At 40.8% G+C, this 144,179-nt stretch overlaps 5 protein-coding genes across 5 annotated transcripts; 4 read left to right on the forward strand and 1 right to left on the reverse strand.

Annotated features, from left to right (window-relative positions):
* Positions 1-23,008: 23,008 nt before the first annotated feature.
* On the reverse strand, positions 23,009-34,797 carry LOC131256909 (uncharacterized). Its single transcript, XM_058258011.1, has 3 exons — positions 34,536-34,797; positions 23,893-24,042; positions 23,009-23,364 (listed from the first exon to the last, which is right to left on the reverse strand). The coding sequence occupies exons 1-3, from the start codon at positions 34,734-34,736 to the stop codon at positions 23,287-23,289; spliced, it is 429 nt and encodes a 142-aa protein (XP_058113994.1). The 5' UTR covers positions 34,737-34,797; the 3' UTR covers positions 23,009-23,286.
* Positions 34,798-48,303: 13,506 nt separating this feature from the next.
* LOC131254872 (uncharacterized transporter C405.03c-like) lies at positions 48,304-80,183 on the forward strand. The gene is made up of 8 exons (XM_058255572.1): positions 48,304-48,543; positions 66,633-67,025; positions 68,144-68,361; positions 68,746-68,816; positions 69,404-69,505; positions 79,039-79,156; positions 79,258-79,393; positions 80,088-80,183. Exons 1-8 carry the CDS (start codon positions 48,463-48,465, stop codon positions 80,181-80,183), a joined length of 1,215 nt encoding a protein of 404 aa, XP_058111555.1. The 5' UTR covers positions 48,304-48,462.
* Positions 51,346-52,002, forward strand: LOC131256911 (uncharacterized). The gene is made up of 2 exons (XM_058258012.1): positions 51,346-51,807; positions 51,889-52,002. The coding sequence occupies exons 1-2, from the start codon at positions 51,517-51,519 to the stop codon at positions 51,985-51,987; spliced, it is 390 nt and encodes a 129-aa protein (XP_058113995.1). The 5' UTR covers positions 51,346-51,516; the 3' UTR covers positions 51,988-52,002.
* Positions 80,184-94,142: 13,959 nt separating the features above from the next.
* Positions 94,143-112,874, forward strand: LOC131256912 (uncharacterized). The gene is made up of 6 exons (XM_058258013.1): positions 94,143-94,311; positions 100,274-100,330; positions 106,397-106,550; positions 110,924-111,021; positions 111,135-111,200; positions 112,501-112,874. The coding sequence occupies exons 1-6, from the start codon at positions 94,189-94,191 to the stop codon at positions 112,570-112,572; spliced, it is 570 nt and encodes a 189-aa protein (XP_058113996.1). The 5' UTR covers positions 94,143-94,188; the 3' UTR covers positions 112,573-112,874.
* Positions 112,875-121,591: 8,717 nt separating this feature from the next.
* LOC131256913 (probable steroid-binding protein 3) lies at positions 121,592-122,119 on the forward strand. The gene has a single exon (XM_058258014.1). The coding sequence runs from the start codon at positions 121,645-121,647 to the stop codon at positions 121,942-121,944; it is 300 nt and encodes a 99-aa protein (XP_058113997.1). The 5' UTR covers positions 121,592-121,644; the 3' UTR covers positions 121,945-122,119.
* The last annotated feature ends 22,060 nt before the right edge of the window (positions 122,120-144,179 follow it).

Raw genomic sequence — 144,179 nt, forward strand, 5'->3', positions numbered from 1 at the left:
TAGACTTGGAACAAAATTGCGCGTTTCCATTTACCCACTCAGAATTTCTTCCCCTAGTGACCAACACATCCATAGAGGAACAACTGTCATTGTCTTTCTTTTCTCAACTGCTTCAAATGAAAGGCTCATATGACAGTTTTGACGTCAATGGTCTCCCTACCTTGTTGGGGCACAAAAAATGCATGAGTCAATAGGAGTTTAGTTTGTTGCGCATCAAGAATCCAAGATAGGTAGCCTTGCCCATTTCGCAACTCTCTCTCTCTCTCTCTCTCTCTCTCTCTCTCTCTCTCTCTCTCTCTCTCTCTCTCTCTATATATATATATATATATATATATATATATATATATATATATCTCTGGATCTCCTATTGCACAGCATTCTCCTATTTGTACGGCCCTCTCTATCATCCCTATCTTTGGAAAATCTGTTGTACATGAATAATGTTGCACGGGAATAGTGTTGCATGAATAGCGTTACACGGTGAATAGTGTTGCACGGACCCACGCAAAAGAGATATGTTGTGCGCACTCGCATAACAAGGTACACTGTATATAAGCGCAACAAGTGTCCCCACAACTCTATTTTTTGCAGTTTTGTGGATTCTTTTACAGTCTAACCTTCAATATATATATATATATATATATATATATATATATTCAACGAATGTCAGCTTGGAGCAAGGATCTCAGACATGTACAATCCTTTTGTCGCCTCAATGAATGTAAAACACGCCGAAATGCTAACAAAATTGCCATTGGATTACTTCTTTTTCACATCATTGTGTTGAATCATTGTACTTTGTTTTAGAATCAAGGAAAATACGAGAATGTAAACGAACCTAAAATTAATGAAATCTATAATGATAAATGTTCTTCTATTTTCTTCATTATTATTGAATGATAATTCCACTATCAAACTACATTTCGTTTCTTGTCGAAACAACCATGGCACATATTATTTACAAGACTCTCGTAAGACTCTGTAAGGGAATTCAACAGAATTAGGGCTTAGTCTTCCTCACCGATTGTCACTTCTACACATGTCAATTTGCAAAATAACTAATTAAATGTGTCGATGTGCTCATTAATATAAAACCCCTTCGATATCTTCATATTATAAAATTACTTCTTCAATAACAAACAATTTGATAGAGATTTAATCATGTATAAACCTTCTAATTTCTTGGAAAACCCTGTGGTGGTCTTCTGATCAATTACATTATAAAGGACCTCGTCGAATATGCATAATTGAATCGAGATTCGCACTCTCATGTAGTTCTTCCCAATCTCCATCATTCATAATCGCAGGATGCTTCACTAAACCAAGAAGTGTCCATTGTTATCATTGTTGAACTAGAAGTCCTCTCAGGTCCTTACTCTTACTCCGGTGGTAGACTCTCAGGAGTTTCAACACTTGGTCAAGGGTTCGAGTGCCCATAGGTGGTGAAATCCCATTACGGCGTGAGTGTGAGGGGATGTGTGTGCATGTGTTTTAAATAAATAAATAAAAATTTAAATAAATAAGTATTAAAAAAAAAAAAAAAACTAGAAGTCCTCTCATCTTCACCTTTCATAGTTCAAAATAATTTTTACCGGGACTGAGGAAACAAACTTTAAATTCGAATCAAATTAACAAGCAAAAGATAAACGCAATAAAGTATGCACAAGAATACACAATTTTACGTGAAAAATCATTATGGGGAAAAAACCACGGTACAAAGCAACAAAAAAATCCACTGTAAAGAATTAATTACAAGAGATAGATAAACTTACATATGTGAAATCCTTCAAAAAACCATAGCCTCCCTTCAAAATCCTCTTAGAAATATTTAAGCTCTCCTAATCATAACTTAATCCCACATTCCACCCATATTTATATCATAACACCCAAAATTGAAAACAATCCGGGCAATTACATAAAATCACGTGTGATGTTGATATAAGCATCGATTGATTAGTCCTCCATCGATCAAGCACAACATGTTTGAGCGATCAAACATGTTCAAAAGTGACCAAAGAATTTACAAGTATTTTCCAAATATTATTGATCAATCAACCCATAAGTTCAATAGATCAAGATTATCCAAAAAACTAATCTATTAAATCCGAGATTCACTCTAGTCGATTGAGTCCTGTCCAAAAACCAATTCATTAAATCCAGGGTTCAATCTGGTTGATTAACCCCTTGTTTATGACATATTGAAGACATCCAGGCAACACAATCAAACCCTAAACATTAAAAACTTCGTAGAGGTTGCATAAGTTCAGAATCATTCTGGTATTTGTGTCTTGCTACCGGCCAAATGACCGTATGAACAGGTTGGATGGTGGTCTACTTGAGCTCTGGATCTTTTTTTATTCTTTTCTTTTTTGGTTAGCCTTGTTAGTACACCCCACTGTCAGTTCACACTTCACTGTTAGCCACCATCAAGCTTTGGATCTACCTCATTTTTTAGCTCGTGCCCTAAAGTGAGAGGGCAGAATGAATGAACGGCGTGGATGAAACAGATACATAACGGTGGGCCCCACAAAACTTGAACCACGTCTTACTTTACTCCAAGACATGCCAGTAATCAGCGTCTCCGTCGAGTGTCCTCTCATGCCATGTTTCATTGGAACTGTCTTTCTCAGGGGCATGTGCTGGCAAGGATTTAAATGGCTACGTGTCTGTCAGAAATCCAAGCAAACCAGTGCGACAAATGCATGTAATATATGGTTGTTGGCATTGTAGATGGTGGCAATATCACGTACGTACTTTTGAACTGTGTGGGGCCCACCCATGATGACAGGCCAATGATAATTCAGATGATCCGAACTCAGGTGGGGACAGAGCATGAGGAGAAATGTACAATCACACCTAGATATCTATATATTCACGTGGTGTGGCCCACCTTTGTTTTGTAACGGCCTAAGGTTTGGTGCATCCTTCCTCCCAAAGGGGCTTGTGCGTGTGCACGTGCTAGTGTGCACACGTATATATAATTTGAAATCATGCCTAGAACATATAAAAACAGTTGGTGAGGCCCACCTAAGTTTTAGATATGGTTGAGATTTGGTGTGACTGCTTATATAAGTGGGAAACACATGGTGAATGGATTAGATGTCTTAACCGCATCTCAATATGCCCCGTAAAAAATCACAAAAGTTTCAATGGATGAATATCCACTCTCAATTACTGTCTATATTATGGTCACCTAAGTCATAAATTGGCCTTATTTTAGATCCATGGCCACCATGGAAGGGTGTATATGATTGATGAGGTGGATGTCCAACATAAACCATAGTGGGGCTCACACAGCTCAACCTCACAATATATATATATATATATATATATATATATATATATATATAGATAGAGAGAGAGAGAGAATAATGGTGGCCCCACACAAAATCCTTGCACAAGATCTTTCAACGGAAGGCTTTTGCGTGAACTCTACTTGTAATTTCAAGAGTGTTTCAGTGAGTGTAGTAGAAAGTTTTTTTTTTTTTTTTGAAGACTCTCTCTCTCTCAATACAGCTGAATCTCAGCCACTCTCCTCATCTTATGGCTTACATGAAGGCTCGTAAATAAATTCCTTACGGTGTGGTTTGCAGGAGACCATTATATATATATATATATATATATATATATATATATATATATATATATATATATATATATATATATATATATATATATATATATATATAGAGAGAGAGAGAGAGAGAGAGAGAGAGATAAATTCTTACTACTTTTAGTCGGTACGCATCTCTCATGAGTGCAAAATTCGAACTGTTTATATTATGTTGCATCTATGAACCTTTATGGCCCAACTTTTACCCTAATCCAAAATTCTAGTATACTGCAACGAAAGAGAGACAAATCAATGGAGAAAATTATTTCCTTTTACCATGCCCATAAGAGTTTTCAATAAAAGAAAAGGTTGGCCTCAAGGGTTTCATGGGATGCTACATCACATGGCTGGTTTTGAATTTGGGTTCATATCACTGAAGATGAGTTCTCAAAAAGTTCTCACAACAACCCAAGAGAATTGGTACCCAGATCTTTAAAAGGAAAAGACCTAATGAGGTGAGCACATTCTAAGCTTAGAATGCATACAACCATAAGATTTAAATCCAGTGGTTGCTCATAAATGGACTTATAGAGAGGGCTCTTTTAAAGAAGAGCTTATGCTTTTTAAGAATTAACTTGTAATCTCAAAAATACTCTCTTGAGAGTCAGTTCTCATGAAAACTTGGTAAAAACTTGTGACATGTGATGTAGGCATAAAATCCGGACCGTTCATTAGATGACTCACCTCGTGAAATCCCAGAGCTACCTTTTTTGCATGATAAAAATATTAGGTTGGATGTAGCAAAGTGAAAAGTCTCTGACCCTCGATTTGCTTCTCACTTTGCTATTTAGGCAATGCTTTGAACTCCCCTCTTTCCTCTACACGCTTGCATCATTATGTACTGACATTGATGAGATCCACCCGTCCATCAGGTGCGGCACCCTGTGTTTGTATAGAATGCCAATGATCAGACCGATTGAAACATCAGGTGGGCCACACTGAACAGTTGAAATAGGACGTTTCACCACTAAAATCATCCAAATTGTGTCTGGTTCACCGTCTACATGCCATCCAATCCACTCATCTGACGTCTCGTTCCAGAATGAATGCTTCTCATAAACTCAAGACATTCCAAACTCACGTGGGCCACACAAAGGGAATTTAAAATTTTTAAACATGATTTTACACCTTCCCTTAAGCATGCCCCCATATAAGTCTTGGATTGGCTGATTTTAATGATCCATGGTGAAAAAGATGCAGTGCACCTGATAGACGGCTTGGATCAAGGTGGGCTCTACGCACACTATTTGTAAGATGGGCTTATTCTACCAGCATCTGCTGATGAGCTGACTTGGGATTGAATCCTCTCCCAAACATTTGTTTCGGTTGATAAGATAACTGATATTTGTGCCCACTGTATTCTTTTCATGACATTCGACCTATGATTAGGGTTGTCCTGCCGTGAAAGCTGAAGGCAGTCTATTTCTGGTCAATCTAACCACCGCGTGGGCCATCATGTGAATTTGAAAATATTTGAATGATTGGTCATCCATTGTTTTTATTATGGTGCGGCCTAATATATTGTGTATATATGATCTCCAAATTATAATGAAAAACCATGCCTATAAAATAATTAGGTGGTCCATACCATAAAAAACAATGAACAACCTTTTAAAAAAATTCTAAATTCAAGTGGTCCCACACGATGGTTTATACAGCTTTTTCTTTTAGCATACAACAGAGATTAGTGAGCCCCACACGCTACACTTGTAGAATAAGCTTATTTTAGAGGGATTGAGAAAGAATCGTGAGATATATATATATATATATATATATATATATATATATATAGAGAGAGAGAGAGAGAGAGAGAGAGAGAGAGAGATTGATGATTCAAACTAGATACTCTTTCTCAAGTTAATATATGAGCAGCCCTTATATTTTAGAGGGATTTTGATGCTTCAAACTAGGTACTCTTTCTCATGCTGATATATGAGCCGCCCTTATATTTAAATCCTACAATATCAATCAACTTTCTAATTTTCTAATTTATGGGGTTTTTTTTTTTTTTTTTTTAAATCTCTTGACTTCAATAGGTGTATCATGCCTTTTATAAGTAGAGTTGGGCATCAAGTCAAGTTAGACCAGGTAAGGGCTAACCAAACTTGACCTGATTTTGAAATAGATCTTACCCAAACTTGACCTGACTCGATACCGAGTCTAGAATGCTCGACCCAATCCGAGTCTAGATCTGACCTCAACTAACCTAGACCGAGTTCGACCCAATCAAATGTACCGAGTCGGGTCGAGTTAGCACCAAGTCGGGTCGGGTCCAGCTAGTATCCACGGGCTGAAATCACAACTCAGAATCTAAGTGCACCTACCGGAATTGTAGTCTCTCCATCAGCTATGTGGCATCTCATATTTGAAACGTCAAATCTAATTTATTTATTTTTATTTTTTTTTTTTTTTACGTATGAGTAGGGTTTCAGATCAAGTCAAGTCAATACCGAGTTAGTTTTTTAGTCAAGTTGAGTCAAGTTACTAGGTGACCTGAACTCAACTCGATTTGAGTTCGAATTGGACTAAGTCCACTCGGTTCAAATCGACTAACCCTCTCGGTTCGAGCTAAGTTGAGTTTGAATGAATTGGACGAGTCTTATCATCCGACTCAAGTCGAGTCGTCCCATGCCCAACTCTATTTGTAAGTGATAAGCATTGGAGGCGTGTATTCGGTCAAGTCAAGCTCAAGTCAATGACTATGGATCCCACTTTGATGTGTGTGTTATATATTGAAGGTATTCATTTATTTTTATAACTCATTTTAGGACGTAGGCTAAAAAATGAAACAATCCGAAATCAAAATCTTAGGCAGACCACACTATAGGAAACAGTGGTAAATGATCATTAAAAGCTTCTTGTGGGCCACAAAAGTTTTCGGTCAAACTAATATTTGTATTTTTCATTCATCAGGCCTGTTTAATGTTATAAGCAAGTTGCATGGCAAATAAACATTATGACGGGCCTTAAGAGATTTCTATTGGCAGGCATTTAATCACCATTATTCCCAAGGTGCAGTCCACCTGAGATTTGGATCTACTTCAATTTTGGAGCCATACTAAAAATAAGACGAAAAAACGTATAGAAAGCGAGAACACAAAACCCATACATCAAAATGCACAATCTTAATTTAGTTGCGGCATCAGGTTCGAAACACTCTGTTTGGATAGGGACCCAATGATCAGACCGATTGAAACCTCAGGTGGGCACACCGAACAGTTGAAATAGGAGGTTTCACCACTAAAATCATCCAAATTGTGTCTGGGTTCCGTCTATATGCCATCCAATCCACTCATCAGACGTCTCGCACCAGAATGAATGATTCTCATAGACTCAAGACATTCCAAACTCACGTGGGCCACATAAAGGGAATTTAGAGTTTTTAAACATGATTTTACACATTCCCTTAAGTATGCCCTCACATAAGTCTTGGATTAGGCTGATTTTTAAGATCTATGGTGAAAACGATGCAGTGCACCTGATAGACGGCTTGGATCAAGGTGGGCTCTACGCATACCATTTGTAAGATAGGCTTATTCGACAAGGATCGGCTGACATGCTGACTTGGGTAAGATAACTAATGTTTATGGCCCACCGTATTCTTTTCATGATATTTGACTTGTCTATCAGGGTTGTCCTATCATGGAACCTGAATGTAGTCTAATTCACGTCAATCTAACCACCATGTGGGCCATCACGTGAATTTGAAAGTATTTGGATGGTTGGTTATTCCTTTTTCTTTTTTTTTGTTTTTTATGGTGCAACCTGATATATTATGTATATGTGATCTCGAAATTATAATGGAAAATCATGCCTATAAAATAATTAGGTGGTCCACACCATAGAAAATAATGAACAACCTTTTAAAAAAACATCTAAATTCAAGTGGTCCCACGTGACGGTTTGTATAGCTTATTTTTTGAGCATACAACACAAATTAGAGAGCCCCACACGCTACACTTGTAGAATAAGCTTATTTTACACACACACACACACACACACACACAGAGAGAGAGAGAGAGAGAGAGAGAGAGAGAGAGAGAGAGAGAGATTGATGCTTCAAATTAAATACTCTTTCTTGGTTCATATATATGAGCAGCCCTTATATTTAAATCCTACAATTTGGATCAACTTTCTAATTTTTTAATTTATGTGTTTTTTGGATTTTTTTTAAATCTTTTGACTCTGAGAAGTGTGTCATGCCTTTTGTAAGTAGAGTTGGGCATCGAGTCGAGTCAGACCAAGATAGGGCTGACCTGACTCGACCCAATTTTGAAATAGACATGACCCAAGCTCAGCCTGACTTGGAACCGAGTTCAGCATGCTTGACCCGATCCGAGTCTAGATCTAACTTGGACTAACCCGGACCGAGTTCGACCCAGACACAGGTACCAAGTCGGGTCGAGTGCGGCTAGTATCCACAGGCCGAAATCACAGCTCAAAACCTAAGTGCACCCTGCCAGAATTGCAACCTCTCCATCAGCAACATGGCATCTCATATCTGAAACGTCAAATCTATATATATATATATATATATATATATATATATATATATATATATATATATATATATATATATATATATATATAAGAGTCAGGTTTCGAATTGAGTCAAATCAATACCAAGTCAGGTTTTGTGGTCAAGTCAAGTCAAGTTACCAGGTGACCCAAACTCAACTCAGTTTGAGTTTCGATCGGACGAAGTATACTCGGTTTGGATAGACTAAACCTCTCAGTTCGAGTCGAGTTGAGTCTGAATGAGTCAGACGAGTCTTGTCATCCAACTCGAATTTAGTCGTTCTATGCCTAGCTCCAATTGTTGTAAGTGATAAGCGTTGAGAGCGTGTATTCAGTCAAGTCGACTTAGGTCAATGACTGTGTCCCACCTTGATGTTTGTGTTGTATATCGAAGCTACCCATCCATTTTTCTAGCTCATACTACAACGTGGGCTAAAATATGAAATAGACTGAAATCAAAATCTCAAGTGGACCACACCATAGGAAACAATGGTGAAGGATTATTAAAAACTTCTTCTGAGCTACAAAAGTTTAAGATCAAACTGATATTTGTATTTTTCATCTATCAAGGTCTGTTTGACCATATAAACAAGTTGGATGGCAAATAAACATTACATTGAGCCTTAAGAAGTTTCTAACGGTAGGCATTCAATCACCATTCTTCCCTAGGTGCAGTCCACCTGAGATTTTGATCTACTTGAGTTTTGGCCCCACACCAAAAATAGGCTAGAAAAACATATAAAAAGCGTGAACACACAACCCATACATCAAAATACACTCTTAATTTAGTTGCTTAGACAATTATTTCAAATTTACTCTTCTTTTTAAGGTTGACTTATGAGCAACCCTTATATTTAAATCCAACGGTCCCAATAATCTTTCCTTTTTTTCTTCTTTTTTTTCTAATTTATGATTTATGTTTTTTCAAGTCCAACGGATGTGTTGCCCTTGGTAAGTAAGCGGTTAGCGCAGGCTGCGCCGATTCAGTCAGGTCAAATCTGATAGAGTTCCGTAGGTAAGACCATGGGGCCCACCTTAATGTATGTGTTGTATATCACACAATCCAGATGATTTTCCAGCTCATTTTGAAAAATGAGCCCAAAACTAACCTAGATCTAAATCTCAAGTGGACCACACCACAGGAAATAGTGGTGATTGACCGTTAAAAATTCCTTGTGAGCCACAAAAATTTTGAATCAAGCTGATATTTACTTTCCCTGATGTCTGTTTGGCCTTCTCAACATGTTAGATGGCAAATAAACATTATGGTGGGCCTTAGGAAGTTTTAATGGTAGGCATTCAATCACCACAGTTTCTTATAGTGTGGTCCACTGAGATTTATATCTGCTTCAATTTTTTGCCCAAACACCCTAAAATGAGATGGAAAAACAGAAGAACGGCATGGATATACAGTGCATACATCAAGGTGGGCCATAGTCACGATCTGACCGAACTTGGTCAAGTGGCCACCTGACCGTAATCTGCACAGTTAAGTTGCCTAAACAAATATTTCAAATTAAATACTCTCCTTTCTTAGGTTGATTTATGAGCAACCCTTATATTTAAATCCAACGGTCATAATCATCTTTCTATTTTTCTAATTTATAGGTTTTTTAAAAAAAATCTTTTTACTCCAGTGGGCGTGTGCCTTCTGTAAGCAGGTGGTGGGCGCTGGCGGCGCGGACTCAGTCAGGATGGGAGCTGACCAAGTTCGGTCAGATCGTGACAATGGGGCCTACCATGATATGTGTGTTTTATATCCACGCCGTCCATCCATTTTTTCAGATAAATAGTACAGAGGGCCTTGGGAAGTTTTTAATGATAGGCGTTCAATCACCACTGTTTCTTATGGCGTGTTTCACCTGAGATTTAGTTATATTTCAGTTTTGGTCTCATGCACTGAAATGATTTGGAAAAACGGATGGACGGTGTGGATATACAATGAGAACATCAAGGTGGGCCCTACGGTCGCAACCTGACCAAACACGGTCAGGTCCTGACGTGACTGAATCCACACCCTTAATTTAGTTGCCTAGACAGAGATTTCAAATTAAATACTCCTCTTTCTTAGTTAGGTTGATTTACGAGCAGCCCTTATATTTAAAACCTACGGTCTCGATCATCTATCTATTTTTCTCATTTATGGTTTTATTTCTTAAATTCTGACAGGTCCGTACGATGATTCGCCTCTTGTGAGTAAGACGCGGACGCGGATTGCGTCCTACCCCCGCCCGGACGGTCATCGGTCCGGGCAGGGCTCTGTGGGGCCCACAGTGATGTAAGTATTTTATCCACGCCGTTAATCGCTTTTATCAGATCATTTTAATTTATGATATTAGAAATGAATAAGTTGTACAATTCCAATGGACCACACCAAAGGAAGCTGCAGTGATAATGACAACCACTGTTGAAACCATTCTAAGGGCCACCGTCAATTTTTATTATTTTTTATCATCCAACCTATTAATAAGGTCATGAAGACGTGGATGAAGTGAAAAAATAAATATCAACTTGATCCGAAACTTCTCCAGCTCCCAATAAGTTTTTACTGGTGGACGTTCAATCCCCAATTTGTAGTCCACTTAAACCTTTACCTATCTCATTTTTTGGATCATATCTTAAAATGATCTAAGAAAAACGATTAACGGAGTGGATAAAACACTTAAATCACGATGGGCCCCACAGATCCCTGCCCGGACGGATTACTGTCCGGGCGGGGGTAGGACGCAATCCGCGTCCGTAAGTCGCAAGCACCAGCCGCGTTGAGGAAGCTTTCTCATTCGCACAATATAACACACGATATCTGTGGGGTCTACCATGCAAAGTGTGTGGCATCCAATCCGTCCATCAGATAAGCCCTTTTTCTATCATACAAATGGGTCAAAAATCCAACAGACCAACAATTCAAGTGGGCCACAACACATGGAAAAACAGAAATAGTATGGGATGCATCTTTTTTCGAGATACCTTGAACATAATGCGCCTAATTCGATGGACGGTTTGGATTGTATACTACGACATATATATATATATATATATATATATATATATATATATAAATGGAATCCACAGGGCTTGGGTTTGGTGCATGCAGCGATGTACACCTACTAGACCGATGTCCTGTCGGGAAGCGAAAGCGGATTGACTGGTGTACCCTGCATCAGCTATATAGCTGCTGTATCGACATCAGCAAGCTCTGTGAGTCAAATCATGAGATATGTGTTAAATCCCAACCGCCCATCAATTTGGCAAGTTCGTCTTATGGATTGATCCGAAAACTAAGACGTATCAAAAGATCAATTGGATCACACTACCAAAAACAAAGGGGGATTGAACATCTACCTTTGAAACTCTTTTGGGGTCCATAGAAGTTTCGAATTAATATGAATTTTCTTTTCCTCTTTATCCATATATTTTTTACTTTATTAGTAGACTGAATGGAAAATAAAAGGTTTTTAATAGTGGAAATCATTATCATCGTGGCTATTTTTGGTGTGGTCCATTTGAGTTTTAGGTATGATTGGGTTTTTTTTCTAGTACTCTAAATTCATCTTAAAAAATGGATGAATAGTATAAATATAATAAATACATCATTGGCGGGCTCATATAACTTTGATCTCATTTCAACCGTCCGTAAAAATCGAAGCTCGAGGCGTGTCAGCGCTCGTCTTGGCACGACACGTATCCACGGCAGTTATATAGATGCTGTGTGGTACACCAGCCAATCCGCTTCCTGGCCGCAGTGGCCGCACGCGTGTTACGCGGCAGGTTACTAAGCGGATTGCGTAGTGGTGTGCCACCGACCTGCTGGTGGAAACGGATTGGCTACTCCCCTGCCACCAGCTCAGTTGCTGGTGGTCGGTGCTCAATGGGCCCGACCATGATATATGTGTTTCATCCATTATGTTCATCCATTTTTTAAGATAATGTCATGGCTTGATCCCAAGCATGAGAGGAATATAAATCTTAGGCGGACCACATCAAATGAAAACAATAATGATTGGATATCCACCATTAAAATCTTCCCAAGGCCCACCATAATGTGTATTTGACATCCAATTTGTTGATTAGGTGATACAGTTCCAGATGAAGACCAGCTTGATTCAAAACTTGTATTGCCCCCAAAATGTTTTTAATGGTTAACCCTCATTTAACACTGTTTCCTATAATGTGGTCTACTTGAGATTTAGATATACCTCATTTTTGGACTCATAACGTAAAATAATCTATAAAAAGAGATAGACGACATGGATGAAAAACGTACATCATGGTGGGGCCCACATAGCACTGACTACCAGCCTTTGGTTGGTGGCAGGGGGAGTAGCCAATCCGTTTACACCAGCTCCATGGCCGGTGGTCAGTGATCTGTGGGCTCCACCATGATGTATGTGTTTCATCCATTATGTTCATCCATTTTTTAAGATCATGTTACGGCTTGATCCCAACATGAGAGGAATATAAATCTCATGTTGACCACACCAAATGAAAACAATAGCAATTGGATATTCACCATTAAAATCTTCCCAGGGTCCACTATACTGTGTATTTGACTTCCAATCTGTTGATTAGGTCATACAGTCCCAAATGAAGAGAAAAAACAAAAATCAGCTCGATCCAAAAGTTTTATTGCCCCCAAAATGTTTTTAATGGTCGACCCTCATTCAACACTGTTTCCTGTAATGAGGTCCACTTGAGATTTGGATATACCTCATTTTTGGACTCATACCGTAAAATGATCTGTAAATATAGATAGACAGCGTGGATGAAACACATACATCATGGTGGGGCCCACATAGCACCGACCACCAGCCATTGGGAACAGATTTGACCTCCAATCTATTGATTAGGTCATACAGTCCCAGATGAAGATCAGCTTGATCCAAAACAAAGATCAGCTTGATCTAAAACTTTTATTGCCCCCAAATTGTTTTTAATGGTCGACCCTCATTCAACACCGTTTCCTATAATGTGGCCCACTTGAGATTTGGATATACCTCATTTTCGGACTCATACCATAAAATGATCTGTAAAAATAGATAGACGGCGTGAATGAAACACACACATCATGGTGGGGCCCACATAGCATCGACTACCAACCTTTGGGAGGCTGGTAGTCGGTGCTATGTGGGCCCGACCATGATGCATGTGTTTCATCCATTACATTCATCCATTTTTAAAGATCATGTTATGGCTTGATCCCAAACATGAGAGGAATATAAATCTCAGGTGGACCACACCAAATGAAAACAATAGCAATTGGATATCCACCATTAAAATCCTCCCAGGGCCCACTATATTGTGTATTTGACATCCAATCTGTTGATTAGGTCATATAGTCCCAAATGCGGAGAAAATACAGAGATCAGCTTGATCCAAAACTTTTATTGCCCCCAAAATGTTTTTAATGGTCAACCCTCATTCAACACTGTTTCCTGTAATGAGGTCCACTTGAGATTTCGATATACCTCATTTTTGGACTCATAGCATAAAATGATTTGTAAAAATAGATAGACGGTGTGGATGAAACACATACATCATGGTGGGGCCCACATAGAACTAACCACCAGCCATTGGCTAGTGGCAGGGCGAGTAGCCAATCCGTCTCCGTGGCTGATGGTCGATGCTCTATGGGCCCACCATGATGTATGTGTTTCATCCATTATGTTCATCCATTTTTAAAGATTATGTTATGGCTTGATCCCAAACATGAGAGGAATATAAATATCAGGTGGACCACACCAAATGAAAACAATAGCGATTGAATATCCACCATTAAAACCTTCCCAAGGCCTACTATACTATGCATTTGACATCCAATCTGTTAATTAGGTCATATAGTCCCAAATGAAGAGAAAAAACAAAGATTAGCTTGATCCAAAACTTTTATTGCCCCTAGAATGTTTTTAATGGTCGACCCTCATTCAACACTGTTTCCTGTAATGAGGTCCGCTTGAGATTTGAATATACTTCATTTTTGGACTCATACTGTAAAATGATCTGTAAAAATAGATAGACGGCGTGGATGAAACACAAACATCATGGTGGGGCCCACATAGCAGCAGGGAGAGTAGCCAATCCGTCTCCGTGGCTGGTGGTCGGTGCTCTATGGCCCCCCCTGATTTATATGTTTCATCCATTTTAAAAAATCATGTTATGGCTTGATCCCAAACATGAGAGGAATATAAATCTTGGTGAACCACACCAAATGAAAACAATAGCGATTGGATATCCACCATTAAAATCTTCCCAGGGCCCACTATATTATGTATTTGACATCCAATCTGTTGATTAGGTCATACAGTCCCAGATGAAGAGAAAAACAAAGATCAGCTTGAACCAGAACTTTTATTGCTCCCAAAATGTTTTTAATGGTCGGCCCTCATTCAACATTGTTTCCCTGTAATGTGGTCCACTTGAGATTTGGATATACCTCATTTTTTGACTCATACCGTAAAATTACCCGCAAAAATAGATAGACGGCGTGAATGAAACACATACATCATGGTGGGCCCACAAAACACTGACCACCCGCCATTGGCTGGGGTCAAGGGGAGTAGCCAATCCGTTTCCCTGGTGGTGTGTTAACGTCACCAACTTATGTGGGCCCCACCATGTTGTATGTGGACGGAAGCGGATTGGCTGGTGAACCACACACTAGCTATATAGCTTGTGTATTAATGTCAACAAGTTATGTGGGTCCCATCATGATGTATGTATTATATCCAAACCGTCCATTCATTTGGCGAGCTCGTCCTAATGCTTGAGAAGAAAAATAAGATAATGTAACCACACTTGCAAAAGCAGTGGGGGATTAAATGTCTACCATTGAAACTCTCATTAGGGTCACAGAAAAACTCTTTTAAGGTCACAGCAATTTTAGACCAATATGAAGACAAAAAAAAAAATTCCTCTCATACAGTTATTTGTGACCTTGTGAAAAGATTGGATGGAAAATAAACGTTAGGGTGGGCCCCAGGAAATTTTGTAACTGTGAAAGTCATTATAACTGCTGCTATTTGTCGTGTGGTCCACTTGATCTTTGGATATGATTCATTTTTTCTCGGATAATGTTCTAAAATGATCTCTTAAAATGGATGAACTATGTGGATATAATAAATACATCACTGTCTGGCCATGTAATTTTGATCTCATTTGAATGGTTCGTACAACTCGGAGCTCGATGAGCGTCGGCGCTTGTCTTCGCACGACACGTATCTGGGTGTGTGGTACACAAGCCAACCCGCTTCCGCGTCAGCGCTCGTCTTCGCACGACACGTACCTACACCAGCTATATAGCTGGTGTACACCAGCTAATCCGCTTCCCTAAAATCCTTGAAATTTCTACACTTTCTATAGATGGCCCAAAAACCAATAGCTAAGTTAGACGGTACATATTCATTCATCAGAAACGAGCTAACTGATCAAAGGTTGAAATATTCCAATCTCATATTTTCTTTTTATTTGTTTATTTATGTATTTAGGGCAGTTGTATCAATTACTGACACTTACAATATCCAACGGTGAATCCTGTAACAATACACCGGGATTTATTGTAGCAAACCTCCAAGGCGAATAGGCGAATGACAGCCGTCCGTATAAGGATGCTTCGGTGACGAATCACTCCATCAGACCATCTGTTAGACTCCATCTCATTTGTAGGAAAATCCCATCCGTCCAACAAAAATAAAAACCTTAGCTGTCTACCATAAGAAGAAATAACAGCATTAAAATCCCCTCATAGCAATGAGATTCAGGGATAAATTCCCAAGGGCCTGTTTGGACGGGCAGATTGGAAGGGATTGGAAGGTAAATCCCATGATTGGCCGGGCATGCCAAACAGACTCGGTGATATGAACCTAGGATATAGCAATACCATGGGATTGCCAGCAATCCACTGACATGACCATCATTACCTTAAAATCCATCCAATCCACACTAATCCCGTTCAATTTTGCCTGGGACGTGTTTGGTTCAACGGATTGGAAGGGATTGGAAGGTGCAATCCCGGGATTGGCCGGGTGTGCCAAACAGACTCGGTGATTTGATCCCGGGATATAGCAATCCCATGGATCTTGCACCAATCCATGGACACAGCCATCATTACCTTGAAACTGATGCGATCCACCCTAATACCATTCAATCCCTTCCAATCCGCCGGGCCAAACACGCCCTAAATGGACTCATCATAAGATGTCCAGGTGGGGGGTCCTATCATGGATGGGCCATTGCTATGAAATTTCCTCAACCCAAAGATCTTAACCGTCTATTTAGTGGCCACGAAATAGACGTATGAGCAATGGTCTAAATTAAATTGGAAAAGAAAACGAATCCTTGGCGATGTGAATTGACAGGAATCGGATTGCGTCCTACCCCGCCTGTCTCTAGCCACGAACGGGCAGTTCTGTGTGGGGGCCCACCGTGATGTATCTGTTTATCCATGCCGGCCATCCATTTTTTTTTTCAGATCATTTTAAGGTACAAACCCCAAAAATGAGGCAGATCCAACCCTCAAGTTGATCACACCAAATCAAAAGCTTGGGTTGCATTAAATGCAAGAGTCATCTGTGGTGTGGTTGGGTTGAGCGTTGGATCTTCCTCATTTTTGGCTGAATACCTTAAAATGATATGAGAAAAGGAATAGACAGAGTGGATAAACAGAAACATCATAGTGGGGCCCACATATCCACTTCCGAAATGACCAAGGGTTAGGTGTTATGTAATTAATTCCTTGTGAGTCTCTATCCAGAATTAAAGCTCAATAGTCAACAAAGTCTCTACACTTTTAAATTCCATTAAAAAAGAGGTCCCAACATAGATAGCTAGGATCATTTACTTCACCAGACTTTTAGGGCATGGTCCATGCATATTGCAAGTGATGGGCCCCACATTTCATTACCCAGAAATGACCTATACTTACTCAAAGGTGCAGGCTGTGTATCACATCATATAATTATTTTTACCAAAAAAAACTCAATATGGGAGATCTTAGCTGTCCATTGGTGACCTTTTATTCTCTCTTTTTTTTTTTTTCTCTTGCTAATCTGTTTGTACCTCTCACTTATTCAATGAACTGGATCTTCCTATTAGAGATTGTTAAGGCATTGATCATAATCAATTATATATAGCAGGGGTTAAATGCATCTACCAAAAATGATAACATGCTGCTAATGAAAAAGTATTATGTGCGTATATGAGATGTGGAGCTTAAAAAGAACTAAAAAAGCGTCATTTCCTATAGAGAAATCTTATCATTGTAAGTTTCACATTGACACACACTCATAGTGCTTTTTTATTGGCTCTACGTCATCAGTAGATAGAGCGCATCTACATCCCTACTCATTCAATCTACATCCCGAATTGTGGGTCCCGTTAGACAAACCATATGAATTATTAGATGCAGAACCTGGTTAGAGGCTAGGCAAGGAAGGTTTTGATGAATCATCACCCATAATACCTCTATGGTGGCAATGTCTGTGACAAGACTCCATATGTGGACCACACCATCTAGGACACCGAGCTGCTAGTATACTGAGATGTGTGTACCCATATTACACATCAGCTAGGATATAGAGATGTGTGATACCAGGCCTAGTGGAGGTTGTCCTGGTTGTTATGCATGTTGCTGTAGGAAGTGAAATTTCTCTCCAGTTAATAGTCATCTTAGAAGATTTCTGTGACCTTAGAATTCTTGAGTCCATCGTTCCTCTTCTTGTTGATGATGACTTTGATTTTGGTCTTCATCATGTTAAAGGACTTAATGTCTTGGTGCCCTCTTTCTTGATAGAAGTATACTCTGTTGTAGTAGCAAGCATTGGCAAAATAGGATTCCGCAATGGTATAAGGATTTGTGTCAGCGGTGGCCCTTTTTTGGAAGGGATTCTCACAGTACTTGAGGCACTGATGGAGCAATGTAGGGACAATGTCATAGGATACATCCATGGAAGGTCGAGCAGTATGTTATAAGGTGGTAACTGCATCAATGATTTGACAGGTGACCTTAGCCACAAGATCACCAATCTCAAAGACAAGGGTGATTGCCCTCATAGCATATTGTCCATCCTAATTAAAACCATGTATCATGAGAGTCGGCAGGTCGTTTATCCCATAGCCCATCTTCTTTAGCATTTTAAGTGATATGAGGTTAATCATGGAGTGACTGTCCAACATAATCTGACTGATACAAATATCTCCAGATGTAACTAGCAACCATAAGCAGTTTGTTGTGTTCCTTCTTTCCAAACATCAAATCTTCATCAGCGAAAGTAATGGCAGTCATCCATTGGGCGACCTTGGATGTTTCCGCAACATCATTTGTATGGTCGTGCTCCTCATTTTCGAGCTCAGTCAAGCACCTCTCAGGTATCATAATCCAAGAGAGCATGGACTAATGCCTGACTATAATACTATGAATCGCACAGGGGGTCGTAGACACTCAGTCTAATGGGAATCCTCTTGAGATGTGTCATAGATAACCGGAGGAGCTTCATGGAGAGGCTGGTTATCTTAAATAAAAGTCTTACCCTTTGTCTTTTTGGACAAATCAAAGGTCTGAGCTTCCTAGCGTTTAGGAGAGCGAGGGATAGGTTGTACACGAGTTGAGTTAGCTCGGTCAGCTCACTTGACTCGACTCGGAAAAGCTCAACTCACCTTGGATTCAGACCGAGTCGAACTGGTGTTTTGGAGCTCAAAAAATTTTTGAGCCGAGTTCGAACTTGCTCAAGCTCAACTCAACTCGGATCAAACCTTAACTCGAATAGACTCAGATCGAATTAGCTCGGTGACTCGGTTATTTTGATATTGATGCTACTTGCCGAATGTTTGATGAAATGACTCAAGGAAGTGTGACTGCCCTCATATCTTGATTTTTTTGTTGCTCACCGAGTGTTTGATGAAATACCTATAAAGAGTTGTTACTGTTTTGCATTTTGTGAGAAATTGAAGATGCATTCTACATGTTTGAGAAAATGTCGCACCGGCTCGAACTGGCACGAGCTGCTGACCAAACCGAGCCGAGTTGGCCAAACAGGCTCGAGGACCAAGCCAAGTTCGAGCTAGGGTCAGCTACTAGCCGAGTCGAGCCTAGCTGTGCCAAGCTCAACTCGGTTCGACTTGTGTACAGCGTAGTTTGCCCCCAGTCAGTTAGAAAGCTGCTTTCTAGATTGGAGAGTCATCTGATCTGCTTCGGTTTACCCCTTAGTGTCTGAATCATCATCCAAGATGTAGTGGACCATAGAGGTCATGGTGTAGGAAACTTGGGAGGAGCCCGTGAAGCACCTCAAGGAGGCTTTTGAATGTGTCTGGAAGGTCGACATCCTGCTCAAAGATCATAGCAAAGAGTCACTCATTAAACATATTGCTGCCTCGGTCACTGGGAAAGGTTGGCAGTGACTGTGGACATTCTACAATTGCAGAACAAAATCGATGATATCTTCACCAGGGTATTTCTAACCATTTGCATCTAATCTTTGGTCATTAAAACACCATTGTGGTGAAAGCTCACAACGAATGCCTTTTGTAGAACCTCCATGACTAAGGGCATGTGCTGGCAAAGAGATGTATCAGGTCATGACCTAACTATGTGCAGTAAGGGAAAAAGGGAAAGTATTGACGCATATATCCTTTCGGCACAGCTCTTAAAGAGCAGGTTGCCTTCTTGTTGATGACAAGATGATTGCTCGAAGATTGGTAGCCCTAGTAGAACAACTTGAAGAGCGACCAGGAGGGAGCTTTATAGGCCTTAACCTGCAACAAGCCCTAAGAATGTGGCATGGCGGTTAACGGTCGCCTTACGCGATCAGTGTAGGCCATCATGTAATATTGGACCTGTATACCAGACAGATCAGAAGAGGAAGATGAGTTCATCTCCTCGAGGAGTCTGAAGAAAATATGTTGATCATTCCTGTCTGAATGCAAATCAACACTTCATTTCGCATCCTTCTGCAAGTTCATGCTCAAGCCTCTCTCCTTGCCTTGGCAATATCAGAGCAACTGTCCTCCACTTCCGGACGTACCGTACCACAGTCATTGGGGAACCTATTTCAATAGGCAAGCTCTTGAAGTGAGGAATTGTGCCTCGGAAGGAAGAAGCACAGCAGGAAAGAATTTCTCGTCTTTCCAAGTACGGACACTAATGACAATGAAGTCGTAACAATCTTGAGCAGAGCTCAAGAAAGATTGGCGGAAGTTCTTGTGGAGGGAGGATGAGCATGAGAGGAGAAATTCCGCCAAGAAAGATTGGTGGAATTTCTTGTCTTTCCAAGTACTAGAACACTTGTGTAGCGAAGCAAGTGCCGCAACGGCAACTCAACACTTGTGAATTGCATAGAAACCTAACAAGGTCCCTTGCGTGTCTGGTGTCTCCTTAAAGATCAGCAGACCTTTAGGCATGCTGGGGTGGAGAAGTCATCGAAGGACACCGAAATGGTCATGCAGTGGACGGCGGCTAGTGATTGATCACCATCATCATCCTCCTCATCACCCATCACACGGAGAGATGAGCTCAGAAAGGCAGAACACTTGTAGAGTCGCAAAATGACGTAGGCTCTAGTCCAAGAGATCATCAGGGTCAACCTGCGTTTTTCTTTCTTTTGGCCTTTTGACCAGCAGCGCGCTGACATTGCTTAGAGGCAGGATGGCACCCTAAGCCTTTGTAGCAGCATCCTACTCATGTTGAGCGACACGAGCAGCAAGGTATTGCAAGTTGCAAATGCTCCTTTTACTGAGTGCAAGATCCCAAAGCTCAACATCACTATCGTCAGAGTCTTGTTCTTCCCCAGGCTAGAGAGCTTTCGAGGGCAGGACGAAAAACATACTTGTAGAAGCGGATGGTTGCAAGGTCACTGCACTATGGGCCGGCGCCTATGAGACCAGGTTGGTGAAGCTTTTGGGAGCCGACTATCATGGATGGGCTGTTGCTACAAGATCTCCCCAACCCAACGATCTTAACCACCTACGTGTTTGATGGCCGCCAAATGGAGGTTTGAGCAATGGTCTCAATTCAATTGGAAAAGAAAAGGAACCAAGTCAACTCATCCAGACTCAGCTGTATCAATGAAGTCTCACCCAACCTACCAACTCATGGTTAACCAGATCAGGTGCCTGCATGCCCAAGTTGACTAAGATGAATCTTAAAACCAGGCCTCAAGTCGACTCAGATGAATCTTAAAACCATGGCCTCAAAACTTGGGTAACACAACGCAAGGAATGGAATCCTCTACAACGCACACAAGGACTAGGATCATGTAGGAAATGGCCCAAATACACTACAAACCGATTTTACGCAGCGCACAAAACACCCAAGCTTTTTGGGGCCGAACATGGTGTGTGCCTTTCATCAAACCACTTCCGTGCCAAAGGAGATAACACACAAGTCAGCCTGATAAAAAAAATTCAGGTGGGGCCCACAATACTTGAACTTATAGAAGTTTTGGGCGCCATTTTACACTTCCCATGGGGGTGGCCCATCTGACTTTTTTGTTTATTGCGCTTGGCGGAACCTTTGCATTTATGGTGATCACAAGGGTTGTCATTGGTGGACGGAGTAGATTTCACATACACGACATGATGAACCCTAAAGAACTGGGATGTTTTACGGACACTGTCGAAGACAAGTTGTAGACAATTCTAGTCCATAGGATTAGGGAAATGGCCGTCCATGCTGGCCCAAGCATGTTCAGGTCCCATCAAGTTCTAATCAATGGTCCATCGTTTACCGTCTTTTCTCTAGATATAAAAAAGCTGAAAACTCGACCAGTTTTTGTAGAAAAACGGTCACATAAAACATATAAATATGAACTTAAATCTACATCTTTCTTGCCAATGTGTCACAAACTCCACAAAGGTAGGTCCCATCTGGTGTGAGAACCAGGCCGATCCATTATCGGGTGGGCTACACCTGTACATTGAGGTATATCATTGGTTGTCCATTAAATTTGAAATTTATCCACCCTAATTCAGCGGATTGGCTTGATTTTTGCACCAGCTGATATTCATGGTATGGACCACCTTTTGCACAGATCTGTTGTCCTCTCATGTGACATGTTGCTAGGAAAGAAAGGCTACATGTGAAAGTTCACATGGCATCCGATCATTTCTCATTCTTAACTTCCACGGAGAAATGGTCCAGCATGAAGCCACCATACTGGAATTGGAAAAACCAAATCAACTCTCAGCCATGGATCTGGAACTGATACCCCAATTCGAATCTCCACTTTGGTAACTCATCACGAGGGCCCACACATGTAGATGCCTCTCGTAGGGAATCAGGCCACTGATCATCAGATGGGCCAAATGCATGCAATGAACACGGATCGTCAATCAATTTCTCTTCAACATTCATTCATTTCGTGCAGGTGATCCCACCTTTTGGACAAGGCATCTACACAACAAGACCCTCCTAATGAAAGGGGTTGGATCAGGGATGCAGGTGATCTGCACGAACAGATCCACACAGAAATGATTCCATTTCCAATTCCAGGACAACAGTTTCATGCAGAACTGTTCCATCTGCAAGTAGGGGTGGACATGGAAGAAGAGAACATCTTACACAACTAGTTGTAGATGATAAAATTGTGCAACTAGCAGCCTGTGGGCCCACCAGAGTCTGCATAACATCCAGCCTGATCAGCACGATTACCCCGCCATGAAAATGGGCCACGCCAAATATCATGCCGATCCAATCATGAGGTGGGCAAAAACACAGAAAACAATGGACACCAACCCAAAAAATGCATAAGTTCATGTGGTGGCCCACCTAATGATTCAAACAGTCTGATTTTTGGGGCACAGGGAGACCCTAGCAGACGGTTGGATGCCATAAGCAAACATAGTGAACCCCACACACAGCTGCTTGATTTGCTCATTCATGAGAGGTTCCCAAGAAAGAAGTGAGGTTTGTTACAAGTATGAGATGAATTTACATAAGAGTTTGAATGAGTGTATGATAAGTGAGATGAGGTGTGGATTTCAACCCTGCAACAATGTGGTGTGCAAAATGCGATATCTAGTTTGGAAAGGGAAACTCTAGCCCATTTTCAATGGAACCATGAGACATTCTTCAAATGATATATTAGACTAAAAAGAGCGGGAAATCGTGGAAATGAGGAATTATTTGTGTGGATGTGTGGATCTGGTTACCAGGTGTAGTAACGGTATAGTTACTTGGTAGGTGGAGGTTCTTCCAACCACTTGGCACGGAAGCCTGTGCCTTTACAATCAGAGCAGCAAGTGGATCCCTTCAAAAGATAAAATAAAAAATAGATAAATAAATCTGTTATAGGAAGGTCATATAAAGTGTCACAGGTTCAAGCTCATGTTACCTATATATATAAGTGAATAGAACTGCCATGGTGAATCATGGTGATTAACTGAACATGTGCGCGGGATCTAGACCATTCATCTGGTGGAAGCCATCGTGACCATGCCTGGGTCAAGAAATCAGGCTGCTTCACTCATCAGGCCAGCCACACATGCTTATAAAAAAAAAAAAAATTTTAAAAAAAATTTAAAAAAATGGACATTTAGAGGTGACAGTAGTGTATATTCAACATGCACATGCAGCCTGCCTGATGAGCGGACTTTTTTTTCTTTCTTTTTTATAAGCACCAGAGCATGTTCCTTATGGGCCCCCACCCGATGTGTTGTCTGGATCTTGCATGCGTACCACACCATGTTGGCACGTGGGCCATGAATTGCCTCCCAGCATTTCCTCAAAATGAACAGAAAAAAAGGGGGGATGCAAATCCAGAAAATATGTATATCACCTTTCCAGCACATATCACACAGCTGGTGTTTCTAGAAGGCACTTGGCAGAGCATGTTATCACCGATGATGAAGAAGCCCGTCCCTCCGCACCATTTGCATTCAACATACCCGTTTGAGTCGCAAGAAGAACAAGCGACAGGCCGGGGTTGCTGCACTCATATGAGAATTAATAAATCATGACGGGGAAATGAACTTTCATAACACTAGACAGTTTCCCAAACAGATTGGCAAATGCTCGCAAAACTAGATACTGATTTAAAAATAATGCCATTTCTGTGAGGGGCAGGGAGACTTTCTCAAAGCGATTCGATCAAATACTTTAAAAGGAATGGGATATTAATCCGAACAATACTAAGTATCCATGTGTTATGTAGACATTAACGGCAAAGCCAGCCTTAGTAAAATTGCTCAGTCCTGATTCCACTCAAAAGATATGTGGAATGCCAGATTCGTGCACCCACCAATAGCTAAAGAGTATTGAAAGCTTGGATTGGAAAATGGAACTCAAACCACCAATTCAACTTAGCTATTGAGTTTTGCACATCACAGATCTTTGCTGAACTTTAATGCATTCTCAAGTCACTCCAAAAATTGGAGTCACTTTCAAGTTCTATTAGTTTGGCAGATGACATGACTTTACTAGAGCCGGCCGAAGATAGAGAGTTTCACTTCCAAGAGGCAAGCTTTTTTCCCTCTTCTCAGCGATTGGATCATAAATGGATAAAGATCACATGTCAGAGATATGCAGTCAGGCACATTTTAACTTTGCATCCAAAGATGTGAACACAGTGCTCCTAGAAGAGATGGTTGAAAACAGCTGCTCAAGTACCAATTTCTCTCCCCTTTACTGCAAGGAAGAGATGAGGCAAGGAGATCAAATAGCCTCATCTCCTACATATGCATGGAAGAGAGCCAATGAAGAACATCCTCATATACTTGGAGAGTTATTTGAAACTCGCCAAGTGTATATCAAAGAAGAAGATGATGATGAAGAAGACCATCATAAACTAGGTAAGTATTCATAAGCACCTCCCACATCCAAGTTTGCTCTGGAGATTCTCGATCTAACCTGACAAGTTTCTAAACATATATTTGGATTCATGATACCTTTGCTTTGCATTTAGGTGCTTTTTTTAACCAAACCAACATGTGTATTTACTTCTCATAAGGGAAAACATATATTTGGATTTAAATACGTAAATATTGAAGACTTGCAACTATAGATCAAACACCGTCCCCAACTTCTTCTTCTTCTTCTTTTTTCTTTTTTCTTTTTCTTTTTTTTTCTTTTTTTTTTTTTTGAAAGATAATGCAATTTATCAAAAGACCAAAGGCCAAAAAGGAAACAATAGAACAAAAGAAAAGAAGGGAAAAACAAAAAGACACCGACTCAGGGCACCCAATCCCTGACGAACAAGATAACCAGACTAATAAGCCCACTTTAATGAGCCCCTGCTTGTCTGCTATTACGAAAACATCAATTGATCCTTTCGCCCCAGATTGACCATAAAATAGTGAGGAAGGCAACCATCCACTAAGACCTACCCACTAGCATGACGAGAAAGGAAAGGTCATCGATTGAACTCAACATCACCCAGCAATCGTTGAAGGAGGACAGAATGGCGGACGATACTAACAAAGCAAAGAGACAATGAATGAACAGGTGATCCACGGACTCCGCATCTCTAAGAGAGAATACCAATGTCAGGCAACACCATTGCCCTCTAACAAAGATTGTTGATAGTACAGATCATATTCCTGCCATCAAGCCACATAAAAGCCACCACTTTAGGAGGACCGTCATAGGACCAAACAAGGCCAGTATGAAAACAGGATCCAGAATTCCCGAGCTGCATAATGAATGAGTAGAAAGACTTCACTGAAAAAATCCCTGAGTTATCCTTAAGCCACGCCAACAAGCCTCTTACTCTTGGAGAAGGTTGGATCACCTGCAAGCGAGAAAGAAGCAGCAGGAAGTAATTGAATTCATAATCAGACGGATTCCAACGAGAACACCCCCCAGATCCAGACACCAAGAAGCAGTTGTCAACCAAAACATCAGCGATAGAGAAAAAGCAAGCCAGAGAAGGAAAACTATCTTGAAACGAGGATCGTCGCACCAAATATCTTCTCAGAATTGAACCCTCGACTCAACTCCTACTGCAAAGCTCAAGCCAGAAAACACTTCACTAGTAATACGAGTGACAGCTTTCCAAAGGAAAGACGCTCGATATAGAAACGTTCCTTTATCTACCAACCCATGGCTGATTTTGTCGGCAACAATGGACCACCACCAGCTTCCATCCTCGACTCTGAATTTCCAAACCCATTTCCCCAAGAGGGCAGAATTCACATCATCAAGCTGATGAATTCCGGCACGACCCTTAGCAAAGTGTCTGCAAACCTCCTTCCAACTGAGTAGAGATGGAACTACCTTTAGACGCTCCTTGCCATAAAAGATTCTTCCTAAGTTTATCAATCTTTTCAAGACTGACTTCAGGCAGCAGAATAGCAACATAAAATAAACAGGGAGATTAGAGAGGGACGCCTTAATTGGAGTGATTCTACCTCTCAAGGACAAGAGTCCACCTTTCCTTGGCGAGAGCTTCCTCTCTATTCTCTCTATCACCAAATCCCGAATATGCTTGGCAGGATTATCTATGCACAAAGGTAAGCTGAGATAAGAAAAGGGAAGAGACCCGGCCCGACAACCGAAAGTGCCAACCAGTCGAACCACCGCATCCTCGGACAAGTGAATCCTGGCTGACGCACGGAAGAAGAAGAAGAAGAAGGCTTATCTATGCACAAAGGTAAGCTGAGATAAGAAACGGGAAGAGACCCAGCCTGACAACCGAAAGTGCCAACCAGTCGAACCCCGCAACCACCGCATCCTCGGACAAGTGAATCCTGGCTGATGCAAAGAAGAAACCCCTAGAGGCATGGAAGAAACCAAGCGGAGAGCCATTAACGAGGACAGAGAACCTAGCCGAGAAAACAAGGTTTAATCCAAAGTCTCCCCTCGGCCCCACATCCGTTGCAAGCCAACATATAATCATGGAAAGAGCAATCAACACAGTCATATGCCTTTCCCATATTCAAATTATACAGAACGCCTTGCGTACCAACCCTGTGACGGGAATCAAGACAAGCGTGTGCAATAAGCACACTATCGAGGATCTGTCCCCTGACAATGAAAGTACTTTGGAACAGGGAAATCACCTTAGGAAGCACTGCTCTAAGCCTTTGGCTGAGAATCTCCATAATAATTTTATAAGCACTAACTGACCAGACTGATAGACCTAAAGTCTTTCAGACACTCAGCAGCTTGAAGCTTCGAAATCAAAGCGATAAAAGAATAACCAATCTCATACAACATGCAGCCAGAATCAAAGAATTCCTCAATGAAACCCAACAGACCCAGCTTGACTGTCTCTCGGAATACCTTGAAGAAAGTCAATGGAAACTCATCTAGCCTCAGACTTTGCCCCTTCCTAAATCCATGACAGCAGACTTGACTTCCTCTTGGCAAATAGCGCCTCGAGGTTAGCAGCCTCTTTCGAGGAGAAACAATCAAAGGATAGATTGTCAAAATTAGGATGCACCCAGGGCTCGCTCAAGAAAAATCAAATAGAAATTGATAGTCGCATCACAAATAGAAGCCTTATCAGATAATCTAACACCGTCAACCATGAAGGAACATAAGCAATTGACCCCAGCTCTAGCATTGGCCATACCATGGAAGTACTTGGGATTCTTATCGCTTGCCTTAAAGCCAGGTCACCCAAGAGTCTTGGCACCATTTAATCTCCTACTCTTTAAGGTGAGCACAGCAATCAGCAGATAGCTTATCTTTAAAAGCCTTCTCATCGGTGGTCCAACTTCTTCCTTGATGTCCAACAACTGATGTCATGGAGAATAGAGTCCAACTCAAGCTCTCTCTGACCAAACACCTCTTTCTTCCAAACCTTCAACTTGGCCTTCAGTAGCTTCATCTTTTGAAAAAACTTGAAACTCGCCCATCCTGCAACTACAAAAGAGGACCGCCAACTCATAACCAAGTCCTGAAAGCCCACCACTTCGAGCCAGCAACGCCTTCTCATCAGTGGTCCAATTTCTTCCTTGATTTCCAACAACTGGATGTCACGAAGAATGGAGTCCAACTCAAGCCCTCTTTAACCAAACACTTCTTTCTTCCAAAACTTTAACTTGGCTTTCAACAGCTTCATCTTTTGAAAAAGTTTGGTGCTCGTCCGTCCTGCAACCACAAAAGAGGACCACCAACCCACAACCAAATCCTAAAAGCTCTCCACTTCGAGCCAGGCCAGCTTGAAACGAAAAGGCTTTAGGCCCAGTCAACTTCATCCACCTTAAGAAGAATAGGACAGTGATCAAAAACAGGTTTAAGAAGACCCCTTTGGCACGCTAGAGGGAAAGAATACACTCACCTAGGAGAAACAAGGAATCAATCCCAGCTTAAACATGGTTGGGTTCATCCGGCCATTTTAACTAGGTGAACCTAACACCTCCTAAAGAAAGATCAGCCAACTCATGTTTAACAACCCAAATCGATGTTGGATAAGCTCGAAAAGCTCAGACACAAAACGTCAGGTTTATTGTAAAGTGATTTTCTCAATTGCTCTGCAATTTAAAGAAGCCATCTCTTTTTTGGTGGCGGACGGTACTCATATACACTTTTGTGAGGATTTATGGATTGGGGATTGCTTGCTCAAGGAAGTCTTCCCAAACCCAATGCTTTTGGCTACAGATGAGAACATTTTTGTGGCTAGTTGTTTCTCTAGGTCCGGAGAGGAGATAGTGTGGGTGCCTCGTTGTCATGGAGGGCTATCAGATGACGAAGTGGAGTCGTTCGTTGCTCTTCTGGATAGAGTGAAAAGGGTGAAGTTAGCCGAATCAGAGACGGACTAGGTGGTCTGGAAAGGTCTTGGCTCAGAAAGTTTTTCGGTTTGATCCTTTTATAGGCGTATCACCTCTTCCCCGTCTCCCTCTTGACATAACTACGACTATTGGAGGTACAGTGCTCCGACAAAGGTGGCAGCTTTTGTTTGGTTGGTGGGCGGAATTAGGGTGCTTACTATGGATAATCTACGTAAAAGAGGAATGGTGCTCCCAAGTATTTACTTACTGTGAATGGGGGATGCCAAGTCAATGGATCATTTCTTTCTTCACTGCCCCTTTTCAAGGAAGATACGGGATGCTTTTGTATCGTCTCTTAATGTCAGCCGGGTTATTCCATGCTCCTTTCCTTCCATTTTAGCATCATGGCATGGTAGCGGCATCGAAAAAGATGGTAAAGTGGTTTCGTGCTTGGCAGATATGGCATCTCTTTAGGCCATTTGGGGAGAGAGAAATAGGCATTTTTTTAGAACAAATTGGAAGTTGGAACCGGAAGGCTGGGTTATTCGCAGTGTGAAGTCTTTGGTGATTGAGTGGGCCTCTAGTTTCAAAGATCTTGACGCGTGTGTTCTAGTTGCTCTTTTAAGATTGTAATTTTTCTCTATCATATTCTTTTCCGGCCGTTTCAGCCTGTTTTTTTAATAAATTCGTTATTTTTTCTCTATCAAAAAAAAAAAAAAAAAAAAGCTACGAAAATCAACCAATAGGCTTTGGAGGACCAATCACCTCAAAGAGGTCGACTTCGTTTTCCTATCCTCATTTTCATTTTCCCTTATTCTCCATTGATAGAATTTCGGTTCTATCAACTTGGTATCAAGGCAAGGTTTCGGTTTATGCTTCTCACCCATTTCCAAAAGATCAACTTCGTGTCAAAGATCCAAATTCTCATGCCACATCAATGGCCATGTCTCCTTCAACCAGAAACAACATGCTAAGGGTGAACACTCAAACGAGTCACAGTTGGAGGCAAGTTTCAATCAGAAAATTAATGAACCCATGTCTTTAAGACATGATCACTAACACCTTTTGAGGAACTTTGTCAACAAATAGCATCGATTGGAGTCCTTGCACCCCTCGATTAACAAGATGCAGCAGTGAGATTAATCAATATTCATAATGAATGACTCAAACTAAATGCTGAAAATTCCCATGGTCATCATCTAATGCAAGAGCATTTTCACATTAGGCTCGAGTGGGGTGGCCTATGGGATGTAGGAACACACTCAGATTGGGTGGCCCATGTGAAGCGGAACCCATGTGAAGTGGGGCCCACGAGGGGGTTCGGCCAAGGTCCTAAACCATGCATTGTGGGGCCTGGGCTATGAGATAAAGGGATTGATTCGCCACTCTCTATCAATTCAAGCTTTTAGAGCAAGCGGTTAATTGTCCTGCATCAAAGTGGTATCAGAGCGGGAGGTCTCGTATTCAACTCCTCACCAGGGGTGATTAATGCAAAGGCATTTTTACACCGAGCTCGAGTGGAGTAGCTTGTGGGATGTAGGGACACACTCGGGGTGGGTGGCCCGTGTGAAGCGGAACCCATATGAAGTGGGGCCCATGCAAGGGTAAGGGATTGATTCACCACTCTTTATTAGTTCGAGCTTTTAAAGCAAGTAGTTAATTGTCTCACTGGGGGTTAATTGTGTCACCGGGGGTGATTAATGCAGGGGCATTTTCACACCGGGCTCTAGTGGGGTAGTCTGTGGGATGTGGGAACACACTCGGGGTAGGTGACCCGTGTGAAGCGGAGGTCTCATATTCGAGACTCCTCACCAGGGGTGATTAATGCAGGGACATTCTCACACTGGGCTCGAGTGGGGTAGCCTGTGGGATGCAAGGACACACTCGAGGTGGGTGGCCTGTGTGAAGCGGGGCCCACAAGGAGGTTCGACCGAGGTCCTAACCCATGCGATATGGAGCCTAGGCTATGAGATAAAGGGATTGATTCGTCACTCTCTATCAATTTGAGCTTTTAGAGCAAGTGTTTAATTGTTCTACATCAAAGTGGTATCAAAGTAGGTCTCGTGTTCAACGCTAATCACCAGGGGTAATTAATACAGGAGCATTTTCACACCGGGCTTGAGTGGGGTAGCCCGTGGGATGCAGGGACACACTCAAGGTAGGTGGCCCATGTGAAGCAAGGTATTCTGTATCGGTAACAGGGGCCGTAACAGTCACCACCATTACCGATATAGGTATCGGCTATAACGGCCGATACGAGGGCGTAAAGACTGTTATGACCACCGTAACGGTTGAAAATTTTCTTTTACCCGAAAAATTCTAAAAAAGTTTTAAAAATCAAGAATAATGTAAATATTCCAAATGTGTATTTATTTTTCGTTTTGAACATGTTTATGATAGTGTAACAATCCACTCTTTGCAAAGTGTTGTATCGAGCTGTCCAGTGAATTTGTGAACATGATTATATGCATCTAATGTTTACACATCACAATCAAGCATTAAAACTAGACATAAGAAAATTTGCATAAATACTACTTTTTCAATTTTTTGAAAAAAAAAAAAAGGCCATCGGAGCTTCTATTCGCTCAAACCACTTCAATCTACAATTTTAATATTAAAAATTATAATAAGAGTGGTCAAAATCTATTGTAAAATGATTTAGGAGAGTTTTTGGAATATGAGAGAGAGAGAGAGAAATGGATTTAAATAGAAAAAAAAAGCAGCCGTTTTTTGACCGTCATGAGAGTAACAGTCGTTATGCCCCTTAACGGCCGATACGGTCCCAAAAAATTAACTACCCCGTTTCACCCCCATATCACGTAACGGTCAAGACTGTTACATATACGTATCGGCCTTTACGGCATATCGTAACAGATACGGAATACCTTGGTGTGAAGTGAAGCCCACAAGGGGGTTCGGCCGAGGTCCTAACCCATGCGACGCAGGGCCTGAGCTATGAGATAAAGGGATTTATTTGCCACTCTCTATCAGTTCAAGCTTTTAAAGCAACTGGTTAATTGTCCTACATCAAAGTGGTATCAGAGCGAGAGGTCAGTCCTAACCCATGCAATGTGGGGGGTTATGAGATAAAGGGATCGAATTCGCCACTCTCTATTAATTCGAGCTTTTAGAGCAAGCGGTTAATTGTACTGCATCAAAGCGGTATCAGAGCGGGAGGTCAGTCCTAACCCATGCGATGTGAGGGACTATGAGATAAGGGGATTGATTCACCACTCTCTATTAGTTCAAGCTTTTAAAGCAACTAGTTAATTGTACTGCATCAAAGTGGTATCAGAGCGGGAGGCCTCGTGTTCGAGACTGCTCATCAGGAGGGGGGGCTTGGGCTATGAGATAAAGGGATTCACTCGCTACTCTCTATCAATTCGAGCTTTTAGAGCAAGCAGTTAATTGTCATGCATCAAAATGATATCATAGCGGGAGGTCTCGTGTTTGATACTCATCACCGAAGGTGATTAATGCGGGAGCATTTTCACACCGAGCTCGAGTGGGTTAGCCTGTGGGATGTATACTCATCACCAGAGGTGATTAATGTAGGAGCATTTTCACACAGAGCTCGAGTGGGGTAGCATGTGGGATGCAGGGAGACACTATGTGCTCGAGTGGGGCAGCATGTGGGATGCAGGGACACTCGGGGTGGGTAGCCTGTGTGAAGCAGAATCCATGTGAAGTAGGGCCCACGAGGGAGTTCGGCCAAGGTCCTAACCCATGCAATGTGGGGCTTGGGTTATGAGATAAAGGGATTGACTTGACACTCTCTATCAGTTCGAGCTTTTAGAGTAAGTGATTAATTGCCCCGCATCAAAGTGGTATCAGAGCGGGAGGTCTTATGTTCAAGACTCCTCACCGGGGGTGATTAATGCAGGAGCATTTTCACACCGGGCTCGAGTGGGGTAGCCCGTGGGATGCAGGGACACACTCGGAGTGAGTGGCTCATGTGAAACAGAACCCATGTGAGTTGGAGCCCACTAGGGGGGTTCGATCAAGGTCCTAACCCATGCGACACCAAGGGTGATTAATGCAGGGGCATTTTCACACCAAGCTCGAGTGGGATAGCTTATAGGATGCGGGCAGGGACACACTCAGGGTGGGTGGCCCGTGTGAAGCAGAACCCATTTGAAGCCAATTTAACAAGAAACTGCCAACAGCCATTCAACTTCTCTTCTCATCCTACGAATGCATACTCTAAATGCAAAGAGAAGCCAATTTAACAAGAAACTGCCAACAGCCATGCAACTTCTCTTCTCATCCTATGAATGCATACTCCGAAGGCAAAGAGACCGAGTTGGGGCATTGTTTACACCCGGCCTATCATGGCCAGATTAGACTGCCCATAAATGCCACGTGACAGTCATGCAAAGAGAAGCCAATTTAACAAGAAACTACCAACAGCCATTCAACTTCTCTTCTCATCCTACGAATGCATACTCCAAATCCAAAGAGACGGGGTTAAGGCATTGTTTACGCCCAGCCTATCATGGCCAGATTAGACTGCCTAGAAGATGCCACGTGATAGTTATGCACACGACAATGAGGTCATGGATATTTAACATAAAACTAAATGGCTTGTTGCAACGATGCGCTGGACAAGAGCAGAAACTAAACTAAAACTAAGCTAAATACTCTAAGCTTATTACGGCATGGTGTTGGACGGAAGTGGAGGAATTTGAACCAAGCTAATTGAAATAGGTCTCCATGAGGAACGAAGAATAGGCAGCATTGAACTGAAAAAAGAGATGGACAGCGTTGAACTGAAAAGGATTTGTGTTGATGGTATTGGCATGAGGTCCGGAGCTCTCCTATCTATGCTACTTTTATAGACTTAGAGAAGCGGTGGAGTGGCATGGTATTTAGCTGAGCAAAAGATTCGGATGGTTGGCCGTGCAAATCTTCTTGAGCTTCCACATAAGTATAGAGTATTGTTTTAGGCCATGTGTACAATAGAGATCACGTCAGCAACGTGACTACATATTCTTTCATCTTCCTATTCCAGTCAAGCAATTAAATGCTAGAGAATTGCTTTCATGGGACTCTAGCATTTAATGCTTCCCATATTTATCCATCACTAGCTCCTCTTCGAAGTTTGTCTACACCACATGGTGTGCATGGCTGTCACGTGCATCTTCTAAGTCGTCTGATCTGGCCGTGATAGGCCAGGCGTAAACAATTTCGTGCCTCAAAAAGAAATTGGGTCATCATGTTATTGCTCAAAGCTAATTGCCCGACAGTTTTTCAAATGGTGAAATTAAAATTCAGCCACATGCTATCTTGGATCAAAATTCGTTAAGCGACGTAACCAGGCAGCAACTGAGGTCCTTGTGCAGTGGGGACGATATGCCAATTGAGGATGCTACTTGGGAATCTTTTCAGTCTCTGCAAGAGAAATTTCCACAGTTCATTGCTCAATGTTGAAATTATGGGGAGGGGAATGTTAAGATATATCTTTGTTTTTTTTTTTTTTTCTCAATAAAGGGAGCCGACAGTTCAAGTCAACCCATGAGCATGCATTCCATGAGCCTGTTACGGATTCATTACCATTTCTATCTATTTTTTCCTATTCTCGTCTGTTTTTCGCTTAAATTGCAGATGCCATATGGTTTGGAATAAGCAACGGAAATCAGCCAGAGATCGACTTCTTTTTTCTGTCTTTCTCTTCATTTTCCTCTTATTTTCCATAAATCTCCATTGGTAGAACCAATCAAACCCTAGAAATCGGGAATCTGTAGAAGAATGATGGAAATCGAAATACCTGAGATATCATCCATGCCCGCTCAGTGCGCTTGACGAAATCGTAGGAGCTCTCGGGCGAATCGACCGCCATCGATGCCCTAAATAGCCTCTTCCTCCTTGAATGAATCGGAGCGAGGACTATCCTTCTCGACGGACAGAATAAGATCTTCGTTGCAGGTATCGGCACCGTTATAGCTGTGCTGCATGAACGGATCGACATTTGTTCGAAACAGTGTCTTCTGTCTCCCTTGCTGCCGTTTTGCCTTCAATGCGGATGCTTGAGATAGATGGTCGCTCGTGTGTCCTGGTTGGCACGTGCGGGGACAGGAGCGTCTTGAGAGCCCAGTATTTTATTGGACGGGTCCAATAACCGCACGGTACGCCGATGAAGCTCCAAAGCTGAAAACTTAAGTGGGGCCCACTGTGATGTTTGTGAGAAATCTATCCCGTCCATCCATTTCATGAGCTCATTTTAGGACTCGAGTCCAAAAGTGAGGAGGATCTAAGGGCCTGTTTGATTTTCCAAATTCAGTGTAAATGCCCCCTCAATGGCCGGTTATGACTATTTCACCTGTTTGAGATTACGATGGTATTCTGGCTTTAAAAAATAGCCAAAAATGACTGACATAAATTTGTGGGCCCCATCATCATGTATATGATATATCTGCGTTGTCCATCCATTTCACCAAAATATTTTGACACATGAGCCAAAGAACGGGACAAATTTAACATTTAAATGACCCACACCAAAGTAAAGAGTGGGCCCAAGAAGTTTTTAACGGTGAGTGTTTGAATCTATTTTTACTATGGTGTGATCCACTTGAACTTTGAATCTACCTTATATTTTGGCTCACACCTTAAATTCATTGGGCATGATGGATGAATGGTGTAGATAATCTACATATATCATGGTGGGCCTCACATATATTAGCAGCATTCTCAATTTCAGTGTTAGGAAAAATTAGAGTGAAATCAATAATAAGGAACGGTGTGGTCATTACACGGAAAATAATTATTGCCCATTTCGAATGAGCCCCGGTGAAGGAAAAGGTGGGTATAGAAATTCATACCACAACATAAATAATACCTGATTCAAAACTTTGGTGGCCCTACCAATATTTCAACTGTAGACATTCAATCCTCACGTTTTTGGTATCCGGTTCATTTTTTGTCTCGTGCATTAAAATGAGCTACAAAACGGTTAGGCGGAGTGGATTTCTCACAAATATCACGGTGGCCCACCTAGGTATCTAGCGCAGAGCACCCTGCGAAAAGCTTTGAAAGGGAATACTAGTCCAAACGGCACACGACTTGTTACGTGGGGGGCAATGTGACGTAACCCATGTGGCGTGGATCGAAAACGGATGGGCTACTCCCCCTGACGCCAGCCCCGGAGCTGATGGTCGTGCTCTGTGGGCCTCACCATGATGTATGTGTTTCATCTATTCCGTTCATCCATTTTTAAATATCATTTTAGGTTTTCATCCCAAAAAATGAGAGGGATATAAGTCTCAGCTGGACCATAGCACGGGAAAACCATAGTAATTGGATATCCATCATTTAAATCCTCCTAAGGCCTAATGCACTGTTTATTTGACATCCAATCTGTTGATTAGGTCATAAAGACAAAAATAAATGAAAAAATAAAGATCAACTTGATCCAATACTTATATGACCCCCAAAATGTTTTTAATGGTCGAAGTTCATTCAACACTGTTTCCTGTAACGTGGCCCAATTGAGAAGGTATATCTAATTTTTTGTGCACTAACCTATATTGATCTAGAAAAATATATAGATGGAATGGATGAAACACATACATCATGATGCTGCCCATAGAGCACCGACTACCATCCATTGGCTGATGGCAGGGAGTAGCCAATCCGTTTCACGCGGATTGACTTATGTACCTGTACAGCTGGCGTGGGTACGTATCGGAAGGGGATTGCGTACTGAGTAACTCACTACGCTTAGCCCTGTTTGGCCGGCTGGATTAGATGGGCTTTGGTGGGATGGAATTGCATCGGGTCGTGTGCCAATTCCACTCCATGTTTGGGAGTGGAAAAGCTTAGAAGTGGGCTAGATGGAATCGTATCAGGTCCCGTGCTAATATCACTCAATGCTAGCAAGTTGTGTAGGTCCCACCTTGATGTGTGGCCTATATCCACACCGTCCATCCATTTTTCAAGATCATTTTATAGCATGGGCCAAAAAATCAGGTAGATCTAAATCTCAAGTAGACCCCACCATAAAAAGCAATGGGGAATGAATACTTACCGTTGAAAACTTCTTTGGGGCCACACTAGTTTTGGATCTGCTTCATTTTTAGGCCCATGCCATAAAATGAGGTTACAAAACAAATGAACAGTTTAGATATAACACATGTGTATTATTGTCAATAGTTTCAAATGATGGTAGATATATCCTTTCAATACGCCACCGTATTACAAACGAAAAGGGGAATTAAGCTAATCCCATGGTAACACGGAACAGTCCCTGCCATGGGTAATAATGATGCTTTTTGAATCCCATCCCACCTAATACCGTGGGATCGGTCCGGCCAAACAGGCCCTTAGCGTCCAGAGTAAACTCTGTGTGGTCCACCATGATTTATGTATTTTACCCGTTCTGTCCATCCATTTTACCACATAATTTTAGGACATAAACCTAAAATGAAACATATAAAATGTTCAAATGGGCCACACCACAGGAAACGGTTGAATTGAAAGTCTACCGTTGAAAATTTCTTGAGGGCCACAGAAATTTTAGATCAATTTTATATTTATTTTTTCCTTTCATCCATGTCTGTATGATCTTATGAACAGGTTGGATGACAAATAAACATCATTATTGGGCCTAGCAAGGTTTCAACGATGGATATCATTATCCTCACTGTTTCCTGTGATATGGTCCACTTGACCTTTGGATATGATTTCTTTTATGGCTCAACCCCTTAAATTAGATGGAAAAGCGAATGGACGGTGTGGATAGATCACATACCCCAACTGAGTTTACTCAGTACGATGAGAGCGTACTGAGTAACTCAGTACGCAATCCAATTTCGTACGTATCGTGGTTAAGTGTCGTGCGAAGACGGCCCCACGAATTTTCTACTGTGGACATTCAATCCTCGTGTTTTTGGCATTGTATCTAGTTCATTTTTTTCTAAGGCATTGAGATGAGCTCACAGGGTGGATGGGCGGGATGGATGTCTCACGAATATCACGGTGGCCCATCTAGGTTTTTAGCGCAGGAGCCCCCTATGAAAAGCTTTGGAAGTAAATCCGTGTCTAAACCTACGCGACTTGTTCCCTAATGGATTGCTAATATGGATACTAATGGGGCACACACGAGAGAACAATGACGATTGAGAAAGCCATCTCTTCAAATGGATTGCTAATATGGATACAACACTTGCATCCCGGTGGGGGCATAAAATTTAGTGACTTCACTACAGTAGTGACATAGCTAGTAAAGCCATCTGCAGTTAATTTATATCGGTCTTTGAGAAACCTAACCCATCAAGCTCATTTTAGGACATGTGACAAATAATAGGGGGACACAAATCTCAAATGGGGCACACACAAGAGAACAATAACAATTGAGCTTCCATTATGGAAACATTCATATGACTACAATTGTCCTGTATTATGTTAAGCTTTTTGTGTTTTCAGTTCATACCAGTGAAAATGACCTTATAAACAATTCGGATGACATATAATAATACAAACACCCCATCCTAAGATAATAAGATGATTTAGTTTAAATCAATGAATGGTGAACCTAAACCTTTATCACAAACCCTAACCCTATAGGCTTAAAACCAAGAACCATAATCCTAAAGTCAAACTCAACCCAATCAACCTAGTCGACCTAATTCTAAACTCTAAGACCCTAAAAACTATAGAGTATTAAGTCAACTCGACAAGTCAACTCATATGGTCAACTACCCAGTCCAACAAGCCATTCGACTCACTTAGCTAAGCTCAACCCAAAACTAAGCTTGAATCAAGGTCCAAAATCAATCCCAATTGGGATTGCAATGTACAACGACAATATAATGCCATTCACGGTAGAGCCTCCACATGAGTGTGTGAGGTGGTTTGTCAGGACGGGAGGTCCATAGGAGGACCGGTGGCACTCAAGCCAAGTGGTGGGCCTCCTCTCTGGGCAAACACCCCTCAAGTGTGTGGGACGTCTCTTTTGTAGCCTCTAAGTGCATGGTCGGTGTGTATTTACTATGATGTCTATCTCCATACCCAAAGTTTTCATTTTACCGATCCATCCAAGCCATGAGCTACTGACACGCATTAATCTCAAATCTAAGCCATCAACACCATTTTCAATTATAGACTTAATTGAAATTATCAAAAAATTGGGATTGGGAGCTATAAATAGCCACATTCTCTTATCATTTTCATCATCTACTCCCATTTCAACTCCTCTTCATCCCATAGCTATTTATCCATCCCATCCCTCCACAAAGGGGAGTGACATTGAAAGAGAGAGTCCAATTCCAGACTAGCCAAGCACAGCTATAGTCCAAACTTCCTGATCCACTTATTCCTAATCCAAGCAACTCGATATAACCTTGCGATACTACCGTCCATCCAACCATTCAATCTTGAATTAATTTTGTCTAATTTCAAACATTAGCATTGTGCAACACACGTTCCCTTCTCAATCTCCTTGCTCCTTAGATATACCATCATTGTATGGCATTATGTTATTTTTTTCGCATCTAATTGGCTCGGGCGTATGCTTTGTGACCTGCCAATAAATCACAATCTGTCTACCAAAAACCTAACCAGTTACTTTATGTTTTGTTATGAGCATCAATACAACATCAAACATCCATGACACTCGGCAATTAGTCATTCGAACGTATGCTTTGCAGCTTACTAGCATAGGTGGATCATACCCATTAGGAATTCAGACTAATTAGCCATTGTCATCGCTGTATTCACTACATTCTATCTTTTATGTGTGAAAACTAATCATATTCCTCATAAATTAGTCAAAGAAGTAGATACCATATGCTTGTACGAATAGAGTTGGTGACTAACACCTTCTCTCTCTATAGCAATAGTTCCTTACTCATAATCCATAAATGCAGCCTCAAGAGTTATCTTAAGACTAAGGATATGCGAATTTTCATTCCTAAACATTTCTACGGTGCCTAACTGACGTAGAACGTGTCACAGATACGTTCCCAGCATGGTTGAGCCAAAAGAAGACGGACCGTGAATTGACCATAACTTTTTATCCGGGTAACGTTATGGGGCGTACAACCTATCAATCTTTACTGAAACGGGCCATCCGAGGTGAACTGACCCACAAAGTGGGTCGCATCTGTCCGTTTCGTCAGAAAACGTGCGCTTTTAGCTCAAAAACGAATTTTTAGAAAAAATTTACTATTTTTAATAATTCTGATGTTTTTTAATATTTTTAGAGTTTTATATTTTATTTCCTTTTAGAAATAACTTTTAGTTATACTAGGACTCTTTTAGAGAAAGTTTATTTACAATTTTTATTTTTAGAAATTAGGTCTTAGCAGAGTTTTATTAGAATTAGGATTTTTATTATAGTTAGAATTTTGCTATTTTTTGTAATTACGAATTTTAGTTTTTTTTTTCCATATTAATAGTGTAAGAGATACATTAGACAATTATCAACGATCAATTAATCAATTTTGAATTTATTAAAATTTATTTCTATTTTCTGCTTTCTTTCCTCGTGTGTTCGAGAAGTCTCCATGAGGAGTCCAGAGAAGCTCCGTGGATTCGGAGTAGTTATCCTCATCACGTTCATCCCTACGTCATTTGGTATCAGAGCGAGGATTCCCCTCGGGCCAATGGCAAACAATGAAAGTATGAATCAAAATCCTGTGGACGGTGATCCAGGGATTCGTTATCTTTCGGAAAGAATAGAAGCTTCTACCAGGAGAGTCAGTTGACAATACAAGAGCCGCAGGCAACCCTCGACCGTATTGCAGATGCGCTAATTCCACCCCAAGCTCAAAGTGATGCTCAACCGCCTGTGGCCGCTGTACGACATAACCCCAATTTCTACAAAGCACCATCAGATGATAGTAAATCACAGGCCACTACTTCGATTATGAGGAAGCCATTATACATGCTAAAGGTAGAAATAAAATTACAGCGAGACAACATCTTTTGAACAAGGTGCACTACATACAAAAAAGTCTGCAATGTGATCATCGATGTCAGGAGCGATGAGAATTTCGTGTCGAAAATAATGGTGGAAAAGCTACAACTGAAAACAGAAAGATATTCATCTCCATGCATGATTGGATGAATCAAGGAGGTCAACAAAATAGAGGTAATTGAATGATATCGTATATCTTTTTCCATTGGTAAATATTATGAGGATGAAGTAATGTGTGACGTGGTCGACATGAAAACTTGCCACATGTTATTTGGTCAACCCTGGCAAAATAACATTAATGCTACACATAGGAATCGGGATAACTTATTTATCTTTATTAAAAATGGTAAAAAGATTATTCTCGGCCCTATGGGAAGGGAGAACCAACTTAAGACTTCTAAAGTTGAGGAACAGTCTCTCACAACTGAACAGGCTTTTGTCAAACAATCTGAGGAAACGAGACATATATATCCATTGGTTGAAAAGAAAGAATATATGGAGCCTGTGAATATCTCAGAAGATTTGAAACCAATTTTGCAGGAGTTCAAGGAGATTGTGCTCGATGAATCCCCCGATAAATTGCCTCTCATATGAGATATACAAAATCACGTTGATCCCGTCTCAGGGACAAGTCCGCCTAATTGCCCACATTATCAGAAAAAATATGAGATATTAAAGACAGATGTGACTGATCAATATTAGTTAAGTCAAGGAAAACATGAGTACATGTATTGTGTCAGCTCAAGAGCTTAATGTCAAGTACAAAAAGATGACTAATGAACATCGGTGTCAGAAGTTATCTCAGACTCATGTGTCAAGTCTCTTGCGTAGCTCGAGGACGAGTTTTTTTCAAGTGGAGGGGTCTGATGTAGAATACGTCACAGATACGTTCCCAGTATGGTTGAGCCAAAAGAAGATAGACCGTGAATTGACCATAACTTTTGATCCAGATATCGTTATGGGGCGTACAACCTATCAATCTTTACTGAAATGGGCCATCCGAGGTGAACTAACTCACAAAGTGGGTCGCATCTGTCCGTTTGCCAGAAAAAGTGCGCCTTCAGCTTAAAAACGAATTTTTAGAAAAATTTTACTATTTTTAGTAATTCCGACTTTTTAAATATTTTTAGAGTTTTATATTTTCTTTCCTTTTAAAAATAACTTTTAGTTATACTAGGACTCTTCCAGAGAAAATTTATTTGCAATTTTTATTTTTAGAAATTAGGCCTTAGGAGAGTTTTATTAGAATTAAGATTTTTATTAGAGTTAGAATTTTGCTATTTTTGGTAATTATGAATTTTAGTTTATTTTTTTTCTATATTAATGATGTTAGGAGACACATTAAACAATTATTAATGATCAATTAATCAATTTCGAATTTATTTCTATTTTCTCCTTTATTTCCTCGTGTATTTAAGAAGTCTCTGTGAGGAGTCCAGAGACACTCCGTGGATTCAGAGTAGTTATCCTCATCACGTTCATCCCTGCGTCACTAACCAACTATAGATTTGAAGTAATTGGTTAGTAGTAACTTTGGTCAAACGCACTACCTTTCTAACCACACATCATGAGAGCTCTTGGAAGAGACACCCCTTTAAAAGCGAATCGATTCCACTCGGGATCCAATGTCCACAAGCATCGAGGTGGATCTAAGGAAGGTTTCAACGGTAGACATTTCTTTACCCAGTTTTTCCTCTCGCATGGCTCAATTGAGTTTTGAATCCATCTCATTTTTTACAAAAATGGATAGACAGCGTGGATTTCTCACAAACATCACGGACACCCCATCCTAAGATAATAAGATGATTAAGTTTAAATCAATGAATGGTGAACCTAAACGTTTATCACAAACCCTAACCCTATAGGCTTAAAACCCAGGAACCATAGTCCTAAACTCAAACTCAACTCAATCAACCCGGTCAACTTAATTCTAAACTCTAAGACACTAAAAGCTATAGTGTTGAGTCAACTCGACAAATCAACTCATATGGTCAGCTACCCAGTCCAACAAGCCATTCAACTCACTCATCTAAGCCCAACCCAAAACTAAGCTTGAATCAAGGTCCAAAACCAAGCCCAATCAGGAGTGCAATGCATGACGACAGTATAACGTCATTCATGGCAGAGCTTCCCCATGAGCGTGTGGGGTGGTTTGTTAGGACGGGAGGTCCATAGGAGGACTGGTGGCACTCAAGCCAAGTAGTGGGCCTCCTCTTTGGGCAAACACCCCTCAAGTGTGTGAGACTTCTCTTTTGTAGCCTCTAAGTGCATGGTCAGTGTGTATTTACTATGATGTCCATCTCCATACCCAATTTTTTTATTTCACCGATCCATCCAAGCCATGAGCTATTGACACGCACTAATCTCAAATCTAAGCTATCAACACCATTTTCAATTATAGACTTCATTTAAATTATCATAAAATTGGGATTGGGAGTTATAAATAGCCACATTCTCTCATCATTTTCATCATCTACTCCCATTTCAACTCCTCTTCATCCCATAGCTACTTATCCATCTCATCCCTCTACCGAGGAGAGTGACAGTGAAAGAGAGAGTCCAATTCCAGACTAGCCAAGCCCAGCTATAGTCGAAACTTCCTGATCCACTTATTCTTGATCTAAGCCACTCGATATAACCTTGCGATACTACTGCTCATCCAACCATTCAATCTTGAATTAATTTTGTCTAATTTCAAACATTAGTATTGTGCAACACACATTCCCTTCTCAACCCCCTTGTTCATTAAACATACCATCACTGTATTGCATTATGTCATTTTTTTCGCATCTAATTAGCTTGGGCGTATGCTTTGTGACTTGCCAATAAATCACAACCTGTCTACCAGAAACCTAACTAGTTACTTTATGTTTTGTTATGAGCATCAATACAACATTAAACATCCATAGCACTCAGCAATTAGTCATTCGAACGTATGCTTTGCAGCTTGCTAGCCCATTAGGAATTCAGACTAATTAGCCATTATCATCGTTGTATTAACTACATTTCATCTTTTGTGTGTGAGAGCTAATCATATTCCACATAAATTAGTCAAAGAAGTAGATACCATGCACTCATGCAAATAGAAATGGTGACTAACACCTTTCCTCTCTATAACAATAGTTCCTTACTTGTAATCCATAAACACAGCCTCAAGAGTTATCTTAAGACTAAGGATATGCGAATTTTCATTCCTAAACATTTGTACAATGCCTAACCAACTATAGATTTGAAGTAATTGGTTAATAGTTACTTTGGTCAAACGCACTACCATCCCAACCACACACCATAAGAGCTCTCGAAAGAGGCACCCCTTCAAAAGTTAATCGATTCTGCTTGGGATCCAATGTCCACAAGCATCGAGGTGGATCTAAGGTTTCAACAGTAGACATTTCTTTACCCAGTTTTTCCTCTCGCATGGCTTGCTTGAGTTTTGAATCCGTCTCTTTTTTTACAGAAAAGGATACACAGGGTGGATTTCTCACAAACATCACGGTGGGCCCCACCTAGCTTCCAGGGCACAATAACTACTTGTGAAAGGCTTTCACATAAAATTCACATACAGTGAGGACTTCTTGTGGGCCCACAATTTATTGGACAGGTCTAATAACCGCACACAACTTGTTATGTGTGGCGAACATAATGCATGTTACGGACACAAGTTAGGTAAGGTTTGGGTAACAGCTTAGTGGGTGAGGCCCTAACCATGGGGGTCATCCCGATGTATGTGTCATATATTCACGTGGTACATCCGTTTTGCCAACTCATTTAGGCATGATCCCAAAAATGAGATGAATTCAAATCTCAAGTGGACCACACACTAGGGATTGAACTCCTACCATTAAAAACTTCTTGTAGCCCGCTAAAGTTTTGGATACGCTATTTGTGTTTTCCCCTTCATCTAGTTGATGGCAAAATAGTGAGCTTAAGGAAGTTTTTAATTGTGGGCATTCAATCACCACTAATTTCCAGTGGTGTGATCCACCTGAGATTTCAATCTACTTCATTTTTTTAATCATGCCCTAAAGTGAGCTGGAAAAATGAATGGACAGCGAGGATATACTGCACATAATCAAGGTGGGCCCCACCATCAAGGCCTTATCACTAAGTTGCCCCTGCCTCACCTAATCTGCACTAATTTTTATATCCAATCCCTTCATTTACTTCAATGGCTTATTGCAAGACATGTGGCCAAATATTGGACTCAAATGGACTACACCACAAGAAACGGTTGGGTTTATATTTTTCTAAGGCCCACCATGATGTTTATATGCCATCCAAGGCATTCATAAGCTGACTTGGACATGAATTGAGGGGAAAGAACAGGTCTCATGATTTAGATTTCCTTGGTGAATTAAGGCGAGATATAGGTTTTCATATGGTGAGCACTTAATCCTCATTATTTATTGTGTTGTGGCTTTTAAGTTTTGATTTCTCTCATTATTTATGTGCCAAAATAGAACATGGATTAGATGATGAAGACCTCACTATCCACCTCAGTGGTGAGGAGACACTGTGAGATGCAATTGGTGGGGTATATTCTTTGAGAGATGATGGGCACCCTAGCAATCGCATCTCTCCATGTGCGCTCACCAATGAGGCACCTAATTCATGTCCACTAAAATGAGCTGGCAAAATGGATGGACCCAGTGGATACAATGCACAACATGGTGGGTCCACAGAGCCTGGGGTGGGGTCGGGTTAAACACCCAGGTTATGTGGGACCACCGTATTATTTTTCTTTCATTAGTTCACTTCATTTATCGTCTGAAAAGATTGTTTGAACCATAAAAATCTTTCGGTCGTATCTATGCCAACAATGTAAAGCTATTGACTAATGACAACGTACTCAGGCAATCAAAGTTTCTTGAATTGATGCACGCGAACATGTAAATTTTAACAATGTTCGGGTATCAACTACCGTACTTTAACTATATATATATATATAAAGTTCTGGTCTCTCCCACACTCTCTTCAGCTGAGATCCTCCACAACACTTATTTTACCTAGAACAATTAAATCTATGGGCCTGCCATGTTGTTAATGAAAAGTAAACTATGATCATCAAGTCCTCTCCTCCATCTTAGGCCTTGAGGTCAGAAGTCAATTAGATCTACATGTAATTATATGGACTAAGTTATATAATTATATGTAATTATATGTAAATTATATTGGGATCCTTGCTCTTGCTCCAGTGGTAGACTCTGGGGAGTTTCAACACTTGGTAAAGGGTTTGAGTATCCATAGTTGGTGAAAGCCCACTATGCGTGAGTGCAGGCGTGTGTGTGTGTGTGTGGAATAATGATTTTATGTATGTAAACTCGACGTGATGTATCTTTCATCAAACTGTTAATCAAGTCCAACTTATTATGATAAAAAGAATATATATATAAAATTAACACGATTAAAAAAAACATTTTAAGTACATTATGACATGAGAGCTTTACGGTTGTTTCAAGAGCAGCTTTGCATTTGTTGTGTGGTTCATGCCGGTCTTTAATCAGCCCATGCCTTGTAAGTATAGTTCAAATAATGGTTCTCATTTGATGGACGGTGTGTTAACGTAGTGGACCCAGAGAGAAAAGGTGTTTTATGCTCCTTGTGAGGCTCCTCCCCCTTACCTCACATGCAAGTTTCCTGCGATGCCAGCCAGTTCCTAGATACAAAAGCCATGTAGGAAGAGCTTGGGTGTTTTATACACTGTGGAGATTGCAGACCACCCATCTGTAATTGGCCATGAAAGGATTTGTTTGCGTCGAGGATTGCTGTAATGTATTTGTTTATTCTCATTATTTGTTTCTTTATTATTCCGTGTCTTCGTTTGACCCCGAAAATGGCATAAATACAGGAACCGCTAATCACCCTGCCAGTAGCCATTGGCTAGTGGTGAGTGATCTGTGGGCCCAACTATGATGTATGTGTTTCATCCATGCCATCCACCCATTCTTCCATATCATTTTATGTTATGAGATCAAAAATGAGTTTGATCCAAATCTCAATGGACCACACCTTGTTGATTGAACACCTACCATTAAAAACTTTTTGGGGCCACAAAAGTTTTGGATCAAGCTGATATATATATATTTTCCTTTCATCCAAGTTTGTAAGACCCAATCAACAAGTTAGATGTCAAATAATCATTACTGTGGGCCTTAGAAGGCTGTTAATGGTGAACTTTCAATCACTATTATTTTCCCTCAGTGTGATCCACTTGAGATTTAGATCTATCTCATTTTTGTGATCAAGCTTAAAATTATCTTTCAAAATGGATAAACAGAGTGGATAAAACACATACATCATGGTGGGTCCAGACAGCACCAACCACTAGCCACCTGGCTCGTGGCAGCGTCACTGGCAAAACCGCGTCCGCAGATAAAATGCTCAAATAGACCGTACCAAAGATGACTCATGTCTTTAATACAACCTGCATTTAATGCGACCCAAGCGTGCTATTTGGTTCGGTCCACACGAACATTGTATTTGCCTGATTTCTGGATTCATATCTTGAAATGACCTGAGAAAATTAATAGACGGTATGGATGTACAGATACCTCATGGTGGGTAATGATACAGATCTGTGCATTACTGGCCAGAGACACGCATCAGACGCAATATGCGTCCCCACCTCCCAACCTTATATGCCAGTTTCCTGATCCGTATAGCTACTGCGGACCTGGATGAGGGAAAAAAACAAATATCATCTTTGGGAGGTTTTCAACGGTATTTGGTAAATAATCACTGTTTCCTGTGGCGTGGTCCAATTGACCGTTGGATCTGCCTCCTTTTTAGCCTTATGCCTTAAAATGATCCGTTAAAATAAATGCACAGCACGGATAAAACATATAAATCACAGAGCCCCTGCTAGGACCGAGTCCGTCCCATTCTTAACGGTTTAGAGAACTTTAAGCTGATTTTTCACAACCTTACATTTGCTACGTTAATTTTGACCCACCTAACTAATGGACCGATCTGATTCTTTAGATATGGAATCTCCTCCATGTCAATCTTCTGATGGACGGCTGGATATTGCATTCGTGGTGGCGCATGCATTTGCTGATAGTATACACGTGTGAGGTAATCAAAACTCCACCATCGCGTAAAAATAAAGGGTAGTCCGGTAATTTCAGTATATCTCGACGCGCCGTGAAGGTACGTTTTGCATTGATATAGGAGAAATACTGATACTCCGGTAGACTATGATGGATGATACACAGGCATTTAGATATCGCTGAGAACTGCATGTATAAAATAAAAGTAATTAAAAATAAATCGTCCAAATTATATTTACCAATTTAGATATATCATGACAAGAAAATACTGAAACATCAACTATTTAGATTGCTGGGAATTTATTGGACGGTTAAAAATGAAAAATCCCAATCTACTTTTTTCGAAATAACCATCCACAAATCAGAGGTTAGGATTGCTCAGACAATCTGGATTTTGATTTTAATTTGGCAAAACCTGGTACCACATTTTGGTCGTTTTAATTTTGTTAATATCTTCCACGTGTGCTGTCTACGAGTGCATGCGTATCAAGTGTCATGCTCAGCAAGAGTACGAAATAACTCCCCCTGGTGTTAACGTCCACGTTGGCGCGTAGACTGCAAAAGTCCGATTTTCCATTTCCGCGGAAAAAAATTCGAAGAGAGAGAGACAGAGCAGAGCATTTTGTTGTAGAACAGAGGAATGGAAATTCTAACGAATTTTCCCATCTGAAAGGGAATTCAGCTCTCTTTTTCCTAGAAAATTTCTGGGTTTTTGTTGTTGAAGTCCTCAGATGGGTTGGAAATACAGGGCTGGATTGTTCCTCATTGGAACTGCTGTTTTCATCTCGGTTACATCTGCAGAGATTACACAGGTCATGTTCTTTGATTTTCTTTCTTCTTCTTCTTCTTCTTCTTCTTTTTATTTTTTATTTTTTATTTTTATTTTTTTTCAGTTTTGCATTTCTTATTATGGGTTCTGTTATTTGTATCTTTTCTTTGAGTATTGAAATCAGTATTTGATGGATTTGATAGAGAAATTTGAGTTTGTGGATTGCATTAGTCAGTGAAAGGCAGTACATATTTAAAACTTTTTTTTTATATATAAATTTTCTGTTCTTTTGGTGATATCTTTTTAAATTTTATTTTCTGGGTTCTTTTGATTTTGTGCTTTTGCTTAAGGTGTGTTTGGTTGCTCAAATTTCATGAAATATCAAATTAGACAGATTAATCATGGAACATCGTGATAATTGGTGCAGCCAACCGCAAGTGATGAATTTTGTTGATGCTGTTTTCGGTTCGCCCGTAGTGACCCTTGGACCTGCACAGGAAGAAGTAGAAAGGTGACCCTGGCTTTACCAGGGGACCCTCCAATGCTTAAGTCAGAACCTGGGTCTTGGATTAAAGGTTGTAGGGCGTGAGTTTTGGCATACCTTTTACCATGAAGGTCTCTGTATTTATAATGGTGTCGTGCACCATAGGGCTTCCGTAATTGGAGTGGATTTCAACCTACTGAGATCTGTAATCCATGATATTCCTGGATTTTCAGAGATCTTAGCCTTTTCTCCCGAAAATCCCGAATTGAGATCCAGAGTTTTACTAGGTAACTTCCAGATATGGAGCGATATAGCTCGGCCGACTCTCATCTCTTCGACACGCTTGTGCCGAGACAAGTTTTGCAGCTAAATCTCCGCCCACTTTATTGGCCGACTCAATCTTTGAGTCGGACTAAAGCTCGCGTGGCTCTAGGGCCAACTGATCTTAGGCCGGCTTGGGCTTTCCTCTGTGAGGCTTTTGATTGAGCCTTGAGGTGCACTTCCTCCCTTAGAGGCTTCGCTTCATGGCTAAGGATGCTCAGGCTACCGTCAAACTAAGCACCTCACGATCCAAGCTACGTCTCTCCATCCAGCGTTCTTAAGGACTTTGGGCTTTATCTGGACTCGGCGTCCGACGAGTCCGAGCCATTGCTTCATTGGCTCTTCTGACCGTCAAGCTGACTTAAGGACTTGTCATATTTTTTCCCCCAACAGTATGCCCCCTTATTCCATGCATCGCCTTAAGGCGGTCGGGGAGTATGTCCAAGATGAGTTGGGTTGTATTTGAACCGAGTTTATGATGAAGCATTTATTGATTGTAGGGCGGTTCGCGCGGCTTCCGAGATATATCGTCTTGTTTGACCACGCATTGGTTTGTTTTCCGAAGCCGCACCAGCGGAGTGGCCGTTGCTTCGGCACCAGGACGTATGGAGATCAGACACGTGACAGAATATTTGACAGCAACACGTGGGGTGCTGCCACGTGTAAAGCTGGGGTGGCCGAGGAGACGTCGTTTCGGCTCCTCATTTAATGTTGGAGCCACGTGGCGACTCTATAAAAAGGGTCGCCCTAAGCACGCTTTCACTATTTCGCGCCTCTTTGCTATTCTTCTCCATCTCCTCGCTTGCTCCCTTTTGCGGCTTGCGAACTCCAGCTTAACAATCCTTTGCTTTTGCCTGTTTCTGGCACTCTCGGACTTCTCCCTGTGAGCTTCTTCTTCCTCCCTTTTTTTTCTTTTAACAATGTTAGGCCCTGCAAGCCCTAGGGAGGGAGAATACAGTGGTGAGGGTAAAGCGAGCGACTTTTGGGTGGCTTCGGAATCACCCTCATTATTGGCGGAGGTTGCTGGAGAGGCAGAGATCCTACTCTGCTATTCGCAGAGGGTAATGGACCCTTTAGCAGAGAGGACGGTGGCGTTAGTGGAGGCGTTGGACTCACCTCCTGAGCGAATGGTCGTTGAAAGGCTCCTCTGGTCGTTCCGATCCTTAGGAGGGCGGTGAGGAGGAAGTCGAGACCGAAGAGCGGGTTAAAGGACTCGTGCCTTCGGTGATGATAGTAGAGGAGATGTCTAAAATCCGGTCTGGATACCACATTCCGGACTCGATTATTTTGACTTTGCCTCGGCCAAGAGAATTACCCGACCAACCTCCCCCGGGGCGGTTGCAATTTTCCACGTTGCGTTGCAATGTGGCTTCGTTTGCCGCTTCAGAAGATTGCCCGGGACCTGCTTGGCAGTCTTGGCATAGCTCCGGATAGGTTGTGCCGAACGGGTGGAGAGACTTGTTCGGTTGTGCGGTTCTCTGGGCAGAGATGCAGCAGCCCGAGCTAAGTGTGAATGAATTTCTCCACTTGTATCAAGTGTGGGCGCACACTTAGCGTCCTGGCTGGTTCTTCTTCAGCTCTTGGCGGAACACCGACGGGCCTTTAATAACCGACCCTCCTTCATCGAACAAGCATTGGAGGGATAGGTGTTTTTGGACCCTCGGTAGATGGGAATCGGCCGAGATAGGGCCTATCTGCCCTTTCGTCCCTCGAGCTTTTTTGCACGGTAGGTAGAGTTGGCGCAGTTTATTGCTTTTTTACTTAGTCGCATCTTTACTGAATCAATGACGCGACTTCTTTCTTTCAGTAATACCGAGGCATCCTCCTAAGCTTGATTCGGGCTCATTGACTCGGATTCAGAATTTCCGAGCCTTAAGTCCGGAAAGGAGATCTTGCAAGAGGCCTCTTCAACTGGAGCTTCTTTTCGAGTGGGGCTTCGACTCCACTGTGACCGGTGAGAAACTTAGTTCTTTTATATATATATATAAATAAATTTTAACTACATCTGACTGTACTGATTGTTTTTCGAACGCAGATATGTCGGAAGCTCGACCCACTCTTCATCCCCCGTCTCAAGTCTGATCTCCACCCCGCTCAAGCTCCCGGGCCTTGAAGAGGCATAAGACGGTCTCGAAAGGCCCATCGAAGACCGCTCCTCCTACTCCCCCGCTTATTATCGAAGTCGAGGAACGTACGAAGGTGGTAGAGGCGATGGAGGCAGCGACGGAGGCGCTAGCAGTGAAGACGGTAGCGATGACCTCTGAGCAGCCTCGGGAGGTTCCCGAGCCAGAGCCGACTGAGGCACCTGTTGCTCAGGGGGCAAAGGAGAGGGTGCCACGCAGGGTGGGAGCAGCTGAGGAAGAGAGGTTGGCCTTTCGCCAGAAGGTTGAAGAGATCCTTCCGTGGGCGAGTCGACAGATGTTCGCGGGAGAGTTCTTCGGCCTTTTTGAGTTGTCTTCCATGGACAACACGCTCGGTAGGATCGAGACGCTGATGCTCGAGGTAATGTCTCCACTTTTCTCAGTTGTTTTTGCTTCAGATTTCCCTTTTCTCTCTCTCATCTGAAAGATTTTTCTTGTGTAGTTCGCCCCTTGCATGCTGAAGGCTCGCGTCGAGTTATCTGTCTTAGCTAGGCGAGCCGGGGATGCGGAAGCTAGGCTGTCAGATGCTGAGGCTCGGTAGTTGGAGGCAGAGGCTCGGTAGTCGTTCACGGAGTCTCGGGCTATTTTTGCAGAGGGCCAGCTCGAGAAGGCAAAGGCTGCTCTGGAGTTGATCGTGACAGAAAGGGACCGCGTGGCCTCACGATTGGAAGAGGCCAGGTTGGCCTTTGAGCAGGCCGCCACGGAATAGGCCACGGCTTTCAAGAAGCTTCAGGAGCTCACTAAAGGGATCAAGGCCGCTCTCGCGGCTACGAAGGTTGAGGCGGTGGAACAGTAACTTTCATCTTCAGCCTATGAGAAGGAGCGAACCCTTGTCTACCAAGAGGGCTACGCAGAATGCATCAAGGTGATGAAAGATGCTTTCCCCCACCTTGACCTGTCTGGCTTCGACGAGGGCGAGTCAAGGTCCGGTGGCGAGGCGACGGCAGTCCCCAAGGCATACACTTATGACGCCTCTGCTACTGCTCCTAATGTAGCTCTATCAGCATCTCTTGGGTTAGCTCTTGGTGCGTCGGGCGAGGCTGAGCCTTGAAGTTAGTGAGGCGGAGTAAAATTCCTTTCTGCTCCCTAGATCTGCTTTAAGCACTTTAAGCACACCAAGCTTTGGGACCGAGTATGTTAACAGTGGCGAGCATCATCTTTTACCGATACTCGAGCATCGAGCATTTATTGCTTTGTCAATCCAATACAATTGTAAACAATGTACTGACTAATGTAACACTTTATTGATCAATGGATGTACGTTTTTTGCCACTTATTTGTGCATTCTACATTTTTCTATGATTCTTCTAAGTGTTTATAGTAATCAAGCCGAGTGTGGATTGCTCTGTGATTGAGCTAAGGATAGTATATTTTGAGATGCTCGACATTCCAAGGATGAGGCAGGAGTTGCCTTGTTAGATCTTCTAATTGGTAAATACCTGGTTGGACAGTATTTGTGATTACATAAGGGCCCTCTCAATTGGGCCCCAACATTCCTGCACTAATTTCCTTGGTATTCTAAAAAGTTCTGCGGAGGACCAAGTCCCCTGCTCGAAATCGCCTGACTTTGACTCGGGCGTTATAGGATCGGGATACCAATCGTTGATAGGCGGCTGTTCGAAGTCGAGCCAACTCTCTGATTTCATCCAGGAGGTTGAGGTTGAGGGTCAGCAGCTCCTCATTGTCTTGCTCGTTGAACGAACTTACTTGGGTGGTAGGTAGGTCGATCTCCACGGGGACAATTGCTTCTGAGCCATACGCTAGTGAGAATGGAGTTTCTCCTGTCACGGTTCGAGCCGTAGTTCGGTATGCCCAAAGAACTTTAGGAAGTTCTTCAGCCCATGCCCCTTTGGCTCAGTCCAGCTTGGTCCGAAGATATTGCTTTATAACCTTGTTAACGGCTTCGACTTGCCCATTCGCCTGTGGATGACGCGGGGACGAGTAAACGTTCCTGATCCCGAGGTTTTGACACATTTCCCGGTATTGCTTATTGTCGAACTGTTTCCCGTTGTCGGAGACAATAGTTCGAGGTATTCCAAACCGACAGACAATATTTTTCGAAACAAAGTCTGTGATCTTCTGCTCGGATATCTTGGCCAGGGGCTCGGCTTCGGCCCACTTGGTCAAATGATCAATGGTGACAACGGCGTATTTAGTCTGACCCTTCCCTAAAGGGAATGGTCCGATAATGTCGATCCCCCATTGGGCAAAAGGCCAAGGGCCGACCATTGGTGTCAGCTCTTCGGATGGCTGTCGAGGGATGGTGGTGAATCTCTGGCATTTATCACAACCCTGAACGAGTTTCTGAGCGTCTTGCTGAATAGTCGGCCAGTAATATCCTTGCCGAATAACCTTGTGAGCTAGGGATTGGCCGCCCGAGTGATTACCACAGACGCCTTCATGAATTTCACGTAGAGCATAGTCAGCCTCACTCGGTTTTAGGCATTGCAGGAGGGGTGCGTAGTATCCTTTCTTGTAAAGCACTCCATTGAGCATGGTGTAGCGAGCTACGCGGTTCTTTAGTCGTCTAGCCTCGGCACGATCTTAAGGGAGTTCGTCGGTCTCAAGATATTTGACGATTGGATCAACCCAAGATGGATCGGAATTGATGGGGAGCAGGGTCGAGGGTTCAGTTTCCCTGACACTTGGCTCGGCCATGAATTCGATAGGAACAGATATGAGGATGTCGTCTTCGTCAGTTGCAGCAAGTTTCGCTAGGAGGTCAGCTTTGGCATTCTCGGCCCTCGGGATTCGGGTAACAAAACATTGGTGGAATCCGGCGATCATCTCTCTGGCTTTCGCAAGATAGGCTTTCTATCCCTCCTTCCTAGCCTGATATATATCGGCTATCTGGTTGACGACTAGTTGGGAGTTGCTGTACACGTTTAGATGATTGACTCCTAAGCTGGCTGCTAGTCGGAGTCCTAGGAGCAGAGATTCGTATTCTGCTGTATTATTGGAGGCTTGAAATCCAAGTCTCAAGGCATATTGAATAATCGTGTGATCAGGAGTCTCCAGGACTACCCCTGCCCCGCTTGTCTTAGAGTTGGATGAACCGTCCACATATAGAGACCAAACGAGGTGGGTGGGAGGGGATTGGTTGGACGGTGCTCCAGTGCCGGTAGAAGAGATTTTTGTTTGCATTGTGACTTCGACGATAAAGTCTGCCACGGCTTTTCCCTTAATTGCTACTTTGGGCTTTTAATGGATGTCGAACTCACTGAGTTCGATCACCCATTTTGTGAGTCGTCCTGAAGCCTCCGGTTTTTGTAGAACCTGGCGTAGAGGTTGGTCGGTCATGACGATGATCGAGTGAGCCTGGAAGTATGGCCGTAGGCGTCAGGATGGTATAACCAATGCCAAGGCCACTTTTTCCAGGGTTGGATACCTAGTCTCTGCCGGGGTGAGGCCCTTGCTAATGTAGTAAACGGGGAATTGTTTGCTTTCATGCTCGCGGATCAGGGCCGAGCTTACGGCTGTGTCGGATATTGCCAAGTAGATCAATAGAGGCTCACCTGGCTCGGGCTTAGAAAGCAATTGTGGCAATCCTAAATATTCCTTAAGTTGCAATCTGTCGGCCTTTCAATTGTTTGAAGAAAGGGAGACATCTGTCGGTAGCTCGGGACACGAAGCGATTCAGGGCCGCTATCCTTTCAGTCAACTGTTGGATATCTTTGATTGTCTTCGGAGATTCCATGTTGAGCAAAGCCTTGAATTTCTTCGGATTAGTTTCGATTCCTCGTTGGCTGACCAAGAATCCGAGGAATTTGCCCAAGCCTTTGCTAAACACGCATTTGCTCGGGTTAAGCTTCATCTTATACTTTCGTAGGATGAGGAACATTTCCTCTAGGTCGGCTATATGGTCGGTCGCTTTGACGCTCTTGACGAGCATGTCGTCGATATAGACCTCCATTATTCGTCCTATGAGTCGGGCGAACATTTTGTTGACCAATCTTTGATAAGTTGCTCCAGCATTTTTCAATCCGAACGATATCACTCGGTAACAATAAAGACCTTTGTCAGTGACAAATGTGGTTTTTGATTTATCAGACTGATGCATTACAATTTGATTATAACCAGAGTAAGCGTCCATAAAGCTAAGTAACTCATGCCTCGCGGTATTATTAACCAACTGATCAATCCGAGGAAGGGAAAAACTATCCTTTGGGCAGGCTTTGTTTAAGTCAGTATAGTCTATACGGACTCACCACTTTCCATTAGCCTTTTTGACCAACATGACGTTGGCTACCCATTCAGGGTAGTATATTTCTTCAATGAAATTGGCTTTGAGGAGTTTTCTAACCTCTTCCTCAATTATGGCGTATCTCTCGGGACCGTGTGCACGTCGCTTTTGATGGATCGGCTTGTAAGCTGGGTCAATATTAAGGCAGTGAGTCATAACTGAAGGATCAATGCCCGGCATGTCTTCATGAGTCTATGTAAAGATGTCGGTGTATCAGCGGAGCAAGGCTATCAGCTTCTCTTTTAACAATGCTGCTAGGGACGAGCCCACCCGGACAGTCTTCGAGACGTCCGACTCATTCAACGACATCTGGAGGTCTTTCATGGGTTGGCTGCATCCGGGAGATTCGTCGTGTGGATCTAGGGTCTCGATCGTCGTCACTTCCGCGTGTGTTCGCAGAGCAGTAGTGTAGCATCGCCGAGCGTCGTGCTGATATCCTTTTACGACCTCGACACTACTTTCAGTCGTAAACTTCATAGACAGGTGATAAGCTGAGATGATGGCTTGGAGGAGACTGAGAGAATGTCGACGAGGATCGCATTGTAAACTGAAGACTGATCCACTATCAGGAAGTCGACTATAATGGTAACTTGATTTGGCGCATCCCCAGCAGTGAGCGGGAGCTGAATTGCTCCTTCGAGAAGAATCTGCCCGCCCGAGAATCCGATTAATGGAGTCCTTGCAGGCCTCAGAGCTGAACGCTCGGCTCCCATCTTGTCGAACGCCTGTGTAAATATCACGTCCGCAGATGAGCCTGTGTCAACAAGGACTTTGAAGACTTGACGGTTGGCGATAGTGACGGTGATGACCAAAGCGTCGTCATGCGGGTGATAAATGCCCCTTGCGTCTTCCTCGGTGAATGCTACACTGTATTTCTCGAGCTTTCTTTCCTTTGGAGGCCGAGCTAGAACCATAATTTCGGACTTAGGTCGACCAATACTCGCATCGTTTTTTCGAGCATTATTTGAGTCGCCTCCGCCCAGATGACCTCCAATAATAGTTCGGATATCCTCAATAGGTCGGTTATCATTCGGGCGTTCTTCCGTGGTTCTGGCTCCTGGGTCGATATGTTCGCTGAGGTGGCCCTCTCTGATAAGCCTTTCAATCTCCTGCTTTAAATTATAGCAGTCACTTGTGTTATGCCCATGATCGCGATGGAAATAGCAGTACTTATTCTTACTTCGTCGATGCGGATTGCTCCGGAGTTTGTCTGGCCAGTTGATGAATCCTTCACCTTTGATCTCCACCAAAACCTGCTCTTGCGGCTTGTTAAGCGGAGTGTACGTCGAAAACTTATGGTCGGGTTGCTTACCTGACCTACGTTCCTCGCAGGACCGATCATCCTTACGCTTCTTACCACCGGCCGAGTCAACTTCCTTTTTGGCTGGCTCTTTGGTCGGGGTTTTTGCGTTTTGAACGGCCTTGCGTAATATTCGGGTTTCTTCGGCATTTGCATATTTGTCCGATCGAGTCATGAATTTAGCTAGAGTAATGGGCAGGTTCTTGTCTAGGGATGCAAGAAACGGCCTCTGACACCTTGCATGATAGAATTGAGGGTTGTCTCGTCCAAATGCTTCCGGACTTGGAGCGATTAAAAATTGAAATGTTTGATATAATCCTTAAGTAGCTCTCTCTCCTTTTGGATTATATTGTTCAGGTGTGCGGATGACTTCAACTTTTTCTTTCCACCGATGAAATTGGCGAGGAAAGCGTCGCTGAGCTCGGTGAACGAGCTGATGGACTTTGGTTTCAACTGCTTGAACCAAAGCCGAGCTAAATCGGCTAAAGTGAGAGAGAAGGCCCGACACATCATGGCATCCGAGGCATCATGCAATTCCATTTAAGTTCGAAATGACTCAATGTGCTCGGTCGGATAGGTTTTGCCGGTGAAGGGCGTGATCTGAGGAAGACGGAATCGTTCCGATAACCGAGCTTGCATGATTTCTTTTGTGAACGGGGATGCCTTCGCCTCCGATCTTGTTTGACTGGCGTGGCGGCTTTGCTTCATGTCTGCAATCTCTTCCCGCATTTCTTTCCATAGGTCCTGTAGCTCAGCCTCCAGGGTTCGTCACTGTCAGCCATACCCTCAATCAGTGGCCTGCTGCGCCTTTTCTGATCTATTTCATGTCGTGGATCGGTGGCAGGCAGTGGGGTGGTCACTGAGATATGGGAGGGTGCAGGCTCAGTCGGACCTTGGTGTTGGCTTTGCTGAGGAACAGTTCGTGGAGCAACAGGTTGAGGATCAATGAATTGCTGTGGGGCATTCGCCCTACCATCGTCTTGCTGGGTAGCTGGACTTGCTGGTGATGAATTTGTTCTAGTATCTGCTTCATGTAGTTCATGTCGGTCCCGAGTTCTTGGACCTTCTTATCCAAACGTCCATTCCCTCGATTCCGTTAAGTGTGCCTGGTCGAAACGGAGGTTGCCTGGCGGGTTGCCGAACCTTGTCAATTATCGGGCTGGTTTTGGGCCCCTTGGGCTCCATTCGTACCAGGCGGGCCCTTTGTCACTGGTGGTCCGGTGATAGGGACCTCACTAGGTTTGTTCTGGACGGTTCTCCTTGTTCTTGCCATTAGAGACTGCTCAGTGCTCAGAGAAAATGACTTTTTGTATCGTAATTCTCACAGACGGTGCCAAACTGTTGATGTTGTTTTCGGTTCGCTGCCGTAGCGACCCTTGGACCTACACAGGAAGAAGGAGAAAGATGACCCTGACTTTACCAGGGGACCCTTCGATGCTTAAGTTAGAACCTGGGTCTTGGATTAAAGGTTGTAGGGCGAGAGTTTTTGCATACCTTATACCATGAAGGTCTCTGTATTTGTAATGGTGTCGTGCCCCATAGGGCTTCCGTAATTGGAGTGGATTTCAACCTACTGGGATCCGTAATCCATGATATTCCTGGATTTTCGGAGATCTTAGCCTTATCTCCCAAAAATCCCGAGTAGAGATCCAGAGTTTTACTAGGTAACTTCTAGATATGGAGCGATAGAGCTCGGCCGACTCTCATCTCTTTGACACGCTTGTGCCGAGACAAGTTTTGCAACCAAATCTCTGCCCACTTTATTGGCTGACTCAATCTTTGAGTTGGACTAAAGCTCGGGCGGCTCTAGGGCCAACTGATCTTAGGTCGGCTTGGGCTTTCCTCCGTGAGGCTTTTGATTGAGCCTTGAGGTGCACTTCCTCCCTTAGAGGCTTCGCTTCATGGCTAAGGATACTTAGGCTACGGTCAAACCAAGCACCTCACGATCTGAGCTACGTCTCTCCATCCAGTGCTCTTATGGACTTTGGTCTTTATCTAGACTCGGCGTTCGACGAGTCCGAGCCATTGCTTCACTGGCTCTTTTGACCCTCAAGTTGACTCAAGGACTTGTCATATTTTTTCCCCCAACAAATTTGATTTAGAAATTTGAGTTTATGATATGATTTGTGAGAATTATCATATTAATGTATGTGTTTGTATCATACAATAGCATGGCTACTCATCAATACTGACCATCCAAATTGTGGGTCCACTATGGATGGGGCATGGACCAAAAGTTACACTGCTTGGTTGATCCTAGCCGTTCAATTCTGCCTTCTGAGCTAGGACTATTGACTATTTTTGTTTTCAACTGTCCATTTGATGGTCAGTGATCAGACGACTAGGATTCAACTGATCATTTGTTGATTATAGCTGGTTACCGATCTAAGGTGGGGCCCATGATATGGACAGTCTAAGTGATGCACATGCACGTGTCCTTAGGGTGTGTGCATGCATATCATCTACTCCAAGAATCCGATGTAGGTGCTCTTGATTTCTCATGAAAAGACGAAAGCAATTGAGTACTGGCAATGATGCGAAATTCAGGTTAAAACTAAGCTATGATTGAGCTTGGTTTTTCATTCATTCTTTTTGATAATTGCATGGTTTGGATTTTTGAAGAATTAGGTGTAATGTGGTTTATTCTACAAAATTTCACACATGGCTGACGCTGGGATGGACGTGATGAGGTTGATCACCGTCTTCCTCAAGGGGATAATTACTCGAAATCCACAAAGCTTCTCTGGACTCCTCGCAGCGCTTCCTCGAATCTATGAGGGAAAATAAGAAAATATAAATAAATTCTAAGAAATTCAAAAATTAATTGGTAGATGATAAAAACGAATTTACAACCCTATAAATAATGATATCAAACCTAGGAAGAAGTTTCGGAATCAAACTCCAACTCAAACTCTCTAAAATTTGTGACTTACCATACATAGTAAACTTACTATTTATAGACGGTCATGATTCCTACTAGACTTAATGGTTTTTGCCAAAAATAAGTTGTGTCCTATTTGGCCTAACCACGTTATTCTCCTAAATTTTCTAAGCCCTTTTCATGTTGGGCACAACTCCTAAAGGTCAAAGGATGAAGAGTTATGATTGAACTAAAACTTACTATAAATAGTAAAACAAAATTTAAAAGGATTTTCGACCGTCGATCCGATGGAATCTCGTAAATTCAGCGTGGACAATCCAGCATAGCAGGGTTGGGTGGCTAAAGTAGCTTCTTCTACCCCAAAATCATAAATGGTACGTCGAATAACTCATTCTAGTTTGTGAGATAGGCCTGTTTTAGGGTTCTGACGGTCCTAATCACTTTTGCCTCCAATCGCGCCTTCTCTGGTCCATCTTGGACATGAAAGTGTCTGTGACCTGCTCTACATCAATTGCCATGATATTTTTTTCTCTGTGTTTGATCTTTTCCATGGATAATTAGTTCATGGAGACGAAGATGGTCAATGCAAGTTCTCGATTTTCTGCTCTTTTCTCCACTTAATGTGGGTAGATGATTTTTATGATCTTTGATGGAGCACGTTGTACTATTTCAGTAAGAGAAATACTTTGATACTTCAGGAGGGTGTGATGGATGATACACATGCACTTAGAAATTACTTAGAGAAATTGCACAAGTGGCATACAATTAGTCAAGTTAAACCGTTACACTTATGGCAACAAGTGTAGATTCATCATCTTATTAAAAAAAAGTGTAGATTTATCATGGGAAAAAGTTAAGCTTGTTTAATCATAATTGGTTAGTGTGCTCCCGAGGCGAGGTTTGGGGTTTCTGCCTCTGACTATTGGATGGGTGGGCATTTGCTGGATGGTTTAAAATGGAATTCCAACAATCCTATTTCCACATACAAGTGTCCACAAATTAGAGGTTAGTATTATTCAACCAATCCGATCTTGGGTTTGTATCCTTTTTTTGAACTTTGATAATTATATTTCTAAAAGGGCTGGAGCCGCAAACTTACAAGTTTAGAAAACAAAAAGATTTACAACTCCCACCAACATTCTAGAAATTGCAAAATAATCTTTGATGTTAGCGCCCACTCCATAACATGAGATTTAGGCATACGAAAAACCTCCATAACCTGTCCCTTACAATTCTTGAAATATCGATCATTCCTCTCAAACATAAGGCCCAAATACCTACTAACAAGCTTAGTCGGCAAAATTTCCTCCTAATCTTCCCTATACCCCTGCCATGCCACATCAAAAGGAAATTACCAATAGATCCTAGTGACACCCATGCAACTCTAAACAAATTGAAGTAGTTATCCCACATAGTTATCCCACATTTCTCTCGCAAACGGACAATGGATAAATAGGTGATCCACAGTTTCCTTGTCACGAAGGCATAACAAGCAAGCATTTGGTAGGATCAAATTCTATGAAGATTATCCATTGTTAGCACCTTCCTCCCTATTAGCCACGTGAACGCCGCCACCTTTGGAAGAGTACCATATCACCAAACAAATGTCGTTGGACAAACCCTAATAATAGAAGCATTCCCACTTGAGAACATATTTAGGGATCTCATCGAGAATTTACCATTTCCTTTTTTCTTTTACCCACACCATTGAATCAGATTCTTAAACTTTCGGAGTCACCTTGGATAGCAAATGAAGCAAACTGATAAACTTTACAAATTCTTTATCCACCAAATTCATACTACATGGCGGGGCCCAAACTACGTCCTGTCCCACAATGGAAAAGCAACTAGCCACTCTAAGATCCTTCTAAAGTGAAATCCTCGTCAGCCTTGGAAACAAGTCTCTCAATCTTTGCCCCCCCACCCATTTATCTTCTCAAAATCTTATATTTTTCCCATCCCCCAACAAGATCCGAACTCCTTCCCAGACCTTTTGCTTTAACGACACCACAAATTTTCATAAATATGATGATCTGTACAATGATGACGGCCTAATCCACCGCCCCTTTCTTCCACCCCATATTTCCTATTTGTCATATTTCTTCAATGAGAATCCATCTATCCCAAACCTCCAAACCCATTTCCCTAATAGAGCAAAATTCATCTCCTCCAACTTCCTAAACCCCGCTCCCCTTTGCTCCCAAGGCTTACATATCTCATCCTACTTTAATAGATGAAATTTATGTTTATCTTCCGCTCCTTTCCATAGGAAATCATGCCCAAGTTTTTTCAGCCTTTTTAGAACCGATTTGGGACATTTGAATAGAGACATAATAATAATCTAGAAGGTTAGACATCGCTGTTTTGATCAAAGTTATTCTCTAACCCAAGGACAAATGTCAATTATTCCATTGAGACAGCGTCCTTTCAAACCTTTGATCACTTATAGATGTTTCGGCGGTTTACCAACACATAGTGGAAGCCCTGGATATGACATAGGAAAGGATCCCCCTCTACAACCAAATATAGAAGCATACATCTTCGGCTCTTCAGGAATTCCCACCTCCAGTATTTAACTTTTGATAATATTTACTTTTAGACCCGGAACCACCTCAAAACTGACAATAATCGCTCGAAGATTTTCAACATATAGAGCATTTGCCTCACAAAATAGCAACGTATCGTTGGCGTACTGCAAATAAAGTTTTATATTGTATGCGCCATGTGTTCAATAATCGCTTTGGTTTGTGACTTTCACGACAATGGGATGCACAATATAGTGAATTGTATTGTATGTGCCATGTATACAATTTCTAAGTGCTTGCATATCAAGTGTGATACAAAGCCTGAGCATCATATAACTCATCTTTCAATAATAACAGAACCAAAGATTAGATTACACTGTGACTAGAGTAGAAAATATTTCAATACCCTGTCACTTGATCAGGAATAGGGGTTGTCGAGCGGAACTGTCGATGAAGAAGAAGAAAGTGTTGGGTAACATCATGTTATCCTGTTTCAACTCACCCGCTTGGTTCCCTTTTGTTGGATGATCCATCAGAAGTGGTGGATCTTTCTGTACCTTTAATTGCAATGTTTGGCAGAAATTGATGTTATGTCTCTTTCTGTCCTAAGTTGTACGTTTCTTTTACTGAGGTGTGACCTGGTGTTGGACGCCAATGAGGAGTCTTTGCTGTTGGTGAACCTTAAAAAAAAAGAAAAAAAGAAAAGAATTTAATTGAAAAAAAGAAGAAGAAAGAATAAGCTACAAAAGACAAGAAAAGACAAATGGAAAAAAGAAACAAAAAGAAAAAGAGAAGAAAGGAAAGGAAATTACAGAACCAGACCCCAGACTGACTAGAAAACCCCGACTAGCAAAAACCACAAGGCCTAATCCCTAAATGAAACTAATACCCTCGAGAACACCCTAGCCGTCAATACGCCGATGTTCCTAAAACAGCGGTTGTTTTTTTTTCAGCCCACACAGCCCACAAGACTGCTAGGAGGATTCACCATTTTCTTTTTCCAAGGGCTCCTCCTGGGTATGTATGCCAGCTGCAATAGAGTTGATCCACAGATATGTGCATGGCCCATGACACTCTAGCCATGCGCAAAACACTCCATCAGATGTCCGAGGAGAAAGGGCAGTGAATAAAGAGATGATCCATTGTTTCCTCCGCCCCAGGACAAAGGAGACACATTTGGAAGATACAATCATCTTTTTCTCAAGTTGTCTATCATCAGAAATCTGTTTCTGCCGACAAGCAGTTTGTGAACCTTATTAATGTTTGATTTTCGATTACCATCGGATGCTGACATGTGGATCCCACTTTTGCTGTCCCACAAGCTGAGCATTTCCCTTATTGTAGATAGAGTGGATTTGGAGTCTTTGACTGCCCTCTCCTTATATAAGTGTGAGAAAGACTGCACCAATGTTTCTTTGTCTTCTTTCTGTGTTTTGGGTGCTGTGATTCATAACTGCCAGCAGTTCTTGTACCTCCATTATCAGATTGATATTCTTTGTATGTTATCATTTCATTTATTTCATAGAGGGCATCTGGAATTCAGCTTCAGGATTCCGTTAATGCAGGCGTCTAATCCTCCGCATCTTTTTGAAAATGGTGCAGCCTCAACCTGATTGAGTGGTTGTAGTTTTTTTTGTATTATTTCCCGTGATGCTCGATGTTTTCTTCTCAATTATGGGATTTTTGGAAATTAATTATATTATATTATAGTTTCAATATGAATTGCAGAAGATTTGTTGTTGCTAGATTTTATTACTTGCTATTACCAGGATAGAAGCTATCTCTTGTTTCTATCACTCTCTTCGAGCAATATCCAGTCTACTGTCAATAGGAGGTTTTCTGGCCTCACATGCGCCCTCTCCACACCTGCCTTTAGATGCAGTGCACGTCCCAACTTGTCGCTTTTGTGTGACATCTTATCCCTACATAAATTGGGTCCACCCTGTAGCTGACCTATCACAACAAATCTGGCTGGTCCACTGCAGACACAGCAGTACAAAACAGGAGATATTTAAAAGTTCTTGCTAACAGTCCGAATTCAGCGTAAATGTGTGGCCCGCTTGATTTTCTGCAAAGTGAGCTTCATGGATAGGCCACCTTATGCACGGACCAGATGTTCTACCCATGTGCTGCGTGTTAACGCTGCACAGAGAGCTAGAAACCTCCTTGTAATAGATCTTTAGGCGTGTTTGATGCACGCAATCCATGTGGAAATGGAAATTATTTTCCACAGATAAGACAGTTGGGCTGTTTGGGTATGTGGATTCCACACAGTAATCATTACTCTTATCTATGGTCAAGATTTTCTAGCACAAGAAACAAGGTGATGGTTGTCTAATGAATTTGTGGATTGTAGATGCATCCTAGTATTGAAATCCTATTTTCTATAGTTACCATGGAAATTTTCATTGGGTAATCATTACATTATCCACGGAATGCACATATTGTCCAAACAAAATCCAATTTCACCGCTCTTGTTATTTGAGATGGTTTGCATAGTTTTTTTTTTTTTTTTTGGTTATTTCTTTAATTCCTTTCCCGCTTATAATTTGGAGCATCGAAAAACCTTGGCATGCAATCTACCTTTTGTTGGTTCTATTTCTTGTTGATTGAAATGGTAAGGACGGAATCATGGGGTCATGAGCCTCAACAAATGCATAGTTTGCTGAGGTGGCGTCCAGAAGTCTCCTAGAGTGGAAGATCATAACCTTCCATTTAGCGGACTGTAAATAGACATTTCAAGGAAATGGAAAACATCAATGCTCCGCATTTAAATGAAATTAGGTAGGTCAATGAACAAATAGTTAGGACCTTCAGGTTCTTCTTCAACCCTTCTATGTAATGACTAGCATGGAAATTATAATATCTTCCGGTATAAATCTGCTTCGACAGCATCTTTAAACCCCTTTATACTAGCTTTTGCATCTTCTTTCACTTTTGCATGTAGGGAGTGGATTAACTGTGGCCCTGACCGTGGGGTCCACCTTGATATATGTGTAGTATATCCATGCCATCCATCTGTTTTGCCAGATCATTTTAGGGCATTGGACCAAAAGTGAAGCAGCTTCAAATCTCAGGTGGACCACACTACAAGAGACGTGGTGATTGACCATTAAAAACTTTTTTGTGGGCAACAAAATTTATGGATCAAGCTGATATTTGTTTTTTCCCCTTCATCCAGGTCTTTGTGACCTGTTGATACAGGTTGGATGGCAAATGGACATTACGGTGGGCACTAGGAAGCTTTTAATGGCGGGTGTTCAATCACTCTGTTTCCTGTAGTGTGGTCCACCCGAGATTTGGATGTGCTTCATTGTTGTCTCATGATCTACAATGATCTGGCAAAACAGATGGACGGTGTGGATATACTACACATCACATACATCAAGGTGGGCTCCACGGTCAGTGCCGCACTGTGTTGGGTGGGGCCTGGGCTGCACCTAATCTGCTTCCTCGCGTGTAACAGTTTTGGAGCTTCTTTATATCGTTTATATAATCTCAAGATCATCATACGATGCTTACCTAGAATATGGTGCTGATTCATTGCCGTTTTTAATTTGGACTGCTGAAAATTTTATTTCTAGATGTTCATCTGACAGCCTTGGATGATTAAGGATCATCCGATGATTGAGACTTTTGGGCAATGTTCCATCCACAACAAACTCCACAATTTGGACAATCTGGATTATAATGCATGTGCAGTGTATGAACCACCACAACTGTAAAGATGGTGGTGAACTCTCATCTGAGCCTTGTCCTTGGATACAATGGCTTATTTTTTACATGAGTTTTAGGATCCTCGACCCGATGATATGCAGACTGTGTGAGGTGTTTAGTTTGTTCAAGTGCGGCTCATGGCTTAGCAATCTAGATGGTCTCTCTCTTGGGCCCCATCATGATGGTGCATGCCCTGAAAATATCTTCGATAGGACAATCCTAACCTTTTATCTTGTGATCTACAAATGTTTGGTTAGTGTTAAAAAAGAAGAAGACGCAAGGGTCCACATATATTTGAGAAAAGGCCAACATTGGTAGCTTTCCACATGAAAGATTTTTTTGGAGCACAATCCATCCATGGTCTTATCAGACCGTCATGGATCATGAACCATGGGCCCCACTTATACAGTGTGCATAGTCCCTGGTTAGATGATTCTGTGATTTCTATGTTTTTCAACTTATGAAAATTCCATAGCTGTAGATTCCGGATTTTAATCCTGTCTGCTCTCATGTTATGCAGAGAATATTCACAGAATATCAGCACCCATTCGCACTCACATATATTGGGGCCTCTCTGATGGCTGTCTATCTGCCCATAGCTACTCTTAAGGACTGGATATACAATTTCCTCAGCAGGCGTTCTTCCGAAGACCACATTGCAAATGCTGTTATGTGGTCTTCCATCGGATTGGATTCTCCGCTTAGAATCAATGGAATGCACCACAGTCTAGAGACGGAGATGAGAAGTTGTTTGACTACTGACATGGATCTTAGTGAGCGGGAGGAGGGGCAGCCTTTGATTGAGAAAAGTAGTGAAGATGAATCTGGTTTGTTGAAACAAGGCCACGAGGTTAGCTCTTGGGAAATTGCAAAATGCAGTTTTTGCATTGCTCCCATATGGTTTGCTACTGAGGTGAGATATAACTTGGGTCTGATCTTTTCTTGCATGGAGAGATGTTACTATGATGCTTGGGCTAACTGAGTTTGGGTCTTGCCGGGTCTGGGTCTAGTTCTTGAATGCCCAGACCCATATCCGATCGGGTTATGGTACCTGTTCAATACCAATCAGGTTTTTGGATCTAGGTTTCGAGTTGGGTTTGGGAAAAATAAGAGCGTTTATATGGTTGGGCCTACCTGATGGATTAGATTGCACACACATGTGCCACTTTGACACGTGTATGGTGTGTATATGGCTCTCTTACATGTGTGTGGCTTAGGAAACCTCATTTTGTTGCTAAAATCATGAACATATATAATTGTACAGCTAAAAACTAACCGAACCTGACCTGGACCCCTCTAAACCCTATTTGACTTTAAGTGGATCTGACACATGGACCCAACACAAACCCAAATTTTAACCGGGTCCAATAGGTGAGACCCAAACCTGACCCAATTTCTCAATGGGTATAGACCGTCCATCGGGTGCATATGGGTCCTGGTACTCATTGACAACTCTATTTATGGGGTTCCATGAAGTGCATGGAAAAGCATATGTGGTGACTGGGGCCGTTGATAGGGTAGGCCGCCATGTAGATGAATCATAGCTCAAAAGCAAGGTGGTCAGATTGGGGTATCCACCTTGTTAATGACCTGAAAAATGGATGGTTAAGCAGGATTCACTATAATCAGATGGTTATACTTATATCTATCCACCGCAATGATTTTTGGCCCCATTAAATGTCCATATGGTGGCCCACCAAAGCAACTGTTCTTATCACCATTCACATTTCCCACATGTAATCATGTATGGGGGGACAACACTTAATAGAAACTATTAGGCAAGCATCCTAATAGTTATATTGTTTTTTTTTTTTTTTTTACATTGAAGGTGGACCACTGGTTGTCCCTTTTTTAACTGTCCTTTTATTTGCATGTGTGGGCTACCTGTTTAGTGGACCATACTTGATGAATGGTCTAGATCTTGAACACGTGCCAATTCAGCATGTGGGGTGGCATTGCTTCTAATAATGTCACATCCTGTTTAGTTGATCCTTTTTCGACAATTTGACTTGTTTTTCTTCTTTTATATAGTATATGGCGAATTCTGCATTGGCACGCACCAGTGTCGCGAGTACAACGGTCTTGTCTTCTACGTCGGGCCTCTTTACTCTTTTCTTTGGGGCATGCCTTGGTCAGGAATCCTTAAATGTATCAAGGGTTGTTGCTGTGGTTATCAGTATGGCTGGTGTTGCCATGACAACGCTCGGAAAGACATGGGCAACAGACGATCCACAACTTAGCATTTCTGAGTGAGTTTTGATTGTTACTTGCTCATAGAACTAGTTTTACCAGCACCTCTACATGTGGCCTCACTTGCTAGCACAATGCATCTGGTGGACCCCACCGTTTATATGTCTTCCGCTATAAAAACAGGGCGGTCAACTCATCATGAGGCTGCATGTGCACATTGAATATGGACCGTTCTCAATTCATTGAAAACATATGTTGTTTTGTACTTGAATGACCTACCCATTGAGTTGACTGGCCTAATGTTGGGCATGCCATTTATATGGCGGGGCCCACCTAATGCATGGATAGGATGTCCCACATGTGTGGTCTCACTATCATTTCATGTAACAATACTGAGATTTTGTATTTTTCCTCTTCACTAAAATCTTTTTTATGATCTCTAGGAGTGCGAAGCACTCACTTGTTGGGGATGTATTCGGTCTTCTCTCGGCAGTAACATATGGTCTATTCACTGGTGATGTATTTCTTACCTCATCTCATGAGAAACCCATCATTTGCAGAAATGTTTTATTCATGAGGGAGTATTACAATCCGCACCCATGCACGCAACCATTGTACATGTGGCACACGTGTATCTCAATCCAAACCATCTAAATTGTTCGCCACACTGTAGATTGGGCATAGCCCAAAAGTCAGATTGACTGGACGATCTTAGCCTCCAATTAAATGGGCGTTTGTTTATTGAAGGTGGAGTGGTAATTATTTTTAGTTGAACGATTTTCTCTTGGATCGTCAGTATTTTGTTCACATCTGCCTCTTCTGGACTCTTAACCATCCATTTGATGGCCACGAATTGGGTAGCTAAGATCACATGGTTAATGTCATTTCTGGGGTTATGCCCTATGTACTGTGGGACCCACAAATTAAAAGTTTTAGATTAAGGTCACGGCACGTATAGTGGATGAATGAATGCGTGTGGAACCCCAAGCTCTTCAGGAACATCAAACATTTCCTATTGGCATTTTTATCACCCCAGACCATTTGAATATTTAGTGGTGATTATAGTGGCGATGCTATTGATAAAACTCTGGCTTATTGTAGTGCTACTCAAAAGGTTTGCCGGCTCAGAAGAAGAAAAGGTTGATGTGCAAAAGTTCTTTGGGTACATTGGATTGTTCACCTTACTCAGTCTTTGGTGGGTCGGTAAGGGACCAATGATCTCTTCCATTGTTTTTTTTGTTCTAAAATTTAATCTTAAGGGTGGAAGGAATTTTTGGGAAATTTTAAAGAATTTATAGGATGATGTTGATGAGGGTCATTTAAGGATCGGTAAATTAGCAGTTTAGCACTGTTTGCAATCATAGTTCCAATGCTTGCCAACTCAACTCGCCTGAGTCAACTCGAATTGGTGAGATTTCAAGCCAATTTGCTGGGAAACTTGGTGTTGGGCTTGGAGAGACTTGTTGAGTCTGTTGGGGGCTGTTGCACAAAACCTTAGGATCTAGCCTCCCAAATCAAACCAGAATTATGGGATAATAATGCAATGAAAACAATCAAAGCATAAACCACACGACACGAGATTTTTTACGTGGAAAACCCTCAAAGAGGTAAAAACCACAGGACCTCGTCCAGATCAATAATCCACTATGAAGTAGAACGTTACAACCTTCTTCACTCATGCAAGAGTGGATAAACAATAAAAGAATAAAAGAAAAACGGAGAGATCTCACCGATCATGAGGACGTAGAAGCATTGAGATGTTGATTGCACAGTAGATTACCTCCACGAGCATAACCTCCCTTCTACAAGCTTCCTCTCTCTCTTTCTCACACCTTTGATAGCCCTAAACCCTTTAGCAAACCCTTGCAAAGCTTTAGGAAACCCTCTTGCATTGCCTAGAAAGGCCCTAGGCACCCCTATTTATAGTTTAGGAAACTCCCTTTCATACCCTTTTGCGAAAGACCTTAGATTTCCGCAGTCCGCGCAAGATCCAGATTCAAATCTACGTAACCTCGACTAGTTGAGCAGTGTCCTCGACTGGTCGAGCGGCGTGAAGAAAATAAACCTGAAGTCGTTGGAGTTCGAGTCGAGCCAGGCCTCGACTGGTCAAGCCTCACCCTCGACTGGTCGAGCTAGGCTCTCAACCGGTCGAGCCTGGGAAGAAAATCCCATTAAATCTCCCCCTTTCCGACTCATGAGAGATCCACATTTTTCAAGCCAGTCAAGTTTTTACAAACCTCAAACTTGCCCTTGAGCAATGCCTTGATTATCATATCTGACCCATTATCATCCGTGTGGACCTTCTCAAGCTGTAACACCTTTTGTTCCAAAGTATCCCTGATCCAGTGATACCGAATCTCTATGTGCTTCGACTTGGAATGCTGACTTGGATTTTTGCTCAAGTGTATAGCACTTTGACTATCGCAATAGACCACGTGCTGCTCTTGTTTCAGGCTAAGTTCCTGTAGGAACCTCTTCATCCAAAGCATCTCTTTACATGCCTCTGTGATTGCAATGTACTCGGCCTCTGTCGTCGACAATGCTACGACCTTCTGTAGCTTGCTCTGCCAAGAAACCGCTCCCCCTGCAAACGTGAACATGAACCCTGATGTAGACTTCCTGGAGTATGTCACCTACCATATCTGCATTTGTGTAGCCTTCTAACACAGGTTTTCTGTCACCATAGCATAGGCTCAACCTAGATGAGCCTCTTAAATACCGCAGTATCTATTTCACCGCTGCCTAATGCTCTTTGTCAGGATTGACAAAATATCGGCTGACAACACCATCCACATATGCTATGTCTGGGCGTGTACATACCATAACATACATCAAACTTCTTACTGCTGATGCGTAGGGTATCTTCTGCATCTCATCGACCTTTGCCTTCGTCTTGGGACACTGCTTGTCGCTCAATCTGAAGTGACCATCCAGTGGAGTACTGACCGGCTTCGCTGCATTCATATTGAACTGTTTTAGGACTTTCTCAATATACCGCTCTTGTGATAGCCAAAGCTTTCTGCTGCTTCTATCATGGGTTATCTCCATTCCTAGGATCTGTTTAGCCGGGCCCAAGTCTTTCATCGCAAACGACTTGCCCAACTCCTGTTTCAGCCTATCGATCTTCTTGATGTCTTTTCCCATGATGAGCATGTCATCAACTTATAAAAGCAGAACTAAGAAATCACCATCTGAGAACTTATGCGTGAACACACAGTGGTCCGACTTCGTTCTGTCATACCCATGCTGTAACATGAACGAGTCGAACTTCTTGTACCATTGTCGTTGACCTTGTTTCAGCCCATACAAGCTCTTCCTCAGCCTATACACTATATGCTCCTTGCCTTTGACTTCGAACCCCTCTGGTTGATGCATGTAGATCTCTTCTTCCAGGTCACCATGGAGGAAGGCAATTTTAACATCTAACTGCTCTATCTCCAGATTCATGTTAGCCGCCAACCCAAGCAACACTCATATGGATGTCATCTTCACCACTGGTGAGAATATCTCCTCGAAGTCTATTCCTTTCCTCTGACCAAACCCTTTCACCACAAGTCTGGCCTTGAACCTCGTCTGTGAATTCTTCTGCTCAACCTTCTTTCTGAACACCCACTTGTTGCTCAAAGCTTTCTTGCCCTTAGGCAATTTCATCATATTATAGGTGTGGTTCTTATGCAAGGATTTCATCTTCTTTTGCATAACTTTCAACCACTCCCCCTTATGCTTATCGGCTAGGGCCTCAAAATAATCTTCTGGTTCTCCCCCATCAGTTAGCATAATGTACTCATGCGGCGAGTATCTCTTGGACGGTTGTCTGTCCCTAGATGACCTCCTCACCTGTGGCTTAACAGGTGGATGAAGTGGGGGTTGCTCCCCTGGTCCATCTTCTGAAGGAACTCCCTCGTCCTCTGCACCTTGCTGTACTCTCTTATCATCAGACACCATAGGAGGAATAATCGGATCCATGTCCTCTAGCTCACATGAACTAGGTTGGTTCTTCTCTGTCTTACCAATGTCTTCTATACACTGATCTTCAAAGAAAACCACTTCTCTGCTCCTGACGAACTTCTCGGTTGGATCCCATAATCTGTAATCGAACTTTTCATCACCGTACCCCAAGAACACACACTGTCTGGTCTTCATATCGAGCTTGGATCTCTTGTCCCTTGGTACATGAACAGATGCCCCTGCATCCAAACACCGTGAGATGACTGTACGATGGATCATGTCCAGTCCACACTTTCTCAAGTACTTCTCCATTCAACGGGGCTGATGGAGACCTGTTTATCAGATACACTGTCGTGTGCATTGCTTCTCCCCAGAACGTCTTGGGCAACTTCGCATGGGATAACATGCATCTGATTCTCTCTACAATGGTGCGATTCATTCGCTCAGCCACACCATTATGCTGGGGGGTCTTGGGAACCGTCTGTTCATGACGTATACCCAGGGACTTACAATACTCATGGAAGTCGCCAATGTATTCACCACCATTGTCAGTGTGGATGCACTTCAATGATCTACCTGTTTCTCTCTCGACCATAGCATGAAACAATTTAAACACACCAAAGACTTTGTCCTTGGATTTCAAAGCATAAACCCAAACCTTCTTAGATGCATCATCTATAAAAGTGACAAAATACAATGCCCCACCCAAGGTTTTTGTCCTCATAGGACCACAAACATCAGAATAAACCAAATTTAATACATGCACTTTATTAACATGAGAAACAGATTTAACAAATGAAACTCTATGTTGTTTCCCTGATAAACAATCAATACAGGTTTTGAGAGGTATACCTGTCACGTCTGGAAGGAGCCGCTTCCTCTCTAGTAGATGAAACCCTTTTCACTCATGTGGCCTAGACGCTTGTGCCACATGTCAATAACTGAATCTTCCGCTGCGTTCAACCCACTCTTGCACACACTGACACTTGCCTTGTAAAGGGTGCAACACTTCTTTCCTCTAGCTGCGATCAGCGAACTCTTGATGAGCTTCCAGCGCCCACCAGTAAAACGACTTTCATAGCTATCATCATCCAACCTTCTCGTCGATATCAAGTTGAGGCGAAGGTCTGGGATATGCCTCACATCCCTGAGAACCAATGTGCAGCCCACATCGTTTTTCACACAAATATCACCGACCCCTACGATCTTCGATATGCCAGAATTTTCCATCTTCACGGTCCCAAAGTCACCTGACTTGTAGCTTATGAAGAAATCCCTGTGTGGAGTCGCATGAAACAAGGCTCTCGAGTTTATTACCCAGTCGGTGTCCTGACTCGTAGCCGTGAGACATACATCATGATCTGCTGAAAGAATAACTACAACGTCGCCATCTGAAGCGACCGCAGTGGAATCTGATTCATCTTCCTTCTTCTTTCCTTTTCCTTTCTTGTCGTTCTTATTCTTACGACATTCATGCTTATAGTGACCCTTCTTGCCACAATTCCAGCATTCAACATCCTTCTTGGTACTCGACTTACCTCTTGATTTATCTCGGGCCTTCCCGCCCTTCCTGTTCTTTCCTCTCCCCCGTTCTTGTGTCACAAGGGCTTTTTGCTGAGTAGACCCTTGAGACTTCCTCCTTGTCTCCTCATTGAAGAGACAACTAATTACCTGTTCTATGGATATCTTTCCGTCTGGCGCGGAGTTACTTAGAGACACCACCAATGTCTCCCAACTGTTAAGCAATGAACTAAGCAATAGTAAAGCCTGCAATTCATCATCCAAGACCATCTTCATAGCGGAGAGCTGGTTCACTATATTGCTGACCTCATTCATGTGCTCGGCCACAGAACCACCATCTTTGAACTTGAGATTCACAAGTCGTGTTATCAGGAAAATTTTATTGCTAGCTGTCTTCCTCCCATATAGCTTTTGAAGTTTCAGCCATAGGCTAGCGGCTGAGGTCTTAGTAGACACATGGTGGAATACAAAATCATCCAACTATTGTCTAATAAACCCCACCGCCTTCCGGTTCATCTTCTTCCAATCATCATCAGACATATCCTTGGATTTTGCTAATATGCCTAAAATTAGAGAATACAAGTCCTTGCAATAAAGCAAGTCCTACATCTTAGCCTTCCATATGGTCCAGTTAGAACCATTGAGGCTGATCATCCTTGATGAGCTACCTTCCATAATTCAAAACTGATCCCACTCCGTTCAATGAACTTAGCTCTGATACCACTTTGTTGGGGGCCGTTGCATAAAACCTTAGGATCTAGCCTCCCAAATCAAACCAGAATTATGGGATAATAAAGCAATGAAAACAATCAAAGCATAAACCACACGACACAGGAGATTTTTTACGTGGAAAACCCTCAAAGAGGTAAAAACCACGGGACCTCGTCCAGATTAACAGTCCACTATGAAGTAGAACGTTACAACCTTCTTCACTCACGCAGGAGTGGACAAACAATAAGAGAATAAAAGAAAAACGGATAGATCTCACCGATCACGAGGACGTAGAAGCGCTGAGATGTTGATTGCACAGTAGATCACCTCCACGAGCATAACCTCCCTTCTACAAGCTTCCTCTCTCTCTTTCTCTCTCTCTTTCACACCTTTGATAGCCCTAAACCCTTTAGTAAACCCTTGCAAAGCTTTAGGAAACCTTCTTGCATTGCCTAGAAAGGCCCTAGGCACCCCTATTTATAGTTTAGGAAACTCCCTTTCGCACCTTTTTACAAAAGGCCTTAGATTTCCGCAGTCCGCGCAAGATCCGGACTCAAATCTGCGTAACCTCGACTAGTCAAGCAGTGTCCTCGACTGGTCGAGCAGTGCGGTGAAAATAAACCCGAAGTCGCTGGAGTTCGAGTTGAGCCAGGCCTTGACTGGTCGATCCTCACCCTCGACCGGTCGAGCTTGGGAGGAAAATCCCATCAGAGTCGACTCGGCATGACTCGAACCAAGTCACTTACCTCTTTAATGGGGGATTTAATTTAAATATGGGTGGGGAATGGAATTTGAATCCTCAACCTCAACGTGAGGAAGCAAAGCACTTGATCAGTGTGTGTAGTTGTTAATTTGAGTTATGCTTTATATTTTAATTATACTAAGTTTAACTATTTTAAATATCTATTTGAATTTCTAATATTTTCAATTTACAATAATTAAATATCAGGTCGAATTGGGTTGAGTCCTCGAGTCAACCTGACCTGGCCGAACATCAAGTTGTCAATTTTTTGAGTTTTTGAACTATGGTTGCAATTTCCTTGCTTTGGTGAATGCTAAAAGTTGCAGGTTCTTATGCATTGATTTTATGCATCTAAGTTGCAGGATCAGCTTATCTTACTGGCGTTTTAGCAGTAAAATGCTGCCTAACTAATGGGACAAATGGGTTGGGCCACTCTGACAGGTTATTAGATCTGATCTGATAGTAAATGGGTCTGGATCTGAAATTGAACCAACTTGGTCATGTTTGGCTGAAAAATGTTAGCCCAATTACCAAGTGATTGGGTCTAGAACATGTCAAATTCAACCTAACATGAGTTGCACCAAACCTGATGGATCAGAAAGAGCACCCAAAAATAAAATCTGATATGCACTTGATCTAGAGCCGCCCCTTAAAATTCCTCCAACTAGGGAAAATTAATGTAATTAAGGCAATTGACTAAAATTTAAACTCCCACCTAAGGCAATTCCTCCACCTAATATGAAGTCTATATTAAATAGGGAAGTAGAAATTTGATCAACACAACTTAGGCCTGATCCAAACCTAATCCACCGATTAATGGGTCGACTCTGTACCTAAGGAAGCATATGCATCTGACATGGTGTAGTTGGGTACACTTGATTTTATAGCAAAAGTTCTTATAGCAAGATAATTGCCTTCAAATACAGGGGAGCGTGCTCGGGGAGTTACATGCATGAGGTACAACTCTATTACAAGATAAATCCAAAGGTCTCACATGCAACTAGCTGTAGATGGAAAAATGTGTAACTAGCTGCTTGTGGGGCCCACCGTGATATGCGTATATAATCCAATCCATTTAACAGGTTGCCCCATCATGAAATAGGATAGCCGAAAAAATCATGCTGATTCAATCATCATGTGAGCCACATGATAGTGAACAATGGGCAACCACCCAACAAGATTGAAATTTGCGTGGTGGCTCACTTGATGGTTGGATTGGCATTATTTTGGGGGCATCCTGCTTTCATTACAGGGCAACCATGTTAGACCGGTTAGATGCCATCGTACACCACTGTGGGTCCCAAACCCCAACTATTTGCATTTACAACTAGTTGTGGATGAGACCTTCCCATATCTAGCAACACAACCAGATGCATCTAGGAAATGGTCATGGCAGGCCTCAATGTGATAATTTGAGAGTTTTTCAGAACTTGTTAGTTTGTGTTTTGTTTCTATTGGATATGTATGCCAATTTGTACTATTAAATTAATAGACGAATAATTTGCTGTGTGGTTACATCCTTTTGTAGTGCAAGTCTTCCAAAATCTGACACATGATAATGTTGGTTTCAGTGATCACTAGTTATGTTAGTTCGAGATTCTTTGTAATAAAATAGCCATGATCATCGTATATTCGTCCACACATCGTGGTCTTCGAATATTGGTTTTGGAGTGTGACTCATTTGGGGACAAAAACCGGTCTGACTCTGTTGATTGGGATTTTGGATCAGAAATAAATATTGCACCAGGGATCGAGTTCATTTCCATTCATCCGTAAGACATTCATAAAGCATTCTCATCATCATGCTATGTGCACATAAGAGAGATAAGATCACATGTGGTTAGAAAGCCTTTATTATTATTATTATTATTATTATTATTTGGGTTCTTATTATATTTCAGGTTATGATTTACCACAAACCCTTAATTACATCTCTTTAGAATACCCTTGATTCTAAGGTAAAATACAATACGGTGACAAAATAGTGATAAATATTTCTATGGTGACAAAATGGTGATATTTAATAGAATGCAAGAAATACATGATATGCAAGGATGCGTGCAATATGATTGTTTTGTGACAATCTTGGGATCATCTGTGCAATCTATAGTTTGGGCTCTGTGACCTTATCACATGGTGAGACATCAAGGTAAGAACCCTTTATTAGTGTTCTCCTTTCCAATATGAATCCATGATAACAGAAGGGATTCAGGGTAAGGGAATGTACGCTTGTCATGTGTAAATCTCCTAGACAGGGAGTATATCACTATGTCTGTATTGGAGAACGCGTTGTCCATGTGTTAAAAGAAGAGTGTTAAAGCATTATGTTGGATATGGCATGTGGGAAGTATCCACTTATCCATACTAGAGTGGAGAATAGGTAGTATCTCTCTTCATGGTCTATTTAAATCACCATGGTAGTGACTGTAGAGATGGAGTCGATGCACTTACTATTGAATGCTATGAGATAGCGTAGAAATAAGCAATTAATCTAATAAAGAGTGAAGAGTGTAGGCCATATGAGGGATGGTGCGACCCTCTAGGGGTTAGCGTGACCACAACAGATGTTCGGGCAGCATCTCAACTGCAAAAGGAGTTTAAAGGAGGCTGGCGCGGCCTTTTGTCTTGGAGTCCAATGTTGGCATGACTTCTCCCCGAGTTCTGCCTAGGGAAAGCCACGCTAGCCCTCAAGGAGCTTAGAATGATTTGAGGTGAAGTCCTAAATGAAGGTGCCAATGGGGTATTTATAGACTTCCTTGGTTCCTTGATGATGATGTGGCGCTCTCTCATTAGTTGATGGCCGTGCCACATGGCAATTGCACCCTTAAAGGTGGCATGGGGACGACGTGGCAAGAACTGGGCTCAGGTCAGTCCACGTAGTAGGGCGAAGGAGCATACTTGGCCCTCAGGCCGTGCCTTGGGTCGAGCTTCCTCAAACATGGGCCGCGCCTTGGGTCCGTGCTTCCTCAAACATGAGTTGCGCCTTCTTTCATTTTTACCTTTCCATTTACTCAAGTTATTTTTTTTGTAAATAAGAACGTACCCCCCATTCGAATCCAATAAAAATACTAAGAAAATAAAATTCCCAACAATAAGAAATCCAATTTTCTAGATCAAGAACAAATCTCCACTTCTTTTTTTTTCTTCAAAGTTTCAAAAACTTGAACTTTTAAATAAAATGGTTTTCCTCAAATCTTAACACAACTTATAATTTTTGTTACATCAAAACAATGCTAAAACATTGAAGACCAGTAGAAAAATGCTTTCAAATCATGATTTACCTTTTATGGTATTTTTCCGATCCCAACAGACTCAGTTATGACTTCGCTGATGCTTGGTCAACTCAGTATCAGATGATATTTAAAACCATGCTGCATTTAGATAAGATCCCTGCTGTGTCTAGTCGTGACATTAGGAGTAAAATCCTACTCTCCCACTCACATGTATATGATATCCTGATCATTCACCAGGTTCGTCACACTGTGTACATATTGAGGCCTAAAAATCAGGCAGGTAAGGTCATCAGGCTGGCTATATGTGGAAGTTGATGGTGAAATGCTAGCCAGTTTTTCTCTCCCGTCTGCTTTTATCTGCATGCATGTCTTAACCGATGATTAGATTGGCCTGATTTGTGGTCATGACACATATATGGTGGTTGGGACCACCTGATGATGACCTAATCTTGCAGAAATGCAACACATCGACTCATGTAGGTATAGCAGAATTTTTACTTCCATGAGTAGCTGTTGCACATCTCTTTGAATACTCTTAAAATTGGGTTTGTTAATGTGAATTACTTGTGTATCATATGCAGTGTGGCCACTGACTGCGGCAGGGATCGAACCCAAGTTCAGCATCCCGCAATCTGCCAAGGTTGATGAAGTCGTGTTGCTAAATGCCTTCGTGGGCAGTGTTTTTTCGGACTATTTTTGGTACGTGAAGCAACTTCATCCATGTGTGCAACTAATTTCCCTCTTATTCTACCATCCCAAAAAAGAGTTTTACTCATTCTTGCAATGATAATGTGAAACAGGGCCCTATCTGTGGTTTGGACGTCACCGTTAGTTTCGACATTAGGCATGTCACTGACCATACCGCTCGCGATGGTTGCAGACATTGTCATCCACGGCCGCCATTATTCTGCACTATATATCTTTGGGTCAGCTCAGGTAGTTAAATATGTTCAATCCTATGTAGATATGTGCATAAAACAACTACAATGTAATACAATGACAACGATGTAGTATTTTAGTGCGGAACACCCATAGAGAACTTTTGTTATAGGTCAATCTCATTACCATCACCAATCAGATGGTGGTGGAAACTAGGCCTCACAGAAGGTCAGTATTGATAATTCTGGAAAGTGAGCCCCACATGCCATGCATGGTGATTTCCACCAAGGTCCACTTTCCCTCACCAACTGGACAGCTATAAGATCCACTATTACTGAAGGTTCGCTGTGGGTGTTCCACTCCATGCTGATATTTTCCTTTAATACAGTGGTCCACATGCTAAGGGTGCATTTGGGTGTATGGCCATGTTGCATTGACAGGGTCCTGTACTGTGCACAGTTCACCGGGCATTAATGGCGGCACAGAAGACAGAACCTTTGCCTGTGCTGGCTTCAGTTTTCTGGCTTCTTCCTGCCAAAAATCACAAGTTACAAAAGAATGGGACCCATCCAACCATGATTCATGCATAACATTGGGAAGCAGGAACATCCAAAATGCAATCTGCATTTACGGGATTTCCAAACAGCTCCCACCTATGCAAAAAATGGCTGCATTCTTATTACAGAATCCATCTAAATAAGGCACTCAGTAAATTGAAAGCACCTGATAACAGTTTCCGTCTTTTGTTCAGGTTTTTGCAGGATTTGTCATCGCCAACCTCTCTGATCAGTGCTTGTCTAAGATGGGCTTTTCTACTTCTAACTCAATTGTCTATAGCCTTTACTGAGAAATTGTTCAAAAGAAGGAAATGTAGTAGATCTCTAGCTGAAGTAGTTTCATGTAGATGTTTGCTAACTCCGCATTGCCCATGGACAATGCAAGCACACATGCTATCATGGCACGCTTGTGTGAGATCCGAGTTTTCCATTAGGTGGCCACACTAATTACATCACTCATCAGGTGGTCCACAATTTACAAAATAACAGACGGCTAAAACTTATTTTCTAGCCACCTGCTTGTTTTCTAAACTAGCCTACTTGAGGAGTGAAATGACCTAATTTTAGGGTAGAAGATCTAAGCAATGCGGCCCACCTGATAGAAAGCTCGGATCACATACGTTTTGGCATGTAGATGGGTGTGGCTCTGCGGGCATGTGGCTTACCAAATGCAGTCTCTTTTATGTAATGCTAAACTCTTGCTGTAGAATAGGCAATATAACGTGTAAAATTTGTTTTAACATGCATTCTACTTCTAACATAAGACTTATTGAGGCTTGCTAAGTCCATACCAGCATTCGCTTGTGTTGCAATGTGATTTGTGTGTGAGATCTGAGCTTTCTGTTAGGTGACTACATTGTTTCGATCTTCCGGCAGAAAAATCCAGCCATTTCACACCTCAGGTGGGCCACAGCATATCAGAACAAATGAATTGCTAGAAAAAAAGTCAAAAGAGTTTTAACCCGTCAATTTACCTTGTGTTGCGGTTGCGGCCCACCCGAAGGGTGAAATTGTATGATTCTTTAGTCAGAGGATTTAAGCACTATTCCCAACCTTATGTTTGTTGTTTATGTCTTAAATTTGTCAATAACAGGGTCTATCAATGCCATCGACAGACCACTTGATGCCATCAAGCAGATGTTGATGCCATTGACAGGTGCTCGATCACATCGGAAAAATCCATGTTGGTTGTTGGAATGTTTTAATGTCGTTACTCGATGACATCGAAGTAAGTTTGATGGCATCGACAGACCCTCAATGGGTTGTCGATACCATCGAAGGTCCCATTGTGCCCACATGCAGAGTTGCATAAGTGTGGGATTTGTTTTATATTCCAGTTGTGATACTTTATATATCGGGTGTAATCGGGATTTGGGATGAGAGTTGTTTTAGGGCTTTTTAATTTATTCCTAAGGGTTTCAAGGATATAGCTAGGGCTTGTGAAGTAGATTTGAGGCTTGTTCAAATCGGTAATACTTTATCCCTTGTAATTTTCGCTTTCATAGTTCATTACTCATCGCTTTGTGCCGTGTTTTTTTTCCCGCAAGGGTTTTCCATATAAAATTCAGCTTGTTCTTATTTGGACTTGGTTGTGCAATTGCGAGTACTTTGCTTGATTTGTCTCTGGGTGATTTGACGGTTCCCCAACAATGTTAAGCTCAAATCTCACACACGTGTTTCATATTTGCATTTGAACAATGATCCAAACTGTTTATATGATTTACCCGACGATTCCCTTGTTCACCATTACACTGAGGGGATTGGTTTTTTGAGCAGGGGAATCGCAAAAGTGCATCCAAAAACACATCTAAAAAAGTTGGCTGCCTCAAAATGACATTTAGGCATCAAAACCCTTTGGAGGGTGTGTTCAAATGGGCCCTTGGTCTTTGAGAGCTGTTTGACAAGCATTTGAATGCCAACCATGTATAGAAAATATAGGGGCTGGCAATGTAAACTGAGAGATGCAGAAGATTTTCTGTGTATTTGAGACAACCCAATAAGGTTGAATATATAGAGATTATAACCATCTATACAAGGAAAGTAGTAAACGCAGAATCCCCTACCTATAAAAATAAGATATACAAGGTAACAAGATATACAAGGTATGTGAGGTGTCTAACATCCCCCCTCAAACTAATGCTGGTCATCGATAAGTAATAGTTTGCCAATAAGAAACGAGTGACGTGCAGAAGTGACGTGCAGACGTGAGGGACTTGGTGAGAATGTTAGCAATCTGATCATGGGATGCCACATGTAGAAGAGAAATGAGCCCAGACTGAAATTTCTCACGAATAAAGTGACAATCAACTTCAATATGCTTCGTTCGTTCATGAAAAACTGGGTTAGAGGCGATCTGAATGGCACTGAGATTATCGACATGGAGTGGAGTAGGATTCTGTAGAGGAATGCCTTAAGTTTGAAATAAGTCCACGTAACTAGACAAGCTCACTACACGCAGCGGACATCGCCCGATACTCGGCTTCTGTACTCGATTTGGAAACAGTGACCTGCTTCTTACACTTCCAAGAGATGAGAGAAGTGCCGAGAAAAACACAGTAGCCAGTGGTAGATCTTCGCGTGAGAGCACATCCGGCCTAATCAGCATCCGAATAAGCACGAAGGTCTAGAGTCGCCGTGGAGGAGAAGAACAGAGATCGATCTAGAGTTCCACAAAGGTACCGTAGGATGCGCAACACCGCAGTCATATGAAGAGTCCGAGGAGCAGAAACAAACTGACTGACGACTTGGAAAGCGTAGGCAATATCAGGGCGAGTCATAGTTAAGTAAACCAGACTCCTAACCAGACGGCGGTATAAATCGGGCTGTGCAAGTAGATCACCATCATCACGACCATAGTGAACGTTAAGTTCTAAAGGAGTCTGAACCATCTTCTGATCCGTCAATGATGATAAGGCGAGAAGATCCTTAGTATATTTACGCTGGCTGACCAGAATCATACGATTGGAACGTGAAAATTCAAGTTCAAGGAAATATGTTAGATGGCTGAGGTCTTTCATCTTGAATGATGATTGCAGAACTTCCTTTAAAGCCGAAATGCCAGTAGCATCGCTACCAGTCAGGTGTAGGTCGTCAACATATAAGAGAACAATGATACTTCCGTGATCAGTGGTGCGCAAAAATAAGGATGGGTCATGATCACTTTGAGTAAAGCCAACACCCGTAATAACATCGTGAAAGCATTGGAACCATGCCCGCGGTGCCTGTTTGAGGCCGTACAGGGCTTTCTTTAGGCGACATACCTTATTGTCAGGAATTAAAGAGTCAGGAGGAGGTTTCAAATATACGGTTTCTTGGAGGTCTTCATGAAGAAAGGCATTTTTCACATCCATCTGAGAGAGTGGCCATGAGCGAACAAAAGATATAGCCAAAAGAGTACGAACAGTTTTCATTTTGGCCACAGGAGCGAAAGTCTCATCGTAATCAATTCCGTATTCCTGTTTGTATCCCTGAGCGACAAGTCAAGCCTTGTATCGATCCAATGATCCATCAGACTTGAGCTTTACAGAATAAATCCATTTGCTACCAATTAGCTGTTGGTCAGCGGGTCAAGGGACAATCTCTCACGTATAGTTATCATCCAATGCCGCAAGTTCTTCTGCCATAGCCTTCTTCCAACAACCATGAGTGCCTGCCTGAGAATATGAAGTAGGAACAGAAATAGTATCCAGAGTAGTATTCATGGCAGATATAGAGCATATCAAGCGATCAGGCGCTCGAAGTTCACGAGCAGAACGACGTATCGAGGTAGGTTCAGGATCCGCAACAGGTACAATAGGTTCGGGTTGAGTAATAGGTGGTGGATCTGTATGTGGTCGACGTGAGTATACCTGCAATGGACGAGGGAGAGTATTCGAGGCAAACGGAATTTCAGGAAAGGTGGTTAGACTAGAAGAGTTTGGAGTGTGTAGGAGGAGGAAGAGATGAATGAAAGGTAATATGTTCAAGAAAAACAACATGTCGTGAAACCCGAACACGACGAGAAACAGGATCATAACATCGAAAACCCCTTTGAGTTTCCCCAAATCCCAGGTACATACATTTGACCGATTTTGGAGATAGTTTATTACGTTCATAACAAATACAACCAAACACACGGAGTGTGGAATATGCAGGAGGTAAGCTGGTGAGAACAAAGTAGGAAGATTTACCATTCAGAACTTTGGTTGGCATCCGGTTAATCAAGTAGAATGAATGTAACATGGCTTCCGCCCAGAAAGAACGAGGAACACTTATAACTGTCATCAGAGTGTTGGCAGTTTCAATAATATGACGATTTTTCCGTTCAGCCACCCCGTTTTGTTGTGGAGTATCAGAACAAGTGGTCCGATGAATAAACCCATGACCTTGAAGAAATGTACGAAATTCGGTTGAGAGATATTCTCCCCCTGAGTCAGAGCGGAGAGTTTGAACTGGAACCCGAAACTGAGTCTCCACCGTAGAGTGAAATAACTTGAATTTTTCAAAAACCTGTGACTTTGATTGCAGAAAGTAAATCCAAGTGTACCGTGTGAAATCATCAATGAATATAACATAGTATCGTAACCTAGAGAGAGATAATTGGTGATGGACCCCAAACATCTGTATGCACAAGTTCAAACATAGAAGATGATTTTGTAGTACTTAAAGAAAAAGGAATACACTTACTTTTTGAAAGACAATAGGAAGAACAAGAATAATTCAAATCATTTTTATTAAGAGAAATATTCCCTAACATACCAAATGAAATTAACTGAAGTAACCGATCCGAATGTGGATGACCCAGGCGAAAGTGCCACGGTTTCCACATTTTATTTGCTAAAGTAATATCTGATGAAGATGGAGAAAAGAAACAACGAGCCGGAGTGACAGATGGATCAAAGTCAAGCACGTATAGACAACCATGCCGCCTACCCTTCCCAAGTACCTTCCCCATTGCCAGATCCTGCACAAAACTATAGTTGGGAAGAAATATGACTAAGTAGTTACTGGAAGTGAGTTGACCAACTGAAATTAAATTGGATGAGAGGTTAGGGACATGAAACACATCACGAAGAGTGAACTGGCGATGAGTAGAAGGAGAGAAAGTCAATGATCCAACGGACTAAATAGGTAGTCTAGTGCTATCCGCAGTAGAAATAGCCTAATTGCCGGTATTGGGACGAATGTCATGAAGATGGGATACATCACCGGTCATATGATTGGAAGCACCCGAATTGAAGAACCATATAAAAGATGGGGATATACCTGACATACCGGCGGCAGAAAGGGCCTGAATAATTTGTTGGAGCATCGCAAGAGTCAATGGAGATGAAAGACCTTCAGCAGAAGTAGTAGATGCAGACTCACTAACAGATGGCTCGGAAGAAAGAGCACGACCACGGCCACGGCCACGGCCACCACGTCCACGGCTGAAAGAAGATGCATAGGCTCGTGTACGGCAGTCCTCAATACCATGACCAGTTCGTCGACAATAAGCACACCATTCCTTGCATTGAGTGACAACATGACCCACCTTGTTGCACCCGCGATAAGTCAAGGGAGAGGAACCAGAACCACGTGTTGGTGGAGTTGTGGACACGGCAAGCACCATATCAGATGAGCCCGGAGTTGAGAGAACTTTCAATCGTTGTTCTTCAGCCAATAAATCATTAATAACTGAATTCAATGAAGGAGTAGGCCTACGGTTCAAGAGAGCAACCCGACAATGCTCAAATTCTGGATGTAGCTTCATAAGGAATTGACGAACATGCGCACTCTCGCGCATAGTTTGGAATATTTTAAAGTCATGAGGAAATGTTGAATCTATCATAGCCATCTCTGTCCAAATTGTGACAATTTTGGAGTAAAATGATTGAATACTGTCGTTACCCTGAGTAAGGGTAACAAGATACTGTTTCAGACGGTATAACTGGGCCGCATTACTCTGTTGATAAATCGACTGGAGATGTTCCCACATCGCCTTAGCAGTGCGATGAGGCATGAGTCCAACAGCAATGGACCGATCGACCGAATCGAGAATCCAGGTAATAATCCGTCCATTGTTTATTTCCCAATCATCTAATTTGGCTGCATCTGTGGGGATAGTAACAGATCCATCCAGTAGTCCCCACAAACCATGACCCTTGAGGAAGTTCTTAAAATGGATGACCCATAGAAAATAGTTGGTACCATCAAAACTACAACGTGGGGCTTCTGTACGTGATGAGTCCTTATCCATTGATTGATCTGAAATAATGGAATACATAGAAGAAAGTTTTGAAAGTTTCAGATGTACCGTACAGCAAGGAATCGGAACAGAGAGTGCTGAATCCGGATCTGGAACAGAAGGTGGCTGGATCTGGATCTAGATGAGCAGAAGTTGAATTTGGATGAATAGGATCTGGACGAGCAGAGTGCGTCGGATCCGAATCTGGATTTGGACGAACAGAGGCCAAGTAGGGGCTGGCCGGACGAGCAAGGGCTGGCTGGACGAGCAAGGATGAACAGAGGAGTAGAGGGACAGAGGCGCAGAGGTGAGTAGAGGCGAGTAGGGACGACCGGACGACGCAGCAGGGTCGGACGAGCAGATCTGAAGCAGAGGGGTCGCAGGACAACGCAACAGGGACAACCGGACGATGCAGGAGAGGTCGAATGAGCAGGAACAATGACTGAACGCAGCAGGGATGGCCGGACGATGCAGCAGGGGCGGTCAGACAACGTGGGAGAGGCGGCCGGACGACGCAGGGGCGGTCGGATGAGCAGAGGCACTTGCCAGACGCAACAGAGGTGATGAACGGACGACGCAGGGACGGTTTCGGATTAACTTGGCTTTGATACCATGTAAACTGAGAGATGCAGAAGATTTTCTGTGTATTTGAGATAACCCAATGGGGTTGAATATATAGAGATTACAACCATCTATACAAGGAAAGTAGTAAACGCAGAATCCCCTACCTATAGAAACAAGATATACAAGGTATGTGAAGTGTCTAACAGGCAAGACCCCTTCCTGCAATGAAAACAGAAAACTTGTGAAAGAAAACTTACAGATATTAGTATTATTCTTTATATGTATTGGTCATAGCTACTAAGTTCATCAAAGTTGGTGAATACACAATGTGAGGTTTGCTCGTATACATCTTGATGTATCACAATATGATACGTCAGGACTATATATGTTAGATCTAGGATAGTTCTCAGTGATCCAATCTGTTTAAAAGATGGGCCTCACTGTCAATGGAGAATACCTGATAGTTGGAATACCCAGGACTTTAGTTATTTAACCTTTTGTTTGATTACAGACTGTCTCTGGGACTACTGCTTTTTTGGGCTATTGATTTGAATGCCTATGAATTTTCAATCTTGCAGATTTTTGAGAAAGATTCTTTCATCTTGTATTTTGTCGCATCAACAGTTTTGGTCATTGAAAACAACCCTAGATATAGTTCTAGTGTATAACGTTAATACATCAAGATGCATTCGACAAAACCTCACGGTGTTTATAGAGTGGGAAAAGCTATTTAACTTCTTGATTAGTCTCATACCAATGTGGCAGATTTCCTCTTTCCTGATGTTGTTTGGATGTTTGTAGCTTTCTAAGCTATACATGAGTTAATACTTGAAACTAGAGAAAGAGAGAACACTTAAGATAGGCTTAAGGCACGTTATAGTGTCGCTATCTTTAAAGGCATGTTTGATTTTCTAAAGTAAATGTAAATGTATTGTAAATGGGTAATAATTATTTTATTTGGTAATTACCTCATCGTTCCCTAGGGTTGATTTGGCTGCTACTTTTTTTAACCTTAAAATTGAGGATGCTGCCAAATACATATGGGCCCACCGTGATTTATGTGGATTATCCACACTGTTCATCTGTTATGTCGATTGAATTTAGGACATGAGCCAAAAATGAGGCAGATTCAAAGTTCAAGTGGACCACACCATAGGAAAAAGGGAATCGAACACCCACCGTTAAAAACTTCTTGGGGCTACTATTTACTTTGGTGTGGGCCACTTGAATGTTGGATATGCTTCATTTTCCAGCTCGTGCCTTAAAATGCTCTGGTAAAATGAATGGACAATGCTGATATGTCATATACATCACAATAAAGCTCACAAATTTAAGCCAGTCCTTTTGGGTAGTTTATCGATGCAGAAATACATGTCTATTTTCAAACAGAGTAAAATTGTGATAATTGATTATTTACATGACATTTACATTGAATTTGGAAAATCAAACAAGCTCTAAGGCAATATTCACACCTTACTGGTACCAGTTTGCAAAAGGGTTGCAACAAATTCGCCTACACGATATGATAAGCCTCCTCTCTTGAACCAGAGAAATGTGAGCTTCAGCATGTAAAACTAAAAAAACTGCATCTCGGACACACTTCTACATTGTACATTCGTAACTTATTTATTTTTCATAATTTACACATTGACTTTTATTACATCGTTATTACTTTTGCAAATCACATTGAAATTTCTAGTATTTTTGCAAATTTTCGAAATGACTCGAAACAAGAAGTTGGTGGAGAGAGTAAATTGTAGTTGATTGTCAAATAACCCATGGTTGGAATTTATAAACATAGAAGGGACTCCGAGTCATTTCCATGAAAAAGCATATGCTCTTTCACGGTGTATTTTCATTTAATTCCATACTTTCATCACCATTTGAATACAAAAATCATAAAAATGTATCATAGTCATTCACTGATGAGTTATCAACAATCACAACAAAAAAAAAAAACAAAATCATTCATTCTATTTTGAACTACAACAAATATCTTGAATGTGATATTTTCTGTCCCAAATACTAGTGAGTTACCTATAAATCCTTTACAATTGTTCCTTGAGTTAGCTTGAGAAGCATTTCTCCCACTGGTGTGACCCATTGGAGTTTTTTGATCGAGCTAATCTTTTTCATGTGCTTTTCTAATAAGGTTTCTCACCCGATGAACGGAGTGGATTTACATTTGCAGTATGGCGGGCGCCACGAACTTGGGTGTTTTAGGCACAAAACATTGCTGCAGCCGATTCGTTCCTACATTGAGGGGCCTGTTTGTTAACTCTTAAAAATAGCACTTAATGCGGAATTGAGAAAATTTAGCTAAGCGCCCTTTGTTAAATCTGAAATCCGAAGTCTGAATCTAAAGTCTGAATTTGAAATCTGAATCTGGAGTCTTCATAAGTGGGAAAAACTAATAATGAATCTACTCAACCTGTCAGTATCCAATCCGGCGGAAATAGGCTGACTACTCCCTTGCCACCAGCCAATGGCTGATGGTCGGTCCTATGTGGCCCCACCATGATGTATGTGTTTCATCCATGCTGTCCATCTATATTTCTAGATTATTTTATAGTATGAGACTAAAAGTGAGGTATATCGCACTCTCAAGTGGACCACATGCAGGAAAACAATGTTGAATGAACGCCGACCATTAAAAATTTTGGGGGCCATAAAAGTTTTGGATCAAGCTGATCTTTGTTTTTTTCCATTCATCTAGGTCTATATGACCTAATCAACATATTGGATGTCAAATAAACAGTACATTGGGCCTTAGGAGAATTTTAATGGTGGATATCCAATCACTATTGTTTTCTTGTGGTGTGGTCCACCTGAGATTTATATTCCTCTCATTTTTGGTATCAAGCCTAAAATGCTCTTTAAAAATTGGATGAATGGAATGGATGAAACACATACATCATGGTGGACTCAAAGAAGTGCCCCCATGTTAAAAGCTGAGATGTGTACAACGAAGGGAGAAAATCTCTCTCACGAAGGATCACAGGATAAATTTCAACATAAAATCGTGGAGCGCTTTCTTTCTTATGCGTTAAGAAACACTTGGAATATTTTCCAAATTCTGCATTAAGTACAAAAATTCAACAAACTACCGTCTGAAATATTTGAAATATATTAATTTGACACATTTACCCATATGAAACAATTGTGATTGAATCCCTATCTTTAAAAACTCTATCAATTTCACTGAAATGTTTATTTGTCATCCAACCTATTGAAAATGTCACAAATAGCTAGATGAAGAGATGACATAAATATCAGTATGATCCAAAGCTTTTGTGGCCCAAAAGAATTTTTAAATGGTTAATCGCCATTGTTTTCTATACAAAGATCCATCTAAGATTTGAAGCTGATATATTTTTTTGATCATGCCCTAAAATAAGCTTACAATATGGATGGATGGTACGGATGTAGTCACATATATCACAATAGGCCTTAGGTGTGAGCCAAATTTCATGGAAAAGCCTTTCCCAGAAAGTCCAACGCTGAAAATCTAGGTGGGGTCTACCATGATGTTTGTGTGAAATCCACCTTGTCCATCCATTTTGTGAGATCATTTTAGGACAGCGATAAAAATGAGCTGTATCCAATACTCAAATGGGTCGAAAATATGAGGATTGGACGCCCATAATTAAAATATTCGTGGGGCCACAAAAGTTTTCAGTCATGCTAATATGTGTGGTTTGAATTCATCTCACTAAGAATGACATTATGAATCGTATTGATGGCATGTAAACATCACTGTCGACCCCGGGGAGGTTTCAACGATATGAATTTTTCTACCCACCTTTTCCTTTAGCGCGGCCCACTTAAGTCTTGTATCCTCCAGATTTTTTGTCTTGAGTCTTAAAATGATCTCAAAACACGGATGGACAAATTAAATTTATCACAAACATAAAGGTAGGCTCCACCTAGGATCCTAGCGTGCAGGAACTTCCTGCGAAAGGCATTTTGCATAATTCGCACCCGGGAGGGAATTCGATACTACCCCCACAAAGATCTACCTAAATATGGGCAATTAAGGGCTTTGTGGGGCCTACCATGATATATATGTTTTATCTATACCGTCCATTCATTTTTTCATTTTATTTTAGAAATTAAAACAAAAAACAAGGTAGATATAAGGCTTAAGTGAGCTACACTACAAAAAACTGTGGGAATAAGGTGACTATCATTGAAAACTTCTTGGGGCCACATAAGGCTTTGATCAAGCTAATTTTTGTGTTTTAGCTTCATTCAGGTCTGTATGACCTTATAAAGAGATTTGATAGCAAATAAACTTCATGGTGGACATCAAGAAGGTTTTAACAGTAGTCGTTCCTATCCCACTACTTTATGTGGTGTGGTTGACTTGAGCTTTGGATGCGCATCTTTTTTCGGATCATGCTTTAGAATGATTTTAAAAAAAAAGTTGATAGACGAAGTGGATTTACTACATAAATCATGGTGGGCTTAGAAAAGTGCCCCATGTTAAAAGTTGGGATCTGTATAACGCAAGGGATAAAATCTTTATCGCAAAGGACAATTTTGGATTAAAAAATAATAATCACGAGCGCATTCTTCATTCCTCAGCTAGACTCGAAAATTTTCAGCATTAAATGGTGGAGCGCTTTCCTTCTTCCACGTTAACAAACACCACTAAACATGGAATATTTTTCCAATTACATGTTAAGTGCAAAAATTCAGCGTTAACAAACAGATACTAAGTAATTTTTCATTCAATTCTTTCCGTGACAGGAGTCTGTCTTAATGGTGAATGCGGAATGCGTTCCATAAATTTTTCTATATAAAAAAAACATTGCTTCCAAAATTATCCCTTTTCAAGTTACTACAAAAAAAAATTTCTCTTTAAATTATTTGCGCAATACAAAACTAACTTTTAATAGGTGAAACTTCTTTATGCCTCGCCATGATTTTTGTGTTTGATCCACACCGTCCATCAACTTTTTCATATCATTCTAGAGCATGAGCTCAAAAAATGAAGTACATGTAAAGCTCAAGTGGACCACGCTATAAAAACTAACGGAAATTGAATAAAACTATTGTTGAAACTTTCCTAAAATCCAATGTAATGTTTATTTCTCATATAACCTCTTCATAAAGTCACACATACTTTGATGAAAAAGGAAAAATACAAATTTTAGCATGAACAGGGCCTTTTGTAACCCTGAGAAATTTTCAATGATAGGCACCCAATTTTCACTATTTCCTGCAATGTGACCCACTAGACTCTTATATGTACCTCATTTTTTTATTTTATGCCCCCAAATGATATGAAAAAGTGGATAGACGGTGTGGATAAATCATATACATCACTGTCAACCCCAGAGAGCCACTAACACGGCCCCACCTAGAATCCCTCGGTAGAAACATCCTCTGAAAGCCTTCTGCGTGAAATCCACATCCCATGCAGATTGTGCATTCACGCTGCCTGCCAATGGTGGGGACGGATTGCCACCAGCCTATGGGCTCCAACCATGATGTATGTGTTTCATCCATGCCGTTCGTCTACTTTTCCAAATCATTTATGGTAATATACAAAAGAATGAGGTATATCCGGGTCTCAAGTGGACCATATTACAGGAAATAGTGTTGAATGTCCACGTATCAATGTATTCTTGAAATGGACATTCAAAATTAGATTGAAATAACAAATCACCATAAAAAATAATAATTTTACATTGTAATACTGTCATCATATTTTAATCTTGATGTTGCTCACCAAATATTTGATAAAATACTTGCAAAATATTATTATTATTTTGTAGAATTGTATTCATAGTAGGAGAGATTGAAGATGTATTTTATCTCTTTTGAAAAAATTTGCACAGGCTCAAACTAACCTAAGCTAATTCGAGCTGAGTTAGCCAATTAGATCCGAAGACAAAATCAAGTTCAAGCTAGGGTTGATTGCTGGCCGGGCAGGCGAGTTGTGCCAAACTTAACTCCGTTCCACTCGTGTACAGCTCCGCCCCCACACGGCTTCCTAGGAACGGAAGCGGATTAGATACTGACAGGTTGAGTGACTGACAGAAGTGACGTCACCAAGTTATGTGGGCCCATTATGATGTATTATGTTGTATCCACACCGTCCATCCATTTTGAGATATAATTTCAAGGCATGAATCAAAGAATGAGTCAGATAAAAATCTATAGTGGACCCTACCACAGAAAACAGTGGGGAGAGTGATTCCCAATGTTGAAACTGTCCTAAGGCCTACCATAATGTTTATTTGAAATCCAACTTGTTCAAATGTTAAAAAAGATATGAAATAAGTGAAAATACAAATATTAACTTGATCTAAAACTTTTGTGGCCTTTAGAAGTTTTAAATGGTGGGCGTCACTGTACCCACCGTTTTCTGTGTTGAGGTCCAGTGGAGCTTTGGATTTAACTCATTCTTTGGATATTGCCCTAAAATGATCTCTCCAAATGGATGAAAGGTGTGGACACAAAACATACATCATGGTGGGGCCTATGGAACTTAGCGACGTCACTTGTCAGTCTCGCTACTCAACCTGTCCATGGCTAATCCGCGCCCCACTGGGAACTCGTAAGCGGATTGCGTAATGAGTAACTCAGTACACTAACTCTGTGGGGCCCACCGTAATTCATGAATTGTATCAGCTCCGTACATCCGTTTTATCATATAATTTTAGTAATTTAAATAAAAAATTAATCATATCCAAAGAGAAGTTTTAGATCGAGATGATATTTGTTTTTTCCCTTCATCCATGTCTTTGTGATCCCATGAACAGTTTGAAGGACAAATAAACATCACTGGGGGCGTTAGAAACGTTTCAACGGTGGAAATCAATACTTCCACCGTTTCCTTTGGTACGGTCTACTTGAGCTCTTGATATACTAATTTTGGGTTCAACCCCAAAAATGATCTGGAAAAAGGGATGGACGGCGTGAATAAACCACATGAAATGATCTGGAAAAACGGATGGACGGCGTGGATAAAACACATGAATTCACACGGTGGGCCCGACGGAGTTTAACTCAGTACGAAATCCGATTTCTCGGAACTCCGCCATCTCATTGCCCAGTTATTATTCGATAATCTGGCCGTTATGAGGCTTGATACACAGGCACTCAGAAAAATTGTACACTTGGCATATGCTAACTCGAATTAACCGTCCAAATTGTGGAACCCACCGCTCTCACTCACAGTAGAAATAGTCCACCGCTATTCGTGGACACTTGTATGTGAAAAGATGACCATTAGACAAATTTTTATTTTGAACCGTTCAATAAATGTTCAATCCGATAGTCAGATTATAAAAAAAGTGTCATGTTTGGTCCACTATATATCTAAACTGGGACCCATGATCTGGTCAGTTTGATTTGAATTCCTAATATGACACATATGCAATTTCTAAGTGCCTGTGTATCGTCCATCACAATCTGCAGAGTATCAAAGTTTTTTTTTTTCTTTCTATTGTCTTATAAACAGATTCCCTGGAATCAAACGAGCGGCATTGGCATATCTCTGGGAGTCGCCGAAGATGGAGAAGGGAAAGGGGATCGCTCGTAGATGGGCAATCGACTTCACAGAAAATCCCAACCCTTCCTTTTCTACTCGAGAAATTCCAGATCCTCTAGGGTTTGATCGATCCTCTCACGATCAGGTGCGTCTCTCTCTCTCTCTCTCTCTCTCTCTCAACTTCTGTTGAATTCTCTTCTTCAATTTGGATCTGCAACGATCGGAATATCCGAAACATTGCAGAATTTATAGATGCAAAAAACCAAGCCGCAAGTTTTGTATGCGGGACATCCGAGCCGTTCATTAGCTGGACCTCTATGTTTAGATGATCCGGTCCGGCTATCAGGCCAGGCAGATGGTCCTTAGAACTATGCACATGACCTCTTATTTAGTACATGTGGTATGATTTTTGGTCCGCATCATCTACATGTCGGGCCCTGTTCAGTGCAGGGATTGGATGATTTTCCGTGTCCTGGCCGCCTTTCAGGTCGGCAGTGGCTGTTCGTGGAGGTGTATGTGCTCAGTGAAGTCTGCCCATTTTTAGTTTCAGGGTCTCTCTGAATTTGGAAGTTACCACTTAGTAGGCAGTAATAATAACACGAGAAGTTATTTGATACCCAAGCCTCAATCCAAACCATCCAAATCATGGGCCCTGGGGGAGATGGGGCATGTCCCATAAACATGAGACGTTAATTTGATACACTGGCAGAGTTGTGCAGACAGCCACCGTACATGCGGCCATACGTGTACCTCAATCCAAACCATCCAAATCGTAGGCCTGGAGTAGATGGGGCATAGCCCAAACATCATATAGCTTGGGTTATCATAGCCTCTTATTAATGGGCATTTGCTTGTTGAATTTTGTCTGTCAATTACTTTTCATTTCGACTGTCTGTCATCAATCTAACAGTTGGGATATCCTTTGAGTGCGATCCTAACTGTGTTGGGACCCACAAATTGAACAGTTCTGATTGAACATACATAAGTTATGTGTGGAGGTCATACTATTCCGTTGCCAAAGTATCAATGATTTTGTTTGGCAATATAAATTGAACAGGCACTCTGAGGAGCTCAATCCTCCTTACGATTTTGCCTCATGATTTCCTACCTCCTTAAATAGATAGTTTCTCACATACCATCATGAATCTATCACTTATGTAACTCCCCGACTATCTTCAGTTAATTTTAAAATGGAAATCCAATAATCAATTTCTATTGTAAGTGACCAATGGAAAATAGATAACACTAACCACAAGCACTCCCAACCTATAGGATTGTAACCTAACCCACAAGAGTTGTAACTATAAACCCTTTATTGGTACATGTTGGGAATCCGTAGAAGCAAATCTTGAATCTGAATCAAACAATTGAAATATAAATGCAACAAAGTATGTACAAAGGACACAAATTTTACGTTGAAAAACCCTTATGGAAAAAAACCACGGCACAAAGCGACAATAATTACTATAAAAACAAAAAGTACAAGAGATAGATGCAGTTACAATTTAGAAAACCCTCGTTTTCTCCTCTCCAAGCCCTAGAAACGTTTTAGCCCCGATCGGAATACCCCAATCCCGCAATTACACCCGGAATAGGAAACTAATTGTGCAATTACACAAAACCGCATACGCCGTCAATCAAAGCATCAATTGATATTCATCGATCAAGCAACCCTCGATCGATCGAGCACTCGAACATGCTCAAAAGTGTCCATAGAGTTTACAAGTATTTTCCGAATATTGTCGATCACTTGAGCCTCTAGGTTGATTGATCGAACCTATCCAAAACTGTTCAGAGAGTAATCTGTATAATTTGGGGCTCACTTGATCAATCGACCAGGCCGGTCGGTCGATCAAGACCCCTGTTTCATGTATAGATTGAAGACATCCGACAACAGTATGTGCGTGTCTTCAGGATTGCTTTAGTGTCTCTACTAGATCCCCTGGACCATCTAATCTCTGTTGATAGTATTTTCCTTCAATAAGGAAAGTAGTTTTTTTTTTTTTTTTGTGAGTTTTGAAGGATGTAGTTCAGTAAAAGAAAAGAAAAATTAAGTCGGAAGAACTCTCCAACTTGAAGGCTTTGGAGATCTGAATCCAACTTAGCCAACTCGCAAGCTACATCAGTAGCAACCCAATTTGCATGAACAAAGGAAACAAAGATTGTTTTCTTTAATACATTACCTATATGCGCCTAATGGAATGTTTGAACAATTGTTATCTGAATTCAGAAGAAAGGGGTCAATGGTGGTGGAATCTGGATAGGAAGGGGATATTCTTGATGAAATCTTTTGGTTGTATAATGTTCGGGATTCCAGGCTTCTGGTCAGGGGCTCCCATAGTGCATATTTGGAGACACCTAGGGCCCCCAAGGTGGTGCCCTTTGGATGGCTTGTGGGCAGGGATAAAGTCTTTTAATTATCGAGCATTGCATGGTAGAAACATGATGATTCCTAATGCGTGCATTATTTGCATGAGTCAGTTGATCATCTATTCATGTACTGCAAGAATATCGGTGTGCTCCGGTTTAGTTTTCTTCAGGCTGTTCAGATTTCAATGGATGATGCTGGTCAATATTGAGGAGTTCTTCCAGGCTTGGCAGCCAAGGCAGTAGCCAATAGGTTAGAGAAAAGAAGAAAGTTGCTACGGGAGTTGGTTCTTTTTACAGGAATATTGTTCGATGTGGAAGGAGAGGTATAGACGAACTTTTTGTAACAAGTCAGAAAAAGGAAATGCCTTTATTGGGTGGCAGGGATTAATGCTTTCCCTGGTAGGGTTGTTCATTTTGTTATGGCTTGCAATCGTACCATCTTAGGGCTTGAATTCACATGGAATCGTGAACAAATTGCTATCTACAATCCCAATGGACAGCAATGGACCTTGACTAGCTGATGAGGATTCGATTTACACCATGCATGGCCTCTTTTCTTTTTAACATGGCTTCTTTGCTTTACTTGCTTGCTTAAGTTTGTGGGTATTTTGGTACTTTTACATTGTCTTATTTTATGTGGATGGGATTACAAGTTAGGTTAGAAAATAAATGGCTTAGATGGACTAGGTTTAGGTGTTTAACTACAAATTCCATCTTTGCATTGTAATGGGTGGTCCTTTTGAGTTAATGAATTGATTTTAACTTTCTAGCCTTGAGGTATTTGGTATTCCTCTTCTTTATCCCAGTCCATGTGCTGAAGGAGCCTGATTTGATCGTGCTCGAGTCACTTGTAGATTATTGTGTTCATGGTTTTTTGGATTCTCATTGCTTGAGGCACTTGCATGGTAATCAAAGATCAATTATCAGGCCGATTGCATCGTCATTTGCATCTCTTTCTGACAGTCTATACATGTTGATACAATGACCCAAATGACTGCATCATCATTCTAGTTGTTGTGGAGCCTTTTTAATAAAATAGTTGCCATTGAAAAGAAAGCCTATTGGTATGAATAAAAATGTTTAGTGACTCAATTTGAGTTATGTTTTCAAATGAATCAATTATCGGTTCAAATAAAATTTGTTTTGAAAGATATTATTGGTCCAAATAATCTTTTCTAATTTTTCTCAAGTTGTACTTGGTGGGTGGGTAGAGGTGTGTGGGTGCCACCAAGCTGTATATGCTTGAAGGATGAAGAATTAGATGCCATGATTGGATAGAAGAAAAACGACACATGCACTATATGCAAGCTTTGGATCAATGTCCCAAGTAGCAAGGAGTATGTCCACGTGTTTCAACAAGAACACTCGGAAAACCTAATTTAGATAGCCAAAGTACAGTTGAGCAGTCAACATGATGTATTTACTTACATTCTAGGCGAAGGTCATGATATGCAGGAACAACCTTTGGTGTTAATTAGAGGAGGTAGAGTGAATGATCCACCACGTGTGAAGTCCCATAATATTCGAGGAGTCAAGTATTTGTTGGGAATTCCAAATCGAAGGGGTGGTTTTAAACATGGTGTGGAAAGACCCGAATTGACATGAATTGAAGATGCCTTTGGAGTCAAGCATTTTTCGCAGTTAATCGGGGCAATGAGCAAGCAAGAGGTTATGATCCACCAATCTGCAAGTAATTTTATGAGGCACCCACAGGAGAACTCCCTTTGTGCAAGACAGTTGACAAGGATGGATGGGTTTGGAAGCAGGAGAAGTCATGCAATTTTTTGCTTTGATCTTTCTTGATACCATATGCTCGTCCTAATTTAGGTTGGATTGTGACCCAATGAAATTCGTTTGGTCTTCCAAAAGTCTACCAAAGGGCGATTGCTTTCAGATGGTTGGTGGGTAAAAACAAGGTTCTCACCTAAGATAATCTTTGGAAAAGACCCATGTTTATAACTAATGTGTGCATCATGTGTGCCTTCGGGTTGCTGAGTCTGTGGATCACCTTTCATGCATTACTCATTTGTGCGGGCCGTTTTGGGAAAGATTCTTCAAGCTCTTGTGCTATCCTTTGGGTGATGCCTCTTTTGGAGGATGGCTTATTCTCATCTTGGCATGGTGGTGGTATGGGACCCAAAAGGACAATCAGTGGTTTGGATGCTTTCAAAATCATGCTCAAAGCCTGGATGAGGTGTTTATGAGGCAAATTGGAGGTAATCAATTGGGTAATGGACTCCGGTTCTTATGCCTTCCGCCTTTCCTCTTTCGAGTCTTTGTTTTTCTTTTGTTTGTCCATTTCTTTGGCAGTGATTTCTCATCTTTGCCCTTCTTCTCATTCTTAATAAATTGAAATTCTATTCCAAAAAAAAAATTGTAAATCAAGAAGCGAGCTAAAGCAAATCTTAAAAGGAGTCCAATTACTTGTTGCAATTGTATAAACAACCATTTGGGTGGGTATTGGCTTTGTGTGATTGTACAAGGCCCTTTTATCACTTATATGGTTTATGTATCAATTCCCTCGTAAGAACATCTGGTTGACCTTGTGGGCTCTAGAGGTCAGTATGTCTGTTAAATAGGCTATCTGATTGGATATATGGGCGTCACAGTCCTATCGGACAATTGATGTGGACCATAACATTCATCAGAATCGTTGCCAGGTCCTGATCTGGTTCAGATTTCAATTCGGATAGTGGAATTGATTGATCTTAAATTTTACAATTGAATTGGTCTGATATTTAGTCATGAACCATGGATGGTCTAATCTTCAATTGGCCAGCAATCAGACCACTCTTGGGCCCTTCTTTATTGATCTGATGGTCTTGTGTCAGGTCTTCTTGGGTGCCTCAAATTTGTGATCCAATGCTATCATGAACTGGGAATCCTCAATGTGCTGATTTGATATTGAACATTTTCCTTGAGTTCTTGGAACTCTTCAATTCCTTTTGTCTTTATTTGGGTTGTTAATGGTGATCTTGTGCAGCACTACGTAATTCCAAGTAGTGGGCTTGAATACCAGTTGTAAATGAACTCATTAGGAAGAAAAAGAAAAGTAATAATAATAATATAGATTGAAGTAGCCACTGGGAGGATATCCTTCTTACAGCTTAAAAAAAAATCATTTTCTTCCTCTATTTCAGAGTCTCCTACCACCCCCTTAATACATAACGCGGTCCAAAAAGAAGATCCACTTACCTCAACCTGGAATGGGTAACTCTAACCACAAACATCCCCAATGCATAAGACTCTAACCATCCCACAAGAGTTGTAACAACAAAATTCTGTGTCACTTCCAAAACCATCCATGTGCCACACATGGCCGAGATTTGCACTGTTAATTAGTTGGGCCCCACCACAGAGAATCAATTGCTAAAATATACACTCATCATATGATCTTACTATTGATCGTTAGCCCATAAATGGAACTTAAAGACGGAGAAAAGTAAAACTGTCCATATTCCTGGGTTAAAGGTCTTTAGGAGGTAGGACAGTCAGGATGGTCCACAAATATGATTTTTGAGCTATGGACCACCCACTATAGGACCCACTTGAAAGATCGAGAGATCATATTTGTCATATGTACGGCTTTGGATGTCAGATGGTTTTTTCTCTGTGACATACAGAATCCTGCTATCAATAAAAAGATAGGAAGAACCTGTTACCTTTCTTTCTTTCTTTCTTTTGTTCTCACTTTCCCTTATTTATTTATTTATTTATTATAAATCTTCTGGTCATAGGATGATTCGACTGTCAGCCGTCAAAAGAAGGACACTGAGGCAGCCTGGAAAGCGCAGGTACTCTTCTTGTCTATAGTTGTAACAATTTCATTTGTCGCCAATTTGGATTCAGGTTTCTGATCACAGTTGGATTTTGTTTTGTTGTCATATTGTTTTCTTTCCTGCCTTTGTGACTGATCTCGTAAGGAGTTATGTAGATTATATGCATCTATTTGTTTGCATGATAACAATGAAGGCGTGATGGTTGGGATTGGGAATTTAGTTTGGGAGCACAGGGATAATGGAAACAAAAATGTGTTTCAAAGAAATTTGTGAAATTGATTATCTATGGCAAGATAAAATATAGCCATTTTTTCTCTAACCACCTCATACAATTTCAAAATTACCCTTTTCTCCTTATAAAAAACAACCTAAATCAGACGGTCTCTCCCACTCCTGAAAACCCAATAACCTAAACTGGATATCTCTGTATTCCAGATTTTATGAATTCAATGTCTAGTATCTCGTTCCACATCATCAATGCTAGCTCTATATCCTCTCAAACAAGGAGAGTGAAGGTTAGATTTGTTTTGGTGTCCAATGATCTTAAAAATGTGGCAAATATTTTTTACAGCTGTGTTGCATACGCATGATGCATTGGCTGTGGGCAACTCAAATGGATGAATGTCATCCATTGATATGGATGCAGACATTTGTACATGATCAAATGGTAGAAATGGCCAGGCGGGGCCTAGATTCTAAGTATTAACATCGAACAACACATCCTAAGGGATTGAATGTTGGATATCTTTTGTAAAGTATTTCACTCACAGGGAACTTTTTTTTTTTTGGCTGACGTCAGGGTGTCCCTGCCCCATTTTAAGGCAAGATGATTCCCTGCGGATGCACTCAATCACCCGCAAACCACACGCACTGGGTAGTCCTGGGGAGGGGAATCAAACTCACATCTGTGGGGAGCACACCCACGACACTTGCTATTCGCCCCAACCCCGTGCGGATACTCGCAGAGAACTATATGATACTCGGTTGAGGAATATATCTAGTGTCTTTGGATGAGAACACTCACAAGTGGGACCTAGTCATTGACGGGCCAATTATGATGAGGCTATACTTCATATGGTTCTTGGATATGAATTCATCAAGCCATTCATGTTCATTTTGTTGGCCTGACACACCATGACACGTCACCACTGTGTTCTTTGATTTGTGTCAGGCTGAGCAGTTCCTGCTGCTTGTGTACAACAGTCAAATCCTCAATCTAGTGGAACCATTGTAGATGGGCCACAGCCAGACAATCATTTTGATTGGATTGTCCTATTTGTTCTACCACTGATCCATTTACAAGCTGAATTTGACTAATCGGCCATTCTTTTGGCAAGGGTAGAGCTGTACGCGAGTTGAGTTAGCTCGGTCAGCTCACTCGACTTTACTCGGAAAAGCTCGACTCGCCTCGGCTCAAAAATGGATTTGGACCGAGTCAAGCTGATTTTTGGAGCTCGAAAAAATTTCAAGCTGAGTTTGAGCTTGCCCGAGCTCGACTCGACTTGGCTTGAATCTACTCGGTGACTTGGTCATTTTGATCGTGATGCTGCTCGCCGAGTGTTTGATGAAATGCCTCAAAGAAGTGTTATTTCTTGGACTGTCCTCATATCAGGGTATTCTTGAAATAGGTATTCAAGGGAAGATTGAAGAAACAAATCTCCAGAAAAAAAACTTTACATTGTAGGACTGTCCTCATATCTTGATTTTGATGCTGCTCGTCGGATGTTTGATGAAATGCCTGCAAAGTGCTTTTACTGATTTGCATTTTAAGTGTGGGAGATTGAAGATGCAATTTATGTGTTTGAGAAAATGTTTGCACATGCTCGAGTTGGTCCGAGCTGCTAACCGAATCGAGCTGAGCTGGCTAGTCAGGTTCGAGGATCGAGCTGAGCCGAGTTCGAGCTTGGGTCGGCTGCTAGCCGAGTCGAGCTGAGCTGTGCCAAGCTCGACTTGGTTTGACTTGTGTACAACTCTAGGCACATTTGTAGTGAGGCCCAATTAAGCTTCCATTCATCAGACTAGTAAGTATTGCTCAATCAATGCAACTTTTGGCAAGGGAATAACTATAATAGGGTCCACCATATGTTCAGTTATGATCAATTTATAGATGAATCACATGGCACATATGAGAGAACAAGTGTCGAGTCCGTGGTTTGACAATTGCAAATACATTGCACGTGCCTGTGCAGGGTGCACTAGCGGTTATGATGACTTGTGCAGCCTTTTAAAATCCCATAAAATTAATAACTGAATAGAATAAAGTACACAGCCTTTGGAGCATGTGTGACGATCTAGTTTCCAACTTTGACCAGCATGCTCGTTTTTGGTGCAAGGGGGAGTCTTTAAGTGAAAGGAAGGGTATTTTAGTATTTTATTTTATTTATGTTTAAAGATACTCACAGGAGGTGCAAGGAATATTAAATTTATTGAAAGGAGGGGCACGTAATTTTATTTTTTACCAGGAGATATGAGTAATTTCCAAACCATGCAAGGAGGTTGGAGTAAAAACCTCTAAAATATATTGGTATGGAGTTCGTCTGTATGCATTAATGCATTCTAGTGCATTAATTTAGTTCAATGAAGAGAAAATGGTCAAACTGTGATGACTTACCTTTGTATACGTATTCTGGGGTAGGACCAAATTTCAAGAACATTACTTTCAAGTTGGACATGAAAGGGTAATAACTTCTGACAGATACTTTCTCAATTGTCTTTGAAGTTTGTCATTCCCTCTTCTCTATAGTGAGTTTTGCAATTCAAATTGGTTTTGCATCCAAATCATTTGGATGAATATCAAAGAAGGCAGGGTCTCGCCTTTCCCATGAGAGAAAACATTTCATATTCTTACGTGGAAACGGTCTCTATTGCAAAAGCAGTACAAGTTTGTTGGTTCTGCTACGAATATGAGGGAATACAAATGTACTCCAAGTTCTTCTCCAACTTTGTTGGGTGGCATTCTCGCATCACATTGGTAGTGCCCACACACCAATTTGTAGAGGGACTGGCTTCTTTTGTTGGCATGAATTAGGAAGGCAGCAATGGCATTTTGGTCATGCAAAAGTTCTAAAACAACTGATTAGCCTTTTAATAGTATTAGAGATTTATTGGTTCTTTTAACATATGAGTAGTAATATTGAAACATAATATTGTATGTCTTTTGCTTCTGTGTTTGTGTGATGTGGAATCAGTAAATCACTTGTTTATCCATTGTCCTTTTGCGAGACCGGTTTGTGGGATGTTTTTATTTTTATTTTATACCTCTTTACATTTATTGGGTGATGCCGGGATTCATAAGTGGCATATGCTTTTGGCTTGGCATGGAGGTGGCCTTGGGAAAAAAGGGCAATGTCTTGTGGAGGCTAGCAGGGTTATGGGCCATTTGGGGGGAAAGGAATAATCAGTGCTTCTGAGATAATTGCAGCTCGATGTCGAAGGTTTTTTGGAGGGCAAACTTGGATGTGATTGTCTGGGTGTTGGCTTTAAGGGTTCCTGTTGATTCTCTTTCTCCCTTTTAAGGTGGGTTGGTGCTGAAAGCTTTTCGTCATCCGTTGGCGCCTTTGTAATAAAATTTTATCATCTTTCAAAAAATATATTGGATACATGTTTTTGTGTGCTCGTCTTATTTTTCCTTCTGCATTAGTAATTTTTTAAGATTTTTTGCATTAATAATAACTTGGTTATCATTAAAAAAAATATTGTATGTTCTCAAAGATATTTGTATGGAGTCTATGGGCATTCTGATGAATTTGACTTTTAAAAGCTTCTATATCCAACACCATAAATGTCAATGTTTGTCAACAAATTTGACTTTAAAAGGTCCCCCATATCCAAAACCAACATGCATATCTATTTCCAAGTTGCACAGGCCATTACTAGTAGGGGAGTTAGTTGATACTCTGGCAGAGTATGAGCTTGATATGCGGGCACTCAGAGACTATTCACATGGCATAAATTAATTAAAATTAAATCTATTAGATTGTTGAACCTACTTTCACTAAGTCATAGTTCCAAAATCAGATTGTTTGAACAATCCTATCCCCTCTGCTTGGTGGATACTTGTTTGTTGAAAATGAAATAGGACCATCAGGTAGTGTTTTTAAGGGATTCTGATATAGAAACCGTATTGGTCCATTGCTGTAAAAACCCATCCCTAGTTAGTATTTCCAAATAAACGCCTATCTTTTACACCATTAGTCTAAAAGCCCCAACCTCAGTCTGCCGTACAAACAGCATACGAACCATTTGCCGTATTTTGTATGTGACCAAGTGCCATTAGGTTCACTGGGACTTTGTATGACAAAAATGCGCATTACATTTGCGTGCAATCTAACCTGTTCATTATCTTATTCCCACTAGGATGAAGGGAAAACACAAAGATCAGCCTGATCCAAAACTTCTGTGGAAGGTTTGAATAGTGGGCTTCTAATCTCCACTATTTCTTGTTGTGTGGCCCACTTGAGTTGAATCTGCCTGATCTTTGGGCTCACCTCCTGACATATATTGGCACAATGGATGGATGGAGTGGATGTCATACAGAAATCGTGGCAGGCTACATCATTTCCATGTCCTAACAGTCATTTCCTTGAGGGAAAAACAGTCATTTCCATCCCTAAGGGTCCTTTCCATCACATTTCCATCAACCAAAGTCAAATAGGGGGGATGTTTTTGAGCCTATTTGGAAAAGATGGGGGTTTATTTGGGAATAGTAAAAAGGGAGGAGGGTTTTATAGTAATGGACTAAAAGATAGGGTTTATGTCAAAAATCCCTTTTCTAAAGTCTAAACCATGCAATAAATGTCCACCAATCCGATTGTCGGATAATCAATAATCTTAATGTTTGTTCATGATATCTATCTAAACTGGGACACATAATCTGGACAGTTCAATTTGAATGAATTGTATGCTAATTTCTCAGAGCCTGCATATCATTCATCCCAGTCCGACACAATATCAATGGTTTCCTCTCACTGGTAACACCTTCAATTCTGGATGGGACTGGATTGGTGATCGAGCTTTCGTCTAATTTAACATTTAAAGAACTGGAAGGTGGGTTTCCACTTAATGATGATATTAAATTCTTAATCGTGTAACTTTTATTGATTGAAAGAAATATAAAATAAAATGGAAAAAGTAAAACTTTCGACAGTGATCAGGGACAACGCTGTTCCATGCAAAGTGCTTGCCATTGAACATGTGAGGCCTACCAATTAAACATATTCTGAGAACTGTAGCTATAACTGAAGATGGCTGTTTTCTTCATCTCTCCACTATGCTGTCCTCAAGATTGTAATCTTGAGACTTCATTACCTGGACGGAGCAGGAAGTAATTTTGAAACTGGCTGTAAACAATTTACTAAGATTTGTTCTTATGAATTATTATTCTGTACAAATTTATGTATGTCCATCATAAGAACAGCAAGTAGCTGATTCATGTTTGGTTTTAGCAACTAAAAGGGAACTTTTCATCTGGAAATCCTGAAGGAATGTTGACAGGAAGCCACAACTGGTCGATGCAAAAAAGCTTTCCTCAGTGAGATTGGTTTGTTTTTTATGGGTATAGTTTTCCACATTATCGCAATCCATTACCTTGTAAATAGGGCTTTCAACAGGTAGGGCCTGGGGTTGGTTTCAGCTTGGGTTTTGAACAATTGGGCCCGAGTCATATTCAGAATTTTGATTTTTCTTGGCCTGGACTCTGCTTATTGAGAGTCCTACTTCCAAAACTCTGATTCAAATAAAATAAAAAAGATTTAGGATTTGCCATGCTAATTGCTTTCTTACATGAACTTGTACATTTAGCAGTTAACTTGGTTCCATTTGATTGTGATGAACTGTACCCACTGAGCATATGTTTATGATATTACATGCTAATCCATTTATCCTGGCTATGGTACTCGCTATTTTTCATTTATAAAAGCTCTCTCCTTTTGTTTGCTGTTTTAAATTTTGTGATCCTGTCAATCTGCATATCATTTGGCTTCAATTTTCAACAAAAAAGGTGTTATTATGCAGCTGTTTTTTCATGCCTAGTTAATAAAGAATAAAAGGCGTTAATTTCATTTAACTTTTTCATGTGAGAAGAAAGCTTGGGAAGTGGCTCAAGCCCCTTTCAAGAATTTGTTAATGATGGGCTTCATGATGTGGATGGCTGGAAACACGGTCCATTTGTTTAGTATTGGCATCACATTCTCAGCTCTTTGGCAGCCCATAAGTGCCCTTCAGGGTGTCGGGAAAGGTATGGTACCCTACCCCTTACAGTAGCATGGTCATGTAAGCAATTTTTCTTTATTTCTTTCCTTCTTTCCACTGTTCTGAATGAGAATGGGTCCATCCTGTTCTCATTGGATCCTATTTTTGGGGCAGATTTTGTGGACAGTAATGTTAGCTCCACTTCTACAAAACACGCTTTGGCTGGGATGCGTTCAATTACATTCCCATTGTTGGTTACACACAGGCCTTTTAGCCTATGAACTATACCATGAATATTATATACACAGTTTGTGGCTTCACTATTGGAAGAGGTGGAAGCATCTCCATGTGGTCTTTATTGACTTAGAGAATGCAAACGTTGGGATCACTAGAGAGTTAATCCAGCGGGTGTTGGGAAAGAAATGAGTTTCAAGAGGATATATTGACATGATTGATGATATGTTTGAGGTAGAGGTAACAAATGTAAGGATCACTAGTGAGATACAAGTGAGTTCCCAATTACTATAGGCTTGCACCAGGGATCGGCGTTGAGCCTGTACCTGTTCTCATTTGTTTTGGAGAAGTAACGAGGCATTTGCAGGAAGAGATACCATGCTGTATGTTGTTTGTAGATGACATAGTTTTGATTGACTAGATTGATTGACAAGACGAGGGAGGGTGTAAATACAGCTAGATTTTTGGTGACTGCTTTAGAATCTAAAGGATTTAAACTTAAACTAAAACAGAGTGTGTGATATCTTGGGTTGATAATTCATGAGAGTGGAGAGATCGAGAGGAATGTTGCCATTAGAATTCAAGCTGGGTGGAAAAGATGGAAATGTGCCTTTAGAGTTTTATGTGATCGTCATGTACCAATCAAACTGAAGGGAAAATTTCATAGGACAACCGTAAGACCAGCCATGTTTAGGGGACAAAATGTTGGGCGGTTAAGGAATAACATGTTCATATAATGAGCATAGCTAAAATGAGGATGTTGGGATGGACGAGTGCAAAGAGGAGGAAGGATAGAATTAGAAATGAATGAATTCGATGGAACTTAGGATTAGCACTGGTATGTAATAAGATGGGGTAAAGGAGACATAGATGGTTTGATCATGTGCAACGGATCCCAAGAACTACGCCGGTTAGGAGTGAGTGAGTGCAAGTTGAAGGCTTTAAAGGGGCAAAGGGAGGGCCCAAAAGGATGTGGGTGGAGGCAGTGATTTAAATATTGATAGTATTTGCTAATACTATTGGCATCATACCTTAGCAATATAAAATGTGACTTAAGCAGGACTTTTTGGTATCGTGTGATATTTCCCAAAATATCACAATATATTGACAAAATGTGATATTTTGATAATATCGCCTTTAAAAACTATTTGATATCATCGATACCCTTGATACATATTGATGATACCTAAGTGCTTCGGCCCCTTTATGAAAATATATATTTTTTTAAAATCATAAATTCATTCTTTTTGTGAAATATTTTGCTTTAATTATCTTCCTAAGGGGATTTCGATCACTCCTTTTCGTTATTTGGAGAGAAAAGGGGATTTAGGTGTGGAAATCGAGATCAGAGAGCATGTACTACTTAAATCCAAATCAGTGAGTTTTTTGTGAATTTAAATAGTTTTTTCTTGTTTAAATTACTTGGAGTTTGAAATGAAGTTTTATAATTCATAATTTTGCATGTTTTGCATGTTTTATCATGGATTTGGATATCTGATTCTCGAATTTGAGGAAAATGGGGGGGAGTGAGAAAATTCTGAAACTTCTGTCATTTCACCCATTTAACTTGCAATTAGTGTGGAAAAATTATATTTGAGTGCTTGAAAGCTGGTCTACAGATTAGTAGAACCTTTTGGAATATTTGAGAAAAAGATTATTTTTTTTTAAAGGTAACACATTTTGTTAAAGAATAAAAAAGGAACAACAGGTCATAGAAAAACATTATTTTTAATTAAAATATCAAAATTAATTATTATTATTATTTTTAAATTTTTTTAAATTTAGATTCACTAGATGTTATTTAGGTCTAATATTTATGTTTTTATGAGTGTATTCTATTGATCCTAACATCAGTCGCACTCGTTTATTTATTTAAAAAAATAAATTTGATTTTTTAAAAACTAAAAAAAAAAGTGTAAAAAAATATTTTAAAATAAATGTATCCTACATTATAAGACAAATTTAGTGCTGGTATTTTTAATATAGTTGCATTCCTTCTATCAGATGGTGTGTGGGCTGTAGTTTAGGACCTTATACAAAGGAAACTTATTATGTGTGCTTTAGTGTTTTTTGAACATCCCTTGAAGTTTTACTGAAAAATTTGACCAATTTACTAATGTTTTCCAATGTTCCCAAAAAAAGTGATACGTATGTGAAACATGCAATATTTTCCTTGTGACACTAATTTATTTCCATATTCCAAGGGTGTGATACCGATACTTAAATCACTGGGTGGAGATGGTAAGAAAAGACTTGATGACCTCTGGTCTAATTGAAGTTCTTGCCCTTCATAGTGGAATGCTAGGAAAGGATTCATGTAGCCAACATCAACTAGGTGGGATAAATCGTAGATGATGATGCTGATGATCGTGGCTTCACTATATCATATCTATCACACCGCATGGTGTGGGTGGATCTGAGTATCTTGATTAAGTGATGTAAGGCTTGCTAGCTAAAGATCCACAAGCCATCCTAGCCTACTAGTCAAGTACCCATGCTGACCTAGCCTAGGATCCAGGTTTGTTGGGCTTGGCGAATGATTGCCTTTGTATTTACTCCAGACACAGCCCGATTAGTTGTTGAGCCTAAAAAGTATGCCTTGCTCAACGCATGGACCTATTGACTCCCTAAATCTAGTCGTGTCCACTTTTAATGCTACCCATAAATTACAATGCCATGTAAGTATGTAACCAGTTATTTAAGTATCGGTATTGATGGATGTATCACACCCTTGGGATATGGAAATATATCAATATCGCAAGGGAAATATCACCTGCATTGCTGTTTTTGGGAAGCATTGTAAAATTGATCGAATTTTTCAATGAAACTTCAGGAGATGTTAAAAAAGACATCATTAAAACACTTGGAACTAAAAATATCACCAAAAAGTAAACATAATAAGTTTCTTTTGTATAGGGTCCTAAACTATGCGCTATTTAACAGAAGTGATGTAAAAAAAAAGTATTTTGAAAATAAATAAATGAGTGTGGCTGATGTTAAGGCCAACATACACATAAATATTAGGCCTAAATAACATCTGGTCAATCTATTTTTTTGATATTTTTCATTAATTTTTTTAACCAAAAAAAAAAAAAAAAACTTTTGTAAATTTGTAGATGAGCCTCGAAGAATTCTAATGTGATTTTTCTGCACTCTAATTGTAAGTTAAATGGGTGAAATTGGGGAAATTTTGGATTTTTCTAAATTTGAAAGTTGGAGGTCGAAATCCATGATTAAGCATGTAAAACCATATATTATAAACTTCATTCCAATGATTCTAAGCAATTTAAACAAGAAAAAACTGTTTGAATTCACAAAAACTCACTGATTGGGATTTTGGTACCACACGTTCATGTAAGGAGTGATTGTAATCTTCTTAAAAAAGTAATCAAAGGAAGCAATTTCATGAAACACAGATTTTTGGGGATTCTTGACAAAAATTTCAATATTTTCATAAAGGGGGTTGATGCACTTAGGTATCGACGATACAAAGTAGTTTCTAAAGGCAATATTATCAAAATATCACAATGTATTGATATCTTGTTAACAACATTGCGATATTTTAGGAAATATCACATAATACCAAGAAACATGGTGTGCCGTAAAGGCTGTTACATAAAGGTAATGGTAGCAACCGTTACACGTTATGGGGTTGTAAAGGCTATAATAGTTGTTACGGAAAAAATGACCTGTAAAAGCCGTAACGGTCCATTACAGGGCTGATACAAGTTTTTCGGGTTTTTTTTTTTTCAATAAAAAAAAAGAGACTGTAACAGCCGTTATGGCCCCCATAACAACCGTTACACCCCATATCATAAAGGCAATGGTGGTGGCCGTTACAGCCACCATTACCGTTACGGAATACCTTGCCAAAAAGTCCTACCACTTAAGTCACGTTTTGTATCGCTAAGGTGCAACACCGATAGTATGGGCGGATATTATCGATATTTAAATCGCTGTAACCATTGAAGACAAATACGGATGCTATGGATATGATGTGGCATTTCCCTAAGTTTGGATCAGTTATATAAAAAACAGACCAGACTGTCCAGTGCAACTGAGTTTTAACTGAACTAGAACTCTTTCTGGTTTAAGAAGATTTGTTTAAAGCATAAGCATTTCTTAATCTTTCAATAAAATCCAAATTTCCAACTCATTCATGTCAATTGGCAATTTAACTTGCAGTTTTTGAGCCTTACAAGGATTCAAGGGTAGATATTCTTCCACCCAAGTTGCTCTTTATTGCCCTGAACTTGGCAGGGCTTGCATTGGGCGTCTGGAAGGTGAGAATCGAGATGCGCTTATGTTACAGCAACATCCTTGTCCTTTTGGCTCTCCCTATGCAAGTGCTTTAGCATTTTCCTCTCTTTCAAATCTCACACTCTATTATTTACAGCTTAACACATTGGGACTTCTTCCAACACACCCATCAGATTGGGTTTCGTCCCTACCTCCAGCTCTGGTATTATTTCCTCCCCTTGCAAAATGATCTGCACGAATCTGTCTTGCAATTGTCTATGTTTTGTCTGGAATATAAAGATGCTCATTATCCTTCAGAAATGTTTGGAAGTGAAATGATGAAGTAGAGACATTTGAACCGGAATGTCATACCATCTCCAGCATATGTGTGGAAGAGTAGAGGTGTATATGAATCGGGGCCATCCATCTAGTGGGCACTGCATTTGACTACCCATGGTTAAAAATTCACACCAATTTTGATGATCCTATTATCCCTTGTTTTCTCTGGTTAATTGGGGTCTGCTAATTGGATGGCTACAATCACCTGATTGGTGTGACTTTTGAACTTCATGCCATGCACGGTAGAGTCCACCAGGCAGATGGTGCCTATTCATGTCTCTCTGTCACGTGTATCGTGGAGTGGGTCCCAATATTCTGGTTCAGTCTTCTCTAAAATATCATTTCCTTAATTGGAATTTTAGTTTTGAGAGAGTCAAGAGTCAAGACTGGGCACTGCTTTTTTTTTTTTTCCCTTTGCTATTATGGTCCAGCAATTCTACAACCCGATATGCAAAAAGAATCCATTAGGCTTCGTTCGGTAGCTATTTCAGGACACCTTTTGCAACCGTTTCTGGATACGTTTTGCGACTCTTTTGCTGGGAGACAGCTGGTCCCGTGGGCACCACATCAACTGCTGCTCCAACACTTTCTGGCTAACGGCTGGATGTGTTTGAAATGTGCCAAACTTCCTTTTTCAGTAGCAAGGAATCATGTGATCCTTGATCTGAGCACATGATTATTTAATTGGTTTTAGCCCGTGTCCATTGGTCTGTTGGACCTCACTGGGATGGACCATACACAAAAATCTCCCAGGTCAGAAAATCCTATCAACCAACCTTTGGCCTCTTTTCAGCTGAATGTGGGCATTGTTGTCCCTCGCTTGGTTGGTCTATTTGAAGGCAATCCCTATTGAAAGGTAAGGATTACCCTATCAATGTGGACATCATAGCTTCTTCTTCTTCTTCTTTTTATTTTTATTTTTTTAAAATTTTAAATTTAACAAAATAAATCATGGTCCACCCACACAGTGGGGGCCAGTAGACAAATGACTGGATCACTGAACCGTGGGCCCCATTTAGATGAACTGAGAACCCAATCTTAGTTGTAGCGTCCCCTCGTGTTGTAACCGTCCTATTCCTCTCCCAAAGAACATTTTTGATGTGTTATGCTTTGGATTTCAAAGTACACCATTCAATTCAATTCGTTCTTCACTTAACATCCTTGAATGTATTTTCTTACACCAGGAGGTTGAATTATCCGGCGGGGGTCTTCTGTACCCTCAACATGATTTCTCATTCTATGGCCAAGGAATTTGAAGAATGGTGCCGATTACTGCCCCATGTGGAATCCCGTGCTAGCTGTTTTCAGATGCTGCCTTGGTTTTGGGCTCAGTTTCTTACCGATGCACGCCAATGTCACATCTTTGGTTTGTTCTGGGTTATCTGGAGTAGAGCGACTTTTCTGATCCAGTAAGAAAGTACATATATGTATTGATTTTTGCGGTAAGAAAACCATGGTAGCTCGCGGATGCAAGAACACTCTTACTTTAGATTGATTACTGCTTTCCACTATGTGGAGTTTAAAAAAAGAAGCTATAATGTTGATGAGGTTCTTCTTACTACCTTGTTTTCTGTGCAAATTAATTTGTGGGGCCGAGACGGGCCCACTGACTATCATCAGGCGGTCCTTCATGGTTACACATGGCTCATTTTCCATGCTAATAGTGGAGACGATGAATTCATCTAGAATCAATTCAAGCCAACCGATGCACAATGGGACCTTAAATGTGGATCATTGCCTAAGTGTTGATACCAAATACTAATGGGCCCCATCCAAACATCGTTGATAAGTGCTGATCAATGCTGGCTGTCTGGCAGGCTCCATCATCGGTGGGCCATGGCATTAAGGTTACATGATGGGGACATCATGCGCACTCACGCCGTCCTCCCTACGCACTTACGTACGTAGAAGGAGGACCCTACCATCGATCTGGCTCGATGATGACGTCCAGGGAGGGCCTCCTAGCTAGAAGTCAAGTTTTAGTTTAGAAAAGTGGCCCGATAGTCGAGAAAAGCCTACCATGGGATCTCATGATCGTGGTCCACTCGTCGGATTGGTTTTATATTTTAGGTTTTGCTTATTGTTATTATTTAGAACATCATGAACGCTTTAGATTTTCTTGTTTGGTTTTTATTTTAGTTTACTTCATCGCCAAGTAATAGGTGTCGCACATGGTGCGAGTTTTTGGGTACATGGTTCTCCCTATAAATAGGTACCTCTTGTAGTTCTTTTCATTCATTGAAGTTAATAAAAAATTTCTGTTTTATTTTTCTGCTCTCTTCATGAGTTGTGGAAGAATTTAAAAGTAGGTGCGAAACCTTTCCTTTTTAAAGGGCTAACTATCGTGGTGTGAAGCCACATCGATCCCAATTCACCCCCATCTTCCATCATCTTTTTTTCCATCTTCCCCCATCATCCATACTTCGAATTTGTCCTTTTGTTGCATTAGATTTCTTCATTACAGCAGGTTTCCAGATTTCGGCTCGCAGACGAGCTGATACTTTGGCGGAGCACCACACATAAACCATATATCAGATCGAGCTGAGATTTGGAGGTTTTGAAGTTCATCCCTGGCCGACCAGGACCAAGGTGGCTTTTTTCTGAATAGTGGGCTCCACACACGTGCGGTCGGGATCACACGTATGTCCGTTTGAGCCATTGTTGCTGTCCATACGCGGGATCATCTTTTGGCTCAGGTTTTTATTCTCTTTTATCATCTCATAGCCGTTTTTCATGAATCCTAACCCTAGATTACATGATCCCTAATTGATTCGTCCCTTTTTATCACCTTAGGGTTCATTGAATTGAAATTAGGGAATCCATTGGATTAGAGACTGATTTTTATGCATGAGTAGTTCATTTTATTTTCCTTTGACATCGTTTGATTTATAATTTTTATTGGTCAAGTCTTAGCCTGTGTTTGCTTGGACCCGCATAGATTCTCCTTTTTAATTGAATATTTGGATTTTTATGTGGGACGTGGAATTTGTGTGATTGTTTCTGAATTGGTAGGATCTAAGCCTGAAATCTTGCATATCATATTTAATTTTCCATGTCCTGTATCAAATTTGGTATCAGAGCCTAGGGTTTTTGTAGGGAAATTCATTATATGTTTAGGGTTTGGGTTGTTTATGTCCATTATGCATCAATTCTCATCATATATGGCTGTTTAGAGGTCCATAAACCCTGAAATAAGCCGCTGAAATTTTCTGTTATCCCCTTATTTGAATTATTTTAGAAATTAATTTAGTTTTCTATTTCTAGGTTTAGAAACTTTCCTTTTATATTTTTTTTATAAACTAATTTTTTAGAAACTTTCTTAATCTGTTTTTAGAAACTAATTTCCTTTCCTTTTTCTTTTTTAGAAACTAATTACTTTCCTTTTTTTTTTTTTAGAAACTAACTTACTTTCTATTTTTAACAACTTTCCTTTTTTCTTTTTATTTAGAAACTAGGTTGTTGTTTTTTTTTTTAGAAACTTTTCTAATTTGTTTTTTTTTTAGAAGCTTTCCTAATTTGTTTCTTTAGAAACTTTCTTTTTTCGTTTTTTAGAAACTAGGTCAATTCTTTAAAAAAAAAAAAAAAATCTCTTATATTTTGATAACTATATTGCTGAATTTTGGTTGACACCCTACACTAAACATGAAACAATTGCAAGAGTCACTAAACAAGTTGTCTAAGAAGTTAGAGTTTATGATTAAGCACTTGGAAATGGACCAATGCTTTGAGCAGCTTGATGAACGCATTGCCCGACTAAAGACCATCGTCGGGACAAATCCCACCATTGGGGTAGATGTCCAATCTTAGACAAGTGGCCTGAAGGATAGACCAATGAATGGAGTTGGCCAAAGAATCAGTTATGGGCGTGCACCTATGTATCCACTCCATGAGGGACATCAAGACCACTATTTTGAGGGGTACAACATGTGCAGCCTTGTGACTGGAGAGAGTGCACTAGATGTTAGTGTATAGTTACCCACTGAGGTCATTCCGGTAGTGGATGAGTTTCGTGATGTTTGTCCTAATGATCTACTGGATGAGTCCCCTATGAGGGATATAGAGCACACCACAACATGGGACACCGTAATACCTACAACCGAGTTTACGTTGAATAATTTTGTCAATAGGTCCACAGGTCTAAGTCCTCGTGAAGTCGTTATTGATTATAAACTTAGGAAACTTATTGATCTTGTCCCTATGTCACTGTCCCATAGGCCGTTAGAGTTTGCAGAGTCTTTTACGCATCACATTCATTCATGGCATCAAGAAATCAGACAGAAGATCATGACTAATAATGAACATTGTACATTTTCTACAGACCAGTATAAAGGTTTCAAAGGATTCAATATTGGGGATTCTGTGATGGTCTGCATCAGGCCCGAGCAGTAGCCTTCGAGGGCCGTTCGTAAGTTACAGGCGTGTAGCGCTGGACTCATCAAAATTATAAAACGAAATGGTCTCAATGTATATGAGGTAGACCTTCCACCTTCCATGGGAATTAGTTTCACATCTGATGTGGAGGATTTAGTTACTTTTCAGGGGACCACTGATACTTTGTCCGACCCTTCGCCCACTCATCCTGATTCCCCATATTTATCCCTTGAATCATGGCCCCTTCTCAACCCATTTTTCCACCCTCCACCTCCCATATTTACTTTTCTTAACCTTTCTTCCCAGCCTCTACCTCCCATACCTACCATTCTCGACCCATTTTTCCAGTCTCTACGTCTCATACCTACCCGTCCCGACCCATTTTTTCAGCCTCTACCTCCCATATCTACCCTTCCCAACCCATTTTTCCAGCCTCTACGTTCCATACCTACCCATCCCGACCCATGTTCCCAGCCTCTACCTCCCATACCTACCTGTCCCGACCCATCTTCCCAGCCTCTACCTCTCATACCTATCCCTCCCGACTCATTTTTTCAGCCTCTATCTCCCATACCTAACCTTCACACACCTAAAAAGGAAATAAAGGATATCCTGAACCATCAGATAGTTTCAACGTCGGATAGCGGGTTTCAGAAGTACGTGGTTAAATGGAAGTTGCGCCCAGCTTCAAACAGCATGTGGCTCACTGAGGAGGAGCTTCAGAGACTTGATCCTGACATCCTGGAGCGGTTCAGGAGTTTTATTTCGCCAGTGGCGAAATCTTTGCAGCCGGGGAGAATTGATGGGGACATCACGCGCACACGCGCACTCACGCCGCCCCCCTACACACGTACGTACGTAGAAGGAGGACCCCACCATTGATCTGGCTCGATGACGACGTCCAGGGAGGGCCTCTTAGCCAGAGGTCAAGTTTTGGTTCAGAAAAGTGGCCCGATAGTCAAGAAAAGCCCACCATGGGATCTCATGATCCTGGCCCACTCGTCGGATTGATTTTATATTTTAGGTTTTGCTTATTGTTATTATTTAGAACATCGTGAACGCTTTAGATTTTCTTGTTTGGTTTTTATTTTAGTTTACTTCATCGCCAAATAATAGGTGTCGCACATGGTGCGAGTTTTTGGGTATATGGTTTTCCCTATAAATAGGCACCCCTTGTAGTTCTTTTCATTTATTGAAGTTAATAAAAAATTCCTGCTTTATTTTTCTGCTCTCTTCGTGAGTTGTGGAAGAATTCAAAAGTGGGTGCGAAACCCTCCATTTTCGAAGGGCTAACTACCGTGGTGCGAAGCTACATCGATCCCAATTTACCCCCATCTTCCATCATCTTTTTTTTCATCTTCCCCCACCATTCGTACTTTGAATTTGTCATTTTATTGCATTAGATTTCTTTATTACAGTAGGTTTCCAGATTTCGGCCCGCAGATGAGCTGAAACTTCAGCGGAGCATCACGCACAAACCGTACATCGGATCGAGCCGAGATTTGGGGGTTTTGGAGTCCATCCCTGGCCGACCAGGGCCAAGGTGACCTTTTTCTGAATAGTGGGCCCCACACACATGCGGCCAAGATCACACGCACGTCCGTCTGGGCCATTGTTGCTGTCCACACGCGGGATCATCTTTTGGCTCGGGTTTTTATCCTATTTTATCCTCTCATAGCCGTTTTTCATGAATCTTAACCCTAGATTATATGATCCCTAATTGATTCGTCCCTTTTTATCACATTAGGGTTCCTTAAATTGAATTTAAGGAATTCCTTGGATTAGAGACTGATTTTTATGCATGAGTAGTCGATTTTATTTTCCTTTGACATCGTTTGGTTTATAATTTTTATTGGTTCAGTCCTAACCTGTGTCTGCTTGGACCCGCATAGATTCCCTTTTTTAATTGAATGTTTGAATTTTCATGTGGGACGTGGAATTTATGTGATTGTTTCTGAATTCGTAGGATCTAAGTCTGAAATCTTGCATATCATATTTAATTTTCCATGTCTTGCATCGTTACATTTATTAGATGATTTGATTATAACAGCCCAAGTATATATTATTTTCTCTAAATTGAAAGATAGGATGGTACAACAGATGCGCTTTTCTGGTCCGTGGGATGGTCCGTGGGATAGATTGAATTGTTTTTGCCTTCTCCTGCAGGAAGTAAAGGTTGTGCGGCCCACTTGAGTTTTGGATCTGCCTTGTTTTTGAGCTGGTGAAGCTGATGGGTGGACCCTGTGGGTCCCGAAGAGCTTCCTACTATAGGGTTTGGACCCCACCCATCACATTGCTGGGGCCGGGTCTGCTGAAAACAAAAGCCATGATTAAAGGACCTCAAACGGGCCCCACCATCCCAAAGCGTCCACGTCCGTACCGTAACCTAGGAGTCAGATTTCAAGCTCGGGCACTGCAGCCCATTAAATTATCCGGGTTAGTCAGTTCGGGCCTACTTGTCGAGACCCGAGTGCGTCGGCCATTGATCAGGTGGGGCCCACCATGAAGATTTCCTAGCCTGAAAGTTAATCTGGTCTGCTTATCAAGTGGGCTACACGCGTGCCAAAAAAATGGATGTGTAGAAAAACATGATCCATGCGCGCGTGGCCACCCCGAATAATAGATCGGACCTTTTAAAAAAAATCAAAATAAAATCTGGGCCTGTTATTTCATGGTGGGCCATTTGCATTTAAATGCAAAGCCCGGATCTTGCACACGTGCCACGAATGCATACCGTGAGGTTGGCAGGTGTACCGAATTAGCTATTCTGTACCTTAGCCATTAAACAAATGGTGGGGCCCACGGGCCATGTAATGCATGCCATGGTATGGTTAACCCTCCTCTTGCCACGTGAGTCACGTGCCTCTAACTACCAACAAAATTCCATTTTGAGGAATCCCAAGTGTATTCTCTCGCATGAGATATGCCAGGGACTTCGCACCACGAATAGCAACGAATAGTATATGAATACGATTTGGTCCGTTCATCAGATTCTGCATATCGTGGAAATTCCATCTACCAACTATCAGGCCGTTCATCATGCATTTAATATAGATCAACGGTTATACTTTATCCAACGGTCCATTTTCTTATATAAGTACGAATTATATGAAAGTGAACTGACGGTATAATTTTTGTACTACAACGTGCTTATAGGGAGCCCCGCTTGATGAATTTCTTAGATCATACACGTGTTTATATTGACACGTGCGCCGCAAAGACGTTCTCCATTGCACGCGAGCGAGTACACTCGCAATTCTCGTTACCTGAGTATTTACTGATCCTCGACTGCAATATACTCGGGTTTTTAGTCCTTATAGGTGGGGCCCATCGATAAGGAATTCTACACCATTTATCTCTTATGTAACACCTTGTATGAATTGTTCCCCCAAAGATCTCAGAGGTTAAAAGATAGTATCCATCAATCTTGGTCCCTTTACCGTTGCTGTATTCTCATTTTCATCCGTCCATTTATTCCAACTTTTGAATGGCTATGATCGTTCTATCCACGATGCTTTAACTCTATACTGGACGCGGATTTCTCGCAGGGAGTTCATGCGCTGGGATGCTAGGTGGGGCTACAGTGATATTTTTAAGAAATCCACACCGTCCATACGTTGTGTGAGCTCATTCGAGGACATGCGGCAAAAAATGAGGTGGATCAGAAACTCAAGTGGTCCGGACGAGAGGGAATACCGGGGAAAGAGTTTCCTACGGTTGAAACCTTCCTGGAATCTACGTTGATATTTATATGCCATCTAAATCGTTTATAAGCTAATTTCCAATGGGATGAAATGAAAACACCGAAAACTTCCCCTGATATGAAACTTTATCGCCATACAAATGTTTCTAACGGTGATCACTGATTCTACACTGTTTCCTGTAGTCTGGCCTAATGGAGACTTGGGTACACCTTCTTTTTGGTCTAATGCTCTAAAATGAACTCACACAACGCATGGACGGTGTGGATTTCTCACAAACATCATTGTGCCCCACTTAGCATCCTACAAGAAGTTTATGGAAAAGGCTTTGGCAGGAAATCGCATCCTTCATACTCCATCTAGTTTCTTTCCTACCAAACCAACGGTCTCGATTACAGAAAAACCCAATCCCACTTAAAAGAGAGTTTTTATATATATCACTCTCATTTTTGTTATATGCCAAAAACTCATTTACTTTTACTAAACCCTCGTTTTTTTTATATATACGACCATAAAAGACCCTAGTGATAACTTTCATTGGAATTATTTATAATACGAATAATTGACTATTAAAATTAGTCATTGGTTACTTAAAATAATACTTTTATCCTTGAATTTTAAAAAAATAAGAGAAATATTCATCTTTGATAAGATTTAAATAATTTATTATAGGGTCACCCATTAAATGGTAAATTTCTATAATAATTGATCTAAACCATTCAATCATTGAATTAGATCATTCAAATGCTTATCTATTTGTGTTTACATAAGGATAAAATGAAAATTTCCCTTATTTTAACAAATCTAGAGGGAAAGCATCCACGAGTTCCCTTTAACCCAATGCAAGTTGTGTACTTTTTGTCTAGTGCACGGCTAGAGATGTATATTCCCGGTAGTCACTCTAATGCATATCTTTTATACATATCATCTATCCATTTTGACAAATAATTTTAAGGCATGGCAAAAAAGAAATGTAGATTAAAGGCTCATGCACAACATCACAAGAAGTATTAAAGATTGAAAGCCAATTGTTGGTTACTTCTTGAAGGTTATAGTAGTTTTTGCATCAAGGTGATATTTGTGTTATCCCTTAATCTATGTACAAATGACCTTATGAGCAAGTTAGATGGAAGATAAGCATCATGGTAAGTCCTGAGCAAGTTAGATGGAAGATAAGCATCAAAGTCTTAGGAAGTTTTCAACCCTAGGAGTTTATTTTTTCATTGCTTCCTTTAGCATGGTCTGCTTCTCCCTTTCATCTGCCTTCTTTCTGAGTTTGTACCCTAAATTGATATATCAAATTATATGGACAGCATGGATATATATATATATATATATATATATATATATATCATGATGGACCCCACTAACGGACCCCACAAACAAGAATGTTGGTCTCTAGGTAGGTCATGATCAGGGTAATACCCAATCTCCATCCCATTTGAGTCCTTACTCTTACTCCGATGGTGGACTCTTAGGGACCGTTTGGCCGGGTGGATTGGAAGGGATTGAATGGTATTAAGGTGGATGGCATGGATTCCTAGGTAATGATGGTGTTGTCAGTGGGTTGTCTTGAGATCCATGGGATTGCTATATCCGTTTGGCACGACCGGCCAATCCCAGGATTAAACCTTCCCATCCCTTCAATCCCTCGAACCAAACATATCCCAGACAAATTTGAAAGGATTAGGGTGGATTGGATGAGATTTAAAGGTAATGATGGTGTTGTCAGTGGATTGTCTTAAGATCCATGGGATTTGGATTAGATTGCTGACTCTGTTTGGCACCCGAGGCCAATCCGGGGATTTAATTTCTAATCCCTTCCAATACCATCCAATCCCTTCCAATCCGACCGGCCAAACGGGCGATTAGGAGTTTCAACACTTGGTCAAGGGTTTGAGTATCCATAGGTGGTGAAATTCCACTACGGCGTGAGTGTGTGGGGGCATGTGTGCGTGTGTAAAAAAGAAAAAAGAAAAAATCTCCATCTCATTTGACCATCGACTAAAGTTTGGGAGAGAGATTTTATGACTATATATGTAAAAGGTAAGGATTTATTTGATAATATTAAAAAGGGAGGGGTTTATTTGAAATATAGCAAAAGGGAAGCGGTACATGTCAAGCCCTCTACCGAAAACACGAGTATGTATCCTGTACATGGACTCCGGTCGAGTACGCTATATAAGTCTCTCTCAACAACCCCCGTCTTTTACACAGAGACACTCTCCCTCTCTCCCTCTCTCTCTCCCCACACAGATGGAATTTTCACTGCAGCAGCTGAAGCAATTCGACGGCTCAGATGCAAGCAAGCCCATCTACGTAGCCGTGAAGGGCCGAGTCTTCGACGTCTCAACGGGCAAGAGCTTTTACGGCCCGGGCGGGCCCTACTGCATATTCTCTGGCAAGGACGCGAGCCGTGCGCTGGCGAAGATGAGCAAGAACGAGGAAGATGTTTGCGCATCGCTCGACGGCTTGACGGAGAAGGAGATGGGAGTTCTCAACGACTGGGAGAAGAAATTCGAAGCTAAGTATCCGGTAATCGGACGTGTCGTTTGATTTCTCACTCTCTCGTTCTCTTTTATTATCTGAAAGTTTATATGAATGTGTATGGATTTATATAAGATAAGGAGCTTTTGAAGGGGTGGATGTTAAATGGGGTGGGTGTGTTTGTATGTGGATGGGGGTGTTTGGGGTAATTTGATGGAATAAATGAAGGATGTGTGGATTTTTAGGGCTTTTTTTTTGGGTATGCTACAGTTGAAGTGTTGTCACTAAGCTGCAGAAGTAGGGCCCACGTAATGTATTCATGACATCCGACCCGTCCATCAGATGCGTCGTGTTGCTTTACCCATACGATCCAAAAAAATCAGCCCAAACAGAAACTCAGGTGGGCCACGACATAGGGGACAAGTTGAGAGGGGACGCCCACCTTTGATTTGCGTGGGGGGTGGCCACCATGTTGTGTAACAGGCTGTCCAGACCCTTCATCTGCCCTGGATGAAGAGTCAGGAGAAAAGGTCAGGCTGTTCTGCAACTCTGGTGGGCCCTGATGAGAATCAAGGGTGGGAATCTCCTCCCACTTTGTTCCCTGTTCTGTGGCCTGCCAATTATCAATTGAGCTGATTTTTTAGGCTCTGGAGGTAACCTGAGTGTACACATCCAATGGACAGTTCAGATGCGATACCTACAGAACGTGGCCCCACATCTGCCTCATACCACTTGAGTGTGCCTCTTTTTTCTTTTTTCTCTTTTTCCCTGTTAATCTTGAAAAATGACTGATTCATCATCCTTACAAATGACAGTCTTTTATGGCCATCGAAACCATCTGAAATGTGGTGCATATTGTGGATGGAGTGTTATAGAAAATGACACTGATCGAGCAATACCAACCATCCAATTGATGGATATTGAATGGATGGTTAAAAGAAAATTAGTCAGTGACCCAAATTCCAAGGACACGATCAGATGGTTCCTACCTTTTTTTGTGAATTTTTCGGTTACGCTCCATCCACAGTCAGGACAGCAATTTGGATTTTGGATGGTCTGGATTGTGGTTCAGCTATTCAGTGTCGTAAATCTTGACCATTTGTTTTAATTGCATCTTTGAAGGAGGCTTCTGTTTAGATACTATTGTTGCAGGAATTAAGCCAATCACCTAAAAAAATCCAACCTAAACTTCACCCAAAAATATCCAAATCGTATTTAACCTACCTCAAACCCAAGCTCAAACCCTTACCTAAAGCCTAGTAAACCTATGCAATACTTGAGCCCAGGTATGGAAAGGTGTGGGACCATCCCAACTTTGGTCTAGGGCACACACATTTCTTAAGGGGTCGTTTGGATGCTTGTAGAGTTTTAAGTTGTAAACACATTACACTTGAAAAGAGTTTCAGGTGTAAACTATTACATGCTATTTTGTTTGCCTTTTAAGTGGTAATCTATTTACAGGTAGCCATATTCTGTGTTTGGCTAACTTGTAAAGTGCTTACAATGTATAAAGTAGGTATTCACACCACATAGAGCTTGGGGCAATAAATCCCGCCAAAATCGGCAAATGACATAAAAAGGATGTTTTTTGGGGGGCCCTAGGAAAGCATCAAATCATGTATGTATAGGGTGGATAGGATGTCCTCCACCCATCATAGTCGGCCCCAAATGCAATGCTGAAGTTTTAAATGGTGTACGTCCCATCCTTCCCTTGCGTGTGTCCATTTGATGATCAATCAAGCTGTTTTTTTTTAGGGGGGGGGGGCGCGCGCATTGGAGAGCATCAAGGGAAGCACATAATGGCCAGATTAGATGTACCGTATACATTATGAGTATGTATCATCCATTGTGTTCTATAATGTTTTTTAAGTTGTAAAGGCTTTATCCGTAATCTGAAACATGACTTTTTGGTAAGTTTTAAATTATAGCTAAAAGCTGTAATATGTTTGCAGCCTGTAAAGCCTTTACGGGCAAATGTAGGTGTCCAAACAACCCATGCAATCTAATTACCTGTAATCCCTTTGCAACTTGGGTTCTTGCTCTTGCTTCGGTGGTAGACTCTCAGGAGTTTCAACACCGGGTCAAGGGTTTGAGTACCCACAGGTGGTGAAATTCCACTAGCATGAGTGTGTGTGCGTGTGTTAATAAAAAATAAAATTTAAAAAAAAAAATCCCTTTGCAACTTTGGGGCTGTTTGTTTTTCTATTTACTACCGTAAATGGCAGTAAATAAGTAATGATCACCTACTGTGGCTGTTTGGAAGAGAGTGAATCAATGGAGTATTTACGCCTAATTGCTTTTTTGAAAAACGGATGAAAATGCCTGAATGAAATCCATGGGTCCCCCAGTGATGTATGTGTCTGATCCAGACTGTTCATCCATTATACCAGCTCAATTTAGGGCATGAGCCTAAAAATGAGGTTGATTATAAGCTCAAGTAGACCACACCACAGGAAACAGGGGAGATGATGATGTCCACCGTTTAAAGGTGAAACCTTCCGTGGACCGTGGGTCTAACAGTGACTTGTATCCGTGATCCAACCTGTTCATATGGTTGTACAGACATAGATGAAGGGGAAACAAGAATATCAGCTTGATCCAAAACTTCAGTGGCCTGCAAGAAGTTTTCAATGGTAGGTGTTTAACACCAACTGTTTCTTGTGGTGGGGTCTACTTGCACTTTGGATTTGCTTCAATTTCAGGCTCATCCCCTAAAATGAGCTGTTAAAATGGATGGACAGCGTGGATCAGAGAAATTCCTCCTCGGTATTCAGAGTCCATCACATCAAGCATCAACATCGCAGGGACGGCAGTGTATAATTCAAATTGTAAATAATGATTATTTATTTACCTCTATTTACACTGGTAAATAGAAAATCAAACACACCCTTGAGGATTTTACGGGCATCCAAATGTGACCCCTAAGGGTCTCCATTGTTATGGGAAATCCCTTGTCCACCGGACCGGGAGCTCCCTCTTCTTTTTTTGAAGTTGGTACTCTTTGGTTGGCATAAATCAAATTTCTGCTCAACAGAGAGCCATGTCGAGATAAATTTTGTTTTCTGGATGGTGGAAATCCAATTTCCACCACCCCTGATAGCCTTTACTGCACACCATCATTTTTGGGCTTGATATTGTCTGGCCTACGCCCGCCAGTCCCTGATTTTCATCATCTTAGGGTATTTTTTTGTAGTCTTTGAACAAGCTTTCCAGTGAACCTAGATCCTCCAAACCAAGTTTCAAGACTGGGCTAGCAATGAGCCGGACTTGGGCCAGGCAAATCAATATTTTGAATACGCCCAGCCTGACCAGTTCAAAATCCAGGCCTGAGGCCCCCCATTGCCAGGCCTAGTTCAAGTGCGGAAATTTGAGCAAGAGAAAATGTTAACTTCCGCTAATTGTTTGCAGTTTTTTTTAAGCATGTTTTACCAGAAATATCCTTACACGAGGATTTCAAATTCTACACTTTTCCCTTCAAAATTTTGAATCAATTTGCACCCACATCACCCCAAGGGGTCTTAGTCAGCCCCCAACCCATCCTCTACTTACAGAATCCACTCTTACTAAAACTAGCCTAGGAAATTCCAAAGCTATGACATGGATTACCACAACTAAAATTCCCTCGAAACCTTGTTGAATTACTGTTCAACCTCTCAATCAATATGCCTCTTGATGCCACTTATCAATCATTTGTGAATTTTCTACCCTTTAGATAGCCCCTAGATTCCTTAAAATTGGAAGCTTGCCATTTTAAACCTCTGCAAATAGGGACATCCTCTTGAGAGAAAAAGGCCTTGCAATTTGAGAACTTCAAGATCTAGGCTCGGAGTTACACCTAAAGCAAGAGATGATAGAATTACTTGGATTTCCATGGATGGCTAAGGAGTATGTCTCTGCCATTGAGCTTTGAGAAACAGCTCCAATAACCTCTGCTATCTAATGAAATCTCTTTGATCTCCTGATTTTGACATTCCTGTTGTTTGGAGCTGAAAGAGTTGATGATGTTGAAGAAAACATGCTGTGAAAGTTGGAGTTGATTCAGATCGGAGTCCTGCAAAAACATTACACCACATATTTAATATGCTTTTCTCATTTCTCTGCATTTTTTCATTTTATGTTTGGGGGGGAAAACATTGCACAAAAATTCAATTTCAATCCTTAAAAAAAGTCAATTTCAAAAACAACATTTTGCTTCTACTGGGGCAGACACCGCAATTTCTGCGGGTGGGGAAGGGTGCTTAGCAACATCCTTCCCCATCACCTAGGTGCATGCCTAGATTTCTGATTTTCAGACCATTTGGAGTCATTTTTACAAATTTTGGGTTCCTAGTTGGCGTGGAGCAAATCTTGCTAGTTAGTGGCGACTCCTTGTTTCTATTTTTCGGTCTTTCGTCATTTTAGTCTGCTGGATTCATATCCACACGTGTACAGTTGGAGAGTCACCACCATCTTTTAAACGGCGGTGTAGTGTACTGTAGAGAGATGGCTCTACCATATTCTGGTTCTTATGGGGGTTTGATTTATGTGATTGAATAAATGAAGGTTGTGTATTTGGGTTTGGTTGTTTTTGTTTGAACTGGTTTTTACTTTGTTTGCTGGAGATTGGGTTTTATTTTATCTTTTGGGCTTCTTTTTTCTTCTTCTTCTTTTTTTTTTAAAAATTGTTTTTGTATTGTATTAATTTTAGTTTTTTGTTTGTTTGGTAGGAAATGAATGGATAGTTTGATCTTCTTTTTTTTTTTTATTATTTTTCTTTTCTTTTAATGCGATTTGTGTGATGGATGGTTGCTGGTGTTCGGTTTATGTGATTTAATAGGTGAAGGTTGTGCTGTTGTGTTTTATTTTTATTTATTTATTTGGTGGGGGTTTGCATCTGATGGGTGGTTGGGGTTTCAGTTTGTGTTTGAACAGAAAGATTGTGTGGATTTTCCTTTTTTTTGGGTTCTTGTGGATTTTTTAAGTAGTGATTTCTGCTTTTGTCTGTTCAGAACTTTATCTTTCAACTTTTTTCATTTTGGTTTTTCTGGGTTTTTGTTTGTTTGACGTGAAATGGAGACGGGTGTTTGATGATGAGGGTTTTTGTTATGTGGGTTTCATGTTATTGAATAAATGAAGGCTGTGTGAATCTTTTCTAGGCATCACACAACATCCAACATTAAATGAATTTAAAGGGGAAATGCATTGGGATATTGTTTGGGAAATTTGCAGCTGGACTTAGTGTTATGAAATGAGAAGAACTTGTGCTCATGGACTGAATTCTAATTGTTACATGGGCAATTCGACTTTCATTTTTCCCCCTTCATGGTAACACCTGGCCACTCCCTGACCTCCTGTTTTCCTCTGTCAATTACTTTCCCAGATTTCGGATCTGTCAAAACAAATTTCTGTCTTGTGAAATTGAGTATAGAACACAGCTCTAAGAGTGCAAATACAAAGAAGTGTTGGAGGAAGTTTCTACAATTTAGGGAGTTAATCTGCGTTGGAGTCCATACATCAAACATGGATAAATGCCAGTCACCATCATCATTGTCATTGTCATCATCATGGCCATCATCCTCCTCGTACCCCTCCTTTAGGGTTGGCTTTATGAATTCCATTTTGCCAATCAGATTCAAAATTGGAATTCTCATGATTGGTTGGCTCGGGCTTGGGTCCGGCTAATACATTGCCTTTAGGTGGAGTTTCCATTGTCGACAAATGCCATGCTGGATTTGTAACTTTGATTGTGAAGTTTAAGATGCCATTTTGAATGATGCGCAAATGCTGGTCGTACCATATATACAAGGTGCACGAGTTAAAATTTTAATTAACATTTGGAATTCTGTTTGGACAGCGTTTACCCCATTCCTCAGTGAGTGTAATGGGGAAAGTCCATAAATCCTGCTTCAGATGGCGAGTTCTGTGGAGTATGTGGATAATTTGTTTGTAAATTATGACATGAGGGATGTTGTTGTGCTGCTGCTCTTCTTCTTCTTCTTCTTTTTTTTTCTTTTTCTTTTTAAAGCTCTTTGGATTGCTTGGGTACGTCAATGGTAGGTGCAGGGATTTTCAAGAGCGCCAGTAGTGGAGATGCTTCCTGAATCTCCATAAATCTCATGGAGAGTTCTTCAGGAAATCTAAGTTGGATGTCATTTCCTGGGCTTTGCCTCATCAATCCTTTGCTTCTGTTCCTGTCACACTTTTCTTTATTCATTTTGGTTTTGTCTCTAAAATTCTATGTGATGCGCCTTGGATGCTTCTTTAATATCCACTTTCTTACTGCTTATGGAAGTAGATGACTAAGCAAATCTTCAATGCATGGAGAAGTCATTGCAAGATGCCTTCAAGAAGATCAGTGGGTCTCTCTCTTTCGTTGGGTTCTTCAATGCATGGGAAGCCAGTATTTCTGTGAGTAGGAAAAGCCACCCTTGGATATGTGAAAGCTCAATGTCAGCGGATATCTATGAGGAAATGTTAAATACTCTGGAAATTGATGACATTCTTGGAGGTTGCAAAGGAAGTTTTCCCGTGGGGAATGGAGGCCTTCCTGATGTGAAAACTTACATTATGCAATCAAGGGCTTCACTGGCACGTATGGGTTTTAACTTACGTGAAACTCATTTTCCTTTTATCATGGAAAAATGCTTTTATTAGGGAAAGAGGGGAAAGAAATGCTTCACGAACACAATAGAACTTTCGTTTTTTTTACACACGCACACATACCCCCACACACTCACGCCTTGGTGGAATTTCACCACCTATAGGTACTCGAACCCTTGACCAGGTGTTGAAACTCCTAAGAGTCTACCACCCCAGCAAGAGTAAGGACCCAGCACAATGGAAGTTAGTTGCATGGAAAAACAAATTTTCCTGCCTTTTCCACAAATCCAAAGCCATACCCAGTGTTGATTTAGTTCCGAAGAGTTTTGCTAATCCCACACACACCTCTACAAGCTGCCTTCCATGCCGTTGATCAGGTGGGCTTTATTGTGTATATAATCACGTCTAGAAATTAGGTTACTCCACTCATCCGGCCTCCCATATGTTTGACATAGAAAGGGGGGGCCAAGAATTTCAGGAAGCTTGAGGAACAAAAGGGCGTGGATTCAGTGGATCCCTGATTGTGGGGCCAATCTTGATGTATGTTCCTTACATCCACACCGTCCATCTGTTTTGATAGCTCATTTCATGCCGTGTTTCCAAAAATGAAGCAGATATAAATCTTAGGTGAACCACACCACAAGAATAAGTGGTAATTGAATACCCACTATTAAAAAATTTACCATCCAACCTGTTGATAAGGTTACGAAGCCATAGATTAAGGGACCAAAAAATACTAGCTTGATCCAAAACTTTTGTGGCCCATGAGAAGTTTTTAATGATCAATCACCTCTGTTTCTTGTGGTGTGTTCCGCATGAGATTTGGGTCTGCTTCATTTTTTAGATCATGCATTAAAATGGACTTTCAAAAATTAAAATGAACTTTCAAAACAGATAGGCCGTGTGGGTGTAAGGAACATACATCAAGGTGGGCCCCGTTGTCAGTAAAGCTGTGTCGGAACCGGAACAAAAAGTTGCCCATTGAGATTAGGCTTGTCAACGGGTCTAAGTCGGATTAGGTCATGGTCTGGAATTGATCCGATTATAAACAGATCGGCATCTTAAGATTTAGACCCGCCATGGACGTATACAATGGATCCATACCAGCCACGCAGGATCCATCAACATGTCAGAGCGCGTTGGACGTATACAATGGATCCATACCCGCAGTGCAGGATCTATCAACATGTCAGAGCGCATTGGACTTATACAATGGATCCATACCCACCGCGCAGGATCTATCAACATGTCAGAGTTGTATCAGATCTGCTAGCTACCTATTATTGAGGGTCAAATATTGCATATTATACCCCAGTTATTATCGGATTTTACGAGCATGATATCGTTTAATGCCCTAATTTAATCGTATTTACGTTACAAGGTGCATTTAAGGGCCTGGACTGAAAAAGGATACTAATAACATTGATTTAATGCTCAAACATCACCAAGGCAAGGGATGAACCCCAGGGGACTGAGATCAAAGAATTTACACATCGAGAAAATTAGGTCATTCATGTTAAACGGGCCCGAAAATCGTCCAGAATGCAAAATCACAGGGTTCCCACCATCCGTTTACCTTGAAACTTTATATATGGTCTGATGAGCATAAATTAACCGTACACGACAAATTTCAGCCATTAGATACTTGTGGAAGTGGCCCAACGGAGAGATCAGAGGGCGTTAGCCACTAAAGAGCATCTTGATAATCCATAAGTGATCAAGACTCAAACTTAGGTATTAGAAAGAACGTAAAAAATAACAAGTACTGGTGAAATTTTGTCTCATTTGCACGGCGCAATTAAGAGATACGAAGGACAAAAGTTCCTAGAAGGGAGAGTGGCAAATTTGTAAATAACCAACTCCACATGGAATAAGAGGTTTGCTTCTATGGTGGGCATTACTTTTTTACCGGTGGATAGTGTAGCCCACCTAGAGCTCAAATCTACTTCATAATTTGGCTGATGGGCCAACACATTATGATAAAAGTGGTGAAGGTTGTGGATCTATTAGAAAATAACCACATTGGGGCCCACCATCACTAAGATTGTTCCGCACTTGCGGAAGGAAGTTTTTAACGTAAAACTCCACTCCACGTTTCGAAAGTGTGGCCTAGCGAAAACTCAGATTGGCTTCATATTTTAGCTTTTGGGCCAGCACCAGGTGAGGAAAGCAATGAACGGAGTGGATTTCCTAGAAAATTCCCATCATGGGCCCCATCAATCATCAGCGCGAGAAGAATTGCGCGTTTGCTTGCTGCGTAAAGCATACGCATCCCATCTCCTATTGCTGCAACGTGGAGTCGACTCTCTCCAGGCCTGACCGACCTTGTTGAGCCTATAAAAGGGAGAGAGAAAGAGAGAAAGAGGGGTATCTAAGGACGTGTGGATCTCTTGGACGTGCAAGCTAGGCCATGGGTCGCCGTGGAGGCCAAGCCATGGAGGGAAGGCAGAGAGAGAGAGAAAGGAAGTGTGGAGCGTGGCTACCTTTAGAGAGTTCCTTTTTCCCATTTCTTTAATTGTTTTTCTCTATGCTTTTATTAAGATTTTTAGTTTAATCATGGTAGTGATTGGCTAAACTTCTTAGCTAGGGCTAAGAGGCGAAGCTTGTAGCATAATTGGGATGTTTGCTTGGTTTTGATTCATATTTTGTTGAACTCTTTTAGATTCTAGTTTGATTATGAAGGTATACTTTTAGTTTTTAATGGTTTGTTGTGACTTAAATTACAATGGATCTACGATATCTTTAAGTATATTCTTTCTACTATTGAGATTGTGAAATTAGTAAGATCTGTTGTTCACCATCGTCCCATGGGCATGGTAGGGTAACGGAATCCTTCTTAACTTTCACAATTCTCTTATGATTGGCTGTGAGATTGGTAAATTGCTATTGTTTGCCATAGTCTCCTGGACATGGTTCAGTGACGGGATCACTTCTAAATCTTCAACACCCTTATCTATTGATGATTAAATCCATGAGAAGTTCAGAGATCTGACAAATCTCTTCTTACCAATTGGATAGGATAGGACTCTGATTCCAGTTGTTTCCTTGAATCATTGCAAGGTGGCTTCCTTGATTTCTACAAGTAAATCCTTGGCACCCTAGTTTCTCATCTTTGAATTTCATAAATTTTAGTTAATTAAATTCACAATTATTCCCTTTCTTTTACCTAATTTAGATTACATCTTTGCTTAGTTCTAATTCTAATTACTTTCAGAATACGTACAAGGTTTAGTCCTGTGGATTCGACCTTGGTCTTACCGAGTTTATTACTACATCACAACCCTATACTTGGGGTGTGAACACCTATCCAGGTCTTGTCAACGAATCGGCATCCGCCCATGTTGAGCTCACGATTAATCTAAAATTTCAAGAAAATTAATTAAGTATCAACTCTATCAAGTCAAACTAATAATCTAAAAGTAAACTAATACATAAAAGGAATTATGAAACTCTATTAATTATTTACTCCAAAAAAAAATCATACACATTTTTCCTTACAAAATTGAAGAGATTAACATGGCAATTCTAACTTATGCTCGAGCTCCTACATATGGTAGGAGGAAAAAACACATAATAGATACATACAAATGATAATTAAAATGTGTATGAAATAATAATAATAATTAAAACTAAATAAATTTAAAATCTACTTTATCTTTTTTAGATGTTGCAACTAATTCTGTCTACATATTAAAGTCTCCACAACTCTTTGAAGTAACTACGAGTCTTATCAAGCACGATACCCACCAGTATTAAATGTTGATTCCGTTACAACAATAAAGACTGGAATCATAAAAATGTCACGGGCCATTCTTGAAAGTGTTGGGAACTTTGGACTGTTGATTTGTTACCAATTTAATATGTTAAATTATTGGTTGTTAGGAAATAGTAGCTCTTCCAAATACTAATCTAGTTTTAATTTTTGGAAGAAAGCTTGATTGTCATGACGTACAAGAGAATATTACTTATCAAATCCTCTAAATTTATATTTAATATTATCATAAACACCACCAGATGATGGAAATTGTTATTACAACTGCTTTCACTAATGGTTGAAAGGTTGTTATTGATTTATCCGAGTCAATAACTTTATATTTTGAGAAAAAATCAACCATTATATGTCGAATTTTGCTGATGTAAAAATGAATATTACCATCATAGATTTGATAATGGTACTCAACCAACTCCATTTTAAACCTAGGATCAAGAATTAATGCCACTGCTAAAACCAAATTGCATTCAGGCCAATACTTATCAAATTTTAATTTTATTATATTTGTTGTTAATTTTACATAATCGCAACCACTTTTTCCCATTTAACTAATTTGAGACGAATTTACATCGGAGAAGTACATGTTAGCAGTTGGATATTTGGAACTTGAAAAGTTACTGGTAGCTTTATAGAAAACCTTTAAACACTTACTACTAACTTTTTCTATATCCTATTCTTCATTGGATGAATTTACCTTAAAGTCATGATCATATTGCTCCAATCGAAAAAATGCTTTTCTAAAGTCCAAAGCAGCCTCGCGCATAAGATATGTGGAGTTCCACCTTGTTGGAACATGCATAGGCATGCTTCTTTTTCCTGACAATTTTACTTGAGCCACTGCAAATTGGAGCTTTTACTCTCTTGATGGTGATGAATTAATGTACTTCACATTTTCTCGTATTTTTTGAAACACACATGCCATCTCCCATAAGCCATGTTACACAATTAAATTAAGAACATGAGTAAAACAATGGATATGAAACAATTCCTCAAATAATGAAAGCAATCCTAGATTAAAAAGACAAGTCTGTAAGACTCCTACCAGGTAGGCCACATATGATCATCAGATCTGATCGTTGGATTATTCAGATTGAGTGATTCAGTGGGCCCTACTACAGTTGTTATCATTGTATATAGGTTTGGTGCGAGATGCTTGAACCGATGTCCTTATACTTAGTTATTAAGCTAGATGTGAAAATTTACAATGTGGAGATCGTAAAAGGAAGAAGTGTGATGGGTAAGCTTCTAGCCCTTTTTTTTTTGTCCTAGTTTGTTTACCTTTAATGCAATTTATGCAGACCCCGAAGTCTAAAAAGTCTAGAGAGTGAAGAATTCTTTCATGCACAAGTCTTTCCAATCTTTCACAAAAGATATGGCCTAATTGCTTGTGCCACAGTATGGAGGAATTTTCACAATCTAACTTTCGCTTGATGCTTTTAGTGTTTCCATGTAATGAGTTAATACTGTAGAAATGTGAAACATCTAAATCTAGTTGATAAATATTATTAATTAAAGTGTCAGAACCAATCACAATCGAATCATAGGAAATACTTAATTTTCCATTTCTAAATTTAAACTCATAACCAAAATTTTCTAAATGGAAAATGGAAACCAAATTGCGCTTTATAGAAGGCACACATACAGTATCTACTAGATTAAAAAGGTATCCTGATGATAACCTTAACCTACAGACTCCAATAGCTTTCACTTTTGCTCTAATGCCGTTCCCCATATAAGCTGACCTTTTTGTATCGGTTGGTGTCAGGCTTTGGGGCATATCCTGCATGGAATTACATATGTGAATAGTTATACTAGAGTCTATCCACCAGGAGTCTGTGGACATATCAGCTAAATTGGATTCAAAACAGACTAAAACTTGATTCTTACTCTTAGAAACAACCAATTCTCTAAACTGTGTGCAATCCTTTGCAAGACCCGAAGAACGATTTCCTAAATAGTGCTTCATTATCTTAAAGTCGAACCCAGTAAGCAAATGTATAGAATTAAACTGGTTATGAACATTGGAAACAATCATGGCTGGACATACAAAGCATAACTCTTACATTAATGAATAAACAAGTCTTACATAATACTACATGAATGTAAACTACAAACATTATGCATGTATTAACATTCGATTGATTTGGGCCTTCAATCAAATGACTCGGAATGATAATGGGCTATAGTTATCAAATTCCGGCAAGAGCCCGACGTATCATTGCGACTCCTCATTTAGACAAAATAGCAACATACAAGAGGCTCTACTGAACATGAAGTTGATCAATGCTAGTTAAATAAATTTAAGATATCCATCACCGTTGGGCAAAATGAATCTTTCAAACTTATATAACCATCACCAATCACTTCACCCCGCTCATATCCTTTCAAGTGATGATACCTCTTTATTCTAACCACCACTCGCTATGGAAACGAACGCAACTAAATGCAATCATAATATGGATGGTTACTGAATTCCATAAACTGAAGTCTGAAAGCAAAAATTTCGCCAATTGAGGTTACTTTGGTGGCTAACACAACCAACTTCAATTCCCACTCCCATACCCCAAGGATTGCTACATGGTCTTGCCCATAACAGACCATTATGAAATGGTTCTAATTTGGCTCAAAATACGGCTGATGTTAACTGCCCATAGGTTCAAAAGTTCTAAAGTGATGGTTGGATTAAATTCTTAATGGTCAACCACTCAATATTAACCTCAAACATATGGGTAATGGCCCCATTTGGGTCAGATGAGAACTAAATAACAATTTTAACCATATATACTTAATTTCATGAGCCATCTATCAAGTAAAACACACTAACCATCAATTACTTTATATAGGTTTCATATAATTTGACATAGGCCAAGTATAATTAATGCAATGGTTAAGATCATCACCAATGAACAATGGGCCCAAGAACTAAAGTAAGCCCTAAGGATCTAACATAATGCAAGGCATTAAGCCTATATATATCCAAAGTGGGCCCACATAGTTTAAAAGGAAAATTTTAATCAGGCCCTAGAAATTAGGTTGTTATTCAACATGTTATGGGCCCATGGACAATTTTAAAATTGCCCAATGTAAGGCCTTCTGCCAATATAAAAGCATTGTTTACATAATTACTAACCATGGCATTGTTAGTAGAAGCATTGTTTATGGTGATTATAAATTTAAAAAAAATTAAAAAAATTAATCAATATTCTACTCTTACAACTCTATCCATATCAATTTTATATAAAGTCTATCTATCATGAGAAGTTTTTACTGTTGTAAAAGCAAGAATGCTCTTTTGTAATTCCCATGCATCATTAATGAAATGCAAAGTTATACAACAATATCCAATATTTTGTTGGTCTGGTGTTCACAAGTCAGTAGTAAGGCCAATTTGAGAAAAGAACTTATCAGAGTACAGATAGAGTTTTTTTTTTTCCCTCTTACTTATAAGCATGCATAACATTAGCCCTAACTGTGTTGCAGGAAACAATTTAAACATAGGTTGAAGATTGTTCACGAATATTTTAAAATACTTGTGTTCAACCATGTTAAATGGGGACACATGCTTTATTATCATGCGACAAAGGTCCAAATGACTTCGTTCTTAATCAAATTTAAAGTTTTTCAAACAATATCTTTTCACCTACATTCTTATTCAATGATATTAATTGTTGAGAAATATTCATATGTTTTTTCCTTTGACATCTTGTCAAGTGCCTATTCAAATGGATAGTTCCACTATTACTACCCCCACAAACTTCTCGTTACAATGCTTGCAAATAGCCACTTCCTCACCACTTAGGGATCAATGTGTATTAAAGTCATTCCATACTTTACATGTCAATTTTCGTTGTCTAGGAAAACTACATTGGCTTGACACCTTAACAATATTCTCATCAATAGGTTCTCTGGGTTCAGATATAGTAATCCAACAAATTACTTGCAATCTTAATGCAACATCAATGAAATAACACAAAAATGAATAAATGAATAATATACATTATATTTTTTTAGGTTAAATATAATTAAAAAAAAAAAAAAAAAAACTTCAATAACAATTTCAGGCACAAAAAACAACATTCTCTTTATAAAAAATCATGAAACAAAAAAAACCAAAATCAAAAACACTAAAACAGATCAAGCTAATACAAAGCAATATAACCAAAAAAAAAATGTTATAATTGAAAAGAACATGCACTTGTAGAAGATAATACAGTGCTTTTTAGGTTGTGGATTTACGAAGTCTCTAGGAAACAAAAATCCCATATAAATATATGCAATTGAAGAGAAAACAATACTCGATCTATTGAAGAAAACCCACAAGAAGTAAATAGAAGATTGAGAAATAAAATAAAAAGAAAAGAACATAAAGGAAATGAGATGAAGAATAAGTAATAAAAAAAAGAAAACCTTTCCGATATAAGATATTAGAAGAGGCGAGTGTGGGTGTGGAGAGGCGGGCGTGGTGGCTTGGGCCATGGCCCATAGAGAGAATGTGTGTGTGTGTGTGTGTGTGTGTGTGTGTGAGAGAGAGAGAGAGAGAGAGAGAGAGAGAGAGAGAGTGTGTGTGTGTGTGTGTGGCTTGGGCCATGGCCCATAGAGAGAATGTGTGTGTGTGTGTGTGTGAGAGAGAGAGAGAGAGAGAGAGTGTGTGTGTGTGTGTGTGTTTTTTTTTGGCATGGTTGCCTTCGGTAGAGAAAGAGAAATGAGGGATGAAACGGAATAACTTAGGATTTTTTTTTTTGCTTTTAGATTTTTTAGATGGACGGCTGAGATTGAAACATTTATTAAAATAGGGTTTATTTTTGGCATGGGTTGCCGACTGTGAAGAGAGAAATGAGAGAGGGAAGCGTACGACTTAGAATTTTTTGCTTTTTAATTTTTTAGAGAGATGGTTGAAATTGAAACATTTATTGGAATAATTGGATCGGGTCTTAATCGGATTGGATCAGTGTGTATCTGGAACCGATCAAATTATAAATGGATTGGCATCTAAAGATCCAGACCTGCCCTACCAGATCTGTATGGTAGTCCAAACCCATTATAAATGGATCGGGTCAAATCGTTGGGTCGATCCAACCAATTAACAGACCTCATTGAGATGCATTTTTGACATCCACTAAGTTCATCAATTGCATTATATCAAATCATGATGGGATCCCAAAAATCAGGTAGATATAAAACTCAAGTGGGCCACACTACAATGAAAAATGAGAATGAGTCACGCACCATTGAAACCTTCCCAAGCCCCACCATGATGTTCGTATGATATTCAACCCGTTCATAAGTTGGGTTCCACCATGATGAAGAGAAAAACCAAATATCCAAAACTTTGGTGATCCAAACTAGCAAACCGATCTCATCAGCTAATATACCTGCAATTCCTTGAGCCCATTATTGCACGTGTGTGAAATCTAGGCGGCTCGATAATGAATTGGGCTGATCTGGACTTGCAAATTTCTTAAGAACCAGAAAGTAGGACCAGAGGGGCTAACCATTCGATGGGTGGGTCCCACCCTATTTATGGGTGTTTCAAAGTGGGCCATTCTCTATTCAATCATATTTCCAAATGGTAAGATAAATGGCAAGTGTAATGCATAAGCTTGCTGTTTGGAATCATATACAATCATATCTCCGAAGCCATGCCTGGATTGCAATGAACATCGCACCATTTTCTATTGAAATTTCTATATGATACAAGGACCGACTCTTTGCACCACATGGACAGGTTTTCAATTCTGAGAAGTGGGCCCTTGGCTTGGTAATCTAGACCATTGGTCTGTTTCTTCCAACTGTGGATGGATCATGCTCTGAAAATCTATAAGATCAGAAGGTCCCAGAATTTTGGGGCACAACTCATCAAAGAGATGGACGTGAGAGATCACAAGAGACCGTAATCATTGCATCATATACCCCACTTCAATTTACATATATATATATATATATATATATATATATATATATATATATTGCAATGAAGTGGGCCGCGTATCATGTAAGTAGAGTAATTGAGGAGGGGAGAGATTTGGAAAGAGATTTTCGAAGGAGAGGAGAGAAAAATGTGAGGAAACGGTGAAGTTATACATGCAACCCATCTATAATTTTTCTACCGTGTGATGTACTTGAGTTTTAGATTTGTCTCGTTTGGGCTGATACCCTAGCCCACGTTTGGCAGCTTAGATTCAAAATATCAGGATTGGCAATCTCCTGGATTTGGAATACCCTGGTTGTGTTTGGCACTCTTGAATCGAAATATGGTGTAATCCAAAATTAATTATGCATTTAAATTTTGTAGTGTATTTATAGAAATTTAAATTTAATTATTAAATCAACTTTAATATCCCTAATTAAACATAATAATGTGATGTTTGACAAAATGATTGTAATATATACATTGTCAAAAGATGATGAAATTCCAACCCTTAAATGGGCCACAAGCATATGACTAGCGTTTTTTAATTATTGAGTTATGTGTCCAATGTTTGGACTTTAATTTAATTGTTTTGAGATATCATCGTTAGGCCACATATATAGTAGACTAGTAGCCTGGTGACGCATGTTACGCATGAAACTCTTCTTACTTAAAAACGACCAAAAATATATATATAATAATAATAAAGAGATTATTGATAATCCAAGCAAAAAGGCCGATGACGCATGTTACGCATGAAACTGTCTTTATTAAAAACGACCAAAAATATATATAATAATAATAAAGAGATTATTGATAATCCAAGCAAAAGGGCCGATGACGCATGTTATGCATGAAACTCTCCTTACTTAAAAATGACCAAAAATATATATAATAATAATAAAGAGATTATTGATAATCCAAGCAAAAGGGAAGAATTTATCCAACTAACGTATTAATTTGGAATACCCTCAAACACCCTTCAATCCTCCCAAATCCATGATGCCAAGCGACCCCCTAACATGAGAGGGTGCAATAGATGCAAGGATGGATGTTGCATAGTCATCTTAGTAGGCCCCACATAGTGTTTATTGGATGGGCCTGTCATGTGGGTTGGATGCAAATGTAAGGCGAAGAGGGATCAAGCTACCCGGAAAAGAAAAAGGAGAGGGGAGGAGCTTGTAAAATCTAAGCCATATGTTTACAAGCAAGCATATTTTTAAAATTTAAAAAATACTATTATGTACATTGAAAATCTCATTTGGGCCTACTAGGATACTACCAAATAAGTAGCTTTTTAAACTAACATAAGTTAATAGGTTACTTTTCTTGAATAAGTTAGGTTGGTTATTAAATTTAAATAAGTAATTTTTTTTAATAGAAAAGGTAACATATTTTAATAAGTTATTATTATTTTTTTTTATTCTTTTCAAATTTCAAAAGTAATTTATTTTCATCATTTTCATTAGTAATACAGCAAATTAGAAATTTATTTAAGGGAATATGCTCTCTGGCCATGAACTCCTTTTACGTTCATGAGAATAAAAAATCATCCAATGAATGGGTAAGATGATCTAGTAGCCCCCACATAATGATGGCCATATTGAGGTGGCCCCAAATGATGGACGATCCACATCAATGGTCTACCCTAATGATGAATGGCCCACATCCAAGGTGAGCCTCACATGATGGGCAACCCTCGTGGGCCGACATGATAGGCAACTCACATCAAAGGTGGGCTTCACATGATGGGCAATTAATAATGGTGGGCCCACATGATGGACAATCCACATCAAAGGTCAGCCTAATGACGAGTGGCCCATGTCCAAGTAGGGTCTTGCATGATGGATAGTCCACGTTAAAGGTTAGCTCCACATGATGGGTGATGGATATTGAAATGGGTGCTACATGATAGACAATAACAATGATGGTTGGCCCCACATGATGGGGGTGAATATTGAAATGGGTGCTATTGATGAACAATAACATTGATGGCGGGCCCCACATGATGGATGACTAACATCAAAATTAGGCCCTACCTATTCAACTGTGAATATTAAAAGTCAACCCTTAATGATGAATGGCCTACAACTAAGTTGGGCCTTGATGATGGACGACCCACATCAAAGGTGGGGCCCATACAATGAATGATCCACATCAAAGGTTCGCCCAATGTGATGGACCATAAATGTAAGGGGGACCAATTAGACTTCTAAAAAATTATTAATGATATTGAAAACTAAATATGCATGCTTTTTACCGTACGAATGATAAGCACTCATCTCTAATATCCAATAAATAGGATTCATTTAGAAATTTATACTCTACAACTTCAAATGGTGGACTGATCCCATATCTGCCACCAAACATAAAAGGTGGCGGGAATGTAGATGCACATTTCAAAATGGAATTGAAAAATGCACATTTTGGAAATGCTTGGTAGATTACCACCAGCCATCTTTTTGTGGTTGGAGACTATGATCTCACAGAATTGAAGGCATGCTCTTTCCAAAAAGAGTCTGGGATCCACTGCAAAGCTTACCTACAATGCAAAAAGTTGTCTGATCTAAAGCTAAGGTGGGCCACACCATGTCAAATCATGTCTAAAATCTTTCAAATCATGTGGTGTGGTCCATTGAGTTTTGGAATGGCCTGATCATCTTAAGGGTGTTCATTCATCCTCTGGACGGATAGTTTGAATGGATTGGATGGCACATGCAACATATGTTTGGCCCCACACACAATCTGAAATGTTTTTAATAGCCCCATCACAAATGTTTCTGTAGTGTGGCCCACCTGAGTTTTGGATCAGCCTTTTTTTTGGAACCGATGAGAACATGAAAATTACACGTGGCGGACAGATTGGATGTCATGCACACATCATGGTGGGCCCCACACATCTCGTTGAGAAAAAACCCCCTCCTCAGAATCGATTGGTCCAAAGCCCAGTATCTGCTTCAACCAGGTTGGGCTTTACTCAGATGTACGGACGGATCTTTACCTGACTCGTCTCGAGTAAATGAGAAGTGCTCCACTGCTCGCTATACGTTACAGTTCTCCTAGTTGCAACGGTTCAATTCAACTGTCCAATTGGTTGATCTGAACCGTCCATTAACTTCAAAAAATAATTCTAAGGCTACTATGAAAATATAGTCCTAATCCAATCTATCCTTGGTTCGGACTTACTTTCTTTACCCATTCGTCTTCCAAGTAATGGATTAGATGGATACGGTTGCCTAACAAAATAGATTCTTTTAAATAATATCCAATCCATGATGGTATCTAACAAATAAATGGATCAAATTACTGATCGGACTTACTTTGATGCAAATGATATTAACCGTCCATATTAAAGGCCCTTTATTGAATGGTTAATAGTTGTCGGATTAGTATAGATTTTACATTCTTGGCCATAAAATATGAGTTGGACCTAGTGAACAGTCTAGATTAATGGATTGGATCGTAAAAGAGTTCTAATGAAATTAGTTGTACTGTAACTTACAGTTATGTGAGAGTAGCAGAGCATCCCTGTTGCTATACTACAGAGAAATGTACTTTGGTTTTCTTTACGTCGGGTCACGGACGCGGATTACCTGTGCCCCCGTGCACAGGAAGTTTCTGTAATGAGAAACCGCGTGGGGCCCACAGAGATGCCAGTGACAAATCCACTCCGTCCATTAGTTTTGATGGACAAAAATAGGACAGGAGTCTTAAAAGCAGGCAGATCCAAAACTCACGTGGTCTATACCACACCAAATAATGGGGATTCAACACCCACCGTTGGAAACTTTGTGGGGGCCACAGAAATCAGGATGATATAAACATGACGGTGGTCTCAGGAAAGTTGCAAGGGTGGATCCCCCGATCCACTGAGGTGGGTGGATCCCCAACTGTGGGGCCCACCTTGATATATGTTCCTCACATCCATGCCGTCCACCTAAGATTTGAATCAGCTTCATTTTTGGGTGTGGTCCACTTAAGATTTGAATCTGCTTCATTTTTGGGATCATGCTCTCAAATGAGCTATCAAAATGGATGGACGGAGTGGATTTAAGGGACATACGTCACGGTGTGCCCCTCAGTTATCCACTGAAGCCACGTGCTGTCCTTATTTGTCTTGCAATTCTGATGGAGGAAGAGAAAAAGGATTTTTACGGACGCCGATTGGCCGATAGGGTACTACACCTTCCGCGATCTAGCTAAAAACGGACGGTCCAGGCAGGGCTCTGTGAGGCCCACCATGATATATATGATTTATCCAAGCCGTTTATCAATTTTGATAGATCATTTTAGGGCATGAGCCTAAAAAGAAGTAAGATCAAAAGCTTGGTTTGACCACACCAGAAAAAGAAGTGGGGACAATGATCCCCACCATTGAAACCTTCCAAGGGCCAACGGTGATGCTTATTGCTATCTAACCTGTTCATAAGTTGACATAGACCTATATGAAGTGAAGGGAAAACATAAATATCAGCTTGATCCAAAACTTCGGTGGCTCGTAACAGGTTTTGGGCCGTAGGTTTTTAATCCTACTGTTTCCAGTGGTGTGGTCCACTAGAACATTCCATATGCCTCATTTTTGGGCTTATCACCTAAAATGACTTTTTAAAATGGATGGACAGCATAGATGAAACACAGACATCACATTGAGCCCCTAAGCGGATTGGGTGCTATCCCACCAGGGTGGTCCCTCAGCCGCTTTGTGGGGTCCACCATGATGTATGTGTTTCATCCAATCTGTCCATCCATTTTGAAATATCATATTAGGACATTATCCCAAAAAATAAGATCAAAAGGCTCCGTTCGACCACACCACAGGAAATGGAGGAGATTGAATGCGTAACGTTGAAAAATTCTTACGGGCCACTTGAGTTTTGGAAGGAGAAATTTGCGACTGTACGACCCATTTATGGCCCATTTACGAGACCAAGCCCACCATATTTTACCTTGCAAAAATAAGCCCCAGCTGTACGGATGGCTTGCCAAAGGTCGAAAATGCCCCTGCTTTTTCCTCCAAGCGGATCGGCCGCTGCTCGAAGACGAGCGCTGACGCTCCTCGAACTCCGAGTTATACGAACGGTTCAAAAGAGATCAACGTTACATGGCCCCACAGTTATGTATTTATTATATCCACAACGTTCATCCATATTTCGAGATCATTTCGGAGCATTATCCAAAAAAAAAAAAAAAATCATATCCAAAGATCAACTGGACCACACCACAAAGAGCAGCAGAAAATTGATTTTCACCGTTGAAACTTTTGTAGGGCCCACCATAACATTTATTTTCCATCCAATCTATTCATAAGGTCACAAAGACCTGGATGAAGATGAAAAACAAATTTCGTAATGATACAAAACTTCTGCGACCCCTAAAAGGGTTTCAATAGTAGACGTTCAATCCTCCACTGCCTTTTTCAGTGTGGTCCACTTGATAGCTAGATCTGTCTTATTTTTCATCTCAAGCCTTAATATGAGTTTGCCAAATAGATGGACGGTTTGGATATAACACATACCTCATAAAAGGACCCACAAAGGGGGTGGGGCCGGATTACAACAGGGAAAAAAAAGCCTGGAATCTATGGCTACGGATTATAACCGTAGCCATAACCAAGGCCCATGCTTTGCCAAAATGTCCTTTACTATGTATTAGAAGTTTTTTGATATGTACTTCGATCTATCGAAGGTCTTTCGATTAATCGAAAAAGGTCCAAAACTGTCCAGCAACTTTGCATAACAAATCCTACAATTTTCGATACATATCAAAGGGTATTTGATATTATCGAAGATATAGCTACAGATTATAGCCGCAGCCATCGCTGCAGTCCGTGAAAGTCTATGCAAATTTTTTTTATTTTTTTATTTTTTATTTTTTATTTTTTACATGGAGAACTTTATTCTACCTACAATTTTCTATAATACCTATTTATATAAATATGTATATATAAGCATATAAAAAAATTTTCTCTCTTTTTTTTACTTCTTTCTTTATTCATTTAACAAGAGTATCTTCTAAACCAAAATTAGTTACATGATGTACCCTATA

This window comes from Magnolia sinica, chromosome 9, assembly GCF_029962835.1.
Source record: "Magnolia sinica isolate HGM2019 chromosome 9, MsV1, whole genome shotgun sequence".
NCBI lineage: Eukaryota > Viridiplantae > Streptophyta > Magnoliopsida > Magnoliales > Magnoliaceae > Magnolia > Magnolia sinica.

Excerpts from the sequence above, each read along its gene's own strand:
- LOC131256911 (XM_058258012.1), top strand. The coding sequence starts at position 51,517 with ATGGAGGCAGCGACGGAGGCGCTAGCAGTGAAGACGGTAGCGATGACC. Across the intron at positions 51,808-51,888 it reads TCGAGACGCTGATGCTCGAG|TTCGCCCCTTGCATGCTGAA; the intron begins GTAATGTCTCCA and ends TTTCTTGTGTAG.
- LOC131254872 (XM_058255572.1), top strand. The coding sequence starts at position 48,463 with ATGGGTTGGAAATACAGGGCTGGATTGTTCCTCATTGGAACTGCTGTT. Across the intron at positions 68,817-69,403 it reads AACATATGGTCTATTCACTG|TGCTACTCAAAAGGTTTGCC; the intron begins GTGATGTATTTC and ends GGCTTATTGTAG. Across the intron at positions 69,506-79,038 it reads ACTCAGTCTTTGGTGGGTCG|TGTGGCCACTGACTGCGGCA; the intron begins GTAAGGGACCAA and ends TATCATATGCAG.
- LOC131256913 (XM_058258014.1), top strand. The coding sequence starts at position 121,645 with ATGGAATTTTCACTGCAGCAGCTGAAGCAATTCGACGGCTCAGATGCA.
- LOC131256912 (XM_058258013.1), top strand. The coding sequence starts at position 94,189 with ATGGAGAAGGGAAAGGGGATCGCTCGTAGATGGGCAATCGACTTCACA. Across the intron at positions 100,331-106,396 it reads AGGCAGCCTGGAAAGCGCAG|AAAGCTTGGGAAGTGGCTCA; the intron begins GTACTCTTCTTG and ends TCATGTGAGAAG. Across the intron at positions 111,022-111,134 it reads TTGCATTGGGCGTCTGGAAG|CTTAACACATTGGGACTTCT; the intron begins GTGAGAATCGAG and ends TATTATTTACAG.
- LOC131256909 (XM_058258011.1), bottom strand. The coding sequence starts at position 34,736 with ATGTCGATCCGTTCATGCAGCACAGCTATAACGGTGCCGATACCTGCA. Across the intron at positions 24,043-34,535 it reads GGGCATGGATGATATCTCAG|CAACCCCGGCCTGTCGCTTG; the intron begins GTATTTCGATTT and ends ATATGAGTGCAG. Across the intron at positions 23,365-23,892 it reads GTGTGATATGTGCTGGAAAG|GGATCCACTTGCTGCTCTGA; the intron begins GTGATATACATA and ends TATCTTTTGAAG.